The sequence below is a fragment of the Podarcis tiliguerta genome (genome assembly GCF_965153285.1).
Source record: "Podarcis tiliguerta genome assembly, chromosome: 2".
NCBI classification, from domain to species: Eukaryota; Metazoa; Chordata; class Lepidosauria; order Squamata; family Lacertidae; genus Podarcis; species Podarcis tiliguerta.
This window is the reverse complement of record NC_139535.1, coordinates 51,585,070-51,708,894: the sequence shown is the minus strand read 5'-3', so window position 1 is coordinate 51,708,894 and position 123,825 is coordinate 51,585,070. Positions and strand designations below refer to the sequence as shown.

Genomic DNA, 123,825 nt, shown 5'->3' with positions numbered 1-123,825 from the left:
GTGACTGAAAATCACATTGTGAGGCTGGATGGTGAAGCCAGACTGATCCTTGCCAGCTTGCTATTGAAGCCTAGATGGCACCCTTGAGAAACAGAGCTTAGTCTGGAAGGCACGTGCTGGGAATTAGTAGCACAGGGACGCGGGTGGCACTGTGGTCTAAACCACAGAGCCTAGGGCTTGCCAATCAGAAGGTCGGTGGTTCGAATCCCTGCGACGGGGTGAGCTCCCGTTGCTCGGTCCCTGCTCCTGCCAAGCTAGCAGTTTGAAAGCACATCAAAGTGCAAGTAAATAGGTACCACTCTGGTAGGAAGGTAAATGGCATTTCCATGTGCTGCTCTGGTTCGCCAGAAGCAGCTTTGTCATGCTGGCCACATGACCTGGACAAACGTCAGCTCCCTCGGCCAGTAAAGCGAGATGAGTGCCTCAACCCCAGAGTCGTCCGTGACTTAACAGTCAAGGATCCCTTTACCTTTACCTTTAGCACAGGAGGTAAGGCAGCAGAGTCTTGCTGCTGTGGGAGCCAGTTTGTAGCTAGCCTGTTCTTTCACACTCATAAATAGGTCTCGTTTCAGTGAAAGAAAAGCAGCCAATTAGCCAGATCACATTTTGAAATGAGCTGTGTGAAGGCTGTTGTTTCCCGCAGCCCCAATTAACCTTTCATAAAGTCATACTGTTCCCATTTCAAAGTGGAGTTCTTTGAAATTATAGACACATAAATGCTATGATCACTCCAGCTGATTCTGAACCTAAAAGTATAGCAGAGGCGCTTTCTATTGGTGTCTGCAAACTTCCTAGACTTGTTACCAAAGCGCAGTCTGGTAGTCAGAATCTGACAAATTACTGCCAGCTCTACATGGTGAGGGTTCATGCTCATTCTCTTTGAAAATATAGTTAATATCTCAGTAGCTTTGATTAACCTTTTAAAGGAGTGAATTGTGACAGCAGTATGTGTGTATACTCAAGTTGGGTAGCTTTTACAGACTAGTTCTCTAATTGGTTCAGAAATACATGTTATTTCTCTGCCTGTTGGTGGGAGGAAAGTATGAAAGCTTTTGCAATTGTCAGACATAATGAAAGGATTGTCTGGTCATATTTTCATGATTCTAGTTTTTAGTCCAGTATCTATTATGTTAAACTACACTTCATACCTCGAAAACTATTTTCTAGGAATTACAAGCAGTCATATTGTTTGTACCACATGTATGTTTAATACATCAGGCTTCTAATCTCTGCAAATTACCTCCAGGTTAAATGTCTGCTGGTATATTGCTGCTGACATCATAGATCACGGGTGTCAAACACAAGGCCCGCGGGCCAAATCCGGCCCGCCAGACCTCATCATGTGGCCCGTGTAGCCGCCGGCGGCCGCCAGCCTTCACCTTTTATTCTCGCTTTCTTTTTTTTTTGACACAAAAAAGCCGCCTCTTCAGCACATGTGTGGCAGCCTACAAGCCAGAGAATGTCTGCCCTCTAGCGGCGCTTTAAAGTGTGCCATACTAGTGGAGTGTTGCCAACGTTACTGAGAGCAAGGGGTAGTTTCGAGGGGAACCCAGTGGTGGCAAGTCTGGGCAATGGCTGAAGGCGGGAAATGGAGAGGGGCGGGAATGGGAGTACCTTTTGCGTCTTTCGGATCCATGGCAGGTGTACGTCGGTTGCTAAGCAACCGAATGAAAGGCACGCCAAGATCCCTGGGAAGTTGAGTTCAAAACCTGCTTCAGCTAAGAGCCTGCCTGCGCAGCAGCAGGAGCATAGTAAGAAGTAACGTCGATGAGCAGCTTGCTCATTTTTCTCCCCTTCCCCCTCCGATTACTCTAATATAATAATATACGCTGCTGTGCACAATGGAGACAAAGCTACAAATATTTAAGGAATTCCAGGGGGAAGGGAATATTTGTTTACTTTAGTCATTGCCACTTGCAAATGTATATAATGGGTAACATCGGTTTCTCTCCGTACGTGTGAAATCGGGGAGTCCTATTGAGTTCAATGGGCTGCCTCCCAAGTGTGTCAGCTTCATTTAAAATAATGAGGATTGTGCCTTTAATAACTGCATTAACCGGGCAAAAGGGTTTTCCTTCCTGGAGGTGCGGGGGGGGGGGAGGCCTTCCTTGCTAACTTTCAATTGTTACAATGCCTGCCAACATTTTTCTGGTAGGTTTTCTGTGTGCCGAGCAGAAAATCTGCCGGTGTGGCTACAGCAAGGGAAAAAGACGGCACCTGTTGAATTTCCTCTGCGAAGATCTTCCAGGAGGAGCAGGGAAATATCCCTCTTATGTGGTTGCCAAATGAGTGCCCGTCCACAGCTCTCCATTTTCTAATATCCATTTTGTTTTATTGGTGGGACGACCACATTTCTCCAGAGGAGCTAATATCTGCCCGATCCTATATACAATTAGGTTCCCTAAAATCTACATAGGATCGAACTGTTGCAACGCAATATATGCCTGCTTAGACCGGCCCTTTGAGGGTGACCAAACTGCTGATGCGGCCCCCGATGAATTTGAGTTTGACACCCCTGTCATAGATGATCGGTGAACAATCCAATTGCATACAAGGTCGTGAATGAAAGATGTGTTGATTCACCAGATAAACACACTTAGAAAGAACTCTATTACAAACATTCTGAGAAAATCTTGGAGCAACATTACTGGAAAGTTCCAAAAAGAGAGAGCTAAAAATAATTCCTGCACATTGCATTCTAGGTTTCAACACTACAATACTACCATCTGCTGGTAAAAGTATCTCAATGTGAAAACAAATAGGACATATGTATTAGGGAACTAGAACACCAGCTGGGACATGAGTGGATATGGATAATATATATGGCATGGTCAACTTTCATTTATATTTGCAGTACTTATGTGTGTAGTGCAGGATATTTAGTGGGCATCTATTGATGTCAATAGGGAACATCCAACTAATTCTGGTAGAGCAGGCTTTGATCGATGAACACGCTTCAACCCTAGGTTAAGTACAACATTTAAAGATGGTTTTGTTCTGAGACACCAAAGTGCATGGAATGTCTAGGAATGTCAGGCATCCAGCCAGAAATAACGATAAGAGCAGCCCTACTGGCTAAGACCAAAGTCTCATCTAATCCAGTATTCTATTTTCATAGTGGCCAATCAGATGCAGTCAGGGTGTGGTTGGTTGTCTGTGGTTGACTGCAGTGGGGTTTGTTTGCATTTGTGAGGGGGGGAGGGTTTATTGGATCAGGTAAGCCATATTAATTTGTATGCTGTCAGTGGGTTCTTCTTGTTGTCTTGTTGAACTGTGTATGTGATAAAGGGGAGCCATACTGGGTTTCAGGTTCCCTCTTTTATTTGTCCCCGTGTCAGTTTCAGTTTATTGCTTAGCTTTTCTTAGTAAGGGCATTTCCCATACAATTTGATACCATCTGCCACTTCTGGAGTTGGGTTGAGGGAATCCAGATTGGAAGGGTTTAGAATAAATAGGTTAGTTTTGGGAGGGTGATCATTTTGATCATGGCTATTTTGTCTGAGAGGGTGAAGTTGGTGTTGTTCCATTTCCTCAAGTCTCTGTTATTTGTCGCCACAGGGGCTTGTAATTGTGGAAGTATAGTTTGTTGAAGTTTCTGGTTATTTGAACCGCTAGGTATCTGAATTTGGTACAGTAGTTTTATCTTTGTGATGTTGGTGAATTCCTTTTGGGTATGTGGGGGGTGGGGGGTGTTGAAGCACATAGCCTCAGATTTTGCAAAGTTTACTTGTAGGCCTGACACCATTGCAAATGTGTTGAGTTCTTTAGTTAGGGTGGTTGCTGTGCTTATGGGGTCTGGTGTTGTGACCATCAGGTCATCTGTGAAGAGCCCTCATTTATAGGTTTTACCCTTTATTCCCACACCTTTGATATCTGGGGCTGCTCAGAGTAGATTGCTAGGGGTTCCAGGGCCAAGATTAATAGGAAGGGAGACAGCGGGCATCCTTGTTTAGTGCCTCTTTGGATTGCTATGGTACTGGAGTCCATATTGTTAATTCTGCATATTGTCAAGGCTTGAGAGTAAATTTGTTTGAGGATTTGTAGGAAGTTGTGTGTGTGGTTGGGGGGATGGGTTGTTGGGGTGGGTGGAGCTGGAGAGAATGGAGGAGTGTCATCTGGGTTGGTCTATGGAGGCATGGGGTGGGAGGGGTGGCAATGGTGAGTGTCATCTGGGTTGGTGTTGGTGTGGGAGGGGGGTTCACCAATCCATTGCTTTGGGGTAGTTTCTGGGTGCTTCATTTGGCAGTAGTTGATGATGCAGGGTTGTCAATCTGTGGTATGTGGCTTTAGGTGAGGTTGTTTCATAATCTTTTGTTGTGTGTTTGGCAGGGCTGTTCTGTGAGCGGTACTTGACTGTCTTGGTTTGCATTGTCATGTAGTTTCTGTTGTTTCTTCTTTCTCTTGTTGACTATCATCCAATCGTTCACTGGTTGTCGTTCGGTGGATCTGATGGTTGCCATTCTGGTGGAGGGTTAAGTCCGAGGTTCTCCAATAGTTGCAGAGTTTCAGGTATGTCAGTGGCTGCTGCTGCATTGTGCATGTCATTATCAGGATGCTGTCACTGGCTCCCAGGAAAGTATAAAGACAAAAGTTTATTACAGTCCTTCTTTATTTCAAACTTTACAGAGAGTGGCTATAGAACCCAGCCTCTTGGATAATGGCATTGTCCCAAATGAATCTCCACCCACTTTCTTTCCCACTTCCTCATTTGTCAACATCATCACCTCCTCTATGGGTGCTGCTAAGTGCCCCCCTGTCTTTGAGCTCTTTGCTCTCCTACTTTTAAGGCTCACTGGGCTCTGGGGGATGGTGGATCTGGAATGCTTTCTAGTGGTAATGTGTCAACCAGCTGCTCCAGCTCTGCCTGCTCCTCATCTCCCATTATTTCCCAACTTTCACCCTCATCTGTCTCTGAGCTGTGACCTCCCGCAAACCCCTGTTGTAAATCTATACTGTCTTCCTTTTCCTTCTCCCTGGAAGGGTCAGGATGGAGAGGCAGTCTCCACAATTCCTCCTCCTCTGCCCAGCCCCTGACAGCCATCCATCACCCTGCACTTTCTGATCAAGGAAGCAAGGTGATGAACTGCTGCTGCAGCAGCATACAAGTCAGCCCACCCCCAGGCCTCATACATGAAGTGAGGAAGTGGCATTCTACCCCTTAAGCTGCACACCTTACAAGCGAGGAAGTGGCAACTGCAGAGACTTTGCAACAGGCCAGGCACCCATGACGGTCTGCTTCTGTTCAAACGAGTCCAGCATTCTAAACAATTGTTTTCTCCAGAACAGGAGAAAACAAGCTTGCTCCATCTTCCATATGAGGGCCCTTTAGATAGATATTTGAAGATGGCTATCATATCACCTCTCAGTCTCCTCTTATCCAGGCTAAACATATCCAGATCCCTCAGCCATTCCTCATAAGTCTTAGCTTCCAGACCCTTTATCATATTGGTTCCCCTCCTCTGCACATATCCCAGCTTGGCAGTATCCTTTTTAAATTGTAGTGCCCAGAAGTGGACACAGTACTATAGGTATGCTCTAACTCTTGAAGTAATATACCTCTGTTGATGCAGCCTATAATAGCATTAGCTTTTTTTTGTTGCTGCATTGCACTGTTGACTCATGTTACGCTTGTGGTCCACTAAGACCCCTAGATCCTATTCACATGTACTACTAGCAAGCCAGGTGTCCTACCCCATCTTATATTTGTACAGCTGGTTCTTCCTGCCTAAGTGTAGAACCTTACATTTGTCCCTACTGAAATTCATTTTGTTAGCATGGGCCCAGTTCTCCAATCTGTGAAGGTCATCTTGAATCCTGGTTCTGTCTTCTGCTTGTTCCTCCAAAGCTTGGTTTAATTTCTAGCTGGCTTTGAAACTTGGCAAGCGTCTGGAGTGGGATGGCCAAACAAGCCAATGATACGCAAGGCTGTTGGGTTCAGACAAAAGTTCACACAAGCCTTTGATCATTAGCCAACAGCAAACCAAGGCTTCAAAACATGGTTTGCTGCCAGAGAACAACCCATGGGCTGCTGGGCTAGGGCCAGACATTCAAACAAACAGATTACATATCATGGTTACCTGTGAATCAAGACTCAAAGAACTATGCTACAAAAGCTAGAATGTGATAAGCTACTAACACAGTTGAGAGGAACTGATTTAAAGTTTGGAAGTTGTCAAATAAGGGCCTTTAGCAAAATAAACTTTAAATTAATATTTAATTTCCAGACTCATGAAAGATTAAAGAAGAAAGGGAACTTTCGCCTTCTGGGCACTTCTACTTTCCAAATCTTCAAAAAAAAAAAAAAAAGCGAACATCAATAAATATAATTCAAATGAGTGAAAAGATCCTATGGCACTCACATCTCCTACGGGCCCATCAACATATCCTTCATCCCTGTCTCACAGGAATCCTTAGCTCTTTGAATCACTATGAGCACAAAGGAAATTACAAAGGGTTTGATTTTTATCACAATAAATATATATCTAAAGGAAGATCTGAGATCTGGATTTGAGGTCACTGCACTATTTGGGGAATACTCCTATGAGGTGCAAACAAATACAGCTGAAGGAACCAGGCTAGTCTTCTCTCTGTTCCCAAGTGGCAATGCTTAATTCTAACTCAAAGGAATTTATGACCTAGCACTTTTGTTGCTGCAAGAAAAAGCTGGGCAGGAAAATGGTAAAATGTTAACTGGCTCAGAGAATAGAGCATCTGCACAAAAGAAAACAATGGATAGATGGGTTGGGGATGGAGGTGCCAAAAATATTGGGGAAACCAGGTAAGCCCCACCCCCCATAATTGATCACAATACATAGCATATACACACCATTTGAATGGCAATGCCTATCAACTTTGCCCCTCAAACATTTTAGAGGGGAGGTGAAGGGACTTTGGTCCCTAGGAATTGGCTCCTATGATGCAGGGGGAGGGCTGAAGGTGGCCACACCACCAAAGAAACTTCCCCTGGTTGCAGTCCAAAGTTAGCACTGTTTATCAGTTTCCTGGTAAGATTTTGCAGCAGTTCCCCCCCTGGAGAGTTTGGGTGGGGGGCTTAATAAGCAGGTCTGCAACATCCATGTATCCTGGAATGGACTACAGCCCCATCTTGCCTGATCATTGGGGCTAGAATCCAACAGTGTCTAGTAAGTCACATGTTAGCTGATCCTGTTACATGCTCTTGCAATCGAAACCTGATGTGCAGATTGAACTCCCCCCCCCACTGCCCCCCGCATAATAAGAAAATCCAAGGGACATATAAGAAGCAAGTTTGAATTCAATATGGCAGTGGAAAGAAAATTAACAGCATCCCTTTTAAAGGGTAGGACTTCATATGAGCAGACCCAAATTATACAAGCAACTGTGAGTATTCATTTACATTTGTATACCTCCTATTTAAAAAGGTAAAGGTAAAGATACCCTGGCCCGTACGGGCCAGTCTTGACAGACTCTAGGGTTGTGCGCCCATCTCACTCAAGAGGCCGGGGGCCAGCGCTGTCCGGAGACACTTCCGGGTCACGTGGCCAGCGTGACATCGCTGCTCTGGCAAGCCAGAGCCACACACGGAAACGCCGTTTACCTTCCCGCTAGTAAGCGGTCCCTATTTATCTACTTGCACCCAGGAGTGCTTTCAAACTGCTAGGTTGGCAGGCGCTGGGACCGAACAGCGGGAGCGCACCCCGCCGCGGGGATTCAAACCGCCGACCTTTCGATCGGCAAGCCCTAGGCGCTGAGGCTTTTACCCACAGTGCCACCCACGTCCCTATTATACCTCCTATTTATTATATACTAAATGTACAATATTATTCACCAGTATAAAAAGCCAGTAGTAATAGGTGAAGTATTAGAAACTGGATCTTTGACCTTAACAGAGATAAGAAAAATGCACTACCCTTGCAATATGCTATAGGGACTTTGTGCTCCTTTGAGGAATATATTTTACTGAGAAGAATTGACTTCAATCTCACATTTATCTCAAAGGTTTTTCTGTGAGTCCTCTGGTAAAAAAGCAACAGCAGGAATATCTGGGCTTGATCCCATGTTAAAATGAATATATTAACATAGAGTGCTGCTGGATCAGAACAAAGGCTTATTTAGTCCAACATCTTGTTCCTCACAGTGGCTAACTAGGTGCCTTTGGGAAGACCGCAAGCAGGACACCAGTTCAATTGCTCTTTACTCCTATTGCTCTCCAGCAACTGGTATTCAGAGACATGGTTCTTCTGATTGTGAAATATACAGCTATCTTGACTAGGAATTGAGAACCTTGTTCTCCATGAATTTGTCTAATCTTCTTTTAAAGCTGTCTAAGCTGGCGGCCATCACATCTGGTGGAAGTGAATTCCATAGTTTAACTAGGGGTTATCCCTACTTGCCTTTTGCCTTGCTCCTTCCAGTTACAGGTCCATGCTATCAAGCTCCATGTCTGAGTTTTCCCCACAAAAACCCACCATTTAAAGCTCAATTGGAGCAAATGACAATTTGGTTTTTCTTCGGATTGCCATTTGCTCTGATTGAGTTCCAAAGATGTTGATGCTGTAAGCCCATGCATCCTATGATCGAGTTTTATATACATATGTGTGTGTGGAAATAAAACCTTATATCGTACTTCATCCACAATGGACAAAGATACAAACAGATAGAAGGAGCACCTATGGGATCACCCCTCTCACCGGTCATCGCTAACCTGTACATGGAACACTTTGAAACCAATGCTTTAGACAAGTCAGAACACAAACCCAAACTTTGGCTCAGATATGTTGACGACACCTTTGTAATTTGGCCACACGGGAAGGAAAAACTGGATAGCTTCCTCACACATCTCAACAGCCTACACCCCAAAATACAATTCACTATGGAAATAGAAGCCAACAACCAACTTCCCTTCCTTGACGTCCTAATCTACAAAAAACCTGATGGCTCCCTAGGACACACTATCTACCGGAAAAAAACACACACCAACCGCTACTTACATGCACAATCACACCACCACCCTGCACAAATAAACTCCGTAGCCAAGACTCTCATCTCCAGAACCAAACGCCTGGCTGACGAAGACCACTTGACAACTGAGTTACAGAATCTCTCAAATGTGTTAATTGCCAATGGATACCAGCAAAACAGGGTTACGAAGCTAATCCAAAAAGAAACACCCCCCAAAAACCAAGACACAGAAGAAAACAATGGCATAGCCCTCCTTCCTTATATCAAGGGCACTACAGATAAAATTAGCAAAATCCTCCATAAACACAATATCAAAACAGCCTTTTGCACCAACCAAAAAATAGCCAATATCCTCAGAAACCCCAAGGATAAAATTCAGTTGGAAAACCAAGGGGTCTATGAAATACCCTGCAAAGTCTGCCCAGCCACGTACATTGGACAAACAAACAGACGAATAAATGCACGGATCGCAGAACACAAGAATGCCGTCAAAAAAGAAGAAAAAACTTCCTCTCTTTTCCAACACATGAAAGAAACAGGACACGAAATTAATTTTGCAGATTCCAAATTGCTCTTTAACATGGAACATCACCACAAGAGAATAATCATGGAAGCCATCGAGATAGAGAAACACCCTCACAACATGAACAAGCGTGACGACACATCCCGCTTGCCAGACATCTGGAAATTAGCCCTCCCCACAAAATCTGACACCAGATCCAGAGGCACACAGAACGCCATCACCAATCAACCACACCAGACCCAAACCCAGACCCTCTCCACAGATAAATTACAGACACCATCCAGTAGCCAAACCAGGGTGGCACCTCCGGATGCTGCACCCCCCTGCAATCCCTACACAGATCTGGCTGGCACAGGCCACAAAACCACAGCTCGCCCCTATACACGAAGCCAAGCCAGAGCACAACCAAGTGCAGTACAGCCATCTTCTCAGAAAAACTCTTCACAAAGTTCAAGAGTTCAAGACACGAAGGCTTTAGCAACTAATCCACACCTAATGACCCACCTAAGTGGGATTCAGGAAATCACTCAAGAAATCACTCAAGATATCCCTCAAGTAATTAAGGAACAAAAGAAGAAAAGGCACACTAGCCTGGGAACCTCCTCTCTGCCCAGAACATTGGAGGCTATACACCACACCTCCTCAACAGTATTTATAGGAACTCAAACACTGAGATCCTGCTCTGTTCCAGTAACAAGAAGCCGAAAGCACCAGCCTGAAGATGACGAGTGAGACCTCGTCGAAACGTCGCCTAGACACCCCAACTTTTACACGGGAAGACACCCGAGGACACCAAAACCTGCATTCCTGTACCCGTGAAAATCTACGAAAGCAAAAACCTTATATCCTAAATACACTATAGTCATTAGCTAACAGTTGCAGGTCAGGCAGACTAAAGCTCAGAATGAGCTCAGGCTTGCAAAAGAGGTTAAAAATAATAAAAAGGTTTATTTGGCTATGCTTGAAGCAAGAAGAACAAGAAGCAAGTAGTAAGTCCTCTGCATGTAGAAGGCAGAGAAATGCTATTGGGCGACAGACAGAAGGCAGAACTGCTTAACACTTTCTTTGCCTGTCTTCACCTAAAAGGAAAGGAGTGCCCAACCTGGTGATCACAGAATATAAGATGGGAGGAGGGAGCAGCAGCCAAAGATAGGAAAAGAGGTGGTAAGGGAACACCTAGCTACTTTAAATGAATTCAAATCTCCAGGGTCTGATGAGCTGCCCTCCAGGGTACTAAATAAGTTTGCAGATGCGATCTCAGAGCCTCTGTCTATAATCCTTGAGAATTCTTGAAGAACAGGTGAGGTCCCTGCAGACTGGAGCTTGGCAAATGTTGTCTCCATCTTCAAAAAGGGGGGAAAGAAGACCCAGATAACTACTAACCAGTCAACTTGATGTCAATACCAATAAAGGTCATGGAACAGATAATTAAAGTTGATGTGTGAGCACTTAGAAAAGGATGGTGTGATTACTAAGGCCCAGAATGGGTTTCTCAAAAGCAAGTCATGCCAGATGAATCTCGTTTCTTTTTTTGATTCAAATAAGCTTGGTGGATCAGGGGAATGCTGTGGGAGTAGTGTATCTTGATTTCAATCAGTTGTTTTTTTCTTTACAAAGTTCCCCATATTTATGTGGAGAAACTGGTAAAATGTGGGCTGGATGAGGTTAGTTAGGTGGATTTGTAGCTGGTTGATCAAACCCAAACAGTGCTCACTAATGGTTCCTCATCATCATGCAATAAATGTGCATTCTGTCATTTACATCTTTTGTAATGTTTTGAAATCTTTAAGATCATATGTTAGTTTCCTGTTAATTATGTTGCTTTCAACATATACTTTGTATTTGATTTTCTTTAGTAATGTTTTATTCTGGATCTTTTTATTTGATGTTTTAATGCGTTATAAACCAATGAGATTTTTTTCCCCTTAAAAATATAAAGCGGTATAAAAATGAAGCTATTAATAATAATTTTGAATTATTGATCAAGGTAAATCACTGACCTAAGTATTAACGCCTCATATTCACAAATGATGTGAGAAGGCTCTAGTATCACGAGTTGCCTTGAAAAAGACAAGTCCACCATTCAGTTTCTCCTTTTGCTGCAGCATTCCAACAGAAAAAGCCACATCTCACTTCCTTCCTTTTGTGCAAAGATTACAGATATAATAGGGATCCTCTCACTGCCTGGACATACCAACCTTTCCTTCATCTGTACAGGGTTTTTATTTTATTTTTCAGTTTCAACAGAATGATTCTAGTAACCTAAGCGAGTGCTCATCTTGTATTTTAAGGAAAGAGGATTCATTAGTACTTGTAACTTCTGTCCTAACCCATATAGCTGCTGATGTGCAGAATGCAAAATCCGGTTTGATCCCCAAGGCATTTAATTGAATTCCCGATGGGGTTTTATGCTGCTCTCATTATCAGTGTCTTAGTGCCTCTCCCATTAGTGCATTAAGCAACATTAACATCTGTCACACACAGTTTGCTTTTCCTCTCATCTCCTCCCCATTGAAGTGGAATTATGAGTACTGGGGAAATGCCCTAATATAAACACACATTCATGTGCATGAGACTACATACAACATCTTCGCTGGCCCTCCTTGTTCTGATAAAAATGTAGCATCATTTGTTCCCTTGTGAAGTTAACATGCTAAACATTAGAAGCTGAAAATTTTACGACGATGTAAAAATCTTATCAGTGCTGATGGACAGTTGCTGTGGAAACGGTAACTTTTATGTCTTCACTGAGCATTTAACCCACCCCCCCCAACAAATTTCTGCACATTATTTTTGCCTCAAACTGAAAGCATGTCTTGATTAATCAGTATAACTAACTGGTTAATGGCTTCGTTAGAGAGGAAAAACAACACTCCAATTGATCTCCAGTGGCCTTTTCTGCATCTAGGGAGAAACTTGGTTCCAGGGCAGAGGTTACCAGCAGGTCTAGACAAGCAGAGAGGATTCTGCTGGGGTGGGGGTGGGGGCACAGAAAGGCTCTCTGGGGATGTATCGATATTCTGCAACAGTGGCTTTTAGGATCAGTTACTGGTTCGATCAACTGGTTGACAGAGCACAGTTAAATATCTCAAATTTGTCCGTCCTTTTCCATTAACCAAGTAGCATGCCAAGCTGGTCCAAAAGTCAGTTAAACGGATGAAGTGTTGCTTTTAAATAACAGTATAAGGATACAAACATTTTGTACCCTAACACAATACAAAAGAAGCTGGGGCTTAGCAAGATTTGTATCCTGTATTGCAAATGCAAAGAGCAACTGAGCATAGCAGAGAGTTAATAACGTACCTCATAACTTGACAAGTGATCCCAACCCAAGTGGGATTAGGAGCTGTTGTGCTCAGGCCTTCTCAGAGGCTCAGGCCCCTAGCCTGTGGTGACCCAGTATGGCTGCTAGTTCACAGGGATGTAGCCAATGAGGTCACAGGAGCTTGAACAAGTTGTTCTGCATTTGAAAAGTGTCACTTTGGTTCAAAAGTGGTCCCTGCTGTCAAAGCGGCTTTTCTGCTGGGAGAAAAACTGTGTAGTCTCCACCTGTTCTGGTTTTCTCCCCATCCTCTTCCTTTACAAAGAAATACAGTGGTACCTCTGGTTGCGAATGGGCTCCATTCCAGAGGTCTGACCTCATCCCAAGGAATTTGCAACTGGAGGACCGCTTCTGCGCATGCGCACATGGCGAAACCCAGAAAAATACTTCAGGTTTGCTGTGTTCGCACCCCGAAGTTTACGTATCCAGAGGGATATGTAAGCGGAGGTACGACTGTAGTGGGAACTTTTAACATTGCAGTTTTATTAATACTTAAGAGGTCCTTGCTGTCACAGTTTCTAGCATGGGCTCATGCCACAATAACCATAAATAACTCAGAAGCAAGTCCCTCTGAATTCCACAAGGATTGTTCCCTGATGTGTATGGAATTGTAGCCTGAATTGGTTAGTCTTGTCACACAGGACTGTTAACAAACACTCCCTACACTTCCAGACCTATGTGAAAAGATTTATTTCCTTCCCAGTTTATTCATTTCCATGCCTTCTTTCCAGAATGTGGATAAAATGAAAATATACCAGGAGCTGGGAGATTGAGGATTATTAGCCCTAATCTGCTATTATGCATTATGTGTGGCCTTGGGCCAGTCACTAAACCTGCTTATCCCAAATTTTGAAATTGAGGTAGGGGAGCAGGTTTGAAATCGTGAAAAAATATAGGACACAACCAGGTCATTCAGAACTACAACGTTTGGACTTTACATGAAGGTGAATCATGTCTATATTTGCCTGCTGAAAAGATGAGACATAATGTGATTATTAATTTAGTTAATCAAATGCAAGAATTATTGAGGGAGAATGTCACAGCTGATATTAAGACAAAGCCTTTATTAGTTAATAACAACAATATATATATTGTTAACTTTGCCACTCTGAGTGCAGGGCCAGCAAATCCATAAGGTGCACGGAGGCAGCTGCCTCAGGCAGCAAAACCCGACTGGGGCAGCTCCCCATGGATGCTTCACTCATCGGCACTGTGACCAGAGAAGCAGCAGTGGCAGGGAGTCCTGGGGAGCTCTCGCTGCTGCCACCACTTCTCTGGCACCACTGTGGATGCCCCCCCCCCCGCCCCGCATTGCTGGAGAAGCAATGCCATCAAGGCCACCACCAGAGAAGGAGCTTCCAGCAACATCTCAGAACCCAAAAGTCAGTGCTGCCATCTCTTCTCATTTCTCTGGCAGAGGGGCACCCACAGTGCTGCTGTAGATGCTCTCTGGCACCACCACAGGCACCTCACCGCCCGCCTGCCCCCTGCTCCCAGAGATGTGAGAAGTGGCAGTGCCACCCCTCCATGGGAGAAGCAGCTTCCAGTTTGATCTTGCTGGAACCTGGAAGTAGACACTGCCTCTGCTTCTCCTTCCTTCTATGGTGGGGTGTTGGGAGATGGCAGCTGCAGGGTGAGGTATCACTTTCCCATTTCACCACAGGCAGTGCACTAGCCCAGGCCACCCCTGAGTCTTTCACAATTCAGTTCCATGCACATCAAAACTAGTTGAGAAACTTGTCAAACGCCAAAACATTAACAAGTGTCTGGATTTGAGACTCCTGGGTGGCACTGTGGGTTAAACCACAGACCTGCCGATCAGAAGGTTGGTGGTTCGAATCCCTGCGACGGGGTGAGCTCCCGTTGCTTGGTCCCTGCTCCTGCCAACCTAGCAGTTCGAAAGCACGTCAAAGTGCAAGTAGATAAATAGGTACCGCTCCGGCGGGAAGGTAAACGGTGTTTCCGTGCGCTGCTCGTGTTTCCGTGCGCTGCTCTGGTTTTGCCAGAAGCGGCTTAGTCATGCTGGCCACATGACCCAGAAGCTGTACGCCGGCTCCCTTGGCCAATAAAGCGAGATGACCCCAGAGTCGGTCACGGCTGGACCTAATGGTCAGGGGTCCCTTTACCTTTTTACCTTGAGTTTGAAGCAGCAGGGGGCAAATGACCATCCAGCCCACCCCACCCCCAGCCCTGGGGGCGCTAAGGAAAGCCAACCTTGGACGTCCGTAGGATGTCAACTATTGCGTCCAGAGCACACCGCTCTTTTTTTCGCTTTCCAAAATAACCGAAAAGAAAGACACACAGTCGACACAGCTTTGAAATGTGCAAGTGTCACCATCTTGCTTGCTTGCCTTCCGGCATCTTACTGGCCGTGCCCACTTCCGACCAGCAGGTGCTGCTCTGCTACCATCGGCGCGGCGCGCTGTAGACAATCGTGTTGTTTGCGTGAACCCAAAGCTACGGAATAATAAGAGGGTTGTTGTAAATAGCCCGCCTCCTGCTTCTTCCTCGCTGAGCAGACTCATGGCCCATGAAATCGCTTCGCGGTTGCCCTCTCCCCCCCCCCCCCGCTTTCCAGTTGTCCCCTTTAAAGCAAATAAAATGATAAGCCCTCGGAGCGCGGCGATGCAGTTGCAGACTTTGCTCTCGAGGGTGCCGCTGCTCCCTCTCCCTCCCGCGAGCCCCTTTGTTCTCAGCGCAAACTCCGCCACGGAGAAGAAGCGTCACCGCGAAACAAAGTCGCCGGAGACAGTAGCGCGATTCACCACGACAGCGTGAAGAGCAAAGGGGAGCTTTATCCCAGGCCAAGCCCTTTTCAGACATGTGCTTAAAGGAAGTAAAAAAAAATGGGTGGGAACAGCATCGGCCCCTTCGCGCGCCTTCTTTTGAACGCAGCGCCCCTCGCCCCCGCCGAACCGTCCATTTGGGTCAACGGGGAACTCCTGGCTCTTTGCTTCAGGGAGTCGCTTCCACGAAGGTGGCGAGCCCCGGCCGAGCCGTCGTTTCCTTGGCTGCCCTGTTTTGCAGTCGAGTCGAGGTTGCTCTCCTCCGCTCCTTGCCTTCCACATTGGTCTTGCCCCGGCTCGCGCTGCCCGGGCTCCGTCCTCCCGCCCACCTGCCGCCGCCGCCACCAGAGGAGCCCCCTCCGCCCGCCCCCGCCAGGTGTCCCGGAGCACGTGCTCTCCTCCCCCCCCCCCGCTCCGCACCACTCCCGCATGCCCCTCCCTCCCTCCTCCCCGGCGGGTGCCTCTGCCGGGACCGGGTTGGGCCGGGGAGTCACATGAGCGGCCGCCCAAGTCTGCCCTACGCGGCTCGAGGAAAAGCCTCGGCTGGGCCGCGGAGGTGGCGAGGCGCTGCGCGGCTGCTGGCCTCCATCCCCGCCCCTCCTTCCGTTCCGCTCGTTTGATGGAGCAGCAACAGAGCGACCACCTGTGAGGAGCATGCGCTTAACGCAGGTAATACAACACCCCCACCCTCCCGCCACCGGCATCTCTCGCCTTGCGCTTCTCCAACTGCTCCGCTCCCACGCTTTTGTTCTCTCTTCCTCCGCCCCCACCTTGGCCGCTCACCTGAGGAAACCTCCTTTCCTCGGGCTTTGCGACTTCGGTGGGTTGGAAGACTCTTTGCCTCGAGAACTACTTTTCTCCCTGGCAGTGCCTGGCAGGCCAGGACATATTTGTACCTGCGGCTTCCCAGTAGATGGTCCCCTCCCGCTTTCTCCACCGGACCGCCTCCTCTCAGCCTAACCTAACCTCGTGTGGATATTGTGAGAAATAAAATTGGGGAGATCTCGGCCACCACCGCGTTTTTTCTCCTGTACGGTCTCCGGGCACATGAGGAGGACACAACTTTGCTGGGTCTGGTCGGTGCCCGGGTGGAAGACAGTGTGTGGGAACCACGTGTGTACTGCCTTGGGTTTCGTGGTGGAATAAATGTAAGGCCCTAGGAACAAATAAACAACATAGTAAATGGTATTATGTTTATAAGCAGCTCAGAGTAAGGATGTAAAATGGCCACCTGTTCATTGCATGGTGCCTAAACTGTTTGCCCCCATTTACATACACGCACACTAGAGATTTGACTTAGAAACCCCAAGGAAGGAGCAGAATCTTGAACACAGTCTCAACTCCATACTAAACTCATACTAAAATTTTAAAATAACTCCTTCTCATATACTTTAATCATCTAGTCCTGGAAACTTTACTATTTAAGGCTGCAGTCCTAACAATGACTAATCAGAAGTGCTTGCTCCCAGGTAGGTGGAGTCAGGCTTGCAGCCTTAATCTCTTCCCCCTCCCCACTTTTCTTTCTGCCTTCCTTCAGGTAGCTTCAAGGCACAGTAGATAAGGCCACTGAGGTGTAATTATGACGTTTGTATCCCACTTTTCCTCTAAGGATTATATGGCAGCATACATGGCTTTCCCCCTTCCCATTTAACCCCCTTGTGAAGTGGGTTAGGCTGAGAGACCGTGGATGACTGGCCCAAGGTGACCCAATGGGGTTGCAGTCCTCAGTGCTGCCTCCCTGGAAAGGGGGGGTACCATACCAAGTAGCTCACTTGTGGAGACAGGTCAAAGAGCAATGCCGGCCTGACCATCAGATGTGGGGAACAATTCGGATAAGGTGTCACATTATTCTGCTGCTGCCTCCTGGTGGGTGGGCACTCTAGGTGGCTGGCATACTGGGCAGGCAGATAGATGTCTCAACAGCTGCCAGTAACTTACACAGCCAAGACATGCGGATGAATGAACAGTCAGATCCCAAACATGTTGCCCTCCTCCGGATATGTGACACGTGTGTGTGTATGCTGTGCTGCTACTGTCATCCGTGCTACCTCCCTAGCACAGCTTTCCTGGCTCTGTCTTCAAAGGAGGATAGGCGAGGAAAGCTATTGCCTGTCCCACCACTCTTTCAATGTGTTAACTAATCCAGATGGTTCCCCTCATCTCCTTGTTGAGCCAGCACTGTTCCCTGACCTTCCTTCACGCACAGGTGAGCTGCTTGGCATCCTACCATTCCTGTACTGGAATTATTCACCTACTGTATAGCTGTGAAGTTGAGTGTTGTCAGTTTAGACCTTGAAGGGGTTTCCATTTCTTTAAATGGGAGCTGCCTAGAAACAAAAAAATTAATCAAGTGAAGCTTTTTCCAACAGTGTGATCTGAGATAATGGAAAGCAGCACTTGGGGAAACTCTCCAAAACACACATCTGAAAAGAGATGAGGAGAGTTTTCCAGCTTTAAACCTGGCAACTTATTGAAGCCTCCTACACATTTGCTTACTTAGACAAACAGGTACCCTTCTGCCTCTGTTGTCAGAGAGTGGGTGGATTTGGGGTTGTCTAGCCCAGGATGCGGGTGGCGCTGTGGGTTAAACCACAGAGCCTAGGGCAGGGGTCTGCAACCCGCGGCTCCGGAGCCGCATGTGGCTCTTTTACACCTTTGCCGCGGCTCTGGGGTGGATACTAGTGAGGGGAGGAGGCACATTGTGCGCCCCAACACTCCCCACTGTGGCAGGCGTTGTACTGGCTGTGACGCTGCATGGGGGCGGTGCGTGCGTTAGTCACGCACCGTCCCGACGTCACCTTCCCGCCGGCCCGCTACATTGTAAGGGGCATGTACGCTGGTCATTGCATTGAAAGGGGGCATGTACGCTGGTCACTGTTTTGAAGGGGAGTGAAGAACACACACACACACAAAGGTAACTTGTTAATTTAATGTTTATTTCTATGAGGAGGAGTAATTCTGAGGGGTTAAACAAAGAAATAATGAAAAAGTGACAAAAAAGTTATTTTTATAATGACGAGTTTTGTGGCTCCCAGTTTTTTTTTCCTTTGGAAACGGGTCCAAGTGGCTCTTTTTGTCTTAAAGGTTGCAGACCCCTGGCCTAGGGCTTGCCAATCAGAAAATTGGTGGTTCAAATCCCCGCGACGGAGTGAGCTCCTGTCGCTCGGTCCCTGCTCCTGCCAACCTAGCAGTTCGAAAGCACATCAAAGTGCAAGTAGATAAATAGGTACTGCTCTGGGTGAGAAGGTAAACGGCGTTTCCGTGTGCTGCTCTGGTTCGCCAGAAGTGGCTTAGTCATGCTGGCCACATAACCTGGAAGCTATACGCCGGCTCCCTCGGCCAATAAAGTGAGATGAGCGCCGCAACCCCACAGCAGCACCACCCGCATCCCTTCAGAATAGTTGTAGCCAAAATGTTGTAACGTTGTAAAACGTTGGAGCTCCAGGTCAAACTGATTGCTGCAGTCATGTTATGCCATGAAGTTACTATGTGAATTGTTTTGCTTGCTTTCTATAAGCCACATGGCCTACTACAGAACCTGGAGAGGAACTGGTGTTGAAAACTGTCCATTGTTTTCCTATTGATGGTTACTAGTCCTGATACAAACTACCACCAGGATCCGTGTAGGGTGATAAGGTGAAAAAGAGGGCAGGGTTACTGCAGTTTATTTGGTAAGTTGAAGGTACGCCTAGTAAGCCACACCAGGGTTACAGTTAGTGCAGTTTATTTGCTTAGCAGAAGCTATGTCTAGTAAGCCACACATACTAAAATTCACTCTCTTATACAACCATAAAAGGCATAGCTGTCAGTTTCCCCCCTTTTTTAAGGGAAATTCACTTATTCCAAATAGGATTCCTCGCAAGAAAAGGGAAAAGTTGACAGCTATGATTAAAGGTGCAAGAGCCCTATCCTTTTCTACTCCTGGCCACTCTTGATTGGAAGCAACTTGTTTCTGGATACCAGCTGGTGGAGAATAACAGTGAGAGGGTATTGCTGTACTCATGTCCTCCCTGAGGGCTTCCCATAAACATCTGGCTGGCCGCTCTGAGAAACAGGATGCTGGACTAAGTGGGACTTTGATCTAACATAGCAGGGCTAATGTTCTCATGCTTTTTATAATCAACAAAAATGCCTGTTCACTTTTTTTTTTAAGGTGATCCCTTAGTGGAATCCTAGGAAATGGATCCAGGCTCCTTGAAATGTTTGTCTTGACCTATTTGATGGAGGTACCTTGCAGAAGACGGTGAATGTGAGGCAGAACTGGGCTGGGCTGGCCACTTATTTTTCTGAATTTGTTACTTCTGCCTACCATGGAACAAGGCGAGAGTCAGCAGGGACCCCCACCCGAGGGCCAGGAGGACAGCAAGAGCAACACAAGACCTTTGCCTGCTGGAGCTGTCCCTGTTAAGGGGGAAATAAAGAAACATGCAGTCACAGATGACTACAAAATCTCTAAGCGGGTGCTGGGCCTTGGCATTAATGGCAAAGTAATGGAGTGCTTTCACAAGGCGACAGGGAGGAAATGTGCTTTAAAGGTAAGTAGCTGTTGTTTCCAGACAAGAGTGCCTGGCGTGCTCTGGCCCATGGGGTCATGAAAAGTCGGACATGACTAAACGACTAAACAACGACAACAAGCTGTTGTTTCTCCTTATTTGGAGGCTAAAGACAAGTGTTGTGCTCTCTGCTGCGGCGGTCTAGATGCTCCTGAAGAATTTGAATTAGAAATTCTCTAAATTGCATGGGAACCTTATGTTATTGAGGGCCTAGTTGTTCCAAACCTTTAAGGCTTTCGAAGTTGTCCCTGAATTAGTCTTTTAAATTACTAATTGTAAAATTCTTTTGCTCCTTTGCGTGGGCTGAAATATGCTTCCTTCGCTTCTCTCTCTATCCCCTCCCCCCCCCCCCGACCGGTGAGTCAGATAGTGATTCGAATGCTGATGATGCTACACTGTGGTGAACCAGGAAAATATTGCCTTAGTTACTGAGTTTAGCAGTGCAAGAGATCTGAGATGGAAACTCAAAAAATGTATTTCCAACAACACTTTAATGTGGATTTGACAACAAGACCAATAGTACTGAGACTCAACGACCCCTGTCTATTAGCACCCTGTTTCATTTAACAGCATGTTACGCTTTTATTCTGTTAGAACTTAGTCATTTTCATTGGTGCAGTGTAACAAATGCTGCTTCAAGATATATAACTATATATATTTCATACATAGTTAATATTGTGGTAATTTCCACTGCAGGGATGAGTGTTAATCCACTGCTATACTTTAAAGCACTTTTGGGGGAGCACTGTTGGAATGTTTAACAGAGTTTTTTTGTTGTTTTTTTAATTTGCCAAAAATGTTTTCAACAGATGATTAGAATAATTAAGTTGCATTAATTATTGAAAGAGTAAACATCCAATTATATGGTGCACTTATTATACTTATGGAACTGACACTGGTGACAAAACAAGGTCGTGACTAACAGGCTAGGCCAGAACCTTCCGGGCAGTTAAGGATGCTGAGAATGAAATCAGAGGGTGGCGTATACTCTAGCCTGATATAACCTTGAATAAATTATATGGCTAAGTTGCCATATATATGTAAGCAAGCAAACAAGAAGTGTAACTGCCGTGGAATATACTGGTTTGCCTAGATGGCTCCTAGTCATGATAGCTGTATGTTTTCTCCCTTATCCAAGGCAATATGCCTCTAAATACCAGATCATGAGTGGAAGAGTGCTCATGAGTGGCAGAGTACTGTTGTGCTCGCGTCTTGCTTGTAGACTTCCACTTGCCATCTGGTTGGCTGCTGTGAGAACTGAATGCTGGACTAGGTAGGACATCGGCCTGATCAAAGAAGACTCTTCTAGGCCTGGAGGGGAGGCATGAAATTGCACACTCCTCTGCAGGTGTCCCCAATATTTCATGAGCAATGTTTTGGAGGTTATGAGGTGGTGGGAAAGAAGCCTGTCGGCTGTTAGGAAGATGGTGCCAGTGGCAGTAGCATCTGGAGTTGCCTTGCCTAGTGCTTCTCTTTACAGCACTGGGTTAAGGGATTGTCAGGTGGTAGGATCTATGCTACTCTCATTGTTACTGGCTGCCATCTCTTCTGTCATTTCTCCCCATCCATCCTCTGGTAAGCTTGGGTCAGGTGGCCACCAAAGGGCCATTGGAGGGCATCTTGCCCAGGACACCACCATACTTGGCACTGCCTTGTCTATGCTAAATCAAGAGTAAGTAGCGGATATATTCACAGTGCAATCCTTACCCAGAATTACCTTTGAGATCAATGCAGCTTACTCCCTAGTAGGTTTGAATATGGTTGCAGCCTGAAACTGCTGGGTTTTTTGCACACCTATCTGGAAGGAAGCACCACTGAAAAAATGAAACATTTTTCTCAGTAGACATGTATAGGTTTGTAGGGTAAGTCTCTTAAGATCTGTCTCAAGTGTAGTAGTGTGGATGTGCTTTTTTAATATATGCGCTTAGCCCATTGTATGTGCATGTTGATGCAATTGAATGTCACATCAATATTGTGTTACCTGATTATGCTGTAGGCTGGACTTGATGTGCAAAGAAAGATGTTAACCAAGTCTCCATGCGTGCTGAGGCACCTTTTCATATGTGTTTTCTTGATGTTTTTAAAGCTCCTCGTTCTTCAGACAAATACTACTGCAGATTGGTATAGACATCTGTAGTACATAATCCGCCCTTTTGTACCCAAAGAAGCAAATTTAAGGCTTCGATCTTATACTTGGGAATAAGACCTTTTGAACACAGTGGGTCTTGCTTTTGAGGAAACATGTATAAGGTGAGTCTGTTCACTAACATTGCCATTTAGACACCTTCACCAGGAAGCATGTCCAGCTGAACACAGTTGGGCTCTTCTGAAAGCACATGCATAAGAACCCACAAGCAAGGGTGACACAAGTATTATTTTCACCTGAATGAATATGCCAGTGTGAGGGCATCAAGATGTTCTTGCGCCATGTTGGTTACCCCTGCCCTATATTTATTTTTGGGCTCTTTGCAAGCTCATTCAGTCACAATTTCATAATTAGAAATGCTGCTCTGTTTGCAAGGCTCTGCATGCAACTGTAACATCTAGGCTGCGATCCCATGTAGTATATAAACTTATTTGGAATAAATACTGTTGCTCAGTGGACCTTGAGAGTAAGATTGCAGTGTTGAGAGACTGTTGAGCTGGATCTCTACAGAGAGGCGGAAGCCTGGTTCTCAGACAGCAGATGAGGAGGTAACTCTGTACCTGAACTGTACCACTTCATACTGTCAACTGGAGGGGAGGGTTTTACACAATGGGATGCTACACACAAAGCAATTCCCTGCACTCAGTGTGTTAAGTATTAAGCAAAGCACATTCCTTCTGCCACGCACCCTTCAGTGATTTGTAGTGCAATCCTCTCTCCCTCTCCCTCTCCTTCCTTCCCATATTTTGTATTATATAAAATGTGATAGTATCATTATTTTTCACAGAGAAATGCTGATCAATTACTTTCTTTATGTTTATTACAGCAAGAAGCTGATTGCCCATACTCTTATTTGGCCTCAGTTTATTTGCCGTTAACCATAAACGTTCACATATTCATTCATTCTCCTATCTGGTTGTTATAGATCCCTCTCTGTATTAAACAAACTAGAATTTTGGGGACATTTTTTCACAAGTGACATTAGGAGCATCTTTAGCATGGAATAAGTCAATTGGGTGTGTTTAATAGTGGTTATGTTAAAAGAAGATTTGTTTCAAAATGTGTATTCTAGTCAGTGTCATTCAGTTTGCATATTCAAAACTTAAGATGCTCATGATTTCTGAAAACTGTGTCTTGGCATAGCAAAGGTCTTGTTTCTGATCAATTTCTGTCTCACCTGGGAGCCTTGTCTATACATATTGATGTTGATTCTAATTGTGTATCAACAATAATATTGGAAGAGAAATGTGCTTTCATGGCACTAACTCCAACTCAATGTTGATATCTACAGTTAGCAGCAGGGTTGGGAGAGCAAACGACAAGCCTGTTAATCCATATCCTAATTGCAGATGTTTCCTCTGGCATACAGAATGCTGAAATTCAGGGTTCACTCCAGGTTTTGTAAGGCCCTTCAGATGCTGTTGACCATGGTATTCTCCTGGATCAGTTCTGTGAGTTGGGGGTTGGAGGCACCATTTCTCAGTGGTTCTTCTCTCACCTGTAGAGCTGGTTGCAGAGAGTAGTGTGAGTGGCTGTGTGTCAGCACCCTGACTATTAAGTTGTGAGATGTCACAGGGCACTATTTTGTTCCCAGTGCTATTGAACATCTATGAAGCCATTGGGAGATTTGGAGCATGATGTCTTCAGTATGCTGCTGACACTTACCACTATTTCTCTGTAACAATTGAATTGGGAATAAGTCCTGAACTGGTGCCTGGATGTGGTGGCAGGCTGGATAAGGGCCAATAAACTGAGGCAGAATCCTGGCAAGATGCAGACCTTACTGGGTGGTTCCTGGGTCTGGGAAATTTGGCACTCACCTTGTCTGGACAGTATTGCACTCCCTTTGAAGACACAGGTTCATAGTGTGGGGGTACTCATCGGTTTCATCTCTGTCGCTAAAGGCTCCATTGGTTCCAGCTGGAACCCCAGCTGTAGCCGTTCTTGGGCAGTGATAATCTGGCCACAGTGGCCATGCGTTTGTCTACTCAAGGCTTGACTCCAATGCAATTTCTGTGTGACTGCCCTTGAAGTTGGTCTGGAAGCTGCAGTTAGTGCAAAATGTTGTTTTAAGGATGCTATCATCAACGCTGTGCACCTTTATCAAACCAGCTGCACTGGCTGCCTATAGGTTACCAGGCCAGGTTCAAGGTGCTGTTACTTATTTTCAACTCCCTGAACAACTTGGGTCCAGGCTACTTAAGAAGCCACCTCTCCCCTTACATACCTCCCTAGCCACTATGTTCCATGGTAGAGGACTTCCTGGTGGCACCAAGAGTTCCTACTGTTCATTTTGCAGTCCACCACTGGTAGAGCTTTGAGTATTGTAGCCCCTTAAATGTGGAATTCATTACCATCCAAGATGAGGCACATTCCAACCATCTACTCTTTCAGATGCATGCTCCAGGCCTTTTTATTTACCTAAAGCTTTTCTGAATGAAATATTAGATTATTGCCCAGTGACCATCTTCTGGTGTTGTACTACAACTTTTTGTGTATATTTTACACTTATCTTTGGTTTTCTGTGCACTAGTCTGATACTTTATAATGTGAGTGTTTGATAGATATTTTAAACTAAATAAGACACACCCCATCCCCCACTTCCTTGGTGAATCTGCCTCCTCACTGCCCTTAGCACCAGCTGCTGGTCCTCTTTCTCACCATAACTTCTGTCTGCTTGCTTGCCTGCCAGGCAGAGACCAGCAAGCAGGCAGTGTGGTATCTACTGTTCTACTTTCTCACCACCACTATTGTCTGGGGCAGAGTGAAAGGCGGATGGACAAACAGGGGCAGCAGGCTGTTGTCGGTGGTCTCCCTGATGGGATGTGACACCTTAGCAGATGTGGGACCTTGCTGACCTTGGGTTCTGGCCAGGGTCACATAATGACTTGTCTAGACCTACTAAATTTCAATCTTTAATGACTAAAAAGAGAAGCCAAGAAGAATGGCATTGCTGGGAGATCAAGTAGCCTTTCTCAATGTCTTATTCACACTCTCTTGAAAGGATTATATATGCAATTATTTTCTTTTTTTTAAAAAATCACAACTTTAAAATAGTCCCAGCGCTATCATTTGAGCTCATCTTAACAATCCCAGATAATTATAAGTAGGAAGGAACACTCAATACACAATAAAATACAAATGCTTTCATTTTGTGTTTTCATATTTGTATTCAGAAAGTAGGAGTGGGGAAAATCCATTATTTGCAGAGATACATGAGCATACACAACCGATGCTCTGAGATCCAAGGTGGTTTCTGTTGCTGGGAATGCTGTTTCACAGTAGGCTTCCGACATCACCAAACTCTCCCCATCAAGGCTTTTCTGGACTTGGCAGATGGCTTCTCTTTGCCAAAAAGCTTTCTTTCACTGTGGGAACCAAATCAGAACATTCTGTATCTGGACAGACTACTCAATAGAAAGATTTTTTTTTTTACTTAAGTACTTGATGCAAAAGGTTTTTAATGGACTGAAACACACAACCACAGAGCCATATGTCACTCAACCACTGCACATTGTGATTGAGAGGTCCATGTTGTTTCGTATAGTTCCTGTTAGAGGAACCGCTTCAAAATGCTCACTAATAATTTTAGTCTGGGAATATAAAATGTGGCTTCCCCAAAGACATTGCAGGAGCTTTAACTGTGGCTTTGGTTATTTTCCTAAAGTGTTAAGTGGTTTGATTTGCCCCGCTTGGCATAGCAATTATCTATGCACTTCTTAGAAGTGCTGTCAACTTTGTTTCCCTTTGAATGAAATGCCACACACACTGCTGGCTTAGTCTAGAAAACCCAAACTGGTTCTCTTGCTCGAAAGCCAAACTACTTAAGGGCAGCATTTCCAAGTGGAAGGAATGCATGGAATTAAAAGGACAGAAGGATAAGCATGGCTAGTTCATGCCATCCAGGCCAACATGATGGCCAAGGGCTCATACTGCTTCTTATGTGGCCTCTTCCTGTTAATTGCTTTAACATGACTCAGTGACAGCTCAGAGCAGGCTGCTTTTGTGTGGTTAGCACTTTCATGTGCATATAAAATCTCCTTCTTTTCCCACTCTCTCCTTGTTTGGAAAACACAATGTCTATCAGATATGGAATACACTGCATTATAATTCACAGTATTTAATGATTAAGGCAGAGGTGCATTAGAGTAAGGTGTGTTTCATTGCATGGTGTGCAGGGGGTCCCCCTTATTGGTTCTGATAAAATAATATAAATAATCAAAGGGACATATTAACCAGATTTAGCAAGCTGGGCCAGTGGGTCTTTCTATTGCTCCAAATGACATTATTTGTTGGGACCAAGCAAACAGTTGCATTTTTAGCCCTGTCAGTGGTTCCCTAAAGCAACATTAAAGGATTTGATTTGCAGGAAAGAAAACAAATCATTAAACTGAATCATACACATAATAGGCAATCTTCTTTTTAATTATCAATGAAATCCAAACTATTACTCCAGGACACATGAAAGTAGCATATTGCAGAGGTTAGAGACTCAGCAATATGTATTGCAGGAAGCTATATTGCGGATCTTGAAATAGCTCCTTTGAAGAATATATTCATATGTTTTTATTTAGCTTTGCTCAATATGTAATTGATGGTTAGACACCTAAGAAATAAAATATGGATAAGCATTTCTTTTAAAAAGGTCATATTTTGGCACTAATAATGATTAGTACAGGTGAAGTCGGCCCCTCGATAATGAGTTCAACAGTAGTTTCATGGGATATTTGAAGTCTCCTTTGATTATGAGGGATCAAAACTCTTCCTTTCAGGGAGCTAATATATCATGAGCTAATGACTTGTTGCAGAACAAGAAATTTTGTTATAGCTGGTCTGATACTGATCCGCATGGCCTCTCCTGCCAGAGGAATAATAGTCAAATCTAGAGTGAAACATTTCAAATGCTTAACAGTACAAAACTTCCCACAGCTTTCATATGGGTATGAACATGGTGAAATCCAGTTTAAATGGCGGAGGAAGTGTAGTGTGACTAACCCTGATTGACTGAACTCTTCTATGCCCTGTCTAAGATCCCAGGCAATCTACTAAAGGCTACAAATGCACATTAAGAGTTTGGCTGCAAGGAAATAATATATGTGTAAGAAATGCTTGTTTCCTATAGTGTATGATTTGCAAAACACTCCTCATTTCTCATTATGCTAAACATGTATCTTACAGCTGGGTGATAATTCCCATAGAGAGATTAATGTAGTAAATCCCAGTCTTTACAAGGCTTCTAGGGGAGTTGCCTAGGTATATTTTAAAAATGTATCTTACAAAGGCTGACAACATACATTTCTGTTAAAGCTTATTTCTTATGTCAGTTCATTATGATTTTGGTGCAGCACCTAAACCTGTGGCTTTGATATGTTATTAATTATGCTACATTCTGGTGATGCTGTGGGTGCTTGCAGATGGTGGTGTGAGGGTTAAATTACCTTAGAATCATAGAATTGTAGAGTTGGAAGGAACCCTGAGGATCATCTAGAGCAGCAGTTCTCAATCTGTGGGTTCCCAGATGTTGTTGGACTACAACTCCCATCATCTCTGAGCTCTGGCCTTGCTAGCTAGGGGTGATGGGAGTTGTAGTTCAACAACATCTGGGGACCCACAGGTTGAGAAAGGCTGATCTAGAGCAGCCCACTGCAATACAGGAATATGCAGCTGTCCCATATGGAGATCGAAACTGCAACCTTGCTGGTATCAGAAACGTGCTCTAACCAATGGAGCTATCTGATCCTATTAGTAACCAGATAGTTTGGAGTCGAAGGATTGTGCCTGGTGCTAGTCCTTACTCAGAGTAAACACACTGAAAATAATGGACCTAAGTTGGTCATGGTCATTAATTTCAGTGGGTTGACTGTGAGTAGGACTAGCATTCGATATAACCCCAAGTTAACTGATTAACTGTTTTGCATTGTTAAATGTTTAACGTTATGACGTTGGCTGCCTTGTAAAAAAGAAAAGAAAAGAAGAATTGCTTAAGAGAGTTCAAGCAAGTTGATTCTAACTCATCAGAGTGGAAATGCAGGAATTGGGGGAGGTGGAGAGTCTGTATAAACCATAATGTGTCTTTGTAAAACAGGCCATGCGGCTGCTCCCTTTATTATGTTATTTTCCAATCTGCCAACAAACTGAAACAAGTTTACCCAGATTTACAGCTTAGCTGGAGCCTTAGGAAGATCAAGGTACCTTTCTACAGCTTCAGCACATTTGAAGATCTGTCATAGGATGTTGAACTATCGCACCACACTATGTGTGTGTGTGTTGGGTGTGTATCATTCATTCAGGTGTTAGACCTAAGGTAATTCATTCAGGGAAGAATTGCAGGAGCTGGTGTGTTTTAATTCTCCCCACCACCTTACGTTTGTGGGGGGTTTTGGTATGGCATGTGGGGAAGGTTAAAGACCAGGCCTATGGAGGTTGCCCCATTTGGTCACTGCCCCAGTAACTTTTGTCTTCTGGAAGTCCCGCCTCACTTACCTGCCTTCTTACTTACAAGAAACCCAAGGAAGGTAGTAATTGTCAGCTTCCTCCTTCTTAGTCTCAGTGTTGCCTTTCTAGAACGCAGCAGGGGAGAGGATGGGGATTAAACTAGGATTGGTCGGCTCTGCCTATCATTGACCACAGCTCCACCAGCTGTTGCTTCCCTTGCCTATGAGTCCCAGTGGCAACCATTCACCAGTGAACACCCTCAACCCCTTTGCCACTTCCCTTGTTAAACTAGCAGGCCACTTATGACTTTTAGAAGGTGACTTTAGGCAGCACCACACATTATAGACAAGTAACAGCAAAGGAAACCTGAGTGAATCATACTTCCTCTGTAACTTGCACAAGCTGGAATCCTGAAATTATCATCACTGATAACTGGGTGTTGGCAACCAACTTTTGGGCAAGTTACAAGTGGAACTTGCAACAAAGTGTTGCAATGTGGAATCTCCTTGTTCAGAGTTTTCCATTCCATTCCCAGCATTTCATGTCCACAGAACATGATCATTTTGCTTCTCCCTCCACCCACCCCTTTAGTGTGTTTTCCATAAAGACTTTCTGTTCTTCTGCAAACCTTGGGGATACCCCGAACCTGCTCATTCCTCCCTCTTGTTTGTAGATGGTGCCCTTTTAGCTACATAAGAACCTTCACTCAGAAAACGGAGTTCATGTTGGCGTATCTGTTGCAATAAGCAACAGAAGATTCATTGTCTGCCTAGATGATGTTTGTTTTGCTGTAATTATTTATGATGATACTTAACAGTGGAAAAGAAGCCAAATGGGGCATTTTTAAAGGAGCATTTTATTCCATCCATCGTCTTTCTTGGCCCTGGGGTGGTTTACAAATGTATTAAAACACCATGTTATATGCATTAATTCATAGTAATACATGGGAAGTGAAATTAAAACAAATACGCAAATAAGGTTGGAGAACCAACAATGCTGTGGATACTTCCATAAACTGCCAATGCTTCAATACTTGGGAAAATAAGCAAATTTTATGCTGACACCAGCCAAACTTCTATGAGGAGGGTGACTACAGTTAGAGCTCTACTATAAGAACATCTAGTCCAGCATCCTGTTTTCATAGTGGCCAACCAGATGCATGTGGAAAGCCTGTGGCAGCATGCCTAGTAGCCACTGATGGCTTTATATTCCATGAATTTGTCTAATCCGCTTAAAAATAAAAAGGCATCCAAACTGGTGGTTGTCACTACCTCCTATGGGAGCAAATTCCATAGCAATTAGGTGCTGTTTGAAAAGCTACTTCCCTTTGTCTGCCCTGAATTTTGTACCATTCAGCGTCATTGGATGGCCACAGGTTATAGTTTTATGAATCATAGAATTGTAGAGTTTGAAGGAACCATGAGGGCCATCTAGTCCAATCCCCTGCGATGCAGGAATCTTTTGCGCAGCATGGGGCTGAAACCCACAACTCTGAGATTACGAGTCTACCAACTGAACTATCTCAGTGTGGTAGAATGCTCTCCACCATTGAAAGAGCCTGTATATGTGCTTTGTCTGAACACCAAAGTAACCACCGCCAGGGATGTAAAATGCCTGTGGTCAAACACTCCTCACACATAGGATATCGGATAATATCATTTTAAGCATTATGCATGGAACACTGGCAGTGATGTGTTGGGATGGGATGTTTCAACCAGCCCTTACTGGCTACATTTCCTGGTTCTAGATCCACTGCAAGCTGTGTTCCATCCAATGAAGATGGAATAGAGTAGATGGCCTCTTTAATGAGTTGGAAAATAATGAGAACTCCTTCCTTTTTGCAATCGGTAGAAACCTGGGGTGCTGCCTTTCTCTATGGAAGCACACAAATTATCTGGCTGCTGGTATTTTATACAAGACACCCTAAGTGTTTAAGATGATTCAAAGCTTTCTCAATGAGATTAAGCTATAACTCTCTTGCATTTTAATACATTGTAAATGCAGAGGGAAAGAAGTGTAGTTCAGCATGCAAATTAGCTCTGCACTTCCTATAATATGACTCTTTACAATGTGGCAGCTCATGCAGGGATGTTAAACAAATTATTCTTAGGGAGAGATAACAAGAAGTGGCAAATATATATGTAATATTTGTTTTTAAAAACTGCTGTGGCAGAATGCCCACAAACCAATTTGAAAGTGTTACATTTAAAGCAACAATGAATAGTATTATGTGAGCTAGCCATATCTCCTCTGAATCCCTTTCCATAAATATGGCGTACCTGATACATTTCCCCTCTGCAGTTGTTGATTATACAGCATTAACAGCCCTTGTTTAAATGGATATGCATTTTAAATAGCACATGCTTGCTACCTCAGTCACTTCCAAGATGTTTGCTTGCAATGAGTTTCTACCTTACATATTCAAGATGAAACCTCTGCTATAATTTAGACAATTAGTTACCTTGGAATGGAAGCAAGGCAAGAGTATCTAATTAAAGAGGGCCTCTCTTGTTCATTGTCTGACTAATCCACAGAATATATCTATAGTGCAGAAATAGAAGGGGTGAGGGTTCCTAACTTCCAGAGAGCTGATTCAAATCCAGGATAGCTGGAGCAAGTTCATAGTCATCACCTTTAAACTCTGTCTGATGGTTTCAAGCTTCCCCCGAGAAATATGATTTCTTCTGAGTCCATATTTCAAGATATTCATGAGAGAGAATTCAGGGCTTGACATTTGAGTCATTTTTAATCTTTGGTTTACATTTATCCGGGGAGAAAGATGATCATTAGTGTGTACTGTTTAAAATACGAAAAAGAACGGACACTACTCTTGGAGGAGCTAAAAAAGCTCCTAGTGTTTTTTTTGCTCGCTGGTGAATTGTGAGTCAAGCCTTTTCTTTGCAGCTATGATGCTGTGCACCTCTGAATTCATTGCTCTTTACCAAAATAATATGAAAAGGAAAGGGGCTCAAAACAAATCACTCTGTGGCTAACCATATTCTTGTAGGTAATTTCTTATATTTGGAATAAGAATATTAAATATTGGTCATCCAGTAATCTTTTGGAATTAAAATCCAGGAAAACAGTGGGTTGGCTGTTACTGACAAGAGGAATTATGATCCCAGCTCACCAGTTCCCAGGTGATGGGGTTTTTTCCCAGGCATAGCTGACACAAGAAGATGTTTTGGAGTAAGCAGCTAGTGATAGACACTTGTGCTATGCTACCTACACAGACCCAGAAGATGCAAGAGATCATCTTAGTGCTGGCACTATGGGGCCTGTTCTGAACTTGTTCAAAATATTACTAGGATTAATTCTGTCTTCTGGATGGTGCACAGATGGTCACCTCTCATGCATGCTGCAAAGAATCATAGAGTTGGAAGGGACCACAAGGGCCATCTAGTCCAACCCCCTGCAGTGCAGAAGTCTTTTGCCCAATGTTGGGGCTTGAACCTATGGCCCTGAGATTAAGAGCCTCATGCTCTACCGACTGAGCTGTTGTGTGTTTGTGTTTTAACCACCCCCAAAATTTCAATTCTAATTTTTCTTTTAGAATCCATTTCTCACAGGGCTTTAGCGATTCCAGTTTCCCACATGTTGCTTTCAGTCAATGTGGCTTTGTCAAAAGCAGTCTGGTTGCCACAGCAACAGAGCTGTTAACACTAAAGATGTCATTGCTTGAAGGTAGGGAGAAGGGGGGATGGGTTTCTCTGGCTCAGCTGTGTCTCTACAGCAGAAACCCCTATTGCAGCCACATCAGAGTACAAGGGCCCTATTGTGTCTGATGAGCAAAAGCCTTTTTATAATGCTCCTCCTCCCCTTTCCCTTTTAGATCTAGTTACAGTCACACTTTGACACTTGGGGAGGTGCTTGATCTGGTGAAGCTCTCTATTCTCTTCGCCAGGCCTGCTTTCTGAACCAAATGGGGAGTTTGTGTGTAAAGCAGAGCACACTCAAAGGCCTTGACCTACAGCCAGTGGGTTTGTCTTGGCAATCTTTGTAGTGTGTAGAGTATAACCCCCAAATGTCATTGGCATAGCTGTCAACTTTTCCCTTTTTTAAAGGGAAATTCCCTTATTCCGAATAGGATTCCTTGCAAGAAAAGGGGAAAGTTAACAGCTATGGTTACGCCCCCCCCCCTTGCTGCTTTACACTAGAGTAGTGACCAGGAAAATGATCTGCGAATCTGAGAGTCCCTGGTTCAAAGTTTACCTGACCCATGAATTCACCGGGCAATAATCCAAACAACAGAGCATTTTGTGGCACCTTAAAAGATTGCCACCCTTTTAAGAACTGCTGTTGGGCTGGTGCCACCTGCCTCAAGGTAAGGGGAGCTGGATGAGAGCTGCTGCCTTGGGGCAACTGTGCTCATTCCTCTACTTCTAGCACTGCCACTTGGGCAAGTTCCTGTTGCTGCCACCACCACCTGTCAATGCCAATGGGGGACTGCCAAGGGCCCTGGCAAACCATCCTTATTACCTAGATGAACTTGTTCATAACGTCAGCTGAATAGGTTTCTGGTTTAGGAACATACAAGGCCGGACTACCTGTCCATCTAGCCCACTATTGTCTGCTTCTCAGGCAGAGGTCCTTCCCATCACCTGCTACCTGTTCCTTTTAGCTGGAGATGCTGCCAGGGATTGAACCTGGGACCTTCTGCATGCGAAGCATGTGCTTTGGCACCGAGGGCCAAAATAGGTATGATGTCAAATGCACACCTCCTTCTGATAGTTAACTACCAGTAAGTATGCTGTAGGGGAAGAAAATGCAGGAAAACCTTGGGCAGAATTCATCTATGAGCAGAAGGATTTGTGCTTGCCCTGCTACCCAACAAGTTGGCTCTGGAGGGACCAAGAGAGCCCTCAGAACAGCACACTAGGGAAAGAGAAGGGGGATCGTTCTGCCTGAGAAGCCAAAATGCTTGTGGTGATGGGACAATCAGAAGAACATCGAGCAACCCCTCTTGATTTGCGGGGGGTGGGGAAGCTGTTTCTCCCAACCACCTGTGCCCCCTCCTACAGAAGAAAGTTTAGCTGCACTTTGGGAATTCTGGACATTAAGCAGCAGCAGTTGAAGGCAGTGGGCAGGCACAAGGAGCGCAGATGCAGGATAAGAGGAAAAGCATCCCCAGGAATTGCAGCCCAAGCTTATATGGATTATAATTGATCAACATTTTCTAAATCCTTTGTTGGTTTTTAAAAAGGAGAGAGGGGTGGAAGGACTCACGAGCTCACATGTCCACATTTCTTAATTTGCATAGAGGGATAAATAAAGTTGACGGTATTTGGAACGCTGAAGATATGTGCACAAGATAAATGATGGCAGTAAACCATGGGGAAGGCTTAGAGCATGTTCAATTTAAGTCTACAGCAATTAATTACAGTCCAAAAGAGAATACTATGATGGTATTCATCGGGAGGAAGGGCTCAGAGATAATATAAATGGTGTTAAAGAGCTTGAAGTAATATTTGAAAACTCCCCAAAATCAAAGCATATAGCCTTTTAGGAAAGTTGTTGTATTTGTAATTGGGATATTAAATATAGATGTATCAGTGATATTTAGGAATTATTGGGGGAATTATAAATTTATTATTTAAAATTTCAGCCCAGTCCTGTGAATATTTAAGTCCCATGGGCAACTAACTACTCATGGTGAGCTTGTCATAAATACCAGGAAATGTCCTAGAACAGATATTTGAACAGTGGACCAGAGGTTGTCGACTCTACTTCCTTGGAAGTTTTTCAGCAGAGGCTGGATGGCCTTCTGCCATGGATATACTAGTTGAGATTCTTGTTTCAAGGGTTGGACTAGATGGCCTTTGGGGATACCTTCCAACTCTGCAATTCTGTGGGTTTATTGGGCGCTTACTCTCACATGTATTGTATAGGACTTCAGTCAAAGCACAATCCTAACAATGGTTAAACTGCAGTAAATGACAAGTATTCTTCTGGGACAGTTTTCAAGAAGCTATGTTTCTGATTGCAGCTGTATTGTTGAGCAATCCAGTCCTGTTCAGAGTTTGTTAGCAAATGGTTAATTGTGGGAGCAAGGGAAGACATAGCTGAACTGAGGTCCTCCTGATGTTCTTGTACTGCAAATCTCATCACCCCCTACCATTGGCCATGGGGGCAGGGCTCATGGGAGTTGGAGTCTAACAACATATGGAGGGGCACAGGCTGTAATTGTAACCCTACTTACCTGAGAGTAATCCCCACTGAATTCAATAGGACTTACTTTTGAGGAAACATTGTTAAGATTGCCCCGTTGAGCACATACATCTGGAAGAAAATGGGGCAGAAGAAGGGCCCATCTATACTGGTGCTTTTTGTGGGTGTATTCTGAAGATCACTAATGAAACAATAGTGCGTTGGTTGTGGATATATAGTGTATTATTTTACATCTATTACAGTTCCATGCATATTGTCAGGAAGAAGGCCCAATAAACCACTTTGAGTAATATTTTTGAAAATTGGATTCTTATTTTTTGTAAAGTTAATATAAGGTTTCAAGAAACTTACTAAAATGGGGAAACATTCGGAATAAAGAGTACTAGGAATGAAGAGTATTGTTGAAAAGAAAGGAAGTTCAAATTTCATACCCAATGTTATAAACCTGTGAAATAAAACTTGAGGAGGTTTTTTTTAATTAAAGAAATTAATGTGTTAATAACAGTTCAGATACAATTTTTAGCATAAAATATTTTAATATATAACAAATATAATTTAAAATATTCTTAAAGAGACTAAATGGCTTTCATCACATATACTGTATAGTACCGTATTTTTTGCTCTATAAGACTCACTTTTTCCTTCCTAAAAAGTAAGGGGAAATGTGTGTGCGTCTTATGGAGCGAATGCAGGCTGCACAGCTATCCCAGAAGCCAGAACAGCAAGAGGGATTGCTGCTTTCACCGCAGCAATCCCTCTTGCTGTTCTGGCTTCTGAGATTCAGAATATTTTTTTTCTTGTTTTCCTCCTCCAAAAACTAGGTTTGTCTTGTGGTCTGGTGCGTCTTATAGAGCAAAAAATGCGGTAATTTCTGTCCCTCTTTGCAGGGCCTCATTGTCATTCATATGAGGAACTTTGTCTTCATTTCTGATTAAGTCACAGGGGTATCACAGCAGGGTAAAACAAAGTGATCTTTTCCTAACCTCTCCCAGTTATACAGGACAAACTGCTGTGCAGACAAATCCCTTAAAGAGACTTTTTAAAGATTTCAGTCTTAAAATACATGTCAAGCTACAAACCTAATTTATAGGAAACCTGTAGTGTTCACTCCTGCAGGAAGTTGAGAAAATACAATGAATTTTTACACAGCAAGGATTATTTTATGAGAGGTAATAAATATGCACCTCTGGAAGCATATTAAATTCTGCAGGTTTGATATTTTGAAACTATTAAGAGTTATGTTGTGCTTTTGCCAAAGCGTGCAGTAATAATGCTGGTATTGAGACTTACTCAGGAATGAATTTTTATTTCTCTTTCCATATCGGAGTTCCTACTTTTCATAACCAGGAAGACCGGCTGCGATTGTGCATCTGTCACAAGAGATCACAACTGTCTAATAGTGTAGCCCTATATAAATATATACTGAGACATAAGTTCCATTGAGTTCAGTTGTACTTACTCACAGGTCACTGTGTATAGAATTTATGCACGTGGCAGAAATTTGGTTTGCATTTTAATATGAAGCTTTTAATTTGCATTAATTTGCATTAGGCAAGCCAGAATGCAAACTGTCTTTTGAAATGTGCACATTCCTGGCCAAACAGAAAGAAAAAAATGCATATGAAGAAACCAAAGTATTAGGAGTTCACACAAAAATCACATATTTGAAAAAAAGCATACACAAATGCATTATCTTAGGAAAAACTGCTTGCAGTAATGTGTACATTAGGAGAAAGGTGTACAAGAATGAATATGATTTTTGTGGCACTTCCCCCCCCCCAAATCAAATTGATGCAGAAACTGGGCAAACTGAACTGAAGATTAGAAAAATGAGAAACTGAAACTGACTGATTTGCCCATCCCTAAGAGGACTGTAGTCTAAGGCATATATGTGCTACACTTAAATTAACTTGCTTAAGGAAGGAAAAAACTTGGAGTCTATTACATTCATGGAACATCCTTCTGTCATGTTCTAAATTTATATAGTAGTCATGTGACTTGATGCAATGTTTAGGAAACACAAGAGAGAATGCAAATTATTAGGATGGGGGGACACATTGCTCTAGAAGCATAAGGAATTCCATGAATATCTATCTATGACACGCAAACACATGCACACACGTCAAAGGCATTACAATTAGAAATTGTTCTATAAGTACAGGAAGAAGTAATAGGGGAAATTGGACATTTAAAATTTGCATGTCTTTCCAAAAAAAAACCCCTACTTCTAGAGAAGAGAATTGCTAGAATAAATAGCCCACCTGGATTTTACAGGAAAGCTCAAAGAGGAAGCTATTGGATGCTCGCTTGCTAGCTGTTTCCCACATAACATTTTGAATTCCAGGGTAAATTTGTCTTGCCATGCCATGTCTATTGCGCCTGTGCCATTTTTGCTGCAATCCTCTATCACTGTAGGCTCAACCTTCCAGGACTTCAATGTGGGTTCTGCTCCTGCTTCAGCTTTGCCCCATGTCAAAAATGTGGATGGACTGAAATCCTGCAAATCCAACATCAGCTTCCCTTGTTTAAGTTTTCGTTGTTAAAGGTTTTTGGTTTTAATAGTTTTGTGTTGTGCACCAGTCTTAGTAATGGAAATTTCACAAAATGCAAAGTAGATTGCATCTACACCCAATGTGTATAGAAAACAGGTAGAAATTTAGTAAAGATGACACATGGAAGAAAATTACAAAGACTGATCATTTTTAAAAGAAGCAGCACAGAAGGATATCACAGCATTAACAGTATGTAAAAAGCTATCAGAAACAAGAGGGAAGACAGCTATTGGCTGGTAGAAAATAGAGCAATGGGTTCAGAGTTTAATTTCGTTAAAAACAGGTTTGGGTTGAGGTTAGTATGGCCCAGATTTATGGAATCACCTTTTCTTCCTGAGCTCTTCAGAAAGACTGGGATAATGCCTTTCAAATACACTTTAAATCTAGAAATTCATGATGATAGATAATTTTATATTTTGGTTGAAAGCCTTTTCCAGTTGTAGGATAGAGTACTGCAGTACTTCATGTATTTGCTTTAATTTCCAAGAGTTGTACAAGCATGAATGTGTTGACTCAGCCTTGGAAGAAAAAATACAGACTGGAGATTTAGGCTCTCTCAAGGTCACCCCATGGTAGCAACAAGACTTGTATACAGGTTTCCAGCTGTGTTGTCTAGGCATCAGTGTCCATGTGCATGGTACTGGACCCTTGATCTAATAGATTATCTGTAACAGGTAACATGTTCCTTTCAACTCTACTATTGTGTGGTGGTTTGTCCCTTTTAGCAAAGATTCTCCCATGTACGACTTACCAGTATAGTGTTACCTCTGGATATGAACAGGATCTGTTCTAGAGCCCCGTTCGCATCCTGAAGTAAACATAACACACGAGTGTGCGGGTCGCGTTTCGCTGTTTTGCACATCCGTGTGATGTCATTTTCAGCGTCTGCGCATGCACGAGCGGCGAAACCCGGAAGTAAGGTGCTCCGTTACTTCCGGGTCGCCGTGGAGCGCAACCCGAAAATACTTAACTTGAATCTACTTCAACCTGAGGTATGACTGTATTGGTGCATTTCTGTTCCAGTATCTGTTCTGAAGACAGGCACAGCAGAGTACTAATTGCTCTTGTTAATTGAAAATCTTGATATTGGAGCACTTTGTGCAATTGATCTGAGCTTTTAGAAGAAGCTACTTGCATACAGTTCCTGCTATGTTTTCCCCCCCCTAACTCAACAATCCTAGTTCTAAACTTGTGAGAAACAGTTTGCTCTTTTTTATATCATTTGTTTCGGACGCATAAAACATTGTCAGATGTACACACAATTAAATTAATCCCATTTAGTTTTTCATAGTAATATAAACAGCTGTAAGAGCTTCAGATTCTGGAAAGGCAGCCGCTTCTGAAGTTGGATTTATCTGCGTATTGGTTAATCACTTCAGACAGGCGCCTTACATTCTGTCAGAGCCCGCCAATTATTTACAGTACACAAATAATTAGTGAAGCACAAAGGGACAAAACTGTTAGCTGCCTGTGCTTCTGAAATTTATTGTACCAGGTAAGCTTGCTGAAGGATTAACTGGGTTGGGTTTCAGTGGAGGCTTGCTAAATTTGGAAAGTGACAAAATGTCATCCCACAGGATTTCCAAAAGCAGCCTGAGAAAAGACAGATAGAAAAGGATTGATGAGAAGGTCAATTCATTTAGAAACTGCTGCAATTATGATGGATTGATATGGAGTGGAAATTTCCTCCAGTCTCAATGCTGTATTATCTTCTTCTTGTTGCTAAGGTGCTCAGTGGCTTACTGAGTGTGAAAGGAGTGGGATGAGCAAGGAAAAGATTTGGAGTAGCTTGAAAGACAGCTATGCTTCAGAATTTGACAGATGCTCCTGAAGCTACATGCCTATTACTATTAAAAACATTTTGTGTTGAATATCTGAGAAGCATAACTGACTTGTCACCAATGGGAAAAAAGTTCAGTATTATAAACTGATGTTATTGATTAAAGGCTTATAAGCAATGTGCAACTCTTGTTCTTCACACCCCCTAAGTAGCTCAGTGTGGCGTGTTTTAATTAGGACATTTAAAGTACAGACAACTCTCTGTTTGCACGAGGGTTGCGTTCTGGGCATTCATGCATGTCGGTGAAGTGCACATAAGCCTGTCCCATCCCATTCTTCCCCTGTTCTGGATCCAAAACGACCTGCATGTTGGTGGTCGTGTGTCAATTTGAAGCGTGCAAAATGGTCGCCGCCTGTATTCAAAACTTATGGCATCTCCAGGGGGATGGTTGATATATGGGAACCAGAAACCTGGAGAATACCTTAGAAAAATACCACTTTCTGTATTAATCTATACATATCCAGGCTTACCATATGTACACAGTAATGCTATGGATATGATTGTTTAGCTTACCCTATCTATATTAATTGGCCATACTGTTTACTTCTGGTGACAATTTCATGATTCATTGACCTCCCAGGAAGACCATGGGTGGGTTGAAATGCGTCTGGTCTTCAGCATCCATTTTCTAATTGTTGGTCACATGGGCTTGATGTTTAGGCAGTACCTTGCATTGCTCTGTTCACAATGAAGACATTTTAGAAACATCATTTATGGTTATATATGTGACAAGTTTAAAGCTTAATTCTACTTTTTAATATATTTTAGTAGCAATCCTTTTTTGTTTTTGTTTTTTTTGCTCATACTCAACTTTATGCCTTAGAATTACATGTTGTCAACATGTATTCATTTGAGGAAAAGTATACATTCTTTAAAAGGTGTATTTATTTATGAAACACTTCCTAGGAAGAAATCTCAAAACTTATGTAACACAATTGCATATATAAAAGCAATTTGAACAGTTACATATATAGCAACAGTTTTAAAAAACACACACATGGAAACAATTTCAAGTTCCAATACAGATAACTGACTGGTATCTATAACCGTTCACCGCAGTTGTTGTACAGAATGCTGAAAGTGTGTGGGGCGGGGGGGGGAGAATAGAAATAGAGGGATGCATTCAATGAGGGGGATATTTTTAGTGCTGAGAAATAAAATTGTTTGGGGCAAATGCAAAATAATGGAAATTATGCTCTGAGGGTATTGCTACAGATTCATACCAAAAGGGGAATGAACATTTTGAAATCAATATCGAAGTGGTTATGTAAATCTGGGGATGGGGAGGCGATTGAAAAGAAGCATACTTTGTTTAAACTATTTTGGCTCTAACATCAAACTGTGATAGGAAACTGAAAAAGAAAATGCTGTATGTTAACATAGACTTTATTCCACCATCTTCATGTGGTTTTGGTGATACAGAAATTTGTTTAATTTATTAAATGCATGATTAATAAAGTAGAAAAAGTCTTGAATCAGCAATCCTACAGGAGTAGGATAACTGGACTTTTTAAAACAAAAAGTGATGTTCTAGAAAGTATAATTCTTTGAAAGTGAATACAACTCAAGACGTGCTGCTGATGTAAACTGACATAATAGTTATAGCAAATGTGTACTACAGCATTCCAGTATTTTAAAAAAACATAGGTTATTAGAGTTCACATTGTATTTCACCCCGTGTTTATAACTGCATGTAAGCGCCTCACATCATTGCTTGGAAGAAGCAGCTTCAAGTCATCTGAACCATCCTTTTGTACTTGTCTTGATTTGCTTGTTTTCCCAAAATCTGTCTATTTTTCTTCAACCTTTTGGAGAGTTCAAATTTCTTTCATCTCAAATACTAGATAAAGGGAGAAAACAAAAGCCCTAATTTTAGATCCTGAACCTTCCTTTATTGAAGTGGAAGCAAGACAACAGCTTAACTCCATGTGCGTCTATTTTGCAGGAAGCCCTACTTGGAGTGGAACATATTCTGAAATAAGGGCCAAACATACACTAAATGCATAACTTAGCACAAACTGACCTCATGCAGTGGCATCACTGTGTACCCTTTTTCCACCTGCACTACACATTTTAATTGATGGGGGGGGGGATGCAAGCATGAGGTTACTTGTGCTTGGCATGATGGTGGAGGAGAAACTAGACATATGGCCACCATTTTCAGAGGTTGCCACAACTTCCAGTTCAATGTCTATCCCTAAGTATGCATACCATAAGCCTGCTGGATTGGGCCAATGGACCCATCTAGTACAGCATTCCTATTGTCACAGTGGCCAACTAAATGTCTGTGGGAAATCGTCAAGCAAGACCTGAGCACACAAGCATTCTTCCTTCCTGCAGTTTCCAGCAGTTAGTATTCAGAGTTAGGAATTCTGGGCAGGATTTTCTGAAAACATCAGTGTCATCAAACTTATCTCCATGGATTATTTTCAGTTTGTGTCTAATTGATCTCGATGAGAAGCAAGCTTTTTTTCTTTGCTAGTTTTCTCATGTTATTTGGATCACTATACATATACTACTATGAGCATATACTTCAAGTTTCCTAAAGAAACGCTGACATAAACAGATAATCATAAACATAAAAAATACTTATCTATTAATGCTTATAAAATTGTGCCACAGAAATCTAGTTCATCATATCTCTTAAGTTTATTATAAACTTAAACTTTAAACCTGTTTGGAAAATAAAGACTATAAGTAGCAATATTACAGCATGAGATAAAATAAGTCTTGCAAATATTAATTGTGGCAGGCAAAACTGGCAGCATTTTAAAATTATATTTGATTTTTAAAAAACTTTAATTCTACCTAGAACCTCCACCATTTGGGATGAGGAACCTGTAGCCCTCCAGGAGTTGTTGGACTCCAACTCCCACCATCCCTCCTAACTCCATTTGGTTGGCCACACCAGGAAGAAGATGCTGGACTAGTAGATGGTGACTGGGCTGTTCATATGCTCTTACATCTTTAACATACATAGACTCGGGCTGTGATACACAGGGAGGAAGTCCCATTCAATTCAATGAGACATACTTCTGAATAAACACGTACAGGATTGTGGTGATGCCATTGGTGAAACCACATTTTGCACTTGTTATAAAATTTAGAACAAGGTTGTTGTTTTTTGTTTTTTAATGATGTATTCAGTGGTAGGAATCACTGAATAGTTAGACAAGTCAGAGTAAAAAACTTAATTAGCTTGATACGCTACTGCTGCCTTAGTTGAATTTATATGCAATTTTTCATTGGAGCTAATCAGCCCAAGGATGCTTATACTTACATTTTAGCATCTATTATGGGAACCATTTTGTATAAAGAACAGTAAGACAACAAAGATATGGGGTGGCCTTTTGAACAGAAAGCATGACCAGAGTTTTTTTGTTTTTTTTAAACAAAACCAAGAGACATAAAGGAAAGTGTGTGTTGGTTTGTAAAATAATTGCTATAAATCCATACAAATCCACGAAATGAGCAGAGTGAAAAATAATTCTGTAGTTCTACCACTTCAGAGGAATATTTAACCGAAAGCTGGGGTTTAAAGTATGCATTTTATTCTGTGACAGACTTCTTTCAAGATATTTCTGAGGAGTTGATTATGTTTTTTTCTTATTTTGGAATTAAAATAGCTTTGGCTTTTCAACTCCTGAGTTACTAGAGATGTTTCCTGGCAGTGGGTAAACTGGAGTTCAAAATCTAATTAAAAAAACAAAAGAACTATAATAGCATGTGTACCTCCCCTACTCCAAAAAATCAAAGCTTGTTTCAGAGACACCCTGAATCCAGGTGTGTTTGGCAGTGATGAGATGGTGGAAAGGTAATAATGATGGCACTGTTAACACTGGCACTGTGTGTTCTTAATATTTATGGAAGTCTGTAGGTGGGCATAGTCACTACAGGGAGAATAAATTTAATTTAAAAGACAATAAAAGGCAGAGGCTGGAGAGAAGGACCTTGAACCTTGTACCCTCCACAGAGCTGGAAGAGAAACTGCCTCCATCTAAGGTTATAGTTGGTCCCTTTTAGATTCAGCTGTTGATATTTACTTGAATAAAAAAATTATTTTCACACAGATAACAGTAGAATGCTGGAACACAGGCTGCGTAGCCATATCTTGCTTCTGCTATTCAGAATTAGTCTCTATTATGCAGTGTGCTGGCAAGTACTGATTTCACACTATCATACTCTTTGGTAAGCTTTTGTTTTACTCGTAGTCAGTAGCATGAGCATAATCCAGCAGTGACTTCGGTAGGATGTGGGTTGCTAAGTAGTAAGTAATTGTTGATGTCCTCAACAATTTGAGGGCACCATATGGGCTACCGCTTCTCTACACAGTTACAGAATATAATGTCATGGACTTCGTTTCTCCATCGCTATTGTCACTTGAAATGGCAGCTGAACCCTTCTAGAGAACTGCAGCTGCATGGCTTGGTCAAGCTTCCTTTGTATAAGCACAAGTTAACATGGAAACGTGTTTACCAGTTCTGTAGCACATCATATTCTGAACAACGATGAAAGGTGGCATGGTATGTCACTCTGTAGCTGTGGAAGTTTGCAGATTCAAAAACATATTGTTAAAGTGGTTGCTGTGACCTGAGAATACAGATAGCATGTTACGAAACATTCCCATGTTAACTCATATTTACCCAAAAGGAGCTTCTCCAAGCCATGCAGCTGTAATTCTCTTTCAGGATTCGACCAGTGGGAAACTTCACAATTTATTGATTACTATGGACACTTGTGACTGGGGGAGATATCTACTTAAAGGGTTTGTTGAAAGGGGAAGGTCATCATCAGTAGGCACCCGAAAGATAACAGAGATGGCCTCTGTCTAATATTCAAGGGGAGAGAATTTCAAAGGGTACGGACCTCCTGATAAGATGGTAACTGCAGGAGGCCCTCACCTGCAGAGCACAGTGATTGACTGGGTATATGAGGGGTGATGTTTCAGGTACTCTAGTCCCAAGCTGTATAGGGCTTTATCCACCAAAACCAGCACCTTGAACCTAGCCAGGTAGATAATTAACAGCCAGTTGTAATCCAACAACTGGCAACCTAGCAGTTTGAAAGCACGTCAAAGTGCAAGTAGATAAATAGGTACCACTCCGGCGGGAAGGTAAACGGCGTTTCCGTGCACTGCTCTGGTTTGCCAGAAGTCGCTTAGTCATGCTGGCCACATGACCCGGAAGCTGTACGCCGGCTCCCTCGGCCAATAAAGCGAGATGATCACCGCAACCCCAGAGTCAGCCATGACTGGACCTAATGGTCAGGAGTCCCTTTACCTTTACCTTTGTAATTCAACAACATCTGGATAGCCGTCTGTTGGCTACCCTTGCATTGTTGCATCAGTTTTGTGATGTGCTAAATTTCACATTGGTTTTGAGCTCATGAGCCTGAGACCTGCAGCTACTTCTCATTTTTATTTAATTAACACCATTTGAATCAAATTGGCACAATTCGATTCTCAGTGGGATGTCGGGGGATGATCAGCGTCCGGGTTGCTTTTTCTCCTTAAAGGCTATGATTCTCTGGCTTCTGTGGCATTTCATTTTTAGCATGGAAAGTGCTACTATTTTTCTGAAATATAAGTCTTCCATCAGTTGAGCATTCCAGCCTCCTGGCATAACTGAAAGCTCTTTTACTGATGGCCCCTGATGCTGGAAAAACTGATGAGTCAGCCTTTCAGTGGCAGGAAATGCTTAGAAATGATGAAAGCAAATATGTTATGTTCTCTTTGCTTTCCAAGACTTGGAAGAATACATTTGCTGAATCACATCAGGAGATGGCTAGCCCATTATCTTTTTCCTGATAAGCTCATGTCCATGTTTTGGGACTTTAGCTGAAATGGAGAACAGCATAAGGGTGCTAACAGCGCATTTCCATTTAATGCTGCTAGCTTTGGAAGCCTAAAGTTTAGGGATATCTTCTGCAAAAGTACTGTTTAGAGGGCAGAGTTGTATGTCTGAGAGCCTCAAACTCATAACTGTATGTATATTTTACATAATAACAACTACAGTGAAAAGTGTGTATTCTCATTAGGAATAGTAGGAATATAAGAAATGTAGCTTTTCTCTTTAGCCATTAAGGTTAGAATTGTTCGGGTTTGTTTTTTTTAAAAAAAAAATGAAGGCTGAAGATATCTGAATTCTAATAAAAATCCACTGATCTCAAACATTGACTTTAGTGACGGCTTTCAATCAAATGTTTCTCAGTCAATATTTAAGCAAGCATCTGCTTCTCCTGTGCACGCATATCCCTCACAGAAATAGATTTTCTCCAATATCTTACCTGTTAAGGAAATGCTTGGTTATAGTATGCTTTCTCTTATGCAGAACAAGGACTGTTCCACCTGTACAAAAGCTTTGATGCTCTCCTCCCACATGCTGTCCGTGTCCTTCAGTACCCCTGTAATCCAATAGACACGAGGAAGGAAGCAGATTGCCTTGCCACTAATGCTTGGAAAATTGGATCAATTGTGACTCCTGGAAGAAGCGGAAATGGCTTTTGTCTTTTCCCTCCTCCACATAAATGGAAAAACCTTGAATGGAATGGGGGAGGAAAACAGACATCTTAGCAAGGTCACAAAGATGGTAGGTTTAAAATTCTTAACAGGGTGATCAGAGAAAATAGATAATGAGGATTCCTGAATCCTTTCTGCTGACTTTGCTGTTTTATGGGCAATGCTTAGCAAATGAGAAGTTGAGACATTTAACACATTTATAACCTCCCTTGAAATACCTTGGTACTAAGGCCATCACAATCTCTAAAATAATCCATGAGAGTGTTCCTTAAATATTTTCCAGAGGAATAGCTGTGTTAGAGATTCCCAGCGCCCTCCTGTGACCTTCCAAGGCCCAGCTAGGCAAGGAGACTCCTTCCTTACCAGCCCTTGGGACGCTCCCAGAGCCCTCGCACCTCTTTCCCAGAGGCTGGCAAGGAAGGTGCCATGCTTCCTGGGCTTTGGGGAGGCCATGTGAGGGCTCTGGGATGCTGTCAGAACCCTCCCACGACCTTCTTAAAGCCTGGTAAGTGAGGAAAGCCTGCTGGGTACATGGGTGGAGTGGGGGAATAAATAAAAGGGGAGCAGAGAATGGTGGGCTTCCCTGGCTCTCCATTTATTTATGCCCCCCACCCCCACTCATGTAAGGTTGTGGTCTTGTAAGTAAAGCTGTGGGCTTACTGTGGATAGACAGTTGATGAGTCTAAACTCAAAAGCAGAGGTAACCAATGTGTTGCTTTTCAGATGTTGCTGACCATATCCAGTTGTCAGGGATTATGTGACTTGTAATCTAGGGGCAGCTCATTTGTGGCCCTCCAGAGGTTAGCCATCCCTGTGGCAATTCAGCAACATCTAGAGGGGACCACATTGACTGCCCTTGAAGTAGAGTGATACAAGCCAGTTTCCTAATACCTGTTTCCTATAGAACATACAGTGGCACCTTGGTTTACAAACTTAATCTGTTCTAGAAGTCCGTTCTTAAACCAAAACTGTTCTTAAACTGAGGCACACTTTCCCTAATGAGGCCTCCCGCCGCCGGTGCCCTTCCACCGTTCGGATTCCATTCTTAGACCTAGGTAAAGTTCTTAAACCAAGACACTATTTCCAGTTTTGCAGAGTTTGTAAACCAAATCGTTCTTAAACCTGACTGTTCTTAAACCGAGGTACCACTGTACTTTTATTCCTATAGTCCACAAAAGCTTGTGGCATAATAAATTAATAATTCTTTGAGATGTCTTTAGTTTTAAGATTCTACAAGGCTCTTAAGGTGCTTTTGCAGCAAAGAGTAACATGGTCGTCACCCCACCTGGAATATACTGTGATATACTGGAATATAGGACCAATATTTATACATACAGACATAAATTTCTATACAGCTAAATCAAGAAAATAAATCTCCTCAAAACACTATGCATAAAAAGCTCTATAAAATCAAAAGTGAAAATATAAAAAGGCAAAGATCAGAAGAACATAAAACTGGATTGCGTGGCAAGATAAGCTTGTGGAAATGAAAATGTTTTCGGCTGGTGTATAAAACTAAGCACGGAGGATGCTTGCCTAATATACAAAGGCCATAAATTCCATGATATATATGCTGTTGTGCTAAACATCCAATTCTTTGTGGCCACTGGACAGATGTCATAGGAGGAAGTTAGCGATGCATCTCCATCAGATCTCCAAGAATGGATAGGAATGTATAGAGAAAGGCGGTCCTTTAAGTTGGCTGGTCCCAAGCTGTTTAGGGCTTTACAAAACAACAGCCCAGATTGTTCTCCCTTGGAGTCTTTGCAGGATAAGATAAAAGGGAGACATAACTCCTGTTCTTCAGCTGTAGAGTAATAATCATCTTTTCAAGATTGAAGATCTGACATGGTGCCATGATTTCTTGCACTGCAATACAGAATTGATTACTGGGAAGAAATCCCCCTTGGTTTGCGTATTTCCAGATTAAAGCTTGTGTACAGTGAAATTTAAGATTAAATCAGCAAGTAAGAGATATGACAGATCTTGAACAGCTTATTATGAGAACTATGAAACACATGATGACAGAAATATATCATCTGCTTAATAGGTATGATACAGAGCCAGAACAAATGAAAGGTTACATGATAAAACGAGTTCAAAGTATTAGAGAAGACATACAATTAGATATCTGGGGAAAGGTTTTGCAAGAGCCACACAAGTTCTCCTTACATATGAGAATAAAGGGAAATGTTCCAAGATATATCACTCTGGACCAGATACAGAAGATTAATTAAAATTATTCAATCACACGCTGGAAATGCCGAAAAGGGAGAGGTGATCCCCCCATATGTGATGGGAATAGGATGTGTCAAAAGTAACTCGAAGAAAATTAAAAATAAAATTAAAAGAATCTTGGGTTACATAATTCTCCATTCAGTATTTTCAAATTGAATTATGTGAAAAGCTGTTCTGCTGTTTTCTTTTCTGTGTACAATTTTGAAGTATAGTGGGCCCCAAAGGCAAGAAGCCTTTAAGGAGAATGTTGTTCTTGATCATTGCTAGGCACCAACCCCCTTTCAGATGTGGGTCTGGACTCCTTTAGGGGATCTTCCTGGAACTGGGGATCAAAGGCTTCCACCTCCTCTATTAATCTTTCAGGTTAATCATAAGGCAGCCCTCTATTTTGGCTTGCAGTACCTTTTGTAGAGACATCACCTTGCCAACAAAGGTCCGTATAGTAAAAGCTATGGTTTTCCCAGTAGTGATGTATGGAAGTGAGAGCTGGACCATAAAGAAGACTGATCGCCGAAGAATTGACGCTTTTGAATTATGGTGCTGGAGGAGACTCTTGAGAGTCCCATGGACTGCAAGAAGATCAAACTTATCCATTCTTAAGGAAATCAGCCCTGAGTGCTCACTGGAAGGACAGATCGTGAAGCTGAGGCTCCAATACTTTGGCCACCTCATGAGAAGAGAAGACTCCCTGAAAAAGACCCTGATGTTGGGAAAGATGGAGGGCACAAGGAGAAGAGGACGACAGAGGACGAGATGGTTAGACAGTGTTCTCAAAGCTACCAGCATGAGTTTGACCAAACTGCGGGTGGCAGTGGAAGACCGAAGTGCCTGGCGTGCTCTGGTCCATGGGGTCACGAAGAGTCGGACACGACTGAACGACTAAACAACAACAACAACCTTTTGCTTCTGTATTGTACCTCTTAGGAGGCCACATGTCTTGGATTGTTCATTTTTCTCTCCCGTCTGTCTATCTACTCCAAACTTTGGCAGAAGGGAGAGCTCTACCTGCTCAGCCCCCTTGTTTTGTTGCTGTTACACTTAAGGAGGCTCAGGTATTTATGCCTTGTTCTAGGGAGACATAAGAATAGCATGCTGTATCATCAGGCCAATGGCATCCAGCACCCTGTTCTCACAGTGGCCATCCAGACGCCTGTGGGAAACCAGGGAGCAGAACAGCGCATAAGAGCATTTCCCCCTCCTGTGGTTTCCATTAACTGGTATTTGGAAGCACTGCTGCTTCCAACTTTGGAGATAGAGCATAGCCATCATGGCTAGTAGCCATTGATAGGTTTCTTCTCCCTATCCTCTTTTCCTTGTGAAATCACACAATCTACTTCTGATACTCTGTACTACTTGCTTTGAAACAACTTTCTCAATGGCAGCTACTTCCGTTTTAACTTCTACTCTTCATTCTCAGAGAATGTGTTTTCATGGACTAGTTTCAATTTTCCATATTTTCCTGCTTGTCGTTGCCACATTCTGGAGAAAAGAGGAAAAGCTTCTGAAATATTTTACTTGGGATTTCTAATCTCAGTAAATCTGAGCAGCTTTGAAGCATCACTATGCCACTTTCCTGTTTGGGATGCCAGCACTCTTTGTAAATGTTCACATTCCAAGTGGTCTATGCAGTGATTGTAGAAGAGAGTGTGCGTGTGGGTTTATATATCCCTGAACAGCTGAAGAGATCAATGCAGTGTGTTGCGGATCTATATTTTCTCTACTTTCTTTAGGATGCTGTTTAACTGGTCATAATCTAACACAAGTTGTGCACTACTAAGTCACATTAATGTCGATGGGACCTAGAAACCCTTAGTGTTATAGTCTAATTAATGAAGGAAAACCACAAAGTCCAAAGAAAGCCACCTTGTCCTAAATGATTCCTGCTATTTGCTCTCAGGTGCTATCAGTTATAGTAAACGCTAAATGTCATTTGCAGTTAGTAGAACTCAGATCATTTCTCAGCTTCTTTCTGTTAGCTAAAAATGTGAGGGAAGCCAGCCAAGGACATGTCAGAGGTGATAGAATAGTTCATTTTGAAATCTCGACAGTATTTGGTCCATCAAGAGCTATGGAATATGAATAAGAAGTTATTGTAGTACATTGTAGTTTGGCCCAGTCTTGGTATTTTTAGCAGCTGAGAGAGGCACCAATTTTAGTAGTAATACCAGCAATTTTATGTTTTGAACTGTCTACTCCAAATGGCATGTGGACATGGGGAAGAAAGACTGTCAGATAATACCACCTAGGAAACAGATGACAGACTACCTATAGCAGGTGCAGTATTACAGGGCATATGGACATCTTCAAGGGTGTGCTCCAACCTGCGTGGAAATTGCAGCTGATTTCAGTTTGGTCTTTAATAGAGTTGGTGCTAATTTTGCATGTTATCTACATGTGTGCATTTCCTCAGCCCTTAAGGTGAACTTTTGGTGTGTTAACCTATCTCTTTCCCCAGTAATGGTGAATTTCAAAAACTCTACTGTTTCAGCTTGATTTTGATGGTGGCTCATTACTGACAAAAAAAATTAATAATGTGTGATCCATTTGCAATATGTTCTCTTGATACTGATAGTTCTGTCCTAACATGTTAAAATACTGATGGAAACAGAGGAGCAGGCTGAACTAGGCTGATGAAATAAAGTGTGTGACATGCCTAGAATAGAATACTCCAAAATAATACATAGTAATAATGCATAATATCCACCATCATTGCCTTTCATATGCGTAGGCAGATCCTATCATGTCCTTATGCTCTCCCTTGCCTAGTTCATGGCTTTTGTTTTCATCTTGCTTGTTTATTGCTTGATTGTGCATTTCCGGTGTTGTGTGAGTATCTCATAAAGCATCTCTTGTGAAAACATTTCTTTCATTTTAATAAGTCTGTTCAGAAGGATGATAAACAAATCCTGCCCACACACTTAGACCAGAAACCTAGTGAAGCTCTGATACAGGAGAGGGTAGATCATATGCACAAGAATTGGAAAAAGCAGACCAACCCCACCCCCACCCCTATTCTGAAGTTACACAAGATGCAGAAGCAGGAATATATTGCCAATAGTTTTCTCATTAATATCTGTCTCACCCCCAAATACTTGAGAAGGAAACAGATTTTGCAGCTAGCCCCAAAGGCATGCAGAATATTATTTACAAAAATGTATCATAACTCCTCTGTTACGAAAGCTGAAGAATTTCGACTCATTCGGTTTCCCTGGAAAACAAAATTATGAATCTAAGATGGGGTCCAAGAACGTTTACATCTTGCCTAGAGATTAGAGGGAAATAAATGGGTTTTGAAAATGGTGCTTTATATACATCTAATATGTTTTGTACAGCTTTCTTAACTACTGTGTCAGCACAGTGCCCGTGTATTTTTCTAACCTACTGAATTCTTCTCATTGATGGCTTTTCCTTACTCCTGTGTTTTCCCTTTGCAGTTTGTTGGAAACTCCCCTGCTGAACTAGTATTTCTACTTTAGTATTGTCTCACCCATCTCCAGCCTCTGAAATGGCTCTCTGTCGTTAGCACATAAGAGCCCTGCTAGATTAGACTGAAAAACTTAATTGGTTTGCCATGTTGCTTCTCCTAGTATGATCTGGGAGGAAGCCAGCAAACAGCACTTAAGAGCAATAGTCATCCCCTGCTGCTTTCCCCCCAGCAACTGGTATTCAGAAACATCCCCCATCTAGGTGCCCTCCAGATGTTTTAGACTACAACTCCCATCATCCCTGAGCATTGACCATACTAGATGGAACTAAGGGAAATTGTAGTCCAAAACATTTGGAGGGCACTAGGTTGCAGAAGGCTGAGGTAGCACATAGCCATCTTGACTAGTAGCTATTGTTTGTCTTTTTCTCCGTGAATTTGTCCAGCCCCCTTTTGAAGCTGTCTTGAGTTGTTGACCATTGCTGCATTTTATGGATATGAATTCCATAACTTTAACCACGCAGTGTGTGAAGAAGTACTTGATTTTGTCTGTTCTGAAGCTCCCACCATTCAGATTCACTGGGTAACCCCAGGTTCTAATATTATGAGAGAGGGAGAAAAACGTACATGTTCTTCACACCATGTGTCATTTTATGACACTGGATCATGTCCCTGCTTACTTGCATCTTTCATAAATTAAAAAAGGTAAAGGACCCCTGACAGTTAAGTCCAGTCGTGAACGACTCTGGGGTTGCGGCGCTCATCTTACTTTACTGGCTAAGGGAGCCGACATTTGTCCGCAGACAATTTTTACGGGTCATGTGGCCAGCATGACTAAGCCGCTTCTGGCAAAACCAGAGCAGTGCACGGAAATGCCATTTACTGTCCCACCGGAGCAGTACCTATTTATCTACTTGCACTTTGACGTGCTTTCAGACTGCTAGGTTGGCAGGAGCAGGGGCCGAGCAATGGGGAGCTCACCCTGTCGCAGGTATTCGAACCGCCAACCCTTCCGATCGGCAAGCCCTAGGCTCAGTGGTTTATACCATAGTGCCACCCGCATCCCCTTCCTAAATTAAGAAGCTCCCAAACACTGTTGTTCCAGCTTCCTGATAATTTTGGTTTCCCTTTCGCACACCTTTTCCAGTTCCATGATTTCCTTTATAAGATGTAGTGACTCAGTGATGAACAGTATTCCAAGTGTGATAGCACCATAGAGCTTTGTATAAAAGCATGACGATATCGGCAGTTTTATTTTCAGGTCCTGTCCTAATGTTTTCCAGCATGGAATTCTCTATTTTCACAGCTTCCGCTCATTAGGTTGATGTGTCCATTTTCATGCTGCTCCTTCAGCTTGGAAGTAGATTAGTCTCCCTGCCCCCCCCCCCCGCCATTTGTTACATAACTTCCTATTTTCCTTTTAAGGACCCCATCTCACTTTCATGGGAGGGGGATGCTTTGTGGTGGCTCCTGTGCCACAAAGCTCATGTCAGAAACTCTGGGCCACAACAGAGGGACCTTCTCCATTGAGTGGAGCCCTCTGTTACTTGATCAGGAATCACAAATCTTGGTTCAGCTCAATGGTCAGCCCTTCTCCTTCCTACAAAGCCCTCTGTGTGTGCCACAGGAACTGAGTCCGAAGAATGAGTTTTCCATTCTTTAATGCTGAATTTAGTTCACTGCTGCACAGTGGGAAGCAGCCCCAGAATCAAACCTCAGCTGCAGTGGAACAGTTAACTGGACAGAGCTTTTCAAAGCAACCTCCAAGCTGCACCTGCTTATTCCCTCGTCTTTCAAGACCTCCTGGTCTCTCGGGAACATGAGAGGGCATCCCTCACCAGCTTATTTGCTCTCCACATGCCAAAGCCTTTTGCAACCATCATCAGATATCACTGGAGCCTGCAGCTTTGCTTGTTGTTGCACGCATGATGCTTTCTGCCCTGGTGCTCAGTAACAACTGTGCTGAACCTTCCCTCCCTCCCACTAGAGGGCTCCATAGCGGGTCTCCCCCACCCACCCTCACACATACCAGTCAGCCAGATGGCTGGTTCCCTCTCCATACGCTCATCATACTGGGCTTCCTCCTGCTGAAGCTCAGTGCAGTACAACACACATATCCCTTCCCCTGACATTTTTTCTCAAGCCCTTTGGCACATGCAGAGTGCAATCTCTTACGCTGAGCTCTGCAGTCTGCAGAAATCCAACACTTAGTGCAGTGTAAGAGACTTCTCCTAAGTTGGGGAAAGGTGTCTGTGAGCTCCTTACCAGAGTGTCAGGGCATCTGTCTCTGGCAAGAATATTTATAGAGGCCTGATTTTCAATCTTTCATGTCACAGTGACAATTAAGGTTCTCATACTGGCAACTGAAGGCAGGAACTGCTTGGTCAGTTTTATATGTACCTACCACTCAGAGAATGTAAGTTGCTTTACCTTGATGCTTGCATTTATGTAAGTAGGGTGCTGGTTCGGTTGCAATTTATTATTGTATTCTCATTTATCAAAGTTTGAATCAATCATTCTGTTAACAGTTGCAGCGGTTAAAATGGGGTTGCATCCAATATTGGATCTACTCAGAGTAAACTCATTGAAATTAATGGGTACAACTAAGTGGCTTACTAGCATTACATGTGAAAAGGATCTATGGGTCTTAGCGGACCACAAGCTTAACATGATTCTGCAGAATGATGCAGCAGCAAAAAAAAAAAAAAAAGCTAATGCTATTCTAGGCTGCCTCAACAGAAGTCTAGTGCCCAGATCAAGGGAAGTATTAATACTGCTCTATTGTGTCTGGGTCAGACCACACCTGGAATACTGTGTCTAATTCTGGACACCACAATTTAAGAAGGATGTTGACAAGCTGGAACGTCTGTAGAGGAGGGCAACCAAGATGATCAAGGGTGTGGAATGGTTGAGGTAGTTGGGTATGTTTAGCCTGGAAAAGGGGAGATGGGGAAGATATATGATAGTCATCTTCAAATATCTCAAGGGCTGTCACATGGAAGAGAGAACAAGCTGGTTTTCTGCTGCTCTGGAGGGTAGGACTTGAACAAATGGCTTCAAGTTACAAGAAAGGAGATTCTGACTAACCATCAGGGATACTGTTCTGACGTTAAGAGCTGTTCAACAGTGGAATGGGCTCCCTCGGGAGGTTGTGGACTCTGCTTCCTTTGAGGTTTTTAAGCAGAGGTAGGATGGCCATCTGACATAGATGCTTTAGCTAAGATTCCTGTATTGTGGGGGGTTGGACTAGATCATGGGTGGGCAAACTAAGGCCTGGGGGCCAGATCCAGCCCAATCGCCTTCTAAATCCAGCCCACGCATGGTCTTGGAATCAGCATGTTTTTACATGAGTAGAATGTGTCCTTTTATTTAAAATGCATCTCTGGGTTATTTGTGGGGCCTACCTGGTGTTTTTATATGAGTAGAATGTGTGCTTTTATTTAAAATGCATCTCTGGGTCATTTGTGGGGCATAGGAATTCCTTCATTCCCCCCCCCCCAAAAAAAATATAGTCCTGAGGGACAAGTTCTGAGGGACAGTGGACCGGCCCCCTGCTGAAAAAGTTTGCTGACCCCTGGACTAGATGACCCGTGGGGTCTCTTCCAACTCTACAATTCTATGATTATAAGTTAAGCCAGTTAATTTCAATGGGTCTACTCTGGGAGCCCAGTTGCTGGCTCGAGATAGCAAAATTGCTTTTTGTATTTCAAGGAGATTAACCCTATTAGAGGTCGAAGGAAGTGTCCACACAATATAGTAAGTAGGAAGGCTTTCCAATTTATGCACAGAGGTGATAAACAGCTTTAGGATGTTATGAGAGCATACATCTTAATGTTGCTGTTGCCTGTCAGGAAACACCTTGAATTTAGTTTTAATCTCCCTCTTCCTGTGAACTAAAGACAGTGTTTATTAAAGGTGTTGTTGTCACCATCATCCTGGGAGGCAGAGCCCTCTTTCCCAAAAGTACAGGGACGCGGTTTAGGGGCAAGGGGAGCTGGAATGCTTCATTACTAACCTTGCTAAATCCCTTCTTAGCCCTTTTGATTTCTTTGCAGATTAAGATGATTGCTTTACTACAAAGGATGTCTCCACAACAGGAACAGAGCATGAGCTCCTTTTCCATTAGCACACAGCAAAAATTATGAGATCCAAGTATCCCCTCATTAAAAATCATTTGGGAACCTGGGAGCAAAAGCATTGTTACTTTCATCCAGGCCTACTATAATTGTTGACTTTTAAGCATCCTGGTTTGGGTGGGAACTTGGATAATGTGAACTCTCTTCTTTTTCTTTATTACCTCGTAGTTAACTTCCTGCCTGAAGATGTGATCCTTTAATCCTGAAAGCTTGCATGTCTGTCCTGATCTGCTTTATGTAGTGTGATTAGTTAATGAATTTCACTACTAGAATTCCCCCCCCCTCCCTTATGCATCAGCATTGCTAATGATTATTTTTTAAGGTTGTGGCCCTAAGCACAGGAAGTCCATCTGAACTCAGTGAGATTCGCTTGCAGGTAAATATGTTCAGATCTGGACGATTACTTGCAGTTTCTTTTGAAATGTTATAATTGATTACTTATCTATGTAGGAGTGTATTAACCATCATCAGAAGTTTTTTTTTAGAAGGGGAAAATGTGCACAAAGTATCTGACATCCGTAGATTTCTTCCCAATCCATGCTAGATCTCTATCCTGCCCCAGAATGTTTCCATATCTGAAGAAGAAGAGTTTGGATTTGATATCCTGCCTTTCACTCCCTTTAAGGAGTCTCAAAGCGGCTAACATTCTCCTTTCCCTTCCTCCCCCACAACAAACACTCTGTGAGGTGAGTGGGGCTGAGAGACTGTGACTGGCCCAAGGTCACCCAGCAGCTGCATGTGGAAGAGCGGAGACGCGAACCCGGTTACCCAGATTACGTGACTACCGCTCTTAACCACTACACCACACTGGCTCTGAAGGAAGAAGGTACAAGGCAAATGAGATCTTTCACATACAGTAACTGCATGTTGTTCTGCTCTCCCATTTGATTCCTGAGAACAGAATGATTGAAATATCATATATCTGATACCCGAGCTTCTCAGCAGTTGATCCTATTTTCAAGGTCAAAAGATTTATAATGTTCAAAGCAAGCAGAAATACTAAACAGGATCCCCTGTTGGGAATTGCAGCACTTTGAGAATAAATCGACAGGCTCTTCTTCTTTCCTCAAATTTTTGTGCAGCTGAAGTCACCAAATCTCAGTTCACAATCAAGCCCTTCTAGAGTAAGCAAAATATAATGCAGCTTAGTTATTGATGGGAACATGTCAAAAAGCATGATGGTGGTGCTATAGTTCCTCCACTGGTTCAGCTTATCCCAAGCATTCTTTGTTCTTCAGTGGCACACAGTTTGTTTTTGTCAGCAAGTGTGTATTGGTTGTGCCATCAAAGGAATTGCAGCTTTGCAGAGGTAGCTTGAAGTTTAAAGGGCACAACAGAAAAATCAGCATGTGTATCAAAATAGGTGGTATTTAAAGCTTTGTTTGTGGGAACAGTGGGAAGATGAAAGATCAAGACCCAAACTTCATTAATCTTGTAGACCCACACTAGCTACTTGTGACAGTGCAGAACAGATAGCAGGATGAAGGAGTGTCTCTTGATCTCCTTATTAGATCAAATGTGTGCGTACAAAGACAGCAGCAGCACACTCCTGGCTGGTTTGGAGTCAATGCTAGCTGCTCCTTGTAGGTAGTACATTGTGGTTTCTAGGCAACCCCTGGTTTCATTCTTGGCTGTTTTGGAGTGGGTGAGTTGTTACATGGATGCTTGGCATGCTACTTTGACACTTTGTCATTGAAGGAAATGCCCTCAAAATTTCCCTTCTGGAAAATGGAGGTAAGCAAGAGGGAGGAGTGGGATTTGGTAATGTTGGTAATATTAATTGAGTTGTTAATGTGCATTAACCAGCCAGTGTGCACATTCACCAGGCCACATGAAGAATGTGCATGTAATCGATCAGTGAAGAGGGAATTTCACATATTTCCTGGCTAATATACATAATATTCAACAGGCATTGGGGAGTAGTCATATATCAATTGGATTTTGAACATTCTCCAATCACTGCGCATAACCTCCAGCAGGACTTAGGGAATGTATATATCTCAACTGCGTATTGTAAACTCTCTGGCCAGTGTGCATAACCCCCAGTAAGCTTTGGAGAATATGCATATCTCAACTGCATTTTGTTTGTCAGTATGCATAGTCTGCAAGAAGCATGTTCTTGTTTTCTGTCTCCGGTTCCAAAATGTGAAATCTGCACCCTCTGGGCTGCTTCTGGCTACCGCTTTATCTTATGTAGTTTCCAACATACCCATGGGCTGAGCATCTGAGCAGCATGAAGAAGTGGTGGGGCTCCATATAAAAATCAACTTTTTCTCACTTTGTGGGCAAATTATGTGCACATTCTGTATGAGCCTGATGAATGTGCACTATGGCCGGTTGTTATGCACATTAACTGCTCAATTTACATCACCCCTAACATATGTTATTACATTAATTAGTTTCTAAACCAGCCTTTATCTAATGATCCCAAGACAGCTTACAAACTGAAATCTCTATATTAAAACAAGATTCACACTGCAGATTTTTAATAGTATTAAAAAAAATCATACAAAACACAATGCAGCTTAGTTCAGACTACATGCTAAACCAAACCTTGGCTTAGATCACAGCAGTGCTGCAGTGTAGAAGAACAAAGCAGCTGCAATCCTCTCTTGGGAAGCCACACATTCATACTAAGCCATGGTTTAACTTAGCATTACGTGCAAACTGGGCAGGCAAACAATCCACAATATTGCCAACCTTAATGCATCAGTCATCACCAAATGCCTTTGTAAAGAGGTACATTTTTGGTTTACATTGAAAAGTTAATGTTGACACCAACCACATATCTGAGGAGCGGGAGTTCTGTAGATTGAGTACCACCACAGAGAAGCCCCTGTCTTGTGTCACTATTGCTCACTGGGCAGGAAAGTAAGCAGAGACTTCACTGTCAATATTTGTGTATAGGCTGGCTGATATAGAGGTGGGCTCTTTCAAATATTTGGATCCCAGTTCATTTACAATCTGAATTGCATTTGCTAGACACAATATTTGGATCCCAGTTCATTAACAAACTGAATTGCATTTGGTAGACATAAGGAACCAGTGAAGCTGCTGTAATATAATGTATAAATATAGGTACGGGTGGGTGGGTGTGTTTCTGTGTCTCCCCTGCTGGAAGGCAGGCAGATACTGCTGGGCAGCTCAAACTGCATTACTGAAATCCATCATTAATCTGCTCTAGTTCAGATTTGGTATACCTGGAGAATTTAGATTAAGGCATACTGTCCTACTTCAGCCCGAAGACGCAGCGCTTGCAGAGGCCTTGTGGCGGAGAGTGCAGAGAATACAAGCCACTTACATGCTGCTGCTGTTCTTAAGTAATGTGCAGCCAAACAAGACCGCCCGAAGCTCTCTCGTTGGAGGTGGCCATTAAATCCAATAACTTCTGTTGTTGTCGCTAGATACTGCAGAAACAGCCAAATCCTGTGATGACAGAAACAGCAATTTCCTCCCAGCTGCACTTTGACAGGGTAGATATCTTAGGAAATGCTTTGTACATTGGTACAGATATCATAGCATTGTTATAAAGGGTGTGTTTGTGTGTCTTTCAAATGTGACTTTCTCCTCACAAGAGGGCAATCCTAGGGCAACTTGTCACAAAATACACCCCCCAGAAATAATCTGCTGCATTTTAGAGGTGCAAGAGGCTTTGGAAAGGTAATAGACCACCTGTTCAGACTCCCCACCCCCTGAATTCTCATGGGGACGCCGGAATCTGGTAGGGGGCAAGAGAGGGGCCAGCAGCATTAATGGGCACAATCCCACTCTGCTCTCTGCGCTTTCAGAAAAATACCTCAACAGGCCTCTTGCCACCTTCCCTGCAATCCTGGACATTCCTTCAGAAAGGGGAAGAGGATTGCTGTTCTCTGTTGTGCCCCTGTTGCAAGCAGGTTTTCCCCCTACAACAGTGTTAAACCCTCAGTGCTGAATGTTCTTTCCCCTCCATTCAAGTATAGGACATAGTAAAGCAGTATTCTCAGGGACACCATTATGGGGGAGGTGAAGCCCGTTTCCTCTCTCTGGTGACTCTGGCCACTGAGAAGTAGTTCTATTCCTGCATAACTCTTGTTCTTGGTCACATTGGAATGTGACAGTGAGAGGAAAGGGGATAGCTAGATGCTCAGAGGAAGCTTTTGAACAAAGCTGAATCTGCAGGTTCTATTTATCTGCATACTCATTGGTCAGGAAACCCTATTTCTAACGCTCCAAGCATTGACAGCTACCATTAATGTTTCAGTCCATGGAAACTAGCCACAAATATGGGGAGGGGGGGGGGAATAGGTAGGTCCTAGAGAGCCAGTGTGGTGTAGTGGTTAAGAGCAGTAGACTCGTAATCTGGTGAACCGGGTTTGCATTTCCGCTCCTCCACATGCAGCTGCTGGGTGACCTTCGGCTAGTCACACTTCTTGAAGTCTCTCAGCCTCACTCACCTCACAGAGTGTTTGTTGTGGGGGAGGAAGGGAAAGGAGAATGAGACTCCTTAGGGTAGTCATAAAGCGGGATATCAAATCCAAACTCTTCTTCTTCTTCTTCTTCTTCTTCTTCTTCTTCTTCTTCTTCTTCTTCTTCTATGTATCAAAGGAGATGAATTTTATTTCAAGAGCTTGTTTACATGATCCAGTAATACCAAGATAGGTAGCTCACAGTGGTTACCTTCTTAATGTGACTGATCTGTGGTTTTGCTTGCACTGATTAGTTCTGAAAGTATTGGCTGTTTTCCTTGTCTCTTCACACTGGGTTCCCATTCAGTGTCTTAGGCTGAAGCAGTGGCATCTATCTGCAGGATTATGATGCCAATACAGTTTGTATCAGTCATTCTGAGGTTTTCCTTCATACATCTTAATTCTATTAGATGCCTGGTAATTGTACATCCTTCTTCCTTGTATAAACCTAAATGGGTTGCAACACAGATTATATAAGTAAACCTTAAATGGAGGCCCGTATCATGCAAAAAAAAATGTTGTTGTTAGGCTCTGTACATGGTGCGTAGTTTTGGATTTATTTATTTTTACCCATGGCAAACTGATGAGTCTCACGTACTGTTCCGAGGTGCATTTTCTGCTTTTCAATTTTACAAAAAAAATATGCAGCATATTATCGGTAATGAATTCAGTATAACAAGGTGATTTAAATTAAATCAAGCATTTCCTGGTGAATCTCAAGAGTTTTCTGTGTGCTTGGCTTCTTTCCTTTAGGCAGCTGCCACTGCCACTTCGCAACAGGCAATGCTTGTCACTTGAAAAAAAAATAATAATCTGGGCTTGGGGCCAGAAGATGAGAGAGGCAATAGTGCAAAGGAGTCAATGTTTCAAAATAACAAAGCCCCGTATTTTGGTAATGCTCTCTGTGGAGCAGCTTCCCTCTGAAGAAAGGTTGCCACGTTTGAGACCTTTTAGAGAAAAGGTGGGTAAGAGGTGACATGATAGAGGTTTCTAAAATGATGCATGGAGAAAGTGGATAGCGAAAGATTGCAGTCATACCTTGGGTTGAATGTGCTTCGGGATGAGCGTGTTCGAGTTGTGCTTCACGGCAACCCGGAAGTAACGGAGCGCGTTACTTCCGGGTTTCGTCGCTTGTGCATGCGCAGACGCTCAAAATGACGTCACGCACAGAAGCGCCAAAACATGACCCGTGCACGCGCAGACACGGGTTACGTTTGCTTCTAGATGCAAACGGGGCTCCGGAATGGATCCCGTTCGCATCTAGAGGTACCACTGTACAGTGGTGCCTCGCAAGATGAAATTAATTCGTTCTGCGAGTCTCTTCGTCTAGCAGTTTTTTCGTCTTGCGAAGCAACCCTATTAGTGGCTTAGCGGATTAGCGGTTTAGCGGCTATTAAAGGCTTAAGGGATTAGCAGATTAGCTGCTAAAAGGCTATTAGCGGTTTAGCGGCTTAGAAAAAGGGGGTGGGGAGCGGAAAAAAATCTCAAGACTCGCAAGACATTTTCGTCTTGCGAAGTAAGCCCATAGGGAAATTCATCCTGCGAAGCGCATCGAGAAACGGAAAACCCTTTCGTCTAGCGGGTTTTCCGTCTTGCGAGGCATTAGTCTTGCGGGGTACCACTGTATATCCCTTTCTCATAACACTAGAATTTGTAGACATCCAATAAAGATGAGTATTAGAAGATTCAGGATGGAAAAGAAAGTACAGTGGTACCTTGGGTTGCATACGCTTCAGGTTACATACACTTCAGGTTGCAGACTCCGCTAACCCAGAAATAGTGCTTCAGGTTAAGAATTTTGCTTCAGGATGAGAACAGAAATTGTGCTCCGGCGGCGCAGTGGCAGCAGGAGGCCCCATTAGCTAAAGTGGCGCTTCAGGTTAAGAACAGTTTCAGGTTAAGTACGGACCTCCGGAACAAATTAAGTACCTGAGGTACCACTGTACCTCTGAATGCCAGTTGCTGGGAACCACAGGAGGCGAGATGGCTCTTGTGCTCAAATCCTAATGCTGGTTTCCCACAGGCAACTGTTCAGCCACTGTGAGAACAGGATGGTGGACTAGAAGGGCCACTGGTCTGATCCAGCAGGCTCTTCTTATGTTCTTAAAGGAGAAAACAATTGTTTCATAGTGATGTAAACAACAAGCTGGATACCATTTTCACAAATGTAAGAGACATTGAGAATCTTGTGCCAGTAATCATTGTTATCATCAAAGTGTCATTGTTCTTATTGTATAGAGGAGAAAGAATTGTCAGGAGGAACCCGTGGAGGAAGTAGGTCAATAACACTTTTCCTCATAGGAATTAGATTTCCTAAGCTTGTACCCAAAGTTATCCTAGAGCTTTCTGAGGAGCAGAAGGAAAGATCTCAGTTGAGCAAAAGCCATTTATTTTGACAAGTTTACATCAGAATGACCCCCCCCTTCCATTGGATCCTTTAACTATTTAATCAAACAGACATAAATCTTAATGAATAGAACAACTTAAAATATTTTAAAACTGGCATAAAACTTAAAAATCCATTTCATATATTATTACAAGGTAATAACTGCTGAGAAGCCATATTTTCAGCCCGTTTTCAGTGGGAATGGGGGAAAACTAGGCACAGCAAAGTTGTTGACATCAGGTTGGTAGAGTATGCTGGGTAGCTGCTCTGAGAAGGTCTGGAACTCTCTACCCTCTACCAGGCTATCCCGGCTTTGGGAGAATCAGAGAACAACCAGCTCTCTCCCCTGGATACAGGCACTTCTCTTGCATTCTGTGGTGTGCTGCCTGGTGCCTCCGTTTGCTGTTGGACTAGCAACAGACTATAGGAGGCACTTGGTTCCTTAGGCTGCAGAGAATGTGCCTGTGAGGACCATGGCTCCAATTCTACAGACCCGGATGCTCTTGTGTTTGGTTTGGTGAGCTCCTGCTTGCCAGCTTCAAGTTCAGTACCTCACTCCCCCAATTACATGGCTCCTAAGTCCATGTCAGTGTAGCTTCCAGCTCTGTGTCCTTTTCCCTGCTGAACTCAGGACAATGACAGTGGGATGGTCAGGTGAGACAAGATGGGTGACAAGATTGTGAGGAGGCAACTGGAGAAATTGAGTGTCGCGGTTTGGCAGGAATCTACACAAAGGGCTGAATTGCAGAAGTGGAGGTCTGAGTAGGTCACAGAACAATTCTGGGAAAAGCAGGTTCATCAAGGTAACAAAGAGAAGACCTTCTTACTTAGCACCACAGAGAACACTGGCAACCTGCTGCTCTCTGCTTTTGGGTGGAGGAGTGCAGCTGAGGAACATCTCCCAGTTGTCATCAGTCTTGGTGCTAGCTTTTCTAGGCTTGCAACACAATAACTAAGCATGCAGAGCTCCTGGTTTGTGTGGCTATTACCTTCTCTCTGTCCACTTTACTGTGATGCAAAGGCAGCAAACAGATGATGTTGTCACCTCCCTTTGTGAGGGACCAAGGCCCCCTGGCACTGCATGAGTCTGACCAAGGAATTATGCAGGTTCCTGTTTTCTTTTCAGGCATTCATTTGTTTCATTTAACCGTATTTTTACCCTGCACCCCCAGCATACAAGTGCTCCCTGGTGGGGCTAAGAAAAAGAATAAAATACCAATACAAAATAAAAACAATACAATTACGAGAAGGGAACTGCAGGTAAAAACATGAAAAATGGAAACCTCCAAGGCAAAGAAAAAAAAACCAGGTGCAGTTAAAGGTTTAAAAGCCTGAGGAGAGTATGGGGACCAAGAAAACCTCCCCAGGAAGATCACAGACAAGAAGACTTGCAGAGAGCAGGGCATGCGCTGTGCCTATCACACCCTCTATTGCGGTGTGTGCATTTCTTGTGTGGGTGCTATGTACATGTGTGGTTTGTATGCTCTATGTCAGGAGTGGGAAATTTTGTAAGTCTAATAGCTGCATTCCTTTTTAAATTTTGTATTCTTTTTGTTGTTGTCATGTTTGTACTTGTTGCTAACAAATCAATAAAATTAAATACAAAATTTAAAAAAAAGAGTGCCATGGGTGCCTATCAAAAAATGGCTGCCATGGGAAGAATCACATAAAAGATTAGGGAGTACAGTCATTGCTGCTCCCCCCTCCCCCTCACCACCTCATGGCTACCATGGGAAGTCAGGTGCATCCAGCTGGTTCTGATTGTGAAGATTATGCACACAAACACCCACCTACCCATGATAGGATGCTGTCGCCGTCTAATAACAACAAGGAGTGTTACCCAGTACTAGGAAAAACATGTTAGATGGCCACACCACATACTGCATTACTCTCAAATAACAAAACCAGTATGCTTTACAGTAAGTTAAGTAAATACATTACTTCAGTAGATGAATGTGCCTTATTTATGTCAAGAATCAATAAGAGGTATTCATAGCAAAATAAGCTCAAGCCAAGAACTGAATAGGTGACTTGTGTATGTCTTCTTCCTTCCTTTCTTTACCTGGGCATTACCTCTGTGTAGGAAAAGAAGCTGTTATGATCCTCCCTAGGATTCTGCTTCAGCAGTTGTGTCTAAACTTTAGGGGTATAAGAATTCCAGGAGTGGTATTCAACTCAGTTTTATTCAGAGTCCATTAATTTCAATAGGCCTACTCTTGAGTAAACCTCCCAAGTGGAGAATAAACATGAACAGGAGTATTGGATGTAGGAGTCTGTGCCATGAGAACTTTAACTTTCTTTTTTTTTAAAAAAAAATGCAACATCTCTGCAACTACAGAGGGTGTGAGATAATGCATCGTGAAATTTCAGAACACAGAGGGATGGCAGAGTAAGACATCTAGTATTTCAAAGGGGCTGAATTTCATGTGCTTCATATCTTTGCTCCACCCCATGATTAGTTATAAACATTTCCAGATGTTGGTTTAATGTGCATACATGTTGCAGAACCCTGCTTTTCTCGGCACAGAGTTTGGATTTCTCTGGTCAGATCGTGAGGCATGAGAAGCCAAACAGTCACATTAGGGAAAAAAGGCGGTGCTGCTTGGAGTATTTTCCAGTGTGATCTTTGGGGATAGATACTTAGATATAAATCTATTGTGAGGGTTGAAGCAAATCTCTGCCCTAATGGGGAGTGTTAGTGGATGCTTCGAAATAAAGTTGTTTCAGCTTATAGCAGGGACTGAAGCATAAGAACACAGTCAGTGACCCTTGGAATGCATGGGGTTGGTTTAACATTCAGGAAGCATATTCATACAGTCACTGTGTATTTAACAATCCTTGGTTGCTGGAAGGCCCCCAAGTGCTTTTTGCAATAGCCCATTTCTGTGCTGGCTGGAGTGGAGAGAAAGAGAAGCAAACCATCCTTACTTTGTCTGGAGAGCTGAAACATCTAACTCCATTCAAACTAGGTGTTGCTGCTGTCAGGAAGTAGTCCTCTCTCTGTCCCCATTCTTCCTTGCTAGGGCTTACATTTCAGAGTCTGAGTGCGCTACTGAGAAAGGGTTATTTTGTGCCTACCTGAGTGGGGAAGAAGAGATTAAAACCTTTGCTTTTCCTGCCCATTGTTAAAGCTCTGCTCCACATCCCCGCACTAATCTACTTTTGCAGGCAAGCCTGTTGGCCTCTATGCAATAGGCACCTGACTACAGAGAGGTGTCAGCGGAATTCAGGCCTTCCAGGATGAGTTAGGGTGGCTGAGAGTCCCCAAGGTGGTCTCTCTGGTTAACATTTATTGTTGTTCTTAAAATTTCTATGCCTGCCCATCCGAAGATCACAGGGTGGTTTCCAATGTAAAAACAGAAAACAAAAATAATACCGCCATACACAGTTAAAAAGACCATAGATTGTTTAATTAGCCAAAGGCCTAGGCTAATTCCTTTTTAATTGATTGATTAAATTTGCCCAAGGCCTAGGATAATTTTTGCCTGGTGCCTAAAGATCTGCAACCAAGACACCAGGCAAGCCTCCCTAGAGAGAGCATTCTGCAAGCAGGGAGCCACTGCAGAAAAGGCCTGTTCTCGTGTTGCCACCCTCCAGATCTGTCATGGAAGGCACACAAAAACAGGTCTCAGATGATGATTGTAGGGTCCAGGTTGGTTCATATGGGGAGAGGCAGTCCTTGAGGTATTGTGGTCCTGAGCTGTTTAAGACTTTATAGGTCAAAACCCGCACTTTGAATTGGGCCTAGAAACTAATTGATATTTGGGTCAGGATTGATATCATAGAGCTAGTAGCTTTAAGGCTTCTCTAGTCCAACAGGGTAGGCGCTATTTTGTGAAATTGCTTTTTCCCAGGCACAGAGCAACTTCACAGTCAGGTCCCTGTGTTTGTTCTGGGAACAAATATGTGGCTGCCCCTCTAGCAGTTGTCCAGCTCAGTGAGATATTTGCTCAGTTCCATGTCCATCAGAATTCTAAGTATGGTGGTCCAGGAAGACAAATGTGACCATTATTCCTGTTTCTTTCCCCTTTACAGCTCTTGTATGATAGCCCAAAAGCACGACAGGAAGTGGATCATCATTGGCGGGCTTCGGGCTGTCCACACATCGTCCACATCCTGGATGTTTATGAGAACATACATCATGGGAAGAGGTGCATCCTGATCATCATGGAATGGTATGAAGATAGAGCTAAATAGTTAGCTATACAAAATACATTCTGGAGATTTACATCAATACAAATGACAAAATTGACAAAATGTAGCCACAGATAAACATGTGAGCCAATAGGCTTTTTTGGGGTTGTTTTTTTTTTTTAAGCTGAGGAATGCTAGAAAATTAATCAAATAATAGATCTTATTCTAATTGCCTCTGCTAAAATTCTTGCAGTTTTTGCTGTTACCTAGTTAACTTGATCTGCCGGAAGAAAAGACAGGGTAGCAATGGTTGAGCGACCTGGTATGGATAGTAGTAGAGGGGTAATAACCTCACTCCTCAAAACTAGCAGTACATAAGCTACTGATTCAATACTGCCATCTCCACATGGACATAAATGGTTCTCCAGTGGAATGTGGCTTTACAGAGTTTTCTGGAATTATGGGGGATGGGGGGCCCAAAATCTTTTTAAAAAACAACAACACAGAACCTTGGGGAAGGCAAGAATGTGCACTATTCTTCGTTTGTCTTTTCTTTCATTATTCTCTGTGAGTGACTATTGTTCCACACAAAGAATGCTAGTCCAGTCCAAACCATTCACTGCATTGACTTTGATCCGTGACGGCGCATGTTCGCGTGAGAGCAGAGTCCATTCTGGCCCTGAAAAAACAATAGCAGCACCTTGTGGCGATCCACTCCCTTTCAGAAGTTTGCATTGAGCTCAACCTTGCCTAACGTAGTAGGAAGCAGATATAAGAACATCCCTGTAGGATCAGACCAAAGGCCTGTCTAGTTCAGCATCTGGTTTCCTACAGTGGCCAACCAGAAAACCCAACAAGGCAGAATTTGAAGGGCATAGCTCTCCCTGCTCTGTGGTTGATGCTGGTGTCTGATCTGGTTGAACTGCATATTGCCATTCAGTTCATACATTTCCAGGGTGGTTAATCAGGCTTGCAAGAGGAGAGAGGAGAGGAGTTAAGCTTGAAGGAGGCACTAATGCCCTGTTGCCATAGGTCAGAGAGAGGCAACAAATTGTCAGAGAAAATAGAAGGTGAGGTCTTAGCTGTGCTGGAAACAGGATAGCTTAGAATCATAGAATTGTAGAATTGGAAGAGACTCTGAGGATCATCTTGTCCAACCCCTTACAATGCAGGAATATGCAGCTGTCCCATATGGAGATTGAACCTTGGTGTACGGGGATCAAACCAACACCCCAACCACTAGGCCACACTCTGGCTCTTGTTTGTTTGGACCAACTTTCTCCAGACATACTAGGAGGCTAAAAATTCTGCTGTTAACAAAGAGCTCTGTTTTGAAGCACACCAACCAACTTCCTGAATAAATAATGTTGATATTCCCCTTGTGTTGCCAGGATAGGCTTTTCGGGGTTTTATGTTTGTGAAAGCTCCTGTAAAGACATGATGATCCTGTGCAGACATGATCTGAGATGGTGAATAAATGAATGTAGTTGAACTGCTGTTTTGGCAAGCTCTCAAAAACCTGGAGGAGATGCAGAGGGTGGAGCCAGTGCTGGTGTGTTGAAACCACCCCCCCTCCCTCCCTGCAATATATTGTTCAGAGCCAAATTTGTAAGCTGAACACTGAGTAGGTACATAGGAAACTGTCTGACTTGCATCAAAATCAGTGGAGATATAGGCAAGCCTAGCTTCCCATATCTTTGTTCTAAGGGTTCCATTTCACATCTTGGCCCAAAAAATGTTTGCTCAGATCACATTTTTCCTCTTTATCATTATGTGGTTTCTTACGCAGAGTTTTGATAGGGCTGGCTTTGACTCTATCTTTTATTTGTGTGTTATCTTCCCCTCCTTTTGCTGCCTCTGTTGTTTTTCTCATACTTTTCAGAATTTTGATGGCATCAGAACAACAGGGATTACTCTTTGCCTTCCTGCAGTACTGTCTGATGTGCTCATTTCCAGTAGGGTCAACAAAGAGCAGTGATTCAGCTTTCTCTGAAGAGCCTGCCTCTATATTAAAACCGCAGGCTTTAAAGCTTTTTTGTGCTTTTTTTGTTTGTTTTCTTCCTGCTCATTCATATGTAGGTTCCATTCTGCACACGGGCTACCTTAAAGCCCATTAATTTCAATAGGATTTAAGCTGTGATCCTGTGTGCTTTAAAGTAGATTAAATCCTATTGAAGTTAGTGTGATTAAAGTAGCCTGTGTGCAAGATTGCAACCTGGTCAAGAAGCAATGTGGTAGGAAATATATATGCAGTGCTTTTTTTCTGGGGGGATGCATACCCCTAAACATTTTGTGAATCTAAGTTTGGCCTCATTGAGGGGCAGTATTTCAATATGAGTAGGAAAATGAGAGTACCCCTAAACATTTTTTAAAAAATGTATATATGAAATGTATATATGAAATGTATATATGAAATATAATGTAACAAGTGGCTGAACTGAAGTTTACAGAGATATTGCTATGCCTGTATCTGAGGAGTAGGCAAAGGGAAGATTGCTGCCTTTCCTCCCATGTACTTTTGCAGCCTTGCTTTCCAAGTACAGTGGTACCTCGGGTTACATATGCTTCAGGTTACATACGCTTCAGGTTACAGACTCCGCTGTAACTCCGTTACAGACTCCGCTAACCCAGAAATAGTGCTTTAGGTTAAGAACTTTGCTTCAGGATGAGAACAGAAATTGTGCAGCAACGGCGCAGCAGCAGCAGGAGGCCCATTTAGCTAAAGTGGTGCTTCAGGTTAAGAACAGTTTCAGGTTAAGAACGGACCTCCGGAACGAATTAAGTACTTAACCTGAGGTACCACTGTATCTGAATGGTCCTAGAAAGCACCCCAAAGCTCTAAAACTCTGCAAGCAGGACACTTTGAATCCAATCAGCTACAGCTACAGAACAAGCATCATAGTTTCTTTATATCAGAGCTGTTTTAGGCATTTGAGCAACTGTGAGGCAAAATAGTTACTGAGGCCTTCATCTATGCCATAAGGCCATAGTAACAATGTCTTGGCCGCCTTTTAAGGATAATAAAGCTAATATTAGAAATGCACACAGCAGATAGGAAGTGGAAACAGCAGTATTCATATATAAAAAAACCAAGCTACTGAGATGGGACCCCCTTTGTGCTTGCATTATGAATCCTCTGTGTGTTTGCACTTTGTTCACAGCATGGAGGGAGGGGAGCTGTTCAGCAGGATCCAGGAACGAGGCGACCAAGCTTTCACAGAAAAAGGTACAGCATTAAATTGTTTTTTCTCTATGTGTGTGTGTGTATAAAGAGCTTGTAGATCAGGTGGGGGGCTAGTGGCTTTTTGTCAGAAAGAAAACCCAAATCAGTCTGGATCATATAATTTGGAGAGGAGGTGTCCAACTCTCTCCTCTGTCAAGCTGCAATGGCTATGATAGTGTGGAGCCAGGCCATCCACATGAAAGGGAGGTCCTACTGTGCTTCTGAGAGCCAGTGTGGTGTAGTGGTTAAGAGCGGTAGTCTTGTAATCTGGGGAACCGGGTTCCCGTCTCCGCTCCTCCACATGCAGCTGCTGGGTGACCTTGGGCCAGTCACACTTCTTTCAAGTCTCTCAGCCCCACTCACCTCACAGAGTGTTTGTTGTGGGGGAGAAAGGGAAAGGAGATTTTTAGCTGCTTTGAGACTCCTGAAGGGGAGTGAAAGGCGGGATATCAAATCCAAACTCTTCTTCTTCTTCTCTTCTTCTTCTTTGCCCAGGAACTCTCAGTAGCTTCTTCTTCCCCAGGCACTTTGAGGAAACAGGTGAAGGGGCTTAAAACTTCACCAAAGATTTTTTTTACAATTTTTTAAAAGTATCATTCGAAATAGAACAGGTAACGGGGGGGGGGGATGTTGTCAATCAACCATAACAATGAGAATATTCCACTGATCCTGACTTAAACACATAATTTAATATAGACAGTCCATGGGTAGAATTCAGCATCACACTGTTGAACGTTCTGTCTTCATATGCATGTCAGCCAGCCATATAGAACAATGATTCCCCACCCCCTCTCCTCTGCACTGTTGGGGGCCTGCCAGTCTGATCTCCCAGAGCCAATTCTGAGAGAGGAAGCCCCATTGCACAAGCAGAAGTCCTCGTGCATGGCTTCTGCCAACTGGCTTTAGGTGACTCATGCCCCATATGTCAAAACAGGTATCCAAAGCAGACTGATGATTATAAACTATACGTTCAAACATAGAAAGTGCAATGAGATCTTTAGATCACTGAGTAGTAGATGGTAAGTGTTTATCCTTTCTGCTTTGCATTTTACGTCTCTCTGCTCAAGTCTGAGGGCTCAAAGGGCATTCAGAATCTTACTATCAGTTTAGGTGTGAATTGGTTAGTCATACCATAGGAACAAGTAGTGTATACTGTACGTATGCACCATACATGACTTTCTGGTCATTTTTATAATGCCTTCTAGGAAGGGTGCTGCAGAGCAGGAGAGTTTAAGATGTGTGGAGGCATAGTCATTTGCAAAACCCAAAACACAGCTGTTGGGGCTAATTTTAGTTTTCCCCCTGTCTTGACACTAGCCCTGCAAACAAACAAGCTAGTTGCTAGTCAGAAGCATTGCCTAGCTGCATATCTCTGAAGTATGGAGGGAATGTTAATGTGACCTTTCTCATGAATTTTTATTTCTAGAGGCCTCTGAAATAATGAGAGACATTGGAACAGCCATTCAGTATCTACATGGGATGAACATCGCCCACAGAGATGTCAAGGTGAGGCTTGAAAAGTGCCTTGGCAGAGAAGAGAAATGCCTAAACCATAACAAGAAAATGGACAGTGGTGACTTGACACAGGCCATGTTACTACACTGAGAGGAACTAGTGTGTCCCAGTTTTTAATTGTGCGAAGAAGAACCATCTTGGTCAGGATCCCAAGTATCTTCTAAGTATACAGTTGTCCAGAAGCTCAGTGCGTTTTTAAAAGACTTATTGAAGAAGGCCTGATGTTTATTTAAAATCTGCATCACCACATTGCAATCTACTGATAATAAAATACAAACTTGATGCTGGGCACCACACCACCTATCAGCCTAGAGGAACAGAACAAAGCCTACAGCTGAATAGAACTTCCCCCCAGAAACCTCTCCTGCTCTCCTGCTCAGCCTCATTTTATGTTTCTCTCTTGACACCATCACAGCCAGAAAACCTGCTTTATACATCTAAAGCGAAGGATGCAGTACTGAAGCTTACAGACTTTGGATTTGCCAAAGAGACGACGGTGCAGAATGCGCTGCAGACCCCCTGTTATACTCCCTATTACGTAGGTGAGTCTGCATGTTCCCCCCCCCCCCCACTTTTCTCTTTAGTTGTTAAGTCCACAGGGAGAACATGATTGTGCTTTAGAAAAAAACCCTCCCCACCTCCCATTTTCAGATCTCTGCAACAGTCAGGCTCCAGGCCGTCAGGTACCAGAACCAGGGTTAGGATCTTGCTTGCCAGTTCAAGTGGGTCAGATCTGGTACATGGTTCAAAACAGGTAGGATAGCGGGCTGGAGTTTAGGCAGCCAGTGTCCTTACCCAAGAAACAAGTTGATCAGGCTGAGGAACATGTTCTGAGGCTAGGGCTTTGCAGGGCCTAGTGAGCAGAAATTGACCCAGGTGTCTGATGACTCAGATGGGCTGATACTGCATCTTAGATGGCACCATCAAAGCACAGTGCTCAGTCTTCCCAGCATGGGATGAGAGCATTGATGGCTCAGGAAGTCAGGGGCCAAAGCCTGAGCACAGGGAACACCAGTTCAGAACACACACACTTGCGCAAGATGTAAAATACCATGAAATATTTGTCAAGCTTCACCAGCACCCATGGGGTTCAGGTACAAATACTTAAAAGTATTATTTCAACCAGTAACAGCTTTTTTAATTAAAAAAAAATGCAAATATTTGTAGTTTGTGATCAAAATAAGAGAAACTGACATTCACAGTTCTTTTGGTTCTCTTCCCCATCCCAATCAGCCCCAGAAGTCCTTGGTCCTGAGAAGTATGACAAATCCTGCGATATGTGGTCTCTTGGTGTCATCATGTACATACTGTAAGTGTGAAGTGGGGGAGAAATAGATTAACGAAGTTGAGCCCTTAACATGTCATGTATGAATAAACACTTCCCTTCTATCCCAAACTACATCCATCCCCAATCAATGGTGTTTTAAAATGATGTTTCCTTTTATGCCACACTCAGATAATTAGTCACTGGGCTATTACTCATTCCATCAGAAGAAACGACAGACATCTGGGACTGTGCATTGGGCTACTGAAGGTCAGGGAGGAGACAAAGATGTGGTCATTTCCCAGACAGTACAATTTCTTCTCTACATCCCACTCTTTTGTAGCTTGTGTGGATTCCCTCCTTTCTACTCCAACACTGGCCAGGCCATTTCTCCTGGAATGAAGAGAAGAATTCGGATGGGGCAGTATGGATTTCCAAATCCTGAATGGTCAGAGGTATCTGATGAAGGTAAATGGATTCCCCTGTGTACTTTCTGGTACTTGTGCATCAATGGGGTGTGTGTTTAATGTTTTAAATATTCTGTGGTGAGACTGGCCCAGCATATATGCTACTTGGAGATCTCTAAAATAAAAGGAATGTAGCTCAGTGGTAGAGTGTCCACCTTGCATGCATGCAGAAGGTCCCAGATTCAATACCTGGCAACTCCACATAGGGCTGGGAGAGACCCCAGTCTGAAATTTTGTGGAGCTGCTGCTGCCAGTGGATCATACTATAGACCAGTGGTTCCCAAACTTTATTTTTACCCCTGAACCACTTGATGATTGCTGAGGATCTTGGTGGACCACTTCTCCCTGTTGTCTAGCAATTGTAATTTGTGTGCAGGATGCTAATGTTGCTATGATGCTTATGAACCACTAAGGGTCTATGGGCCACGCTTTGGGAAATTCTGTTGTAGATAGTACTGAACTAGATGTGCCAATGAACTAACATGGTAGATGGTAACTTCCTAAAAGGTTTTGTTAAACCTCCCAGAGTTTAAGAAAAGTAAACATCTGCCTCTTACACACAATGTAAAGAAGTTTCAGAAACGCAAAATACCATTAAATTAACTCTGCTTCTCAAATACTGTTCCTTCAAACCCACCACTTACATTAGAGTGGAGCTGAAAAAAGTGCTGCACCAGAAAAAAAAGTGGGCAGGAATCTGATCCCATTAACAACAACAGGGTACCATCATGACTTCTGTGGTATTTTCCTTGTCTATTGAACTGGCTGTGCTAGTGCCTTGTTGACATGTGCTACAACTTGAGTAACACCTACTGCTTGCAGGCATGATGCTCCCTAAGCAGATTTTGTAGCAGAGGGATGAGGCAGCATGTGTATGGCATCGTGAGTAGCCTACTGATGCACCACAGTAGAGTCATTTTGCCACCTCCGGGCCGGCTTTGTTGGTACAATCATAGGCATCTGATAGTTGCAGCTGATGTACATAACGGGTGAGCCATCCTTAGTTCACAGAGAAGCTGCAGCAATTACCTTGATGCAGGTCACACTGTACTGTCACAACTATGTTTAGCAGTAATAGAAAGCCCTGTCATCCATCTAACACAAGAAATACTGCACACCCCCAAATCCTGTTTCCTGTTAGAAACGCCAGCTCCTTTCTGAGCTGTCCTAGGGATAGCTGCAGGGAAATGTTGTGTGCTGCTTGGCCAGCAGACGGAGGTTTACAGGACTCCTGTGTAATCTTGGATATGAGCACCTCATTAAGAGAGTGAGTTGAGGGAGAGGGGAAATGTGTGGGAAATGCCTCCCCCTCCTGCCATCCTGAGACACCCGTGATCGATCAGAACCCCAAACCTAAGTTGTTGGTCACTACAGTCATTGTTAGGAATGTATCTCACTTTACCAGTGTTCCCAAGTCAGAATTGAAGGGCTGGTTCATGTACACATTAGTCGGGGTGCAGATGTGAGGTATCCAAAGTCAGACCCACATGCTCCAAGGATTTATTTCAAAAGCATGGATCAGTACTCCACACGTTATTTGTTTAGCAGAAATTTAGAAGCATAAGCCGTTCCTGCATTTAAAATTCTGCTGATCTGTTACGTCAAAATCAGATTTCACTGCACTCCAGGCTCGGAAAATGTCAAGAATTCTAACCTTTTTCTGGACACAACATAAGACCATGGCCCCATGTGAAAAGTGAATCTGTGGGCACACACACATGCGCTTCCAGCTGAACCTGTGAATGGAGCCTATGTGTTTACAACAGTTGTGCAGGCAGGCTGTGTTCACAGGTTTGGATGAAAGTGTAGGGGGCGGGGCCTGCTTCTTCTTCACATTTATTTCCACAAGGATGAACATGTGACCAATGCCTACATATAATGGGACTAAACGAGCTGTAGAAACTTTGTATAAGATGGTACAGATGTTTTGCCTGCAGTCCTAACCAAGTTCTTTTTAACTTGGTGGAACTTCTGTATAAATCTGATTAGGATGGGGCAATCAAATGTGGATCTAAGCACCTGCAGCAAAGAGTATTTTTTACAGCTCAGCTTATGAAACTGTTTAACTCTGTAATCTTGTTCTTTCTCCTGCTTCACACCTTTCATCGCTTTTGCTCTCTCTTTGCAGCTATATATTTATTGCAATTATTTCTATCCCATGTTTCAGGATGCAAATCCTTCCAAGTAACATCAATGCAATTTAAAAACACACTGTAAGGAATTACAACATTTAGCACGTCATAAGGATCCTTCTCACTGGCAGCTGGTGACAGATGGCTTTGTGCAGAGAAGAGCCAGTCCAGGCTCCTCTCAGCACAGGATCAGGCAATCACACTCTCTGTGAATCCTTCCCACGGGGTAACTGGTAGTTGGCCTTATGGTGGGCAGCTGGAGCAGGCAGGGGTAACTTCTTCACTTGGCCTATCATTAAATAAATAGTATATACGTGGTAGAGCATGCACTTTGCATACAGAAGGTCCCAGGTTTGATCCTTGATGATTCCAGGTAGGGCTGGGAATGCCCTCTGTCCCAAACCCCGGAGAGCTGCTGCCAATCATTGTAGACAATACAGAGCTGGACGGGAGAATCCAAATGAATGGACTTGGTATAAGGCACGTTTCCCATGTTTTATACAGTCATTTAAGTGTCAGACTTTCTTCTGACTTGATAGCAGAGGAAAAGTGACAAGAGTTCAAGGGTTCTTAATAGTTTGAATTTTGTAGGATCTTGTCATTGATGTTTGTCTTTTTGCTTTTCAGTTAAGCAGCTAATTCGTCTGCTGCTGAAGACAGACCCAACAGAGAGGATGACAATTTCTCAGTTTATGAATCACCCCTGGATTAATGTAAGTCCTGCACAAGCACTCGTGTGTGTGTGTGTGTGTGTGTGTGTGTGTTGGTGTTGGTGTTTTAATTTGGACAGGAGGCTGCCTGCTGTGGTAAGAGGGAGTATAACTCATTTAACCAGGAGTCTGCCCTGTATAAAAGGGATATAATTTCCACTCTGCAGTGTGAGAGAACTCTTGGGGGTGGGGTAAAATTTCCCTGTCAGTGGCAGTCAAGGACACTACACCCCCATCCCAACTGCTCCCGGCTAGCATTTTCTGTTCAGTGCGCCATGCACACGCCCTCCTTCCCTCACTTATAAAAAAAGCCATGTTACCTCATCAGTGTAGGATTTATGGAGGACTATTATTAGACATTCAAGGCACCGTCGTGCTGAACTGCTCTCTATTGATATGAATAGAGAGCCTCCTGCTTTAAGGGCGTTTTGGTCTTTGGCACAGATCTGGAAACGTTGGGGTTATTGAGTGGGGCGATAGTGGAGGTTTATGTGCAGCACTCTAAGAAAACAACACCAGAAGCTGATTTTAATGGGTGATGCTAACTAAAAGGCCATGGCAGGCTCTCATGTCATAGAATTCTTTGCCTCCAGCAAGAAACAAGCCGCTGCCAAGGCTACAAATCTGAGCAGTTTCAGGGCAGCTTTTCTGTCTATTGCTATGCAGGACTCACTGGAGTTTTGTGCATTTATTGTTTCTTTATTAGATTTCTATTCCCTTCTGCCATTAAGGTTATATCCCCTTATATATGTGTCTATATAAAAATAAAAAACAAATAAAAAGGAAGGGAAAAAACACAAAGAAATTAAATGTCCCTAAATAATCCATGTATTGCCCCTAAGAGCAGCTGGCATGCAGTTGTCGGGGGTGTCTAACATTTTTAGACCAGTGGGGAGATCTGGATTTTTGAGTAAGTGATGTGGGCACCACCCGCTCTGATCCTTCTCATTCCCTGGATCAGCCATCTCCACCACAGAGGGGCAGAAAGAGAGGAAGCACACATGCATGCACACACACTTCACTTTTCTCAGGGTTCTGGGGAAAAGATTATTAATCTGTGCAGCGAAAACAAGAGGAAGTGGGGAAGAGTATCACTCTCCCTCCTTCAAATTTGATGTGCTTTTCAGGGGACAAAAAGTAGCCACTCTCGTGACCAAGGCTCAGTGACTGGGTGTGCCGAAAGAGTTTTGAGGGTGCCAGGGGAAGACCTCAAGGGCACCACTTCACCCGTAGTGCCACACTGGCAACTGCTACTCTAAGCGATAGCATGCAACCTCCTAACAGCTGTTGGTCATTTGGCCTCTTAGTGGACCAGGCAAACCTCCACACTGAAGTAATTCCTCTAATGACCCTGCCCCCAGCCCCAAATTCAAGGCAAGCACGGTGCTGCTCTTCTGCGGACTGCTTTTACTTCATGCAGAACTATACTAAAGTCAGAAAAGTTAATTAACCTACACTGTATTTGCCTTCATTCATAGATCCCAAAATTTATTAAATGCAAAGGATTTTGGCCTTACTAAAAGTCATTTGTAACTGGTCTGGAAAATGAAGCAGTAATAAATGTAAATAGCTTGATTGGGTCACACAGATTGGATGCTATAGTTGATGCAAATCTAAAGTGAAAAGGTGGTGTTTAAAGTAAATGAGAAACAACTCTACCATGTGCTGACATCTAAACAAAAATGTGGTTGAAAAGAGAAATGCCTTGAAAGCTCCTGGGATTGTGCGCTACATAGAGACAGTGGTTAAATAGACATCTAGATGCCATCTCTATGAGAACAAGTAAAGTCCCAGTTGATGCATCATCTCAGCCTCAGAGACAATGTGTCAAGGTAAATAGTTAAGCAGGTGGACAAGTTAAGTGTACATGCAAAAATGTTCTTCTAAACTAATTGGTTGAAGTAGAAGTTGGAGGAAATTAGCCAGGAGTATATAAGTAAGTGAAGTTGTGAATGAGCACAATAAGAAGTTGAAATCCTGGTCATCCAAGGTAGCTTCACCTGAAATGCTATTCATCCCATGTTCAGGGCCACCTAAATAGGCAGAGCTGAAGGGTTTCCATGCATAGATGAAATGGTGCTATCAGGAAGAGGACGTAGATTTGTTAGGGAGCATTCTGGGGAACAAAGCCAGATCCATATAAAGGGATGGGCTCCGCTTAAACCAAAATATTATCCATCTGTTGGTCTTCAGTCAATTCAGATTTATTGCTTATAAGCCATCACAATATAGAACACAGGTGGGGCTGTTAAATATAATACAACAATATTGAAGTGTATTATTCACCACCTTCCATGCATGATAATCATGTGTTATGGATGCAAAACACTAGGCTAGCAAGTGAGGTTAACAGATTCTGGTAAGCTGTTGGGGGAAGTCAGGTTCTCCCTACACACAACCTAATAAAATAAAAAATTCAGCCCTAAATATTGTTCAGCTCAGAGACCTGGTGCTTCCAAATCTCAGATGAGCTAGATTGCCTCCTGAACTTAATATCAAAGAAGTGGCAGAGCATGCCCTTTTGTTAAAGTTTACATAGAATGGAACTGCAAAAGCATAAAGGGAACACTCAGCAGCACAGAGCCTGGCAGGGACTCTTAACATCCCACCAATGCAGTTTTAGTCTCTCTCCTTTCCCTTTTCCCTTGGCAGATAACAAATGCAACAGTAGTTAAGCAGGCACTGCTGTTAGGAGCCATCTTGCAATGGAAAGAACGAATGGAGTTGCAGGGGTGATGAATGTACATGCATACGCTCCATCTGTCATTATTTTCTCAAAGCACTTTATAAACACTAATTTATCTTTGCAGTCCTCCCTGAAACATTTGTTTCTTTTTCTATATTTAAATAACCTAGGAAGAAAGTAGAATACTGATTTGACCAGCATTCCATACAGTTGGCAAGGCTCAGGATAAAACACAAAAGGGATTGTCTCATGTTTCTTGCTGATAATTCCCAACCACATTCATTTAGACACATTTGTGTTACCTAACTAATTACCTTTATATATTGCCAGTTCTCTTTGTTGGTACATCTCCGGTATAGGGGCCACTGGGTGTAACATTTCCCTCCGGGCCTATGCTTGTGGAAGGATTCTCATGAGGTATCTCCATGAAGAAACATGGAGTCAAAATGGGCCATCTTTGTGGATTTCCCAGAAGGATCCATAAGCAGGATGCCAAGGGTACCACTTACTGCAGAAGTATGTCCAGTGGTTTGCTGTCAAAGCTAGTCCTTCCCTCAAGGGAACCTGGGAACTGCAAAGGAGCTAGGGATTGCAGAACATACTGTCCTGAGGAGCCACATTAAGCTGCAGTTCCCAGTGTTCTGGCTGCAGAGTAGGATCCAGATTTGAAAGCACTTAGTGGCAGTGATACTAATAAACAAAGAGGCAGTACAGATAACTCACAATATAGGTTCCTGGCCATCGCGTGTATAAGCAAAATCACGTAAAGCCAGAACCCCCCCTAGAAAAGCAGGAAAACAGCATTTTTTAAAAATAGCTGCACTTACCAGTGCGGGGCAAATGCAGCCCTCAGTCTTCCTCTTAGTTTTCCTCCTTCTCTCCTTCACTGGATACTTGCTGCAAATGGTATGAGGACCAGGGTGGGAGGTGGGGATTGACAGGTAGCCAGAAGACGTTTTTGGCTGTGGTTAAGATCCAGAGGAGGGTTGCCTGTGCACATCCGCTGATGGTGATGGTTTCTTTGTCAGAAACATTGTGATTGGCAGCTGCAGCTGTTTCTTGAGCTCATCAAACATTTCCTTGTAAAGTCTCAGAGTGTCTGTAATCCCACGGATGATCTTGAGGCTGTGTTCCATGGTGGGGTCAAACTCTCCAATCAGATCATTTGTGTGCTTTTAAGAGTTTTCCTGTTCTCCCACCCCCTTTCCCCCTCCCCTGCTATTTTATTATTTCCCCCCAATGCAATTTTTGCATCATTCTTTAAAAAAATATTATTCAGCAATGTGCTTAAAGTTGTGAGCGTGTATGTTAAATAAGTGTGAGCTGCAAGTTACGTGTAGGAAAAAGAAAATCTCCTTTGTGCCTGAAGTGTGGCAACCTGCACTCCTTTTCACTATTAGACTTTTTCTATTTCATTTTGACCTAAATACCTAAATCTGCCATTCTTTTATACTGGACCTTTTCCTATGGTGCATGGCTTGGCTGGGTTATGCCGTCTGGAGCAGCTCTCCTCTGTAAGGACCTTCCTGCTGCACAATTGCTTCCATTCAATTAGCCCTTAAGTGTCAAGAATGATGGGAGTTGTAGTCCAGCAATATTGGCTATCACTGGCAGAAGCTGATATGAAAGCAAGAGGGCCTGGAAGGCATGACCTCCATGCTTATGTGCTGAAGCACAGGGTTGATCATTTTCACATTATGTAGAAATATATTTATTAGAGCCCTATTAGTGAGATGGAGAGGAGTGCAATTTGAGAAGCACAGGAACAGAGGGAGCATATCACCCTTTACCCTCCTGCTATTTTCCTGCTCCGGATTTACTCTTCCCTGGCAGCTTTTCACTCTGGGGTTTCAAATGTGTGTTTGCCCCTCAGTCTTATTCCATAGCTGCAATCCTATGGAAATGACACATATTCCAGTCATACTGAAAACGCAACTGTGCTTAGCAATGCAGCTAAGTACGTTTTTGTCTCTCCCTCCTGTTGCTTAGGAGACATATTTATACAATTTTCTCAAGACTTGTAATTACTTCATCAGCAAGGACGATGAGTAGTTATGTGTGAGTGTGTTATTGTCAGAATTACTGTTTCTGAATAGCTGCTTCTTTGGTTTCCTTAGCAATCCATGGTGGTGCCACCTACCCCTCTTCATACTGCCCGGGTTCTGCAAGAGGATAAAGATCACTGGGATGAAGTGAAGGTAATGATCACATATATTAGTAGGCTGGGCATTCGCAAATCCAGTCAGAGATAATTTGCTTGCTTTTCTTTCTGAACATCTTTTACCAGCTCATTACCAGCATTTTCATAACGATTGCCCAACTATACAGAAATAACTGATTAAGATGTTGTCTATATTCAATCAAGGGCAGACTCCAGCACACATGTCAGTAACCCATAAGCTGCAGGTTGCATGCTACCCATCCCCCCCATGGGTGCCCAGTCTACCTTCTCGATACTGAATTTTGCACAGTGATGGGTAGGAAGGTGCATAGAAAGAGTAATTCTCTGTGCAACTTCCATGCAAACCACACTCCTTCCAACATGCCAATAGCTGTTTGCTGGTCTTGGGGAGCACAGTGGTCTTTAACTTACCAAACAACTATTTGGCAGGCAAGCAGGAGCGTTATCTCTCCCTGGTGGAGTAGACAGAAGTCTGTCCTTTCCTGATCCATAGGGAGAGCCATTGAGTGTGTGCGTATGCATACCCAGGCCATGCCACTTTTTGCCCTGACCATGCTTATTGGTATTCAGCCTCTGAGTGACTACCCACTTTTGCATGTGACCCTCAGAGGCAAAACACTTTCTAGCCCTACATATAGCAAAACAGTATATTCTAAAACAGTGTTTTCCAACCTTTTTCCGACCATTACCCCCCTTTTTGAAATTGCTTCCTTCCTGTGGCCCCCCATGGGTGTAGCCAGGGGGTGGGGAGGCCAGGGGAGCAGCTGCTCCCCATAAGTAAAAATCAATACAAATTTGAGATTCTGCCCCTAGTAACAAAAACCTGCCCCCCTGTTTTGCCAATTAACTTTGCAGGTTCTTTAAAGGACCTTTGATAGTCAATATATGAGGGGAAATATATTTTTATGTCAACAGAATAGGACAAACTCCTGAAACAATAGCAAAAAAAAACCCTCAAACAGTAAACTTCCTTAAACCTTCTACACAGTAATAAACCTCCTTAAACCTTCTTATACAGCAATACAAAACCCTCTACCACCAAGAAATAACCCCAAAGGAACAATTTCAAAGCAACAATTCCCCCCACCAGACCTTCACCCACATACACCACCAGATCAAACTGTGGGAAGCCTCATCAGTGTTTAGTCCATCCTCATCCATCCCCATCCCCATCCCCATCCCCATCCCCATCCTCCTCCTCCTCCTCCTCCTCCTCCTCCTCCTCCTCCTCCTCCTCCTCCTCCTCCTCTTGACCACATTGCCCTGCACTATTTGTACCTGCCTCAACCAGGTGGGGCTAGATATCTCCGCCACCCGTAGCAATGAGGGCTCCTAATCAGGGCAATCAAGCCACAGTTGGGCCACCCTCAAGGGCAGGAGTGGTTCTGCAAGGGCTCACAGGAAGGTTTGGCTGTGTAAGGCCAAACTTACTCCTCTATCTTTCTTGTGCATTTTCCACTATACCCCCAACAAAAATTCTGGCTATGCCCATGCCCCCCCCCCCTCCAGTCAGTAGAACGGTAGCTATTTAAATGTTTTGTTTGCAAATAGAACATGTTTTATTCATAATTTTTTAATAATTTATCCAAAATACAATTACGCAAAATGATAGGAGCATAATGAAATATTGTTAAAGCAGGAAAACATAGAATCATGGAGCTGGAAGGGACCCTGAGGGTTATCTTTCTACTGCAATCCCATGCAACGTAGGAAACTCAGCTAAAGCATCCATGACAGATGGCCATCCAACCTCTGCTTAGAAACCTCCAAGGAAGGAGAGTCCAGAACCTCCTGAGGGAGATCCATCTTCCATGTATTATAAAAAGTAAACGACACTTATTTGACCCAAGTTATTTGACAGAGAGTGGGAAACCTTCAGATATAGTCCCAAAGGCGCACAGGGAGAATTTTAAAAAGCAAGTGGTCCTCACTGACCCCGTGCAAAAAGATCATCATCAGGAGGAGCCCTGGCTGCCTGGATAAAGCACTATAGTCCCACACATGCTTACCTGGGAGTAAGGCCCACTGAACTCAGTGTGCCTTTCTTCTGAGTAGACACTTAGTTATTTACTAGATGCAAGTCATCAGCACCAAACGCCCCTACTCGGCTAGGCACTGGGGTGGATTTCACCCCACGCCTTGCAGAACTGGGCCAACACTGCCAACTGGCCCTGTGCCCCTCGGCAACATCCAAAGGCCCTGATCCACTAGGTGCTGGGGTGGATTGCAGCCTGCACCTTGCAGAGTCAGGCCCAGGCTGCCACCGGGCCCAGCATTGGCGGTAGCAACAAAGCAGCTCCTGCTCATCCAGCCCTATCCATTGCCATCCCACCACCACGCTTACCTGACCTGAGGGGTTCTGGATTGCGGGCTCTACTGGTCAAAACAGGAGCCTCAGCGATTGCCCCCTCCTGCCAGAAACAAACTAAGACTGCTCCAAGAAAATGCACGTGGCAAAAAGGAGTACTGGCCACCCCCTTACCTGCTTGCGATTGGCCAGTCAGGATTTTTAAAAATGATTTTTTCCCTTCACTTCTCACTTCCTTCTATGGCCCCTTAGCCTCATGCTGTGCCCCCCCCCCCCATTTATGCATTTTTCACCTGTGACCCCCTTGTAATATCCTTCCCCCCCCCCGGGGCCATATGGCCCCCAGTTGGGAAACACTGTTCTAAAGTATTAAAATATTGTTAGCGTTAAAATACAGTGCTTTCAGTAAGGATTCCTGTAGCGTTGTGTTACTTATTTCACCTTGGTCCTTCTAATCTCTTTGTCAGAAATGTTCAGTATAATTCTGCATATGTGTTCCTTGTCATTTAGCTACTTGGGTAGAATATGAGCTCTCTTATGGGAAAGGGCACAACTCTTAGTCTTGGCTGGGGGAGGTCAATGGAGATCTGTGGCCAGAGGGTTCTGTTTTCACCTGAACATGGTAGGAAAGTGGCCTCCACTTCTTAAGACCTAACTATTGCCTCATGTGGGTTTTAGGAGGAGATGACTAGTGCTTTAGCGACCATGAGGGTGGACTACGACCAGGTAAAGATTAAAGATCTGAAAACATCCAACAACCGTCTCCTCAACAAAAGGCGCAAGAAACAAAAGCAAGGAGGCACCTCTTCAGCATCTCCAGGATGTAACAACCAATGAAGAGAAGAGCGGAAGATAAATATCAAAAAGAACTATTAATTCAAATGGGTTCAGCTCAGCTTTTACACCAAGAACAAAGGGTGTACATCACTGAAGCTTTAAGTGAGTTGACCTACAGAGAAGCTGCACTGTGGCATCCAAAATGCAATGTTCTGGAACTTTTTATGTGAGCACTGTGGGTTTTTCTAAGGGATTTTTTGTTTGTTTTGTTTTTAGCATTGTTTTGTTTTTTTCCTAGAGTTCCAGAAAACCCTAGAATTCCAGTGGAAGCTTAAGATGTGTAGTCTACCGACTAGAGGCAGTGCAGGTTCCATACTTATTCACAATGGGCACAATCCAGCCAAGATTAAGGATGTTTAAGTCCCCTTGATTTCAGCCAAAAATATATTTAAGCCTGTGCTCAGTTTTCTCCAGTTGGATTCAGTAGGACATAAACCTGCTTAAATTTGGCTGGATTTATGTCTAGCATTTCTAAGAGAAACGAATTTGCGCCATGTCCTGTGGCATAAGCCTTGTGGACAGAAAGTTCAAGAGTCTGGTAAGGAAGCACACAGAAAGGAATTCGGCATGTAAGCTTTCCATGTGTGTATTCCTGCTTGGCCTTGATGCTTTTGCTGTATTTTATTTTACTTCTAGGGTTCATGCTGTCAACTCGCACAATGCCCAACTGAGCAAGAAGCATTGCTCTTGACTTTAAGAGAAAAACGTTTACATCTTAATAATTTGTTTCCACTTTCACTGAAACGTGGGGGTTTCATAGGTGTTGGTAAACATCCATTTCTGTTTTGCTAGAGCCATGTACACTGGGAAGCTGCAACTGACCATGGGTTCCTTCAGGGACTGTACATCTGTATGACTCAGCTGTTCCCTTTTCTTATTTTGTGTGTATGCTACAATTGTTCTGGGTACATAATTCTCTCAATCAGTGTTTAATAAGACTGATATTTAAAAAAAATTAAGGATCAAATATTAGACTGCAGCAGTCATTATTGAAACTTCTGCAGTGTTGAAATCCAGGGTGAGCACACTTGCATGAATAATATACAAGATTTCAGTTCAAAGAGGATCCTATGTAGTCCAGAACGAAGCCTTCCAGTTCCATTGTTACAGGTGGGGCTTGTACTTAATGTAGAGTGCTGGTTTCTAACTTCTACCATTCTACGCACTGAATTAATAGCAATCACATGTTAGACCTTGCGAGCATCCTATAAGCAGTGTAAAAGTTAACAAAGTTGGTGAGAATGCTTCAAAATTCAAATAACTACTCATAATCACTGCATCAAGATGCATATTATCACAAATTTTCAACATATATATGAGGTTTACTTGACTGATGAATTTATGATCAACCACTTTCTTTTTCAGTATGTTTTGGGTTAGAGTGGACATGGTGAAATGTAAAAAAAAAAAGACACTCAAGTTATTTGAATAAACACTTATTACAAGATGGTAGCAAAATCCATCTGGAACAGCAGTTGTGCCAAACACTCCTCAGTGTCTCAAACCAAGGAAGATTCTTCATCTTCTCATACAATATCTCATGATAGACTGGTCATATGACATGCTGGTCACGTGCCATCTATCCTTATTCAACCATTCCATCATTCATCAGCTATTTCCAAAAACAGGGTGCAGATGCCTACAAATGCAAGCCCATCTATCTCCACTTCCAGCCCTTTGCTTGAGCTCTCAGGTGTGCAATGTGGTTTGGAGAGGGTAAGAAATATCAAGGATTCCCACATGTTGCTGTTAACTTTTCCAAACCTTCTCACAGGGGAGGGAGATCCCCGATCTGCCTCAAGGCCTCTGCTTCTGTCAATGGGCTCAAGGAAGAGGTAGGCTTCTAATGCAATTTGGGAAAGGTAAAAACAGTGGCAGGTGACTCCTACTGTTCCTTTTTCAAACTGCAGCACAAATGAGATAAAACCCATCATCTCCCCTAAGCCTCTCCACATGCTAGAAGACTTCAGCGGAGGGGATTTGTGGCTACTGAGGCAAGCCAAGCCAATATTTGTAGATCTCCGCGTAATAATTTCATTCCAGAATTACAAGGATTACTGGCTTTGTGACTTGGCAGTGCACAACCTCTCTATTCCTCACTCAGTGCCTCTCTTTGATGTACAGGTAGACATTAAACTGTTATTAAGACACACTGGATAAACCTATGAACTCTTGACTCTTTGTGAAATATTAACATTTTGCATATGTTAATAAATGATGCTTTACCATTTTTTTAAGTGGACCCTGCTTCCTCACTGTGATTAATCTATATTTTTATTGGGGCCCTGCACCAGCTTCAGCTATAGGAAGTAAACGTTCACCTCTGCCACACCATAAAAGAAGCTGCATTTAAGAAGAGAACAGAAATGTAATTTGAATTCTGAAGGAATTGTTTCCGCCCAGTAGGACTTCTATATAGATAAGAATGCTATTTCCATCTACTAATTAACTAAACTTTAGAAGCAGCATGTTAGTAGTAGTAACTGAACAAGAATGAGCCCAAACCAAAAGGCATAAAGGAATGACTTTCTAACTGGTTTGTATGTCAGACAGACTCCATAAATGTGAAGGTACAAATTTCCCAAGATTTGTGGAAGGGCAATAGCTTAGTGGTAGAAGATGTACGGGTATTTTGCATGCAGAATGTTCAAGGAACAAATCCATATCTCCAGGTAAGATATGAAAACCCCAGGAGAGTCACTGCCAGTATAAACACTATTAAGCTACACAGAAAAAAGATCTGAAAACACCAGGGCAAAAGCCCATCTAGTTCAACATTCTATTCTCACAGTGGCCAACCAGATGCCCATGGGAAGCCTGAGAGGACCCAAATACAACAGTCTCCCTACTTGTGCTTCCAGGCAATTGGTATTCAGAATCACTTATGCCTCTTATTTGGTATTCAGAGGTTCCCAATGGGGTTGGGGGTTTATTGGGTCAATCCTGATTACTGGTAGAATTTTTCAGTCCTCTGGGACACAGTCGCCAATGGATAAATCCTGCAACAAAGTAAAAAGGCTTTTACCCTTGAGCAGCACAAACGCTGGACATCCTAGGGAAGGAGGGAGAACAAGTCCTGTTCAGTTTTTACCGCAGTGCCCAACGTGTCCGTCTCAAAGCATCCAGATGCAGCAAAACAATTACAGCATTGTTTTTTGGCTTTGATTCAGTTTTCCTTAAGCCTGGGGTGTGAGGACAGATTGGAAAGGGAAATGTCTAATTTTCCTATATTTCTGTTTTCCTATCACTGCCAGGCTCTCTCTTCGCACATTGCCATAAGGTCAGAGAATGTAAAACCAGGGTCGTAAGGGAACTTGTTTATTTATCCCAATGGTATGCCATCCCAGTTCCAAGGAGCTCAGGGCAATCCATGTGTGGTTAGCCCATTTTATCCTCACCAAATCCTGCAGGTAGGTAATGCCATGGTCAGCCAGTGATGTTGATGACTGAGCAGGGATTTGAAACCAGGTCCCTAAAGCCTAATGTAACACTGCACTACATTACACCACAGTAGCTCTGGCCATACAAAGCCTGTCACTCACTCCTTCTTTTCTTGCTTTCTCCTGTTCCCTACTTTTAAGCTGTGTTTTTTCCCCATGCAAAGATACATGTTTGTGCCACTTTGCCACCCAAATTCCACGTTTATTCTGAGATTTTGATGGTTGTTGCCATTCAGGCAATTCTGCAAATAAATGAATAAATGATAAGGATAAATGAATATCCTTTTCTACTGAAAATCTCTGGAATTCACTGGTTGAGCAATATGTGCCATAATTTGCATGATGTCATTGCAATAGTCTGCGTATGCCTTATGCAACAGAAACACTAGAACTCTTCTGGATCAGATTCTGCCACCCTCTGCATTAAAACTAAAAGCCTGAGCAATTTAGTCTGAAGGACATTAATCTTTTTTGTTAGAAGCTGTATCTGTAGATATTAGACTACAGAACTGATGCTATGCAAATCATGTTGAAACTGTCATACACTATACAGAGACATCTGGGAACATCTAAGGAAGCACCCAACAATTTTATTAAAAGACAGGAAGAAATTAAACAGTTGAGAGAAATTGTACAACTACCTCCTTTGAGAAAGAAGGAGACATATATTTCTTCAAGCTAAAATTAGCTGTGTTAGAGGAATTAATTACAAAAGGGAAATTCTCTGTATAGTGGACAAAGATTTGCTCTTGGAAGACCTAGTTTCTGCTATCAGATCATTATGTGGCCTCTGTGTACTAGGTCTCACTAGAGAATGAAGTTTGATTTCTGCCAAAATCTTTAATGCTCAGTGCATAGGCAAAGTAGAGTTCAAAGGTACAAGTGCTATGCATGGCTGAGTAAGCTAAGAAGTTGATCCAACAAGCAACACACTACCTTGTGTCCCATTATATGTTATTTGTTATATGCTCTCAGCTACACTGGTGCCTCTGTGACCTAGGCAATGGAAGGGACCTAGGCAATGGAAGGGACATCAGCATCAGCTTTGAACCAGGCTGAGCAGTAGACTCATGAGAGAATGGCTTAGGACAATCTCAGTTAGTGCTGTAAGTGGCACCAGGATTGGAGGTGAGGCTGGCAAGAGAACTGAGGGCACTGGGGACACAGAGTGCTTGGCTGAAGTGAGAGGGGATGAGGCAGAATGCTGGGGTGAAACACTGCTGGAACCCTTCCCGATACCTGACTCCTCATCTGTGAATCCAAAGCGAATCCTCTATCTCTTGAAGCCTGGACACCTCCTGTCCCAATCTACTGGGCTCCTCCCTGGGGCTGTCAGCTGGCAACTCCTCCAACTGCTCATCCTAGTCCCGGGACTCAAGACACTCTAGAAGACTGCAGTCCCTGATCTCTGTTCCCCTGTTTGAATTGGGAAATCTTCACTGAATACAATAAAGATTGTAAATTGAAAATAACAGAAGCAAAAGCAAGAGATCTCACTGCTGTTTATTTAAATCTACCGTGGTTTGAAGATATTATGACAAAAGTTAACTGTTAACACAGTAGAGCAGAATGTAACCACCCTAGAAAGGACTGGATGTGCTTAGGAAAGCTAAGACTGCTGGGTGTGCGCATGCATCTTGGGTGATCACAGGGGATATCAACTAAAGAAAGTGGTAGAGGATCTCGGAATGAGTAAGCAGCAACATACACCATAATTAACTGAATGAGGTTTGTTCCTTTCATCTTGATTCTGTAAAAATAGGCTACGTGGGATTATTTCTAGCGTCTGAACACTGGGAACTGCCACATCTTGTCTACCCTTTCCTTGAACATTCTTCTATCCAAGGTATGTAAGGCACTACCTTTTACAATGACGAAAGTTGATGGGAGTTGTGGTCCAGCAACAGCTGAAGCACCCCATGTTGGCCACCCTTGCTTCAGACTGCCAGTTTAGTTACACCAAATGCCACCTTGCAGATGGCCCTTAGCACGTTAACGCCAGGTATGTCTACCTTGTCATCTGTTTTGGGTTCAGATTTCCCACATTTGAAGAGCAATTTTGTGGTCAATGACTCAGTATCAAAATATGTAGGCATTCCATTGGGATTCCTTATTTTTCTTAGCAGCAGAAAAGTACAACTGCTTACATGCCTCTCTTTCTACTGTCTTATTTAATTGTGGCTTAGAGGCAGCTTATGCCCCTCCTAAGATGCTCTGCAAACACACACACCCATCTCTCTTATGTGAAGGCCTCTAGCATGGTCACAGTTCCTTACTTCTCCAATTTTCTTTCCATACCTCACTTCTGTGAAAAATACAGTGTGACAAACCTTTCTCTTGACATGCTACACTTCAAACCTACTTTTAATTATAAACCGCTGTCTTGCTGCTTCATTTCCTAATTGAGGAAGCACAGCATGCAGTCCTGGGACTGGATTTCTCTTAACTCCTTATTGCCCCAGGGTCGGCTGTCCAATTAAAGAGCAGCTCCTGATTTGCCCAGAGACTGAAATAATAGGATGATCATCCTGCCTGTTCTCTGTTAGGTTAACATCCTGTCCTCATTTCAGAACAATTTTCCATTTCTTTTTAAATCTAGAGATACAACTGACCTTTGATTGAAACATATCTATGGAATGTGTCAAGTTCATGGAGGCTGGGTAGGTAGCCTATTTAGAATTTGCCCATTAGTGATTTACCAATAATAATGTTAGCCTTTGTGGAACCTACTTTTATATATCTGGGAAGAAACTTGTCATTTGTAAGCACGGTCTTTTATCAAAGTTCCATATGCTGTGATGAAAAGACCCCCCTTGTGGTTACATTGTGAGACCTTGGATATCTTTAAATAAAAAACAAAATAGACCTGACATTTCCATGAAACTAGGCAGATGAGTCACCTTATAGGAAACACCAGCGGCCTGACTTGCCTGAGAGCTATCTCACATCCACTGTGCCTTAAATCACAATATGCTTATTTCTGGAAATATAAGTTATAGCTTAATGCATGGGTCGGCAAACTAAGGTCTGCGGGCAGGATCAGGCCCAATTGCCTTCTGGATCTGGCCTGCAGACGATCTGGGAATTGCTGCGTGGATCACCAATATGCACATTCTTTCCCTCTCCCTCTCCCTCTCCCTCTCCCTCACACGGCGCTGGCGCCTCCTCCCTCCCTCATCCTGGCTTCTCCCTGCCCTGCCTAGAGGAGGAAGGGGGCTGGACTTTGTTGGTGCCAGCAGCAGCAGCGCTTGAGTGGCCGCCATTTTAAGCAGCCCCTCTCCGGAGCCCTTTCATGCACCGCTCCTGCTGCCGCCAGCTCCTGCCACACGCAAGACACAGGTAAGCAGCCACCAGGGCTCATCCGGTGCTGTGGAGAAGGGAAGGGAGAGTTGTGGGGGTGGGTGGCTTATAGTCCGGCCCCCCACAAGGTCTGAGGGACAGTGGGCCCGCCCCCTGCTGAAAACGTTTGCTGACCCTTGGCTTAATCTTGAGGGAGGTGTGGGCAAACTTTAGGCATGCGATATTTACTTTGTATTCAAGTAGGAACCTGAGATCCACCAGCTGAAGCTGGCTGCAAAATGGCCGTGCAGGGAATGGAACCAATTACCTACATTTCCCCATGAGCATTACACTGGGATGACCTGCAGACACAAATACAAATCTGCATCTGAGTTACTACAGATCAGAGATTCTAACTGTCCGATTTAGACCCTAAAACGGCTATTATTAAACAATGGGGAGTTGGAAACCTTTGTAGCTCTGCTGCAAATCACCTACATAGACAATCCTGTTCTGCATCATTAGCCTTTTAATCACTAACGACACACTGGAAGGCCAGTTTGGTTGGTTCCAATTTTGCAACTGACACTAAATTCTGGTTCCCACACCTTATTGGTTAAGAGTCCCAAAGGAAATTTGAACTCTATATGTTACCTTTTGAAAAGATTTTCTCTCTCTGTGTGTGTGTGTGTGTGTGTGTGTGGAGTGAGAGAGAGAGAGACCCTTCAGGAATTCTGCCCTGTGTAACTTTAAATATTAAAAGGAGCAGATGCTATTACCTAGATCTGTCTCTAGCCCTTAAGAAAAGTAGTTGCAAAATAAGAAGGGATTATCAAGCACTTTAAATTCCGTGGCAATATTGACTAGCAGTTGCCCAAAACGACCAAGAGAAGCAGCTTTTCGTGACAAAATATTTGGGCTAGGCATAGCAGAGGGGGCAAACAGAAGAAAACATCCAGGCTGCAGTCTTGCATATTAATCTGATTTGACTGCCCACCTGGTACAAAGATGCCATAAACCCAGCTTAAGCAGCTGGCTAGGCCTTTCATCCTCAAAATGTGGAATCCCTGCATGACAAGGAGGCTGCATTGGCAGTATTTGCCTTCTGAGGTGCCTCACATTGAAACAGTACTGATGATGTCGAAGAAGGACACCTTCACTTTCTCTTTCAGGGATCCCCTAGCTTTAGGTACAATTGTGAATGGCTGCAAAACACTCTTAAGGGCCAAGAATTGCACCTAATTGATCCCATGTGGGATGAAAAATTAAATTATAGCAAAACAAGCAGGGCCTTTCTCTTCCTAGGCTGGCAGCCAAGTGCAGCTGAACTCTGCCTAATGTTTAGTAATGTATTTGGTGGAGTCAAGGCATCTCCTTTTCACTCTTCTCTTGTGGCACTTGTCCAAGGACTGAAAATTAGAGGGGGATCAGAGGTTGGAAAAAAATAAAAATCAATAGCAGCTCAAAAAGCTATCTTGTAACCTGAGTGGCTGTGAAATGGATTTCTGCTGAATTTCACTATGCTAAGACTAATGAGATTTTTAAAAAGTTATTTCTGTTAAAATAATTACCATCACAAACTATGTGGAAACCATCTCTTTATATATCTTAATACAGGTCATCAGTGCTCCCCAGTTGTTTCTCTGGCTGATCAGTTTTATTCAGGTCCATGCAATTAAATGCAATGAGTATTTAGTTCACAACAGCTCTCCTGAAATTCCCTTTCTTATGCCTCTGGGAGGCTTGGGAGACTGTTCTTGGAGGGGGTGTTGCTCTTTATTGCTTAGCGACCAAAATGCCTGCATTCTTAAAACCTGGAACATAATTTAAATGTGAAAAGGGGTGGGTAGACCTGGGAGAGAAGCTTCTTCTGAGGCTAAAATTAGACCAGAATGTGTTGGTGGGAAAATAAAGCTGAAGAAAGCTCACTTTTTCAAGCTAAGATGTTAATGTACTGGTCCTAAGGGGACATTTGTGAAGGGGAAAATACACTGCAAGACTTCATCATTCTAGTACAAAACAAACAGGAATTCTAAGGTGAGGTATGTGAACACACATGTCAGAAATATTACTAATCTCATTTTTAAAAAATTGTGTTGCTGAAAACTCTGATGAATGCCTTGTGTGACTGTTCAAATTCACTTCTACCATATTGCTTCAGGTGAAATCTGATAGTAACTCTAATTTTGATAAAAACAATCTTTTATTTGGCAACAATCTTTAGGTGATCATTTGCTGCCTTGTTTGATTATGACTGTTAGACGATGACTTACCTAAAAAATAAAATAAATTAAAAAGTGAGTTGAAAATCAGCACTGTTAACACTCTAAATTTTATGTCCTATGACATGCACAGTTCCCATTTCTTTCACCGTCACAGTTTTCCTGTAGAAGAAGAGGCAACTGAAAGCAGAGCAAGAAGCTGTATGATGAATCTGCATCTTGACCCCATTCCATAATAGGGGAATGGTTGGTGCAATAGAAAGGAAATGAATTTATTTTTCTCACTAGGATTTTTCATTTTTCCTCTTAGTTTCTCATCATCCTCTTGGGCCCATTTCATCTAACCCTGCTATGCTTTTACCTAATGATATCTTCACATTTGCTGCATTGCATCTGAGGAAGCATCAGACATTAAACCACCAATTTTTAGACCAGCATACAGGCAGAGAGATGTGTGTGTGTGTGTGTGTGTGTGTGTGTGTGTGTGTGTGTTTAAAATGTATCCCAGTTTGAATGAAGCCCCTAAGCATTACTTTACTAAATAAAGATCTGTACGTCAGAAATAATTACACTTGTTTTCTCTTTCAGGGCTCATGTTTTTTTAAAAGAAAAAAAGAGGAAGGTTTCTAAGAAGACAGAAAGAGAGAGAAAAAGGCTGACCTAAAATATTTATGTACATTGGAAACAGGAGTCAGGGACTTTGATTTCTGGATTGAAATAGTCACAGCTGCACCTATACCCTTGTTATATAATACATTGGCTCCCTGCCCCCCCTCCATACACCCTTAGCTGGCTCTTCTTCAGAGACCCACTGTCATTAATTCGTCATTCTTGCTCACTCTCAATTCCTAAAGCTCCCTCTCAAGAGGACACAACTACCTCACAGAGCTGGTGCACTCTAGGCAAATGCCTTCGTGTCACGAGGCATCTGGAGACCTGCCTCCTCTCACATTGTGGAATAAATATGTGTTAAACTGACAGGAGTGTCAGGGTAATCATAGGAAGCTGTTGCAGTACGGCACGGCATGACATTTCATTGATTCGGACTCTTCTTCCCACATTCAAATAAATTCCTGGAGGACCAAGTTGCTATTGACTATTATGAAGCAAATCCTCTGTAACAACACAACTAACCCACCCACCCCCCTTCCCCTGCTTGCGCAGCTCTCTTGCTGAAAGCATTCAAAACAGCCATATGATAAAAAAAAATCCCCGCCTTGTGGTTACGTAGAAATTTGATTTGCACACAACACTTGATTAAACATGTTGGAAAAGAAATGTGGCAAAATCTGTTACTCCATCCTGGCAGCTGAATTACAGGCTTTGTTTGGCATGCTAAACAGCCTCTTGTGCAAACATGTGCTGTTCAGTGCTGAGGCAGATTTCTAATGTGCTTCTGGCCTGCACGGTGGCTCTGACAGAATGAAGCCAGGATAACAGAAGCCACTGTGCTGATTTTTATTTTTTTACCATATCAAGGTTAAAATGTGACTTCGAATGAATTCCTCAGCAAGTGTAGATATGCACACTTATGAGATAAAAATGTAGTTAGTTTTAAAAGGTTCCCATAAATGTGTCCTGATTCCATCATTCAGGTTTTCCCCTTATTACATAATAACAGGAACTGGGCACAGGCTATTATATCAATTGCCTTATAGTCTGTTCTAATTTTAATTTCTGTGTCTTGTAATATGTAAAAATTCTGATTTCAGAATATTTTCAGATGTGACTGAAGAATCATAGAATCATAGAATCATAGAATCATAGAGTTGGAAGAGACCACAAGGGTCATCAAGTCCAACCCCCTGCCAAGCAGGAAACACCATCAGAGCACTCCTGACATATGGTTGTCAAGCCTCTGCTTAAAGACCTCCAAAGAAGGAGACTCCACCACACTCCTTGGCAGCAAATTCCACTGTCGAACAGCTCTTACTGTCAGGAAGTTCTTCCTAATGTTTAGGTGGAATCTTCTTTCTTGTAGTTTGTATCCATTGCTCCGTGTCCGCTTCTCTGGAGCAGCAGAAAACAACCTTTCTCCCTCCTCTATGTGACATCCTTTTATATATTTGAACATGGCTATCATATCACCCCTTAACCTCCTCTTCTCCAGGCTAAACATGCCCAGCTCCCTTAGCCGATCCTCATAAGGCATTGTTTCCAGGCCTTTGACCATTTTGGTTGCCCTCCTCTGTACACGTTCTAGTTTGTCAGTGTCCTTCTTGAACTGTGGTGCCCAGAACTGGACACAGTACTCCAGGTGAGGTCTGACCAGAGCAGAATACAGTGGCACTATAACTTCCCTTGATCTAGATGCTATACTCCTATTGATGCAGCCCAGAATTGCATTGGCTTTTTTAGCTGCCGCGTCACACTGTTGGCTCATGTTAAGTTTGTGGTCAACCAAGACTCCTAGATCCTTTTCACATGTACTGCTCTCAAGCCAGGTGTCACCCATCTTGTATTTGTGCCTCTCATTTTTTTTGCCCAAGTGCAATACTTGGGAGAGAGAGAATCTAATAATGACACACATAAAAGCAAAAGCTGACACATATTTGTTTCTCCCTTCTGAGAGGTCATGCTTAAGAGTACTGGGGCACAAACCCATGACACAAATTTGCTTCTGGGCAAATTAAGATAGCACTGTGCTTTGCAGTACAGCCAACCACATGGTAAGGTACACCACAGACCCATCCATTGATCAGGGGATCAAGACCACTGGGCAGCCACACCTCGCAGAAATACTTATACAAATATTTATATATTATATACCTTTCACCTTGTTGTGCACACAAATGAAACAAGTACAAACAGACTCAGAAAGAATGTAATGGCATGGTAAAGACCAGTCTGACTCCATCCATTGGCTAGATAAGGAACAGCTGCTCCAATGCTTACTTTTCTCTTCCTTCCCCCTTCTTTTTTCCCTTTCATATTGTGTCTAGTAGATTGTGAGCCTGTGGGCCTTATCCTTTAATATCTCTTCAGCACTTTAAAATATTAGATGCTTTATTAGTGTATAATCATCACCATTATCATCATTTTCACTGGATGTGAAGCACTCTGAATGACAAATGGATTCATTCATCTATTTGCTATTGAACAAAGGCTGCAGTAGACTAAATGATATTTGTCTTCACATGCTTTTAATCATTTGTTGCTTAATTTATTTCGGAAAGGAGTTGATTTTCCTAGCAGTACATTGTGATTGGTTACTAGGCAAATGTAATTGACAGATACAGAACACAAAAAGAATTGGCTAGAAGTAACCAATGCTGTGGAGTATGTCACACGTGCATGTTCATCCCTTGGTGTCTGCAGTATGTTTTATCATTTTATCCAGCGCTATTTTTCTAGAAAAAGAGATGCTGGAACTAACCATGAACTCTTGTACTCTTGTACTCTTATAATGACAATGGCACCTACCTGAGAGGTGCCGGAACGAAGTTCTGGTGAGTTCCAGCTGAAAAAAAAGCCCTGATATTATCATATAAATATTAACCAATGAGGTCCTTGTCAGCCACAGTAATTGGAGTTTTAATAGAAGGGTGGGATATTAATACTGCAAACAGAACCAATACAAAACTCTCAAATGTTGGACAGGATGGCTTCTACAAGAGCTGCCCTGATAACCAGGGTTCAGGTACTGAATTGCTGCTAAAGCTGTACTGAACCCAACTTCATTGAGGGTTAGGACCCTTGTATTTACGGGACCGCTCTCCTGGTATGCCCCGCAGAGGACCTTAAGGTCCATGAATAACCATAGTTTAGAGGTCCCGGGCCCTAAGGAAGTCAGACTATTCTCCACCAGGGCCAGGGCCTATTCAGTGATGGCTCTGACCTGGTGGAATGCTCTGTCCCATGAAACTAGGGCCATTCAGGATTTAACCTCCTTCTGCCGGGCCTATAAGACATAGGTATTCTGCCTGGCCTTTAATCTGAATCCAGCCTGATCTTTTATTTCCCTTCTCTTCCCTCCCCCTCCCCTTTTATGAGACCCCCGCTCTGAGACCCCAGAGCTAATTCTCCCTTGGCCTCCTTGCTGGCCTAAGTAGGACTAATTCAGCCAGCTAGCCCTGGGATTATTTATTGGATGGATTTCCCCCAAATTGATTTTTGAACTTTGAATTTTATTGTTATTCATGCTTTTATACTGTATTTTATGCTGCTTCTATGTTATATTACAATTAAGTGTTTTCAATTTGTTGTTAGCTGCCCTGAGCTCAGTTTTCTGAACCAGGAAGGGCAGGGTATAAATAAAAATTTAAATTTAAAAATTGGAGAAGTAGCTTTAGCCAACTCTCTGCATGCATTCTAGAGGTGCCATAGCAGCTCCATAGCTAATGGCAAGATTTGCACTTTAAGCAGGGATTAAACCACTTGTTATGTATAGTGTCTGTCTGCTATCCAGGCTTAAAGCATTTTCTCTGAGTGCAGAATGAAATTTCAAGTAAATCTTTTAATTAAGTTATAAGCTAAAAGCATTTAAAATGTGAGCCCTTCTTACATATTTTAGTGCTTAATCTTTTATTTTTCTTTCAGACACTTTTAGCAAAGAAACTCATTACTTTTTTTAAAAGGACATCAATAGATTCCAAAGCTGAAATGCTCCCTTACATATCATTGCGTTACTTATAAGCTTTTACAGCTGGTTTTAGACTACTGCAATATTTTTCATGCTTTTCCATCAGTTCCACTTACTGTGTAGTTTGATTACCACACTTCAGCACCAGGCTGACAGAGGGATTGTGTCTTTTTCTTATATGAAATGATAGATGTGTACAATATACTTCATCTGGATGGGAAGGTGAAGTCTAAGAGACTGAGCTGGGGTCACGAAGTTCAAATTTCACCTCCGCCCTGAACTTACTGGTTGGCCTTAGACAAGCTGCCCCCTCTCTCTGAGCTTCAGACTTAATTCTGCATTATGAGGGTTCTGGTAAAGATTACAAGGATTACATGTGAATAACTTTGAACAACTGAAAGCACTATACTGTACAAATGTTTATTATGACAACAGTCATCATCTAAAGGTGCTAAAAACAACCTAGGAATCATATCTATGTCACTATTCAGTTTGTAAACCCATATGCATTCCTGTTTGCTAAGCCGATTACGGTAATTTCTTTAACAATTCTGAGATCATTTCAGACCCAGGAAGTGACCCATGTGAGTGTCCCATTTTTAAATGTTAGCAGCTTTTTGGGGAAAGAACTAGGGTGACTTTTGCAATCATTTCCAGTCCTGCAGTTATTACTGTAGGAAGATGTTCCATAGTTGCATTGTGCTCCTGATTAGGATGATTTCTCTCCTAGTACTTTCTCCTTGTGTACTTCATCAGCATTGCCTTTTTAGTGTATTACTGGCAATAGTGAATATTGGCAATTTGATAGTCATCTTCAAACATTTGAAGTGCTGTCACCTAGATGGTGGCCCAAATTTATTTTCTTTTGCTCCAGAGAGTAGAAGCCAAGTCAATGGATTTGAATTACAAGAAAAAAGTATTAGGCTAAATGTTAGGGAAGTGCAAGGTGCTTGACAACGGATCAGTCTTTTTGACTGGACCTAACCGTCCAGAGGTCCTTTACGTTACCTTTTGCCTAGTGGACTTTGCTAGAAGTTTTTAAGCAGGCCTAGGGGATCTGGGACCCTCCAGATGCTGTTGAATGACAGCTCCCATCATCACTGCCCATTGGCCATGCTGGCTAAGGCTGACAGAAATTGGAGTCCAACAACATCTGGCTCTCTAGCCCTGCTTTTAAGGAGAGGCTGGACACCTTTCAGGGGTTCTGTAGTAGTGGGCTTCCTGCATTGGCAACAGGTTGAACATGATGACCTCTGAGTCAGTTACTGAAGTTCATTTGAGGTAGTGGTGGTTGATAAATTTCATGTGGTCGATTTATTTTAAAAAAAATAGCAGGGGAACTAGCAGTGGAGACAACTTTACTGCAGACAGAATGCTGTGAAATAGGGAGTTTATTAACTTCTTTTTTCTCCTTTCTGGATTAATGAAATGACTCATCTGCATAATTATGAGATGCAAAAAGCTGGAGGTGGGATACATATTGAAGGCATTGTTTTTGCCAAAATAACCCCCCTCTCTGCTTCCAACCACATCCACACATCATGTGACTGTTACTCGTAACAGTAAATGCAGGAGGTTAGATTTTTAGATTGCTAGCTGTGTTAGTCTATTGCAGTAAAAACAATAGAGTTTATTATGGTATAAGCTTTTGTGGGCTACAGGCCACTTCATCAGATCCATGAAGTATAATCCCAAATTGGCAGGCATTACATACACACATGGCTGAGGGGGAGATGGATGGAGAGTGAGGTCAGAGGAAAACAAAATGCAAAAAGATCAGAAGTGATAATTATGTAAAAGCGAACTAGGGTGGCAGCTAGCTGGCGACAACACAAACATCCTGGCAATACTAAAATATGGAGCATGATAAAAAAAATATGCAATCTGGATTCAAGTCACAGATCATAGATTTGAATTTCTTGAGAAAAATGCACTTCAGTGGTTTCCTACTGCAGTCTCCCTCTGAAGTTCCTTTGTTCAAGAATGGCAACCTTAAGATCAGTTTTGCCAAGGCCTGGTAGGCTGAAAAGTCCCCCTGCTGATTTCTGGATATTCTAATTTCTAATATTAGATTTCTGCTCATTTATTCCCCCCCCCCCCAAGATACTGGATGATTTAATCTATGTAGAATTCAGAAGGGCTTTGCTGGCATACAATGGCATATATGTCATCGAAAAGTGAGCAGGTGAATAAACCCATAATATGGATGACATCACTGGGTCCTCTGATGGGTCCTTCTTGCCCAAGTAGATAAGATGACAAAGTTGGCATCTGGTGGTGGACGCCCCCCAGCCCAAAGCCGCCTTCCCAAAGCTGGGTAAGGGAAGCACAGGGCATTGGGAAGGACGTGTGAGGCTTTGGCAAGGTCCTAGAGCCCTCCTACCTCCTTCTCAAAGCTGGGCAAGCAGAAATTAGGCTTTAGGAAGGTGGTGGGAAGTGTCCCCTTGGCCTCTGCACCCTGGTTGTGCTGCCCTAAATCTGCCTCTGTTCTGGTCCCCATGTAATTTCTGCTATGTGGCTTGCTATGGTAGGGTTGTCATATGTCCTCTTTTTCCAGGGCATGTCCTCTTTATCAGAGGTAGAGTTGTCATAGCGATCCATAGTTAAGAGCAGAAGTCAGCAAATGTGTTCTCCTTTTTGCTCTTCAAAGCATGGCAACCCTACCCAGTGAGTAGTTGCTTTAGTTTGCGGCTATTTGTAAGCAAGAACATGAGTTGGGGAAAATCTCCTGAAACAGGGAGTCTCCCATACTCATGGAAGTTCCCCGTGTGATTTAGAATACTGGAAGCAATATAGTGTTCATTAAAAATTTCTTTATAGTTGCATGATACTGTGAGAGGGAAAAGTAACTGTCCAGGCTCAATGATGATACATTTTACTGGTTTTAGTTGGGAGCTATAAGTGACAACAAGTGATGTTTTCTCATTCTCTCTGTCCCGTGGCATAGTAGTAGACTATTCCTGGACACCAGAGTGTTCTTGTTTCTGTGCTTTTTTACTTCAAAATCAGGGCTCTATTCAACCTGGAGGATTTCTGTAAGAGCTGTTCTTGGGAGCTCAGTGTAATCAGTGGTGTATTCAGATACACACAGATTTATTTGGCGGAGGGGAGGCATACTTTCCTGTTCTGTAGGACTGTGTCCAAAAATAAGGGATCAGTATGTGGCCTATGCAATTATAGGGAGGTTTTTAATGAACAATGCAAAACGGCTGATGTCGGCAACAATGAAAGAGGTGATGGTACTCCATACTGGCATGCATTATCACAAAAACCCACCAGTTGTATCCAACTAAATTGTGCATGTGGAATGACTTCTGCGAGCCCAAAAGAATAATAGAATTGAAGAGCTGGAAGGGACCTCAAGGATCATCTAGTCCAACTCCCGGCAGTGCAGGAATCACAACTAAAGTTCCCCTCCTTCTCCTCCTTCCTGAGGGGAGGCACAAAAGGAGAGAACAGGCAGGAGATTATCTGTTGCACTCATAGAAGCCATTCTACCTCTGTAGTGATTTTGCATGAAACCCTATAAGATTTGAGCATGTGGCCCCCCAAGTGTGTTTGCTATTTTGACTGGACAAAACAAAACAAAATTAATGACTTGTGGATACACATCAATTTTGAGGGTATTTGGAGAACAGAAGTGCCCAGAGAAAGAGAAGGAGGAATTAAATTAATGCAGAAATGGTAAACGAACAGGAAAATTACAGGAAACAATGGTGATCCAAAATGCTGCCAGAAAAACATTGGGGCTGATTCATAAGTTATTCAGAAGTATAAACAGACATATCAAAATTTGACATTATAGAGGTATGGGCCTGAATAATGCAATGATATCTTTTCAAATCAATAGACCAAATGACAGATTCTAAAATTAGCCACGGATGTATCCCAATCACAAAGTCAGATCTGAAATAAAATGCTGCAAAAATAATAATCCAGGATCCCAGAAGCTTACGGAGCACAGCATTTGTTAGTATTGCCCTACAAACACTGTAGTGGAAAAGACAGGAAGCTGCTGGTTTTTTAAGTTGTTTTTTAAGAGTGTCATAGTTGCAATAACTGGCAATAACAAAATTGGTATTGTATAGCACCTGGGACTCAGCTAGGTAAAGGTAAAGGTACCCCTGCCCGTACGGGCCAGTCTTGACAGACTCTAGGGATGTGCGCTCATCTCACTCTATAGGCAGGGAGCCAGCGCTGTCCGCAGACACTTCTGGGTCATGTGGCCAGCATGACAAGCTGCATCTGGTGAGCCAGTGCACCACACGGAACGCCGTTTACCTTCCCGCTGGTAAGCGGTCCCTATTTATCTACTTGCACCCGGGGGTGCTTTCGAACTGCTAGGTTGGCAGGCGCTGGGACCGAACGACGGGAGCGCACCCCGCCACGGGGATTCAAACCGCCGACCATGCGATCGGCAAGTCCTAGGTGCTGAGATTTTACCCACAGTGCCACCCGCGTCCTTTAGGGACTCAGCTATACAGCTGCAAATAAAATGTTTTAAGTATGTTTTAAGTACAATATACAATGTGACACTAGATGGTGATGGTGAGCCTTATGGAAAATTCATTTAAAATTCTTTTTAAAAAAGCATTTCCAGAACGTTTTTATATGTGTGTTGGTTCCACCCTAGCCAGTCATTTCCTGTTTGGTAAAAGTAATAACAGAAGAGGTCAAGGGGTACAGTCCAAAAATTGATATAAAGATGTTTAGAACTAGATGCTTTGTTGTCACTCAAGAAACCTACAATGTAGCACCTAAAGCCCAATTTACAAGAGACACTGACCACAGACTCTGGCAAAGTAATTACATAAATATGTGTTTCATTCTGCTATGCCTACTTTTTGCACAGGCCTTTATTAACACCACCAGTCGTCTGTGGCCCCAGGAGTCCTGGCTGTATATGCAAAATGCATACAGGGCCATGTGTGCTGATTGTGTGGCAACAATATGATGCACCACTACTTCATCAATTAATTGAAACAACCTTCTCATAGAATATAAAGGACTCACCAGAGTAACCACAAGATTATCTGCATAAAATGTGAATAATTCCCCCCTTCCCCCATCTTTATTCAACACTACATTGTTTGAATTTGCAGAAGATCTGTTTTGGCTCCTGCCACACAAGCAAATAAGCACTAGCTCAGGATGACTATGTTGGTAAATTAGGCTGCATTCCTATATATACTTTCCTGGAAGTCCCATCTAATTCAGTGGAGTTTACTCTTGAGCAGGCAGACACAGGATTGCATTGTTAATCATCAAAATAATGAAGGGGTACAATCTCAGTACTCCATTAAATCTTTTACCATCTTTCCAAAAAGGTGTTAATGGGGTTGATGGCTGACGCTGGGTAGTGAACAAAGACAAACTATTTCCCACATGCATCACTGTTATCATACAATATCACATAATGACCAATTTCTACCAGAACTGTATTTGAACTGTCAGTCTAAATGCAAATCCAGCAGGTTTTAAATTACTTTTCATTCTCCTGACAGAGACTTATTGAATTTTAATTCACTAGGTAGGTAATATTTTCAGGACAGTTCCAAAAATCATCTTGCAGGGGAGATGTAGAATTTTATTTTATTTTTATTTCGGCAAACATTAAATTGCCAGAGATAACCAAGTGATTATTTTATTGAGAAAAGTAATAGGCTTTACTTACATATTTAGTCTTCCAAATCTCTTTGTTTTACAATCAATATTTGTGAATGTCAATTGGTTCTTGTTTTATAAGGTCATTACCAACCCTGAGCTTTTGTGAATGCATTTTTTTAAAAATCTAATTGCATTTCTAGGAACAGAAAAATAAGCCTAAGTAAAAGAGATCAGGTTATTAAAACCTCAAACTAAATTAAACAAACAATTGAAATAATGAATGAAATACTGAGTGTAGGACACAAATATCCGTCAACGGACAGCAGAGTCCAACGAGCACTAAAGGGGCAAACCTGCACACTATTAATATGTGGAATCAAGAGCAAAGTAAATATGCCATTTGTCAATTTACTCTCACATGTTTGATTAAAAAAAAAAAACTTGTGCAGGGAGCTGAATCAAGACTGTAGTGTAGTTGGGGGGGGGCTTTAATCCTCTGCCCCCACTGCAGTTCCAATTCAAATCACCCCCAGTACCTGCTAATAGCTATGAGAGGAAAAACCCAATTGGTTCCAGTGAGACGTTTCCCTTGGGAGCATTCATCTCATTGTGAACAGAAGATGTAGGTGGGGCAAATTCCAACTGGGACTAAACTGGGGACAAAGGGTTAAACCCCTATCACCATGCCATAGGTCCAGTCCAGCTTGGGCTTTCCTGTGTCAGCTACTTATTAAAGAAAGATCCAACATGAAAGCGAAAACTACATGACAAATGTCACATTTAGTTGGGCTCCCTTAATTGTCTTAAATGAGACTGAAGCAGCCTAACTGTATGCAGGAAATCAGCCCATGGCAACTAAAGATATTTTCTTTTCCTCGAGGTGAGTATTATGGAATTCAGCAGCCTTTTCTTTCATGATGTCTTCTGGTTCCGTCTGGGAACCATCTAAGTCAGGGGTCAGCAACCTTTTTTAGCCGTGGACCGGTCCACCGTCCCTCAGACCATGTGGTGGAAAAAAATATGAACGAATTCCTATGCCCCACAAATAACCAAGAGATGCAATTTAAATAAAAGCACACGTTCTACTCATGTAAAAACACGCTGATTCCTGGACCGTCTGTGGGCCAGACTGAGAAGGCGATTGGGCCACATCCGGCCCCCGGGCCTTAGGTTGCCTACCCCGATCTAAGTAATTACACTGTGCTAGCACCAATAAGCACAAACAAAACAAATAGCAAACCCTACAGAGGAAAAAGATATTGCATACCCCTGTACATCATGTTTATGACTTTGTATATGAATAATACAAGAGCATCTTTTTCCTTTTAAGAATGGCTGCTTGTTTCCTCTTCCTGAAAATCTCCCCTTCCCACTAGACAGCAGTAAACAAAAGGTAATTTCCTTACATCTTCCTAATACTTAAGTATAAGGTGCATTTCTGCTGGATAGCAGAGAAAAACTGAGAAAAAGATGAAACCCTAAAGAAAACTAAGAACAAGTTCGTGTGACATAGCAGGCACACAAGTGTTTAACATGTATGAAAGAGAAACATCTAAAAACACCTCTGGAACATGTCTATTGTGTCTATGAGTGTTTGAAAATGCATGGTGCCCCTTCATACTTCACATATTTACAGCAGCAGACACAGGCCCAACATCAGAGTAATTGTGGTATCATGAGTTTACATAGTAAACAGATGCACCACCGGGGGGGGGGGGGGTTGAGGGGCTATGGGCTTCCCCAAAAATTTGAAGGAGGGGGCTGGCCCTCCTCTATACAGTGATACCTCAGGCTACATACGCTTCAGGTTACAGATGCTTCAGGTTACAGACTCCGCTAACCCAGAAATAGTGCTTCAGGTTAAGAACCTTGCTTAAGGATGAGAACAGAAATCGTGCTCCGGCAGCGCGGCAGCAGCAGGAGGCCCCATTAGCTAAAGTGGTGCTTCAGGTTAAGAACAGTTTCAGGTTAAGTACGGACCTCCGGAATGAATTAAGTACTTAACCTGAAGTACCACTGTATTCTTGTGCCTGCGCTTGGCCTCTCCGCAGCTGTAGTGGATCCCTTGGGCTTCTCTGCAACTGCAGCGGGCACAACTGGGCCTCCCTGCGGCTGTGATGTGCCCCGTTAGGCCTCCCTGCAGCTGCGGTGGGCTTCATGGCCTCCTCCCGCCATGTGACATCACATGTGTATCGAGCATGTGACACCACACACACACACCAGGAACTCCGAAAGTTGGGCAGAACCAGGTGCCTATGATAGCAAATGATGAAGAACCTCTATGTGTATGAATAACTATGCTGTTGCGCAGAACCCCAGCCTCTGAGTGGTGAAGTCCAGGGGTTCCTGCACTTACTCAGGGTTCAGCTTCCTTGGAATGAAGGTCAATGGATGCTGCAGTGTCTTTAGGATACATGGGTTTGTTTACACATATATACAGCTTAAGCATAGGGTGGGGGAACTCACAGCATTAGCACACCATCAAATTTTGCTTCTCTATAGGTTTCCAGGGAAGCCCGAAGCTCACAGCCTTGGGTCTGGCACAAAGCAGATGTGTTCCTCTGTCTCCAGCTGCCAAGAGTGGGGTCTTATGCCCCAGGCAGCTCATTTTAGTGTTTCTAATGCAGTGGTTTGACACACCCTGAGGCACATTCCATTGTCTCTCGAGACAGATGGATGCCAACAAGTTATCCAGTAGTAACTCTCTCACATCAGCAATTTTCAGATCAATGGAAAGTTAAATTATTCATTTTTTACATGTCTACAACTGTAACAGCTGCCCTTGAGGCAGGAAGTCACTGCAGCTATCTTTCTGAAACTTGGTAGCGTTCTTGCCCTCAGAAGAGGAGCCTATGGCTGTGGATTTCAGTTCCATTTCTTCCCCAAAATAAAGATTTAAAAAGGTAGAGATGACCCCCCCCCCAAAAAAAGTCAACATATTGAGCTCCCAAATCCCTTGATGTATTTTCTGTGAGTTGGCAAGCTTAATCCACTTTATGCCTGCAAATTTCATCCACATTGATCAAAAAAGAAAACACATCTTTTCGATTCCCCATAATAGTGAACGATATGAAACAGAGCTTTGTTTTTAACAAAGGTGCCTCAGAACCAAAAGACAAGTTGAATCAGACAGAGCAACTGAGAACAGATTGGACTGCTTCTTGAACAGGCAGATATAGATCTGAAGAATATACTATGGTCAGTGCCCACCTGTTCTCTCTCTCTCTTTCTGTCTCTTTGTATATTTATACACACAGAGAGAGCGAGACCCTGATGTGCTAAAAATGAATCTGAAAAATTTCCCATATTTGAAACACACTTTTAGCATGTTCTTTCACTTAGGATGATGGATTGTAGGGGGAAAGAGTTGTAGGAGGGGATAAAAACCCCTTCCTCCCTCTTCCAACACAGCAACAAAATAATAAAAAATCCTTCCAGTAGCACCTTAGAGACCAACTAAGTTTGTTATTGGTATGAGCTTTTGTGTGCATGCACACTTCTTCAGATACAATCTGACAAAGTGTGCATGCACATGAAAACTCATACCAATAACAAACTTAGTTGGTCTCTAAGGTGCTACTGGAAGAAATTTTTTATTTTGTTTCGAATACGGCAGACCAACACAGCTACCTACCTGTAACTAGAATCTTCCAACACCAACGCTGTTGCTCCTGTGCCCCTACAGAAACAAGGGAAAGAGAGGGGGAATGGTTTAGGGAACTGAAATAGTGCAGCTGATTTTGGGGTGGAGGGGCAGAAGGGTGTCACAAATAGGCAGAGGTGCAGAATTTACTTCCAAAGTGCTACTATTTTAATTCAAATATGAAAAGGAAATGCAAGGCTAGAAGATTTGCCTCCCATTTTGAGACCAGTGTCTCAAATCCCTAATGTTTATATCTAAACCATGGGCACAGGAGAAGTTCCATGTCATCCATTATCGACACGATGGTTTGAACCTGAAAGTATGAATTTACTTCTTTGAAAAGCATTGCTTCTGAGGTTGATATCAAAGTAAGATTAAATGTTTCTTTGTGAACCATGGTCCTAAAAAGCACATGAAGTCAGTATCCATCATAAACATACTTAAGAATCTGTTCTGGTATCAACACTGCAATCCAATTGCACAAGAGGAAAGAACACCAATTACTGTCAAGTTAGCATTTATCACAGTTGGGTCAGTTCAGAAATAAACTGCTCACAGTATGTAGTGGCTCTGCAGCCTCTCAGGTTACTAAAGTCAGGCACTTGTTACAGATTTGTTTTTAGAGGTGGTACTAATAAAACACACAATAAATTTTTATGAATAAGCTGACACTCCTTTTTTTCTGTAAGGCAAGCTGTAAATCCTTTGCTAATGGTATGTTTAGTTAATGATGCAAAAGATTTGAAGTAGTCAAGAACCATTACGTGTGTGTTAACATAGATCTTTGAAACAATCACAATAATTAATCTTCAATATGAATTCACTCAAGAAAGGAAGTGCTGTTTTGCTCATGTACACCTAATAACTTTTCCCTCCTGTGTCTTGAAACTTGTTTGTAAGTGCTTCATTAGAAATAGTACAGTTCTGCCCTATTGAGCATCAACCATATCCAGAGAGCTTTCAACCAAAATTAATGGTTTATAGATAATGATTATAAACCCCCTTGAGGAAGGCCATTCTAAACACTGATACTTGCTTTTCTTTTCTCTGAAACAAAGCCACTATCTTTATACATAAAAATTTGTTTGGTAGTAACATCACTGAAATTCTAGGATACTGAAGTGCAATTTTTAAAATACTTTTGATGAATACCAAGAAGAAGGTCCACCAGGTTTGTATGGAAGTGAGTTGTGGGCAACTTACACCTGCCAGGAGTGATGCCTCAACACCTTCCACAGGTCCTGCATCAGGAAGATTTTGGGCATCACATGGCAGGACAGAGTCTCAAACAAAGATGTGCTCTTCCAAGCCCAGATCCCCAGCATGTTTACAGTCCTCCCTCAGTGATCTCTACACCAGCTTGGTCGTGTCCACAGAATGGAAATGGCAGAATCTCAAGGATGTGCTCTACAGGAAGCTGACTTCAGACACCAGGCCTGCTGGTAGACCAACTCTGTGTTACAAAGACGTCCGCAAACATGACATGAGGGCTGGTAACATTAACCCCGCTGTGTGGGAATCCCTTGCAGACGGCCGCAGCGCTTGGAGACAATCAGTCAGGTCATATATCCACAGCAGTGACTAGAGGAGGAATGACTTCTGGGAGGAGCGCAGAAAGAAGAAATTGTTAGGATATTTCCGTTCCACCTTAAAAGGGAGCAGGATGTTTGTGTCACAGCCTGCGTATTTCCTGTTTCACAGGATGTTTCTGTTGTGTCTTTGCTTTCGTTTCTCTCTGTGTGCCGGAGACACTGAAGCAGGCAGTCATGTTTTCTTTGTTCTGACCAACGCTGAATAAACTTGTAAATAATGCTCTCCTGAGTGCATCTTTCGCTGTGCATTATCTGCTGATAGAGCGTGCATCAGCTCTGGAATGTCACAAGCTATTTCTGGAGCTCGTGTTGCTAATTGCTGATACTGCATGTCTACGGGAGATTGATGGACGTCCGGAGACGACGTGGAGTCATGATGGACTTTGTCTCCCTGGCAGTATCCCAACAGAAATGTCATGGTACACCTGCATCAGCACACTGGACCCCTTCATCTGCCCCAGCTGCAACAAAACATGTCTCTCCCATGTCAGTCTCTACAGGCACAGCAAGCGCTCTCCAACACTTTGACTCCCCACCACCCACAAGGCACAGTCTTTCACTGTTTCCTGAGACAACCTAAGATACAGGAGTGCAATTTTTAAAATACTTTTTAAACGGAACTATTTATTGAGCTTTTAGAGGGCTTAATCAAATTCTGGAATTTGTTCAGCAAGTACCGTATTTTTTGCACCATAACACTCATTTTTTCCTCCTAAAAAGTAAGGGGAAATGTCTGTGCGTGTTATGGAGGTAATGCCTACGGGTGGCATGCCTGCAGATTTTCCTCCTCTAAAAACTACGTGCGTGTTATGGTCGAGTGCATGTTATAGAGCGAAAAATACGGTATACTGTACCCACTAAAAACTGTGGAGGAATTTTGTATAAGACAAATCAATACTATGTGAACTCATCTCAGCAAAGTAAGAGCCCATGCTGCATGAATCACACTTCTGGTGATAGCTGCACCAACAACTAGAGCAGGGGTTGCCAACATGGTGCCCTCCTGATGTGGATTACAACTCCCTGGCAGTTTATTATTCTTATTGCTTCATAACTCACAAATCTGTTCAGTTACCAAGTCTTTTCCTTTTCTTAAGAATGTGAGGATTTAAGATGGGTCACTGGCCTGATCCAGCAGGCTCATCTCAACCAGCATCCTGCTCTTAAAGTGGCCAACCATATATGCCTGTGGGAAACCTGCAAGCAGGATCTGAGTATAAGAACACACTCCCCTCCAGTAGTTTTGAGCAACTGGTATTCAGAAGCATTGCTGCCTCTGACCGCGAAGGTAGAGCATTATTCTCCCATTTATATTGATAGAGCACTTTAGAAAAACATCTTCCTTCCAAAGTCCTTCACAAAAGCTCAGTGTTTAACAGGCCCATAGAAAATAATACGTAAGAGGAAATCAAAGTGTTTGCCTCAGCAGAAAAACTGATGTGAGAGCCACGGATTAGAACTGAAATCAAATATATCTGATCTTCAGACTTTGAAATAAAACACTGCTTCCTCTTTTGCTTCCCACTCTTCTTCCACCATCTCCCATTCTCATTAATAATGATAAAATACTATCCATATAATCTTTCTTAGGATCTCTCCCCCTTCATCTTTCTTTGTTGCTGAAGTACAAGCCTACTACCAGTAAAGTAATTGTTTAATTCAAACCAGTAAATCAAATTGAGTTCCACCACGCAGTTTCCTGGCCCCTGTAGAACTGCCAGGTCGCCATGCTACCAGAGCTACCAGCAGAAGCCACAAATGCCTTCCATGTTTGCTTTAAGGCTTTTTGTAGAATGATGAGTAATGTTTTAAAGAGGTTTTAATTATGTTTACTGTGTCTTCATTTCTGTAATGTATAACTCTAAAGTTCTCTTTTCTAAATGTAATTTACTAGCCTAATTGTATTAAATGCATTATAGGCATAAATCAATTTACCAAGTATGTTAATCATGTTTAAAGTTTATATTTTTGAAAAGAAGAGGAAGCCTCAAACTGGCAGAATTCCCTTGTCAGCATAAACCTAGCATTGCTCAAACATGGTGCTTTTGACTTGCTGCTCCCTCAGCGCACGAGCTTCCAGCCTTTCTCTGAAGAAAGTCACAAAACTGGGAATCCTATGAACTGTATTTTGATAAGAGTACAGAGAGTTGTTGGGAGACCCTTATTCCCCTCACGGAAATAAAATTCTCAGAATGGCTTAACAGTCAATCCCTCTTCCCAGGGAATGTCCCAGGGAACCTTTACTGCCTCCATGGGAGTCCATCACACAACCATGGCACCAAAGACAGACAAAGGCAGAGGCTGCAAAACAAATCCATTCCAACCTTTTTCTTTTGCCTGCACCTCTCTCTGTCTGCTTCCGTCCTCCTACTTTCCACCTTTGTCTCTCCCCCACCGCCACTTCTCCACATGTTGTGACAGCTAAAGGAACCAGGTTGCTACTCCACACTCTCACCTTCTCTCTATGACCCCTGTTTTTCAACAACAAACAACAACAAAACCCTAAGCTGTGCCTGGGCACACCTGCCATGCCCCAATTGCATGCCTATGCTCCCTCTCCCAAAAAATCCTGGGAACTGTAGTTTGTTAAGTTTGCTGGATTGGAGATTGTAGCTCTGCAAGGGGTAAATTAGTTTCCAGGATTCTTGGAGTGGGTGGGTGTTAAATGCCTGAGATGCACAGAATCAGGCTGTATGTCCTATCTCTTCCTTTCCCTATCCAGTTTGTGTTCACTGCCAAATCATGTGCACTTGCTTGCCTTACATGGGTTGTCAGGAAATAAGTGCAGGGGATGTATTCCATAAGTGCTGTCTGGATGTGCCCAAAGAGGTGCAGCGAAAACCTGTCTAACTGGAAGTAAATTTCAGCAAGTTCAACAGGATTTACTTCCAGGTAAGGGTGCATAGCACTGCAGCATTAATGATGCTGTTAAGTACTTCTTAGGACTGTGTTCTCTTGGGAAATAGCAAAATGCAGATTGGTAGCTTTGTCTATTAGCCATGTTTTCTCATATTAATAGGCCTATCAGTGGTAAAACCATATAGCACATTCAGAACAGCCCCCTAAGTATACAAATGCTGGAAAATAATATTGAGAGATAGATTAGTATTCTATAACTGTCATATAATGACCCTCATAACAATATCTAAAGTACTGTGAATTAAACTGCAAGCAGGAATCATTGTTGATGAGAATAATCACTCACTAGCAAGTGAGTCTGGCAATATGACTATTTCATCTGTCAGATTCTTGAAAATACTTACTTGGGACCAAAATGTATAACTCTGCTGGAGTTAAAATACTTAATACTGCATAACCAGTATGACAGAAGGATAGATGTTTCTCATTTTAAGTGCATATTTGTTTGTGGAATAGTGAGATAAATTTAAGTTAGTGTGAGAGAGGAAAAGACTTGTGTGAATATTCTAGGTTAATTAACCTGAAATAAGTGTGCAATGTCAATGACTGTCCCTTAGGATACAATTTAGCTGATGCCATTTATATTGTTTTAAGAAAACCATGAGACCTTGGTTATAGGGTGGTATACAAATGCCTTTAAATAAATACCCGGCATACTGATGGTATTTGCAATGCCTAAATAGCCAGAAGCAGTAAGAGAGAGGTGAGAGACCACCTGGAAATCATATTAAGGCTTTTATGACTTCTTCAGGGCAAGAACAGGTTATAAATACTGTATAACAAGCACAGTTAACCAATCTTGCTCTATATGTGAAATGGGGAACTATTTTAGTTTCTCATTTTCCTTAAAGACATTTGAGGTGTAAAACCTTCTTAACTCTTATCTAGAGAAATTGATCAAATAAAAATGATAGTTCCCATCGTATATATTGACTTAAATATCTCCCTCTTTTCTCTGAATGGTTTTCATTCTTTGGGAAAATCCTAATCAAAGTAAAAGCAGAGGTACAAATATAATCTGAATCTGTTTAAGTCACTGTTGAAACCAAAATAGTTAGGTATCATTAGCTCTTATCCAGCAGAGATAAAAGGGTTGAAGATTCCTCTGAAAAATGAAGCTGCATTGTGAATCTAGAAAACCAACAGGATAAAGGTCTAGTAGCAGCAGCCAAAAAGGGAATGAAAGATTCATGGTCCTTTAACCAGCCTTTTGGAATAGTTATGTAAAGGAAAAACAAACTCAAAAGACATATCCATAGAGGGGTGAACTGGAAAAAAAGAAGAAATGCACATTTTTAATTAATTTTCCTATCTCTCTTTGTTTTATTACAAACACCTGCATTTTACAAGAAAATCTTTTGGCAAAACAAAACAAAAAAGAACCTTGCTCATATGCTACATGTCCAATCTTGTTGGCTAGCCCAATCTCAGTGTGAGCTGAAGTACACATGCAGCTTGGACTTTTAGTTGCCAATTAGATGGGGGGCACACCTTGGAGAATATATGAGGCCTGACTCCTACTCTCCCAAAAATTCCTTAGCATGGCAGTGGGCTTCCTAAGAGCTGACTCAGCTGCACTAATTATTCTAAATGGCAGCAGGTCCAAATGAAGATCTGAGAGAACCAGTATAGTGCATTAGACTACGTTTTCCCCATTCAGGCATCAAGTTCACTGGGATCAGTCACAGTCTCTTAGCTGACCTAATTCACAGAGTTATTGTGAGGATAAAATGGAGAGAAGAGAACTTTAACTCCTTGGAGGAAAGGTGGGATGTAAATGTAATAATAAAATGAGAGAGGCACGGTGAGCCAGGACACTCCCCATAGGCTGTTTAATTCCTCTACCCATTTCCAATACTTAATGGCTTTTATATATTGAATGTCAAAGCCATGGACCTGGCTTGAATGTATAACCCGGATGTGGACCATAGGAGCGAGTTTACCGTCTTGTCTGTGCTGCAGGGAGCCAACCAAGCCCAATGATGTGTTCATGGGATGCTGCACAGCAGTGACCAATGAGGCAGCCAGTCTGCTCCCACTCACTATGCCAGGGACCTGCCGCATAATGTGTTGAGTCTAGACTTTCCATCTTTCCTTATGCTGTTGCGCATGTGAATGGTACTACCGTATGTATATGCAAATACTCTAGTGGTCATTTTGTTACACCACATCTTCTACACCAGGGGTCAGCAAACTTTTCCAGCAGGGGGCTGGATCCACTGTCCCTCAGACCATGTGGTGGGCTGGACTATATTTTGGAAAAAAAATATATGAATGAATTCCTAAGCCCCACAAATAACCCAGAGATGCATTCCAAATAAAATAAATAAAAGGATACATTCTACTCATGTAAAAACACCAGGCAGGCCCCACAAATAACTCAGAGATGCATTTTAAATAAAAGGACACATTCTACTCATGTAAAAACACGTTGATTCCTGGACCACCCATGGGCCGGATTTAGAAGGCAATTGAGCCAGATCTGGCCCCCAGGCTGTAGTTTGCCTACCCATGTTCTACACAATAAATATGTACACAATAAAGAAACATGACAGTTGGGCCAGCATTGATATCAGGTGCCATGAGAAGTATGTGTAGCTGGGAAAAGCAGAGGCTTGGAAGTCTAGGCCCAGAGCTGCCTATCTTAGGTTTCAGAGGACAAACCTGATATAGCAGCCAGCAGGCAGAAAGCACTAGTCTTTTATGCATAAAACAAAATGCAAAATAGGGGTGCTTTTAGTGACTTTGCCAATTTTCAGTGAAATTAATATATTGTGAAACTTATAACCAATCTGAATGGCTGTGTTTGTTCTGTGAGGGTTATTGTCACAAGCATCAAACAATAGCCAAACAAACATAAAGCATGCTTTGGTCCTTGCTTACACCCTGCAACCCTGACAGCTTCTCAGAAGGAGTCAGTAGCTCTTATTTACTGTACCTCGGGTTACATACGCTTCAGGTTACATATGCTTCAGGTTACAGATTCCGCTCACCCAGAAATAATACCTCGGGTTAAGAACTTTGCTTCAGGATGAGAACAGAAATCGTGCTCCAGCGGTGCGGTGGCAGCAGGAGGCCCCATTAGCTAAAGTGGTGCTTCAGGTTAAGAACAGTTTCAGGTTAAGTACGCACCTCCGGAACGAATTAAGTACTTAACCCGAGGTACCACTGTACTGTGATAATTCACTTATGAGTCTGCCTTAGCTCAGTGAGTAACAGACATGAAAAAGGGAGTATTTTAAAGCTACTGGTATTTACAAGGATGTGATGAAGCATTACCTGCCCAAAGATGAAGGTGTAGAAGAGGAGGTTCTTGCCAAAAAGAAGGTGGTGTTTTAATATGGTTTTGGGCAGTTTGTTTTCAATATGGAAAATGAGCACATTTTACCCTGATATAATTTGTGTATGTCCCTGACATTGGCTGTCATATATGGTAAAAAGGAAGAAGACATATAAGCAAAATGAATGTACAAGGATGCTAATTTTCTTACTTGCTAGTTTTAATGGTCAATATCTATTTTAGTTTTCAAATGGCCAATAAACAGTACCGAATCAACCATCAGCACTCAAAAATGTTCAAGGACAAAATACAGTGTTTTTAAACATCAAAGTACATACCATTTTTTCAACTTAATTTGGATGCACATTCTAAAGAAGAACCAAGTGTGAAAGCAGACTGTATAGGACTGGGTCAGTAACAGACCTGACCCTGCTAAGATCTTAAGACCACGTCTCTCTTAGAGGGTAAAAATAAAGTTAGTATGATGGTAGGAGAGAAAGTGAAAGAATGAAAGAAGTATGAAACTTCAGAGGTTTTCCCTGTAAATCTAGTTTCTTGTGGTTTCTTACTAACCAGGTTGCAACAAGTTTGTCATCCCAATCAGAAGCTGTTTGCGCTGTATGTAAGAACTCCCTCTTGATTAGTTCAGAAGAAATTCTGACTGATGTGGGTCTTCTCCAACACAACTACCTTCTCTTAATAAACAGAGTCTGGAACAGATCTTTACACTAATCACAGCGTGGAGACTTGTGTTTCTTTCACTCAGGGAAAAGGCCACTTGTTTGCTCTTCCACCAACATTTGACTTCAAAAGAAGAAATTTCTTAACAGTAAAGAGACTAGTAAAAAGGAAAGGAAAAAGTAAGAGCGTCACATTTCTGTTGAACATTTGGAAGTTATTCAAAGCCACAGTAATGAAAATTCAGATAGAATGTATACTGAATAGGAAATGTGCCATCTTGTCCAAGAGGATTTGAACATGGGTAATTAGAAAAATTAAGGAAACTGTCAGAGGGAAGTCGGATTCCTTCAGAAAGTAGAACTCTTGCTCATATGAGAACAAAAGTAAACACACAAGAAAAATACAAGAGAACAATTAGGGATGCAAAAATGAGGAGCATGTTGCTTAAAACATTAAGACAAACAATAAAACCACTATTTAAATGCAACAGAGTAAGTAAACGAGATATGGAGACAGTTGAGTCATTGAGATAAGGAGACCCATGTGAAGCAGAATGAATTCTATGTGTCTGTCTTCTTGGTGGAAAATGTTGCTATATCTAGTACTGTATGTGGGGGGGTTGGGGGGGAGACTAGCAGTGTAGTATTAATACCTGTTATGCCAGCAAATAAACAAAGAGGATAAAGTGGCCCTTGAGTGCAGTGCCACCTGTCATTGCTCTATGTTAGCATAGCAAAAGTTGTGATGATGTGACAAGGAGGTACACCAGCCTAAATAGTTATGATCATAGTGTAAAAGTGACAGTTTATCACTTGCTAATTGCATTCTCAATTTATAAACTGTAACAATAAAAAGTGGTCACAGTGAGACATTAAATAATGCATGTTTTCCCTAATAAGTGTTTCAGCCCCCCATCGAAGGATCAGTAAAAACCCAGCAGCTTGGTGCTGATGTTTATCAACTTTATAAGCAATCTAAGGGTGCAGTTCAGCAGGGTAAGGTTTAAGCATGGAGGGAATTGAGCACAAAGAGGAGGGCTCAACTCCATCACTTTGAAATAGAATTTAAAGCATGCCTATATTTTTAGGATTAAGTTGCAACAGCTGAAACCTAATTAAATTCTATTCCACCAACTGAGGCTTGCACCCATCTAAACGTGTGCCAAACAATTTTTCTTAAAAATATAATGCAGTATAGAAGTGAAATGAACAACAACAACAACATTCAATCTGAGATTTGTTTGCTTCCTTTATGGCCTCTTCATTTTTCAGATGTGCATGCATCCCAATTTAAACATTCCCCACCCCCTAAACTGGCATTCCTGCAATTCTGCTACACATTTGCAAGGAACACAGAAGTTAAATGTGATAGATAAACTGCCTGTGTATATACCAACTCCCACTATGTATTTATGGTTTTCTCTATATGGTTGCAATGAGCTTTTATAATAAAAAGAAACTTATTGCCTTAATTATACTAGTGTCATTTAATATGTATGTGTGCTTTAGTTTCTTGTTCATTAAAAAAACTTTATTCCATTAATGTAATTTAATGAACAATTTCTCTGATTTTTCATAAATGAGCATCAGATACAGTTTTTCAATAACTATATTGGGAATCTGTTTAAAATTACAAAACTATAAATATTTTAACAAACACTGAGGGTATCTTATAAAACTCAATAACTGGTTTTTTTAAATGGTGATAACAAATGTAAGTAATAACTAAATGTTATTCATTAGTCAGGACCATAAAAAGATGCAGGTCTATAAAAAGAATTAGCTGAAATAATTGCCATTAAATATTCAGAATCAGATTCAGTAATATGCCATTTTGCCTTTTATGCTGCTGCATTAAATAGCTAATCCTGCTCTTAAGGAACATTGATCTCACTGTTCTGGGCTTTAAAGTGCTTGTTCTTTGTACTTTCCTACCCTCTTCCTGTCAGTTGTGCATTTATTATATGGCATCGCCATAATGGTCAAATATGGATAAATTTCAATCACTGTACAATCTCAGGTTTGTAGACTCTAGTAACGGAACAAATATACCGTAATTACAGAAACACTTTTGAATAAACGGTGCGATTCCAAAAACATCCCAGTGCTAACCTTCCAAGCAAGCCTGTTTCTGATGTACATCAATACCAAATTTCAATATCGGATGGAAAAGTTACATTGATTAACTTTTCAATTGAGGATTTCCATATAGTGATCATTGGGGCTGGTTTTGGCCTATATTTTGTTTAGCATTCTTCCCTTTTTGGTTGGTTCTATCTTGCATTCAACTAGCAAATGCAGACCAAAATTTAAAGGGGAGTACTTGTCTGCGGACAAACGTTGGCTCACTCGGCCAGTAAAGCGAGATGAGCGCCGCAACCCCAGAGTTATTCGCGACTGGACTTAACTGTCAGGGGTCCTTTACCTTTACCTTTTTCTTCAAAACAGAAGGTTAGTTCATGCTTCTGTTCACACTAGCTTTCTTTAATTAAGGGTAAGACTTCAGTGGATTTCTATAATTTAGGCATGTTTTGTGTATTTCTGTTGGATTAAATGCGTAATTCTTTTGGGCATCCTGGAAATCTTGGCTCAGTTAGTAATACAAAAGAGATTGGCTAGAGCTTGCTCAATGCCTGTGGATTTAATCAGATCCCATCTTAGAAATTGTCCCCAACACTTTGCTTTAGGTTTGCCACCATACCAAAACCATAATTGTTTTTTGTTTGTTTCATATTCCATTTATCATCCTTTTTGATGGTTATTTTACTGTTTTCCAAAGAGATGCTGTGCCATCATTAAGAAATGATGTCACTATGCATTATTAGTATATTATTCATCAGCTCACCCACTTGAATGTGATTGCTAATACAGCATGTTGGATGATACTTTGATGTAGCAGCCACAGATCCCTTGGAAGCAGGGCAAACAGCATTCATGAAGAAGAATTAAAGGTAGATCTTGATGGAACTGTAGGTTTTGCAGAGATCATCAAAGCAAAGAAATGAGAAAAGACACTAAAACAGTTTTGACAGATGGAAGAGAATGAATACAGGGTAAATTTTTTGCCAAGATTTATTTCTTAAATGTATTCTTTTTCTCCATACTCAGTTGTCATATTTGATTTACCAGTGAGAATAAATGATCACCAGAAAACCCACTGTGCTTAATGAACTTACATAAAAGGTCCAACAATCTTTACGCAGGTTTTCGTTTGTGCAACACCTCTTTAGCTTCCTCCAAAACAAACTGAACTACATGCTTGGCCAGGTTGCCTCATCAGGGTTTGGGACCTCATGACCACCACGTCAAACATGGGGGTTTCTCAAAGTCAAGTGGCAGGCCACACTCTTAACTTAGTATTTACAGTTGGGCAGGAGGATGGTGATTCAGAGGTGGGGGAGTTTTTCCTTACTCCTTTGTAGTAGTCAAAGAACTTTCCAGTAAGGTTTCAATTTCCTGTAGCTGCTGTATTCAGGGATAGAGGGCCAATAATTATCTTCTGTTAAAATATATTGCACACTTCCATTTTAAAATAAAAGTCAAGGCATCCTACAACATATTTAGAATGACAATATCAACTCATCAGCAAACTAGTTGAAAATCTGCAGATTAGGAATGGATTACAACAGATCAAAATAAACATAAAGGAAAGGAGGGATCAGGGTTCTTTTTAAGTGTTTTAAAAAAGAAGGTTTTGTGAAAGCTCTTGGGAAGTTTCCTGTCAGCATGGCTAGTGCGTCTGTTGAAAACTTTGCTGCTCTGTGGCATATGGAGATGGCTTTTCTGCTGAACGTTATTGCTCCTAAGCATTAATTCTCCCATTGGGCTAAACCCAGTTAGCTGCCTTGTATACTCGGGAGCATGAGGCAATGAAACTTCGGAAGCTGGTAAGAGGAGGAAAACTTGATGTAAGTACAACTAGACAAAGATATGAGTTCATCTTCGGACCTACTCCATGTCAAAAATGGTAGTGAAGAAGCAATATTTACCCTACTACTATCATATCATCAAGCCAGACCATAGCTCCATCTAGCTCAGCTATTTTCTACACTGAAAGGAAGTGGCTTACCAGGGTTTCAGACAAGAGAATTCCCAGTCTTACTTGGAATTGCTAGGAATTGATTTTGGAACCTTCTGCATGCAAAACAGATGCTGTCCCACTGAGCTATGGCCCTTCTCACCCAGTGCCATCCAAAAGGTGTTTTTTATGAGGGGGGCATTAATTGAGAATTTTATCAGCTGTCAGTAAGATATTCATAACCCTCAGAATCCCATTATGAGTCAATTGCCAAGTACATTGAAGGTAAAATTTATTGTAGCTGCGGCATCACGAACTCTACCACTTTTGCAGATTATCTTGATGTGTTCTGAGCACTGTCTGGTCTAGTACTGCTGGGTAGATTTCAGCTACTGAAACATGTGGACACTGATAAAGTATGAGGAATATAGCCTGACTGTCTTGGCTTATATGAGTTGACCAGTTGCCTCCTGACATTTATTTATTATGTACTCCATAAAATTTATACACTGCTTGATTGTAAAAAATATATAAAAGCGTTTACAAAAGATAAAAAAATGAAATCAATAAAAAATTACAAGATTTTAAAATATACAAAAGCTAAAATACTAAAACAGATTAAAATTGTTTCACCTATCTAAACATCTGCATAGGCTTTTCTAAACTAGAATGCTTTTAGAAGGTGCCGAAAATAGTAAAGTGAAGGCACCTGCTTGATATCAATAGGCAGGGAGTTTCAAAGTGTAAGTGACACGGCGTAATAGTGATCCTGGCTCAACTCAGATTGGTAGTTGTCAAGCCACTCTGAAGAAATCCACATTGAACTCTCTGGATTTGCAACTTACTTACCAGTCATCCAGATGCACTTTGGAGGCAAGGTCATGGCTGGACAACTTCAGAGACCCTTGGATGACACTGGTTTACTCTGACATCTACTTCTATCCACTTTCAGGCTGGGGCTTGGCATGGAAACAGCTGATCTATGCTGAAGGAATGCAATCCTGTTGAGTCACCTAAGTCTTTCAGTGGTCTTTGATACTACCGAACATGGTATCCTTCTGGACTATCTGGAGCTGTCCTACCTAGATATCTGTTTCAGAGAGTGGTGCTGGAGGACTATTACTCTGCTTCATAGCAATTATGCTTTAACCTTCTGCCATGACTATTTTGTGCCCCTTGCCATTTAACATCTACATGAATTCAATGAGTTATGTCAACTGGAGTGAGGTGTCATTGCACAGCTTCGTTTCTCTTTTTCATTAAATTGAGGTGAAGCTGTGGAGGTGCTGAATCATTGTCTGCAATCAGTAATGGACTGGATAGCAGCCAGCAAATAGAAACTTAGTCTAGAAAATATGGAGGCGCTGTAGGCTGGTGGTTTGTCTGGACCAGGGGTGATGGTGATCAACCTGTTCTGGATTTATTTTTATTTTTTTAGCAGAGAGAAAAACAAAAATTGGGAGTTTGACAAAGAGATGAGAGAGTTTTGAGACCCTGAAGCCCTCTCTGTGGGTACAGGTATCTATCTCTGGAGATCTGAAAGGCAGCACATTTGATTCTTCTAGAGGACTGTTCAGAAATGCAAAATATTGCAAAATATAGCAGTACACTAATTAAAAGGTAAATAATCTATGGAGAATACATTGCTACACTGGCTTCTGGTCCATTCCTAAGCACAATTCAAAATGCAGAATTGGTTTATAAAACCCTAAATAGCTTGGGACCAGTGAATCTGAAGAGCCACCTTTCCCCACACTGAAACTGCTCAGATATTGGCATAAGTTTTTGCAGCCCTGCTCTGATCCTTCAGCTTTCTGAAGTAAGGTAGATAATGGCCGAAGACAAGTCTTCACAGTTGTGAGCTCTGGAATTCACTTCCCAGGATGCTTGTCTGGTACTATTTTTGTTTTCATTTTCTTGAAAGCCTATTTATTTGCCCAGCCTTTTAGTTGTTATTTTTAATCTATTTGTTGTTTTATGCATGCATTTTATTCTGCTTGTTAACTTCAATTTTATTGTGTTCTATTTAATTGTCTTATTATTTCATTTTATATGCTGCTTTGAGAACCCTACTGAACAGCAACTAATAAATTACTCAAGTATAAATAAATAAATATTGGATTTAATTTGCTGTGATCAGAGCTAGTAACTGATTGCACTATTCCAAACTTTAGCAGCAACTGAAATATTCTGTCCCTGCTTTATCAGCTATGAGGAGGAAATAATCCTCCTGCTTCTGCTTTTGAACCTAAACCAAGCATTGTTCTGACACAGGAACATGCAATTTGAGAAGTCCTTGAGTGGACTGCATGACATCTCTATGGTATATAGGGACAACGTACAGGAGGGATAGAAAATATTCCTCTGGCTTTCACAGGGAAGAGGAAACAAAATGAAACATTGTCCTTCTGCTGTGCATTTAGTCATTTTTACAAGGTGTCAGCAACTGAAATAAACCTGTGCTGCACAAAGAGTATTGCTATGTGAGGCTTTAAAAGGAGTGCTAATCTGGAACACTGAAGTTATAGTTTCAAGGGGAAGATGACAGACGTTTTGTTTTCAAACACTGTAGGGTATTCTGGGGTCTCTGGGCTATTTGCAAAGATTATCCTCATTTCTATTGAAGCTTCAGACAGATTAAATTAGATCACTAAAAGGCCAATGGAACACATTTTTGTACTGCAGCAGCTCAGTAATCTCTGTGCACTTGCAGCCTGTGAAGATGAATCCAGAGTAGCTGGCAGTTCAAGGGAGTAATTTGTCAAGGTTTAGTTGTGTCTCGTATAGTGAGGCTTCTGTCCAGAGCTATTAAGGAAAGAGAAAAGAAGGAGGCTATAACACAGGATCCTGCTGCATAATCATATCTAGTAATAGAAGTCTGCTTTATCACTACCAGGTTGCACTGACAAACTGCGACCTATACAGTTTTATTGTGTGTCCAAGTTTTTTAATGCCAGAATATTCTGAATGTGAAGGAATGTCAAAGATACCATGAATCCACTCTGGAATTATTTTTAAGGAAAAGCGGGCTAGAAATCACTTCAGGCAGCATAATGGGTCAGTGTGTTTGGCTGTTAACCTTAGTTCAAGCCCACCCAGGGGTTAGGTCTAGATGATCCTTAGGATTCCTTCCAACTCTACAATTCTACGCTATGTCCCAAGTAAATAAATAAAGGGTGCAACTTTTCTTGTTAAAAAAAAAGGTGTTCTGACACCTTATCATCTTGTTTGCAGCATTTCCAGGTCTGCCATGCTGTTATGGATGTTGGCCTGACCATACCTTTGGTCAGGCAAACAGTAGTCTGTGGCAAAATTGTTTCAGCCATATTTTTTAATGGTGAGATAGGCTAGAAATGGAGATTCCCCTGGAATGTGAGATACTTTTGGAGAAAGTGACTCATACTTCCCCCTCTCCCAGCTACTGATGATGCAAGATAGCTCTTTGTATACAGTGAGCAATGGGAAGGTTTTTAGCAGAGACACAAAAAGGAACTGCAGTGTGAGACAGAGAGTGAGTGGATGGGTGGGTGGGTCATTTTGAGCTCTGGAAGGCACCTTTGGGAGTGCAGATACACTTTCTGGTCATCTGTTTAGGGTCTGTGGATCTTCTGGTTGTAGAAGTGTTATCCTGCTTGTTTCCACCTGTGTTCTACAGGTGTACTTGTAAATAAATTCAAATATTACAAAACATTTTAAGTCTCTATCAGACGGTTTCCTGTAGGAAGGAGCTCAATAGGCCACAGAGCTAGGTTTTGTTTTAGTGTGAACTGATATAGGCTGCTGGCACCCTGGAATGTCTTGCTGCTGGGTATTAGGGTACAGGCAACAATATATATATGGGACGCGGGTGGCGCTGTGGGTAAAACCTCAGTGCCGAGGACTTGCCGATTGCATGGTCGGTGGTTCGAATCCCCGCGGTGGGGTGCGCTCCCATTGCTCGGTCCCAGTGCCTGCCAACCTAGCAGTTTGAAAGCACCCCCAGGTGCAAGTAGATAAATAGGGACCGCTTACTAGCGGGAAGGTAAACGGCTGGCCACGTGACCCAGAAGTGTCTGCGGACAGCGCTGGCTCCCGGCCTCTAGAGTGAGATGAGTGCACAACCCTAGAGTCTGTCAAGACTGGCCCGTATGGACAGGGGTACCTTTACCTTTACCTTTAACAATATACATGTTTAACACAAGCACTTTTTCCTTTGATATGCAATATCAAAACTTGTTCTGTTTGTCTGTTGAACTGAATCCCATATAGTAGTTATGTGTTGTGTGAATTACTTTTTGAACCCTAAATAATAATTTCTTTTTATCCGCTTTCTCTGCAACTGGCAGATTTGATAACCTTCTGTCTCCTCCGAAAGAGCAATTCTGTGTGTGTCTATACAGAGGTCCTATTAAGTTCAATGGGTGAGTAAAGGATGATGGGAGTTTGTAATTCAAGAAGACCCAGAAGGCTACAGGTTTCCCATCCCTGCATTTATCTATAGGGTATTTTTAAACTGGAAAATTATTCCTTCATCTGGCACATATTTTCCATAGTTAATATTTCTATTATAATTTATTTCATTTTCCTAGCAAACTTTTTTATCAACAATTTACAAGTATATAAGTCTTACAAATATAACATAAATTAATTAGTGTCAAATACTATATTTTCTCAGTTTCTAATGAAAAGAGACTAAGAGCTGACAGACGTATCGA

The 123,825-nt window shown here is 42.5% G+C and overlaps 1 protein-coding gene and 1 long non-coding RNA gene across 2 annotated transcripts; one reads left to right on the top strand and one right to left on the bottom strand.

The window, feature by feature from the left end:
• Positions 1 to 16,031: 16,031 nt before the first annotated feature.
• On the top strand, positions 16,032 to 86,111 carry MAPKAPK3 (MAPK activated protein kinase 3). Its single transcript, XM_083429495.1, has 11 exons — positions 16,032 to 16,240; positions 19,725 to 20,106; positions 66,447 to 66,586; positions 69,707 to 69,771; positions 71,195 to 71,274; positions 71,699 to 71,825; positions 72,517 to 72,592; positions 72,891 to 73,015; positions 75,774 to 75,859; positions 80,660 to 80,740; positions 83,711 to 86,111. The coding sequence occupies exons 2-11, from the start codon at positions 19,882 to 19,884 to the stop codon at positions 83,867 to 83,869; spliced, it is 1,164 nt and encodes a 387-aa protein (XP_083285621.1). The 5' UTR covers positions 16,032 to 16,240; positions 19,725 to 19,881; the 3' UTR covers positions 83,870 to 86,111.
• LOC310672432 lies at positions 40,536 to 59,501 on the bottom strand. Its single transcript, XR_014508572.1, has 3 exons — positions 58,882 to 59,501; positions 45,551 to 45,800; positions 40,536 to 41,105 (listed from the first exon to the last, which is right to left on the bottom strand). It is a non-coding gene; the product is annotated as an uncharacterized lncRNA (long non-coding RNA).
• Positions 86,112 to 123,825: the final 37,714 nt, after the last annotated feature.

Excerpts from the sequence above, each read along its gene's own strand:
- MAPKAPK3 (XM_083429495.1), top strand. The coding sequence starts at position 19,882 with ATGGAACAAGGCGAGAGTCAGCAGGGACCCCCACCCGAGGGCCAGGAG. Across the intron at positions 66,587-69,706 it reads ATCCTGATCATCATGGAATG|CATGGAGGGAGGGGAGCTGT; the intron begins GTATGAAGATAG and ends CTTTGTTCACAG. Across the intron at positions 69,772-71,194 it reads CCAAGCTTTCACAGAAAAAG|AGGCCTCTGAAATAATGAGA; the intron begins GTACAGCATTAA and ends TTTTATTTCTAG.